This window comes from Silurus aristotelis (genome assembly GCF_946808225.1).
Source record: "Silurus aristotelis genome assembly, chromosome: 2".
NCBI classification, from domain to species: Eukaryota; Metazoa; Chordata; class Actinopteri; order Siluriformes; family Siluridae; genus Silurus; species Silurus aristotelis.
The window spans coordinates 3,907,912-4,052,090 of NC_139575.1; the positions used below are offsets into that span (position 1 = coordinate 3,907,912).

Here is a 144,179-nt window from a genome sequence, read left to right on the forward strand (position 1 = left end):
TAAATATCTGAATAGTATTTGGAAAACCTAATGTGACTACATTAAACCATAAATTCAATGTATTGGAAATAATCTGTTTTCATGCAGCATGTTGATTGCAACTTTCTATTGTGTTACATCTGTTTTTGTTTTGCTGTATTTATTTTAGTATTATTTCTTCTGTCAGAGTACTGTAGTGACCTGTCCTATGGTTATCAGTATTTATAACATAATCACACAGGTAATGCAGATGCTAAACAACAAAACTCATTTGCTGCTATTACCACATAGTGAAAATGCTTTTCACACTTAATTTTCAACTTAATATTACAGGGTATCTGGTTTGGGAATTGTATTTAAGGCATTTATAATCTTTTTAATAACATGTAGAATAAAATTTAAAGCACACTATACCACCAATTACCATCCATATATAATATATTAAAAAGAGCAAATAAACTAAAAAAAAATGACTAAAGGTTTAAGTGCTAGATGACAGAAAGAAAAAAAACAGGCCTCAATTTATATGGATGGTTTTGGGACGTTTTATCAAGTCTTTCTTGTTTCTTGACATATGTGACAAGGAACTTGGTTGTATAATGAATTGCTCCTAATCTGGCCATGTATTTAGTGTTGTTTTTACCATAAAAATACAATGCCACCAACTGGCCATAACCAGAGTGCAAAACTAGATTTCTAAATCCAAATTTCATTCAATTTGGACTTCATAGTTAAAGCTAGTTTTCTGTATTCAATTGCTAATGTCTGGTTCACGCAACTAGCGAGTACCTACAAACATATAATTGCTGTATGTTCTGTCTATTTCTGTCTGGTCATTTTGGTGATGTTATGATGAACATATTAAGCACTGCTTGACTGGCTACGCTAGAAAATAAAAATAAACAACTGGCATAGTATTAGTGAGTATTTGGACTTTCTTTTATCAGATTTAGTTTCTTGGATGGGTGGAAGACTAGGAATACTTAGGAACTGCAACTAATGGTTGGGAAGTGTTGAATGAGCTGGTGGAGGAGTGATGAAGCACAGTTGTGAAAATGAAACCCGATTAAGACAGTCCTGGGCAAGTTAATATAAAAGTCTGTTTTGTATCAATTGATAACCTTGTTGTTTTTGTTTTTATTAAGAAATGCTTAAACTCTGCATGCTTGTTTTTTGTGCTGTGTGGTTTCTGAGGATCATATACAAACAGTTCAAGCAAAATAGAGAATCCCAGATCACTAAGATTCCAGGAGTTTTAAGTTTAGCAGGGTGGCACTACTCCTTTTTTTCCCCACACCTTTCTGAAAGAGCTGCAGTCCTGATATATGTACTGATATAGTCCTGTGCATTATTTTATTGAGCACAGATGTCTCTGTATTAATTCTTTTCCAATATAAGGTAAGAAATATTCCATACCCCAGCTTTTTAACCCAGTTTATCTACATAATAGGAACCATCCCTATGAAACAACCCTTTAGCTAATTCTTTTACATTCCGCCTGTGATTTGAGACAGGCCCAAAGGATCTGCGATAGATTTTGACGTCTCTGTATTTCTTAAGTGAGCCTTTAGACAATGGCAGGGGGACCACCATGCAGTGGCGGGCCATGCGTTTGGTACCTGGGCCTTCAGTGGGGACTTACCAGAATTAATCCACCTCTTAATACCACCACTATCACCTCCCAATTATGGAAACCATCAATACAATACAAAAACGCAATATAACAACGTGTGGCATTACAGAGAGAGAGGCATTTTGCATATGGAGGGTCCATACCATTTTTACTAAAACAAGCTCCAAACCTCTACACTATAACCACAACTGTGGCACCTACATCACCTGGAGCAGTTCAGAGTCAATATTTGTCTAATAACATGACAAAAACCCACCATACACATACTATACTCTTACTGTACTCTTCCTTCAGAATCACTCCTACAATATTATTATCTTTCCATCCACACCATGATAAAAGAGTTTAAACCCACCTCCAATGTTCCTGGCCTTACTCCCATTTCACTTGGTCTCCTGAACACAACATATCTACCTTTCTCCTCTCCATCATATCAGCTCCCTCTCTCCCTTTACCATTCATAGTAACAACATTTAAAGTACCAACCCGAACCTCCACTCTCCTACACTTCTCCTCTTCCTGCTGTCCCTCTAGACGTCTTCCTCCTCTCCTTCTCCTCCTTCATCTTAGTTGTGGCTGGAAAATAAATAAAAAAAATATGTAAATCTTACTACTCATTGAGGAACCTGCAATAAAATTAAGGTTGTAATCCAACCAACGAAGCAGCAAATGTCTTGAAAATTTGCTTTTCAGGGAATGTGTGATTTGCATGTTATTTTACCTTAATGCATATGTAAATTTAGATCCCTAATAAGCTAGAGGCAGTCGTAGCAAGAAAAATTTGCCTGAGTTGACATGCAAAAGAAAGTCTGAGAGGAACTCTAGGTGACACCAGATTAGTATCATTATGAATCGTTTCTCGCTCACGACTGTATAATATAAATGTAAACAGTACAAATTCAAAGAGTTTTGATCAGTTTCTTCCTGTTTATTTTCCTTTTAGAGACTAATAATTTTGCCTGCTGCTTTGGTGTGATTTTGGAAATCTTCTGAGGTAACAAGAGGGTCTAAGAATTGGTAAATAACCATGTACTTTCTGCTTAAGCACAGTGCCACTTTTGGTACAATGTAAGACACTGTATATACTTGATACTTGACACAATGCAAACACTGACAACATTCATCAACATTGAGTTTAATAAACAATGGTCAAAAGACACACTTGCTAACTCAAATCATGTTCAGTTGTGTGATCCTTACCATTTGCTTCCTCTCGCTCTGCTTCCCATTCACAAAATGACAATTGGCCATGACCCCCACATACCCCCACCACCCGACACCCCCCCATAGTTTGTGAACCACCTTGAACTTAAATAGATGAAGTGCCAGATACCACAAGTGATCTGCATATTGGTCTCATTGCCAGATATTTCTTTTAGTTAAGGCTCTCCCATATCAAACGCTTACAAATGATGTACAGCACAGGGTTCTCCTACCCCTCCACTACCAGGAAGCATGGCTCCCAGGCTATGCATTGATCTGTAAGTCAGACCAAGAAGTCAGGGGAATGTAAGAGTGGTCCACCTTAGAGTGCACCCCCCCGTCTTTTTGCGTCTGCCTGATGCAGAGCTGATGTTTAGAGCCCCGGTAACACCTCCCCAGCCATCGCAGCTCACCACCCACATTGCTTAATACTGATGCAGAAAGATGAAATGCTGCCCAATTCATTCCCAGAATTAGCAGACGGGTGAGGCAGGGATAGTGATAGTGATGGCCACTTATAGATATTCCTGTATATATTCATGCACACACCTCACCTACACATGCTGAATTCAAAGTCCTGCACTGAACAAGGCTTTGATATATGGTGGACACAGCCTGAATCCACCAAAGTACAGTGTGTACCCCCTTCAAGCCTGCAGTACCCACAGTCTGGCCCAGGATTTCCTCCCATTAATGGGTTGTAAGTATCAACGACCTGCAGGGGAGAGAGCACAGACACAGGGAGGAAAGGGAGGTTTGGGGAATTGGTCCCCATTTCCACGGTGTGGTGACAGGAGGCTGCATGAATAACTTAAGCAAAGCCTACGTGCTTCGACAAGAGGACAGACGACAAGTTCACCAGAGAACTAGCTTTATTTTGAGACTTCACTTCTCAGTAATGAAATTCAATCGCACACATCGACACATACAGTAGCTCCACTTGTCTCTGCTCTTACATCCCCAATATCATCTCACCACACACTGCAAGAGATCACACACTTGTTAATAGTTATTATTTATGTTAATCATGTTAAAATGATTTGGTGCTTTGCAAACCCCTGCTTACCTTTTCGGAAAGGGTATGGCAGATACTAGGGGACAAAAGGACAGGACCCTTAGTCAATTAGTTTGTTATTTTTGTAGTTTTTATATATTGTGGTAGCCAAACTGTATAATTATGGATAATGTGATACATGCAGTTTTTACCAGTACCACTTTAGCTTTTTAATTGTATTTTTTTTTTATTTATGTATTTTTATATTTACTTGGTTTTATATATACTTTTTAGTGAGTTTCCCAACAGCATTTGCTATGGGTCAGCAACTTTTCATCATCCTGTTTTGCACAGGTAAGAGAAAAATATTTGTGTGTGCGTGTGTGTGTGTGTGTGTGTGTGTGTGTGTGTGTGTGTGTGTGTGTGCATAATAGCTTACCACATTAAATAAACAACATATAATTATGCTAAAGTTTTATTGGAGCTGTTCAGTGGTGATCGATAGTTAAACTTTATTTTAATTAAAAAATTTCTCCCTTAGCATGAAGAACAGCTTTACACACTTTTAGCATCCAGACTGTTTGTTTCTCCAACATTCAGCTGAAATACTTTGCCATGCCTCTTGTAATACTTCCCAAAGTAAGTCTAGTTGGAGATTTCTGACTTTGTGATCCAGTTAATCTCAAAGCAGTTCAGTAGGATTTAGGTGCAGTGACTGTCCAGGCCATCCCATGATAGATATCACTCCAACTGTTTGCTCTCTAAATAATGCTTACAGAGCTCAGATGTACACTTCAGCTCATCGTCTTTTTGTATAGTGAAGTCGGTTACAATGAGCCGCAGCCCAGACAGATTTGCATGGTGTTGAAGCATGGAATGGTAGCCATGTTGGTTCAGGATTACTTCACTTTCTGGAATAAGTTTCTAACTTTCCCTGCTCTGAAACAACCCCAAACCATTAAGCTTTGACTGTTGGCAGTCTGTTAACATTTTGTCTCCTATTCTATATCTTACATAAGTTCTACTGTTAGAGACAAAAATAATTACATTTGTATTAATTTGTCCACAAACCTTTCTTCCGGTCATTCACTGTCCAATCTTGTGTGTTTTTGCATTTTATCTAATATGTTACATACAAACGAAAGGAACATGTGTGTCTCAAAAACCATAATTATCATGTTTAGTGTTTCCAAACTTTTGACAGCCAATATATTTACAGAACTTAAGTTTAGGGAAATGTTTTTATAACACTGCATTGAAGTTATTAATGAAACACTCAGTATGTTTCTCCCAGAGCTAACAGCATAAAACCATTAATACTTTTCTCCACAGGAATCGCCCCTTTCGTCTCGTCTGTCTTTAATTTTAGGTATTATGTAGTCAAGGAGCAGAAAACATGGAGTGATGCTCAGGCTTACTGCCAGGCCACACATACCGATCTGGCTATCATCAAAACTAACGACGACCTGATCCAAATTCAAGATGAAGCAAACAGACAATTCATTTCCACAGATTGGGTTGGGCTGTACAATGATGTTAATAGTTGGCACTGGTCACTTGAAAATAAGCCACTAGGAAATATGAAAATATGGGCTTCCGGCCAGCCTAATAACAATGGTGGAAAGCAAAACTGTGGTGTAATAATTCCTACAGGTTGGGATGATAGAAACTGTACAGAGCGGTGTTTCACAAGGAGGATGCAGAAAATAATAATGCCGGAGACAAAGATAAATGTATTCCATAAGTGAGAAATCTGGGATAAACTGGGAAATTGGAATGACGGGAAAACTTCTACACTTGCTCTTTTTGATAATGCTGTAGACTATAGTTATATAGTTCTGTCTTGATGTCACCCAAATGAGGATCAGTTCCCCTTTTGAGTCTGGTTCCTCTCAAGGTTTCTTCCTCATAACATCTAAAGGAGTTTTTCCTTGCCACAGTCGCCATTGCGCAATAGAAATAAACTTGACTTGACTATAGTTTGGTTTATACAGTTTATTTCTTTACTTGAATTGTAGTTAACAATCAGTGGTTTTCAAACTATTGGACACACATTGGACAGTGTCAAAATTGGACAAGCCGTGGTGATGATGGTGAAACTTGAGATGGCATGCGAAAGAATTTTCCAGAGAACCAGACTCAAAATGCAACTGTTGTTCTTCTCTGTATAAATTGTTATTAGAATTTTGAATAATTATAGAATGATTTAAATGATTACCTGATTAGATTATGTTGTGCACTACCACTTTGCTTCATTTTATTTATTATATATTAGAGTTTGACATCTAAAGTTCAACACTGTTTCCTATAAGTGCCTTTCAAAATTGTGAAAACTACAAGTCTTGATTTTAGGGATTTGCATAAATGTTCCTTTTGTCTATCTGCCACAATCTAGGTTGCATTTAACAGTAGGATGATTCACTTTGACCAAACAAATATATAAATATCTGGACGTTCCACTTTATTTTATTAAAAAATAATCCCTTGAAGGATAGCTCGCTTCAGATCTTCGTATTCCAGCATGAATAACAACTTTACACACTCAGCATCGGGACAGTTCATTTCTCCAAATAAATACTTTATGCCTCTTGTAATATTTGGCATATGTTTTTACCTTGTTTGTTGCAATGAAACAAAACTGTATGTGTTTATAAAAACACAAAAAAGTAGCAGGATTTTTTTTAGATAATGCAGGTGATAAAAAACCCATTTAACCCAGTTAAACCCATTAGCATATCTCTGTCTTTTTTGTTTTGTAGCATAAAGTATGTAAGTAATACAAAAAATCTCCCAGCAGCAGACACACACACACACACACACACACACACACACACACACACACACACACACACACACAAACACACACACTCTTATACTCTGTTCACTTTTATATGTGCTTCAGTATCTAAGCTAAATTTTGTTTTATAAGCCTGCTTAGAACAAAAGGTGCAGGCTTTTTGTTGGTACCTCCATTAATGTAGACTATAGCTGGGACTTTAGACTATAGCTATAGCATTCTCTTACAAAGCCCCGCAGTTATTGAAAAGCCTTTCAATAAATGTTCTTGACTTAGATACAGTCTCAACGTTCAAGTCTAGGCTGAAAACAAGCCATTGGTTTAAATAACCCAATTGCTAGTTTTTTCTCGGTAAAGGAGCAGATCTGTACAAAAACAGCCTTCTTTCACCTTATAAATATTTCTAAGTTAAGAAATATGTTGTCTATATCTGATGCAGAGAAGCTCGTCCATGCGTTTATGACCTCCAGAATAGACTACTTTAATGCATTACTAGGTGGATGTCCTGCATCATTAATAAACAAGCTTCAGTTAGTCCAGAATGCAGCAGCCAGAGTTCTCACAAGGTCAAGAAAATATGATCACATAACCCCAATCCTATCGTCCCTACACTGGCTTCCTGTTAAGTTTCTAATAGACTACAAACTATTACTTCTCACTTATAAAGCACTAAATGGTTTGGCTCCCATGTATCTACCCAGTCTTTTAACACGCTACAATCCGCCACCCTCCCTGAGATCTCAAAACTCTCGGCTTCTAGTAGTTCCTAGAATAGCAAAGTCCACTAAAGGTGGTAGAGCATTTTCACATTTAGCTCCTAAACTCTGGAATAGTCTTCCTGGCTCAGACACACTCACCCAGTTTAAGTGCAGATTAAAAACATATCTTTTTAGCAAAGCCTACACATAACACACATCACATATCATAACCTTGTGCTCCAGAACATCTGATCACATGCACATTATCAACTTGTGCTGTTACTATCATGAACAGCAGCTACGCTAATTCCGCTCCACTGCTTCTCTTTCTCTCCCCATCCCCATCCCCAGACCCCTGAGGTTTGGCCAGCTCCAGAGAAGTAGATGCCGAACTCGCAAACATCCCGAACCATCTAGAGTACCAGTGCCATTTGGATCCCGCTAAATGTGTGGAGTTTGACATTGGACCTCCTGGAGTGTTTAAAGGCTCTGGCATGGAGAAGCTGATGCTGGATCTGTGATGATCACAAATGCTGAGCTTATAAAACTAGGAGCTACTAACCATATAGACTGTATAAGACTGCAGAAAGAACATCACTTATAACCTTATACTCCAGTAATCAGGCTTGCTCATCAAGGACAAATTCACACCATTCACCTTAACTGTTGATTTGTGTAAAGCTGCTTTGAGACAATGTCTGTTGTGAAAAGCACTATAGAAATAAACTTGACTTGACTTGAATCTGTAGGGATGGTGGCTGAAGTGTGTTTTGGTGAACTAGAATATTTGTAGTTATGCTGCCATAACTAATCCGGCCAGGGTCAATAATTGCATTCCGATCACTCTGTACAGTGTCTCTAATTTTTTATGTTAATGTAACTGAGAGAATTCTTAATAATCTTTAATTCGCTTTTCTTGTCACCCATCTACTCTTCTTCTTCTTCTTTTCTCTCTGGGTAGCATACATTTTTCCCTTCACTTAATCTAGGAGATCCGAACTCAACCTTTGGGATGATTTGGAATGCTGGCTGCACTCCACTCCGTTCTCTGTTTCAGTGATCAAAGGAGGCATTTAAGGAGGAGGGTGTGTGTGTGTGCGGGTGTGTGCGTACAGGTGCCAGAGATGTGCGGCGTGAGCACAGTGCAGACAAAAACCCTCTGTGTAAAACCTAAATAAAGACGGCTGAATAGCCTTTCCACCTGACCTGTTGTGGCGTTCCTCCTTCCCCACTCACAAGCTCTCCCACAGTGGTGCCGAAACCCGGGAACCACCTTCAGATAACGGGAAAGGGACCCAGGTCAGGAAAATGACGGAGCCTTCTCCACTGGCCAAGCTCGTGAAGGCGATCGCTGAGCTCCAGCAGACGCAGCACCAGGCTCTCCTTCAGGTACGGGCCGAGCAGGAACAGCGGTTTGAGGCCGTGGTTCGAGCACAGGCGGAGGACCGAGCTGCGTTCCGCAGCGCCCTGAGCTCGAAAGAGGCACCGGAAAACCCCTCCCCTCGGTCCCCGCCGGTCATCCCGCTGACAAAGATGGGCCCGCAGGACGATGCGGAGGCCTTTTTGGAGCTGTTTGAGCGGGTGGCGGGCGCCGGAGAATGGACCGGGATGGAACGAGCTCTCCGCCTGTTGCCGCTTCTTTCCGGGGAGGCCGCGAGCTGGGCCCAGCAGCTGCCGGCTGATCAGATGCTGGAATACGAAGATCTGAAGCGAGCTATCCTTCAGCGAGTCGGGCAGACGCCAGAGCTGGTGGATTGCATGGTGTTGGAGCAGTTTATCGCCCGTCTTCCGCCGCGGACGGCGAAATGGGTGCAGTGCCAGCGACCGGAAACTGTGGAGAAGGCGGTACAGCTGGCAGAGGACCACCTGGCGGTGTATGCCGGCGTATTCCCCGGATCTCCTTTCGACTCTCCTCCTTCCAGAACACCTGGTTCTTTCTCCGCTCCTCCCATTCCCTTACCCCGGAAGCGGGGGCTAATTTCCCCGAAGCCAGTGCCTCGGGCGCGAGCTCCTCCCTCTTCCTTCTCTGCTTCTCCTCCTTCTGTTCGCTCTCATAAATCTTTGCCTCTGAATCCACAGGGGGCTGAGACGACCCGCGCGGGGCCGGAGCGGAAGCCTGGGCCGGTCTGTTGGCGCTGCGGGGAGCCGGGACATTTCCTGGATCAGTGTCCCGTTATGGAGTTGGGGGTGATGGTCCGGATTCCCGAGGCGCCACAGGCTGCCCCCGATCAAGCGGGAAAGTACCGCATACCGGTGAGTATCCGAAGGGGTACACACCAGGCATTGGTGGATTTGGGCTGCGAGCAGACCGCCATCCATCAAAACCTGGTGAGATGCGAGGCTTTGAATACGGCACGCCGGGTGAAGGTGAAATGTGTGCATGGGGATGTTCACGAATATCCACTGGTGGCCATTTCGGTTCGGTTCAGGGGAAAAAATCATAGAGTGGAGGCGGCGGTTAGTCCCCGCCTCACCCATCCGCTAATCTTGAGTACGAATTGGGCCGGTTTTCCTCGCTTACTGAAGGAAATGTGTGCGGATGGGTCCTGCAGTACGTCGAAGCGGGGTGGGAGGCGCGCTATGTTCTCGGGGGAGGCGGCACCGGGGACGTCCGTTACGCGGCAGACAGACCCCGCCCTACGGGGGATTCCCCCCGGGGATTTCCCCCTCGAGCAATCGTGGGACGAAACGCTCCGACACGCCTTCGAGCAGGTGAGAGCAATCGATGGTCAAAGAATCCAACCAGATCGCGCGCTTTCCTATCCCTACTTCGCCGTGATTAATGATAAATTATACAGAGTGACGCAGGACACTCGAACCGGAGAGGAAACAACCCAGTTGTTGGTCCCGAAGAGCCGCAGGGAACTTCTTTTCCATGCGGCTCATCATAATCCGATGGCAGGGCACCTGGGCTGTATAAAAACACTAGACCGCTTAATGGACCGTTTTTATTGGCCGGGCATTCATGGCGATGTGCGTAGATGGTGTGCGGCATGCCGGGAATGTCAGCTGGTGAATCCGCCGGCCATCCCAAAAGCGCCGTTGCGCCCTTTACCACTAATCGAGGTTCCCTTTGAAAGAATCGGCATGGACCTCATCGGGCCATTAGAGCGAACCACACGCGGACATCGCTTCGTATTAGTCATAGTGGATTATGCGACGCGATATCCTGAAGCAGTGCCCCTTCGCAACATCTCTGCACGTAGTGTTGCGGAAGCGCTCTTCAGCATTATCTCCCGAGTTGGGACCCCGCAAGAGATCCTGACTGTTTAAGGCACGACGTTTATGTCACGAACACTTCGCGAACTGTACGAATTGTTGGGGATTAAATCGATTCGCACCAGTGTCTACCATCCACAAACTGACGGCCTGGTAGAGCGTTTTAATCGAACCCTGAAAAGCATGATTCGGAAGTTCGTACACGGGGACACACGTAATTTGGATAAATGGCTCGAGCCCTTGTTATTTGCAGTACGAGAGGTCCCTCAAGCCTCCACGGGGTTCTCCCCGTTTAAATTATTATATGGCTGTAAGCCGCGCGGAGTGCTGGATGTACTCCGGGAAAATTGGGAGGAGGGGCCTTCAAACGCGAGAATTTGCTTCAGGCACAGGAACGGCAATCCCGGCTGTATGACAAGGGCGCGCGGCTTCGTCAGTTTTCACCGGGAGATAAAGTCCTCGTTCTGCTGCCTACATCAAGCTCAAAATTACTCGCCAAGTGGCAAGGGCCTTTTGAGGTTACACGGACGGGTGGGGGATGTCGACTACGAGGTACGGCGCACGGATAGGGGCGGGGCGCTCCAAGTATACCACCTGAATCTCCTCAAATTATGGAGCGAGGTGGTGCCTGTGTCTCTGGCGACGGTGATGCCAGAGAGGAAGGAGTTGGGACCGGAGGTAAAAACCAAAGCCGCGGCAGATTCCGCCTCCGTCCCCTGTGGAGACCACCTCTCGCCGTCGCAGAGAGCACAGGTCACGAGATTACAGCACGAGTTTGCGGATGTGTTCTCGCACCTGCCCGAACACAAAAAAAAGGTGGTTCGGGTGGAACTTCAGGCGATGCTTGACATGGGGGTGGTCGAGAAGTCTCACAGCAACTGGAGCAGCCCAGTGGTCTTGGTTCCCAAGAGCGACGGGTCGGTCCGGTTCTGTGTGGACTACCGAAAGGTCAACGCGGTGTCTAAATTCGACGCGTATCCAATGCCTCGCATCGATGAGCTCCTTGATCGGTTAGGCGCGGCTCGCTTTTATTCGACACTGGACTTAACCAAGGGATATTGGCAGATCCCCTTGACGCCAATGTCCCGGGAAAAAACTGCCTTTTCCACTCCGTTCGGTTTGCACCAATTCGTCACCCTTCCGTTCGGTTTGTAGCGTACCCGCATCACGGGTACGCTACATCACGGGTACGCTGCTGCCTATTTAGATGACATTGTGATTTATAGCAATGATTGGCAGCGGCATTTACAACATTTCAGGGCGGTCCTGCGGACCTTGAGACGGGCGGGGCTCACGGCAAACCCGAAAAAGTGTGCGATTGGGCGGGTGGAAGTACGGTATCTGGGTTTCCACTTGGGTCACGGGCAGGTGCGTCCCCGAATCGATAAAACGGCTGCGATTGCGAGCTGTCCGAGACCCAAGACCAAAAAGGAGGTGAGACGGTATCTGGGGCTGGCGGGTTATTATAGGAGATTTATCCCTAGGTTTTCGGACATCGGCAGCCTGCTGACCGATCTCACTAAAAAGGGAGCGCCAGATCCGGTCCAGTGGTCGGAGCCGTGCCAACAGGCTTTTACGCAAATCAAAGCCGCACTCTGCGGGGGTCCGCTCTTACATGCTCCTGACTTCTCTCTTCCTTTTTTTTTGCAGACTGATGCGTTGGACAGAGGGTTGGGGGCCGTGTTGTCTCAGGTGGTGGAGGGGGAAGAGCGACCGGTGCTGTTCATCAGCCGTAAGCTGTCGGTGCGTGAAAGCCGGTATAGTACGATCGAGCGGGAGTGCCTGGCCATAAAATGCCGGTCCTCACCCTCCGATACTACCTGTTGGGACGGGCCTTCACCTTCTGTTCGGACCACGCCCCACTACAGTGGCTCCATCGCATGAAGGATGCCAACGCTCGGATCACGCGGTGGTATCTGGCGCTTCAGCCGTTCGAGGTGGTCCACAGACCGGGGACACAGTTGGTCGTGGCCGACTTCCTCTCACGAGTAGGTGTCGGTGGCGGCCAGACGGCTCCCCGGCCTGGATCGGGCGGTGGGGGTATGTGGCAGCGGGGGCGGGGCCGAGCGCCGGTTTGTGAATGAAGGGCAGGGCCGAAAGAAGATAGGTAGGGAATTGCCTCACCTGAAGTCTATCTAACCTCATGCGTTCTCTGTTTCAGTGATCAAAGGAGGCATTTAAGGAGGAGGGTGTGTATGCGTGCGGGTGTGTGCGTACGGGTGCCAGAGACGTGCGGCGTGAGCACAGTGCAGAAAAAAACCCTCTGTGTAAAACCTAAATAAAGACGGCTGAATAGCCTTTCCACCTGACCTGTTGTGGCGTTCCTCCTTCCCCACTCACAAGCTCTCCCACAAAAATATAATCTAATTAAGGATGAACAAAAAAAAAAAAAAAAATATATATATATATATATATATATATATATATATATATATATATATATATATATATACATACACATACAAGCAAAAAAAGTATAAAAAGTATTTAGTCAGCCACCAATTGTGCAGGTTCTCCCAATTAAAAAGATGATATAGGCCTGTAATTTTTATCATAGGTACACTTCAACTATGAAAAAATTACATTATCTGATTCTTTTTTTAATTATTATTTGCAAATTATAGTGGAAAATAAGTATTTGGTCACCTCCAAAAAAGCAAGATTTCTGGCTCTCACAGACCTGTAACTTCAGAGGCTCCTCTGTCCTCCACTTGTTACCTGTATTAATGGCACCGGTTTGAACTCGTTATCAGTATAAAAGACACCTGTCCACAACTTCAAACAGTCAGACTCCAAACTCCACTATGGCCAAGACCAAAGAGCTGTCAAAGGACACCAGAAACTAAATTGTAGACCTGCACCAGGCTGGAAAGACTGAATCTGCAATAGGTAAGCAGCTTGGTGTGAAGAAATCAACTGTGGGAGCAATTATTAGAAAATGGAAGACATACAAGACCACTAATAATAAACATTGAAAGAACACATGAATTAAACAATAAACAAAAAAGTACCAATCAACCCAGAATATGTTTTATATGTAAGATCGTTGAAAATACATTGTTTAAACTACATATAGCTTTGATGACAGCTTTGTTTAGTACACCGTCAAAAGTCTTATTAGTACTACTACAATTACCGTAAAAAACACAAATCCATCTTATGGCAAAAACACTCAGTTTAGTAAAGAGAAAACAAAGTCCATCATTAATTTAAGAAATAATGGTCAATCAATCCATAACAATTGTAAATGTATCTTAAAATGTATCCCCAAGTGCAGCTTCTAAAACCATCAAACGCTATGATAAAACAAGCTCTATTGAGGACCGTCCCATCAAAGAAAAACCAAGAGCTACCTCTGCTGCAGAGGTTAAGTTTGTTAGAATTACCAGCATCAGAAACTGCTGATTTAAAGTACTGTTGTGTATTTCGTTGTCTTGATGGAGTGTAGCTGTCGGTTGGAAGGAATCTCCGTAGACGCAGTTATTTCGTGTAAATAATGTTTTTTATTTAGCACAGAAATATAGCATCTTTACAGGCCTTCCGGTCAAGCCTGGAGTCAGCACGCTCTGATTCAAAGTCTGACTCCCGATCCATGGCTGCACACTCATTATATATTCTGATCATTCTCTGGGTCCGCCTCTTAATGTATAACAGATGTATATGAGCCTACTGTGCAATAATGTTTATCTTAAAGAGAAACCTGTCTTTGTCCAGATTTAATATATCTCAAATGTACCAGCGCTCACTTTCCCAGACCATTCATCTTAACATACAGTGAGAACGGGTCAGAGGTCTTTTCCCAAGAGGACATGCATCCTGGATCATATTCTATACTTCGGCTTATACTGATTTAAGGACGACCGCCCGTCTCATTTTCCCAGTCACGGCTCATAAGATAAGCACTATGGGCCTTTCATACATTTGGCTTAAAGGAAAACATCTGGCCAGACGGTTCAGTAATTAACTTTGGCCTTTCCAGGACTGTCACCATTTGTAGAATTATATGAGTTAAGGTTTTTAACCTTTTTGACTCGGACTCGGACTTTGTTTTCTGGATTATCTCTGCTCACGCAGGTATTTGTGTTGGCTCTGCCTTTTGGTTTAAATAAAGCACGGTTTGCTTTCACTTTGGCTTCCGCCTCCGTTCCCGCCTGACAGAATAACGGACCTTTGAAAAGAAAAACGAAAGAGAAACAAAGGAAAGACGAGGGAGAAAGGAAAGAAAGAAGGGACTGGAAAAAAGAGGAAAGGACATGATCGGACTAACGCGTGTTCCCGGCGCGAATTGCACCTTGGTGGGCGGGTTCGCTCGGCCGCGATTCCGAAGCAGCCAAGCCCCGCCTCCAGGAAAACCCGGAAGCTCGCGGCCGGCTCGCGGTCTTGTTCGGCTGTGCCACACCGCTCCGATGACGTCACGGGTTTCCCAAATCGCTTCTCGGGCAACAGATATAAATGGGGCGAGTTTTTACGGAGCGTGAGAAAATATATGGAGACGAATCCGTCCCGTTTCCCGACGGAGAGAGCCAGGGTCGCGTGGGTCACGTCTCTTCTAACGGGGAAATCGCTCTCAATCGCTGTAGAGCTGTGGGACGCAAATGGTGGTGAGTTCAGCTCGTGCACCCGGTTCCTCCAGCTTCTCACCAGAGAACTCGGGATAGTCACGGCCGACCTTCATCTCCTCACCCCCGCCTCCGAAAGCCCAGTTCAGCACCTGGATCTTCTGGAGATCTCTGCCCGGCTTCAGGCACTCCAGGAAAGCTCTGCTCCACCTCAGGTCCTCCAAGTGGTCTCCGCCGTTCTCCAGGCCATCCAGGATGGCTCCATCCCGCCCGAGGACCTCCAGGAGCTCTCCGTCCTGCTCCAGAATCTCTGGGATGGCTCAGTCCCGTCCCAGGACCTCCCGGAGAGCTCGGTCCCGTCACAGGTCCTTCCAGAGAGCTCAACTCTGCTCCAGGCCCGTCCTGGGAGCTCGGCTCCGCCCCAGGACCCTCCGGAAAGCTTGGCTCCGCCCCAGGACCCTCCGGAAAGCTCGGCTCCGCCCCAGGACCCTCCGGAAAGCTCGGCTCCGCCCCAGGACCCTCCGGAAAGCTCGGCTCCGCCCCACTGCAGGTTCCTCCAGAGAGCTCCGCCCAGCTCCAGGTTCCTCCAGAAAGCTCCGCCCCGCTCCAGGTTCCTCCAGAGAGCTCCGCCCAGCTCCAGGTTCCTCCAGAGTGCTCCGCCCAGCTCCTGGCAAGACATTTCATGTCTTAAATTTTAATGCAAAACGTTCAATTAATGTACAAGTGCAAAATGTAAATAGGGATTTTGGCAAAACTAATACAGCATAACTAAAAGGGCAGTCAGTATAATCTATATACTATAATCACACATTTAACCTTTAAAACTTGTATTAAATATTATATATTCCTGTATTTACTGCCTGAATGTAAGAATTGGATTATATTGTGCATTTACTCTTTGTTTTATTTTATTTATTATATGCTAGAGTTTGACATCAACACTGTTTCCTATAACTGTATAGTGCCTGTCAAAAAATGTGGAAACAACTATTTTTTATGGGTTTTGAGGTACACATGCATGTTCCTTTTGATTCTTTGCAACAAACTCAGTAATGTAATGGTCTAAAGATGTCCTTCAAACAAATATATGGTTTATTAATGAACAAAGAATTTTCATTGGAAATCTGGAAATAAAGCATGAAGCCTCCTTAGCACTATGTGGTTTCTCCAAATATTTAGCTGAAATACTTTGCCATGCTTCTTGTAAAACCTGCCAAAGGTGTTCTTCACTAGTTGGAGATTTCTTTCTGACCGTGTGGTCCAGTTAATCCCAGAGCAGTTCAATAGGATTTATGAGTGGTGACTGGGCAGGTCATTCCATGATAGATATCACTCCAGATGACGTTTGCTCTCTAACTAATGCTTACAGAGCTCAGACGTATGCTTCGGCTCATCGTCTTGTATTGATAAGTCGGTTCCAATGCTTTTGATAGGCAAATAAATGTTTATTTTCACTTTATTTGTATCAGTAACTACATTGAGGAAAATTATTTGAAAGTATTTGAACACCCTGCTATTTTGCAAGTTCTCCGACTTAGAAATCATGGAGGGGTCTGAAATTGTCATCGTAGGTGCATGTCCACTGTGAGAGACATAATCTAAAAATAAATCCAGAAATCACAATATATGATTTTTAAACTATTTATTTGTATGATACAGCTGCAAATACGTATTTGAACACCTGTCTATCAGCTAGAATTCTGACCCTCAAAGACCTGTTAGTCTGCCTTTAAAATGTCCACCTCCACTACATTTATTATCCTAAATTAGATGCACCTGTTTGAGGTCGTTAGCTGCATAAAGACACCTGTCCATCCCATACAATCAGTAAGACTCCAACTACTAACATGGCCAAGACCAAAGAGCTGTCCAAAGACACTAGAGACAAAATTGTACACCTCCACAAGGCTGGAAAGGGCTACTGGGAAATTGCCAAGCAGCTTGGTGAAAAAAGGTCCACTGTTGGAGCAATCATTAGAAAATGGAAGAAGCTAAACAGGACTGTAAATCTCCCTCGGACTGGGGCTCCATGCAAGATCTCACCTCGTGGGGTCTCAATGATTCTAAGGAAGGTGAGAAATCAGCCCAGAACTACACGGGAGGAGCTGGTCAATGACCTGAAAAGAGCTGGGACCACCATTTCCAAGGTTACTGCTGGTAATACACTAAGACGTCATGGTTTAAAATCATGCATGGCACGGAAGGTTCCCCTGCTTAAACCAGCACATGTCCAGGCACGTCTTAAGTTTGCCAATGACCATTTGGATGATCCAGAGGAGTCATGGGAGAAAGTCATGTGGTCAGATGAGACCAAAATAGAACTTTTGGGTCATAATTCCACTAAACGTGTTTGGAGGAAGAAGAATGATGAGTACCATCCCAAGAAAACCATCCCTACTGTGAAGCATGGGTGGTAGCATCATGCTTTGGGGGTGTTTTTCTGCACATGGGACAGGGCGACTGCACTGTATTAAGGAGAGGATGACCGGGGCCATGTATTGTGAGATTTTGGGGAACAACCTCCTTCCCTCAGTTAGAGCATTGAAGATGGGTCGAGGCTGGGTCTTCCAACATGACAATGACCCAAAGCACACAGCCAGGATAACCAAGGAGTGGCGCTGTAAGAAGCATATCAAGGTTCTGGCGTGGCCTAGCCAGTCTCCAGACCTAAACCCAATAGAGAATCTTTGGAGGGAGCTCAAACTCCTTCAAACTTTCTCAGCGACAGGCCAGAAACCTGACTGATCTAGAGAAGATCTGTGTGGAGGAGTGGGCCAAAATCCCTCCTGCAGTGTGTGCAAACCTGGTGAAAAACTACAGGAAACGTTTGACTTCTGTAATTGCAAACAAAGGCTCCTGTACCAAATATTAACATTGACTTTCTCAGGTGCTCAAATACTTATTTGCAGCTGTATCATACAAATAAATAGTTAAAAAATTCATACATTGTGATTTCTGGATTTTTATTTATTTTTAGATTATGTCTCTCACAGTGGACATGCACCAATTTCAGACCCCTCCATGATTTCTAAGTGGGAGAACTTGCAAAATAGCAGGGTGTTTAAATACTTATTTTCCTCACTGTATTTAATATATTGCAAATAATATAATATTATTAAACCCAATACCATGTCTCAATATGTTTTTGTTATTTTTTGTTAGTGGTTTTAATCAGCAACAAACCAGGAGTATAACCAGGGGTGGGCAACAAAAAGAAAAATGGGCAAAAATGGCAGAATGTATCTCAGTGATGAACAGAGTTAAGGAGATCTGGCAGAGAGAACATGTGAAGGTGGATTGTGGAAGGATGCTTTCAGAAGGGTCCTCCTTGTCATTGGGGAAGAAGATCCAATAGAGGGTAAATTGTGGTGGTCTGTCCAAACCACAAAAGGTGTCTCAAGCCCTCCAGCCAACGTCTCTACTCTTCCCTGGCAAATTTGACAGCTAAGAGTTCTCATTTCCATATAGTTTAGTTTTGCTCGGCAGGGCTGAGATGAATGAAATGCAGGATGTAGACAGGAGCACAATAAAAAGATCTAAAGGGGGGAAAAGCAAAACTGAAAACACAGCCCTTATTTCCAAAGCAGTAAACAGAGTAATGCAGGGCAGGCAAAATCCGAGTAATATGAAACAGGTTGGCAACAGAAAGGATAATGAGGAGAAATGGAAGAATGTATCTCAGGGATAAACGGAGCAGAAGAGATAATCTTGCAAAGAAAGACATGTGGGGGGCATCCTTAAATTGTGGGTAAAAATACCCGACGTTCCTATACATAAGATAACATAAACAAGATCTTAGGCGTCCTGCTATAGAGCTCTGACCTCCACCCGATTGAACACCTTTGAGATAAATGTAAATGCTGACTGCACCCCAGGCCTCCTCACCTCACCTACATGAGTTTACCCTAGTGGCTGAATAAAATCTCAACCAAATCTCTTCAAACTCACTCCAAAATCTAGTGAAACATTTTCCCAGAAGAGTGAAGTATAATATAAAAGCAAATGGGGATTACATGGGGAATTAGATGTTCAAAATGCACATCCCAATCTTATGGTCAGGTGTCAAAAATTTGGATGTACGATCTACACTTTTTTGAGAGATGAAAGAAGAACAAAATTATTTATTTATTTATTTATTGAGGAAAAGATTTATGGCAGATTTTACACAGCAGTTTTAATAAATACAGCAAACTCAGATATATCAGTGTATAGTAAAAAATACTCAGTATTATATCGAGAATTATAAGAAAAAAAATATTATAAATATTCATTATAATATTCCTGTTCAATAATAAAAAGCAGTTTGATCATAATCACTGTCCTCGGCAGAATTTAGTACAAAATGTGCAGACGTAGGTTTATATCAATAAATAGTCGATGCACTCTAATTCAAGGTTTTTCCCAGATTGTACAAAAAAAATAATAAAAACTTAAAAGCAGTGAAATTAAACTTCCAGCTTCCACTAGAAATAGAGGTGAAAAAAAAATCTCAAAAATCTTTACTCATATCAACAGCTACTATTATACAATATATCGCCAAAAGTCTTTGGACACCTGACCTTAAGATTGGTGTGTGCTTTCTTTTTGAACATCACATTCCACATTAAGTAATCATTTACACTTAAGATAAAATCGATGTTCCACTAGCTTTTGGAGTGTGCTTGTGGTGATATGTGCTTCTTCAGCCACAATGATGTGAGTAAATTCAGGAACTGACTAAAACCCATGTAAAGCGAATCTTCATGGAACTTGCTTTGTGCACATGGACATTATCATGCTGGAACTGTAAATTTCAATGCAATCCGAAAACATTATATACAATTATGAACCTTAAAATTTGTGCTAACTGTTCGGAGAAGAACCACATAAGGCTGGAGAAGTCAGGTGTCCAAATATTTTTGTAAATATACAGTAATGCAGCTAATGTATTATTGCCTACTGAACTCTATAACCCAAATATTCTCATAAAGTTGCATGTATTAACCACAAAAACATACAATGCACTTAACAGTACAGTATAAATTTGTATCTCCACATTCTAATGTTTATAGATAAAATATTACATCAGGTTCTTTGGTATTTTTGAACAAAGTAAGAAACGAATGCACCAGAGCGCGTCCAGTTATCTGGCTTTAAAGGAATAATAAAATTTTTATAATTCATAAGCTCTATGTATGTGTTTTCTGTAGTGTATTTCATAATTATAAATGCTTTTTAGTATGTTTTTCTGCAAAGTAAAGAAAATTATATATTTTGATTAGTTTATGGGCAGCTGTTCAACTATTATAGCGCTTTTAACAATGAACATTGTCTCAAAGCAGCGTTACACAGATGATGTGGTGATAAAAAATTTATGTTCCCTTATAAGTGTAAGGTTGTCCCTGATGAATGAGCCGGTGGTGACTGTGGCGAAGGAGATGAGATGGCAGAAGGAAGAAACCTTGAGAGGAACCAGACTCAAGAGGGAACCACATCCTCATCTGGGTTGCATCAAATGTCCATTTATGGTGATCATTTGCAAACTGTAGTCCTGAGGGACAGCCCATGTAGGATGTCTTGGTGACAAGGTGAGGGAGGTGAGATTGAGATGGTTTGGACATGTGCATAGGAGGGACATGAATTATATTGGTAGGAGAATGCTGAGGATGGAGCCTTCAGGAAGGAGGAAAAGAGGAAGACCAAGGAGGAGGTTCATGGATGTGGTGAGGGAAGACATGCAGTTAGTTGGTGTGAAAGAGGAGGATGTAGAGGACAGGGGGGTATGAAGACAGATGATCCGCTGTGGTGACCCCTAATGGGAGAAGCCGAAAAAAGAAGTCCTGAGTCAGTGTAGCAGACTGTTGATATTAACTACAGTCCAAATCCATCTTCCCAGGCCGTTGATGTTAAAAATGATGTGTTGATGTGATTTCCGTTGAGGAGACTTAAGATTTGATATTTTTTCTCCTCTTGCTATTCGTTCTGCTTTACTTTCATCAGTTTTCTGGATTTGGTTTGTCCCCACCAGGTTACATCATCACTTTGTTTTCCTAATGTGGACACCTCTACTGTGTTAACCCCCTTTAATAATAGTTTAGACTTTTCCATGCAAAAACTTTTACTGTGGAAATTTCTGTTCCGTTTTGCTCTCCGGATCCCAGCTTCTGAATGTTCTCATCACTTGGGTCCAGATGAACAGCGTAAAGACACGCAAGATTGCTGTGGATGGTTCCACACTAGAATCATAAAGATGGTTTTGGACTGTAATTAATATGAACAGTCTGCTACAATGCACTCGATTGTCCATCAGTGAAAAAAGGTTGAGCACCACAACAGAGAAGGAACTGTAATGAATGGGTATTCAGTGCCACCCAGATGAAAATGGGTTCCTTTCTGAGTCTGGTTCCTCTCAAGGATTCTTCCTCATACCATTTCAGAGACAAATGAATCAATTTGAAATGTATATCTTTAATCTATTTGTATCTGTACAGCTGCTTTGAGACAAAGTCCATTATTTCTGAAAGTGGTAGCTCAGTGGTTGAGATGATAAACCATCTGCTCAGAAGGTCATGAGTTCCAATCTCAGTACCACAAAGCTGCCATTGCTGTGCATATAAGCAATGCTCTAACTAAACACTGTGAACGTATACTGGTTTTCAAGTAAATTTTGTTTTCTGCACTTTTCTGTATATAGACCTTGATTCCTGCTTGGGTTTTGAGCCTCCGGTCAATGGAATTACGTTTGAAGGACACACACACGTCTTACCCCTGTCTTTTTGATAAATTCGTAAGAATCGTGAACTACCTGAAGCTCTGTATAATGGAACTCCTTTTTTTTTAAAACAAGAAAGTATCTGAGGGTATGTTGGTGTATCTGATGTTATCTGAAGGTATGTTTGCGTATCTGAGGGTATGTTGGTGTATCTGAAGGTATGTTGGTGTATCTGAGGTTATCTGAGGTTATGTTGGTGTATCTGATGGTATCTTAAGGTATGTTGGCGTATTTGAGGGTATCTGAAGGTATGTTGGTGTATCTGAGGGTATCTGAAGGTATGTTGGCGTATTTTAGGGTATCTGAAGGTATCTTGGTGTATCTGAGGGTATCTGAAGGTACCTTGGTGTATCTGAGGGTATCTGAAGGTATGTTGGCATATTTTAGGGTATCTGAAGGTATCTTGGTGTATCTGAGGGTATCTGAAGGTATCTTGGTGTATCTGAGGGTATCTGAAGGTATCTTGGTGTATCTGAGGGTATCTGAAGGTATGTTGGCGTATCTGATGGTATCTTAAGGTATGTTGGCGTATTTGAGGGTATCTGAAGGTATGTTGGCATATCTGAGGGAATGTTGTAATAAGGAGACACATTCAGTAAAGTGACCGGAATTTGGAAAGTTGGATAAAACACCAAAAACACCAACACATCAAAGGCAGAACTGAGCTCAATATCTGCCCATAGCTTTCCATTAGTTCAGAAAAAACATGATGGAATCATTAAATTGGAGATTCAGTACTTACACAGTGAGCAGAGATCAAAATTTTGAAAAAAAAAACAAACAAACATTAGATTATTCCTTTTGAATAACAACAAAACGGCAGCTAAAGAGAACCCGTACTCGCCCACGCTCTGCCCCGCCCATTTAGCGTAGTAAAAACATCCCTGAAACAGGATTTGATCGTCCTTGTGTTTACAGGAGAATCTCGAGCGTGTGTTCTCTGAGAAAAACCTGGCACGTGGTGGATAAATGCTTATAAAGCTTCATCTTCAGAGTCAGCTTCTCTTTCCTGTGGTTTCAGAAGACCCATCTCCATCGGGGGTATCCTCCTGAGCTTGGAACGTACCACACTAATGGGGGAAAAGGAAATACATTTTTTTATTTGTATATAAATTATTTAAACATTTGTTTTTAATGTGTTTTTTTCGAATTTTTCGGCACAGTTTGATAAGTTTCCACCTCGAGGTGGATTTTTTCGATAACAATAGCTAGGTTCCATCGTACTTAACAAACAAAATGTGCTAATATGAAATAAATATGAATATATAAATGTAGAAATACAATTATATAAATAAAAATTATAAATAATATCTATAATATAGCGCTCTTCGTGCAGTCTCACGTGTAAAAGAAAAAACAGCACGTGCTGTCAGTCATTTACCTTTAGAGGCCGCTCTCGTAATGATGGCGGACCTGAAACCGGAAAAACTATCGGTATGGATTTTTGCCGATAGCCGACATTTCCAGCAATCAACTATCGGTGTCGATTAATCGGTCGACCTCTAATTAATAGACCTGTCCTCAAACATTGTGATCTTATATTTTGGTCATATCACCCAGCACTACCGCTCACACACAACTTAGTAGCTGAGGGCAGTGCTGGGATTTGAACAAATCACCTTCCAATCAGAGGACCAACATCTGAACCACAAAGTACCAGAGTTTCCTATATATCACTCAAAGGTTTGTGATTGCTTAACTAGTTCCTAACAAACCTTACTTTCATGGAGGTGTCTATGTTTTTACACTAATTTGCAGCTACTTGGCAGCTTTTGAAGACTCTGAGCTTTAATATTGCATAACGCAGTAAAATATATTTATACAGTTCTTCTCTGATCATGTCAGTAGATATCATGTGTTGTTCTTGACTCGGTGTAAGAATTTGGGTGCTGACAGGAAATTTCGCCCTAAAGCCTTTTATTGTGTTATTCTGCCCCCTAGTGGACATGTTTATTCTACATGCAGGTATAATAGATAGATAAATAGATAGATAGATAGATAGATAGATAGATAGATAGATAGATAGATAGATAGATAGATAGATAGATAGATAGATAGATAGATAGATAGATAGATAGATAGATAGAACTTTATTGTCATTGTATAATACAGGTACACAGCAACAAAATGCAGTTTAGCATCTACCATAAGTGCAAACAGTAGCAATTGTGTAACCAATTGACAAGTGCAGATAAATATGTAGTATATGTACAGCATGTAATATATCTGTAAACTCGTGAAAAATCTGATAGTGGCTCGAAAATAATATAATTTCAAAACAGTTTGTACTAATAAATTATATATAAATGTTTGAAAAACTATTTTATTATTGTATTATTCATTTAAAGTGGTAAATAAAACATTTACTACAAATAATTTACTATTTTTTTTTGTTTACAGTACAGTACATGTACAATTCCCCTTAAAAAAAAGGAACCATCACAAGGCGAGTCAAAACCTGTTACTCGTGATGGGGTCATAGAACGTCACCCCTTACGAGGATCGTGGTTGCACTATCTGGGGGTATCTGAAGGTATCTTGGTGTATCTGCGGGTATATATATATATATATATATATATATATATATATATATATATATATATATATATATATATATATATATATATGAAGTTCATAAATATAAAGCCTATAGCAATGAAAAAAATGATAGGGTAGGAGACATGGTGAAATCTCTAGCAACGATGATAGCTCCTTCGAGATGTGCAGACTGTTGTAAGCCTCCTTAGCTAGTTTAGCGTTAGCATCCAGAGAAATGTACACTGTGATCACAACAATGGCTTAGAATTCCCTAGATAAATAAAAGGGCCGGCGCTTAATCATCAAATACTCTAAATGAGCAGAGCGATGACTTTCAGTAACAATAGAGTCTGTGCACCATGATTTGCTAAAATAAATGCACAGACCTCCACCCCTGCGCTTACCAGAGTTCACTGTCCTGTCCACCCGGAAAAACTGCAACTCTTGAGCTCAACGGCGCTGCTGGGAATCTGGTCGTTGAGCCATGTTTTCGTAATAATCATGGTATTACAATCATTAATCCACTTGTGTGATGTAATCGGGAGCAGCAGTTAATCTAGTTTGCTTGAAAGAGATGGTTGATGCGGGTTTAGCCTTAGCCTAGCCCTAATGCCACCTCACTTCCCCCTCCTTTGTTCATGTCTCTGCACCGGCGCTGGGGTCTCACTGCCGGCCGAGCTGGATCAGCGGTCAACAGTGTTCGGACGATTTCCCGAGGGGGTTTAAAGTTCATTGAAAGTCCCTCTCTGTAGTCCCGACCGATGTCTAGGAGTCTAGTGTTTGCCGACTGTATGGAATATGTGCAAATCTGTTCTGAATAAACTTGCAGTTAGTGGAGAAATGACTACTGTATATAGCTGGGCCTTGCTCTGTGCATGCGCCGCCATCCTAGTCAGAATGAAGGCAGATTTCTATTTGACAGCTCATGCATGAGGTCCTTATACGTACACAGATACACAGAAATCCAAACCAGGCCTCATGAAAACGCTAAATGCAAACAGAGCCTGGAGTAATTACGAGTAATGATGTGTAACAGGTATGTAGTTGTTTAGTGTGTGTGTGTGTGTGTGTGTGTGTGTGTGTGTGTGTGTGTGTGTGTGTGTGTGTGTGTGTGTGCACGCGCAAGTTATCAGGTGAATATGATGTTAAAGAGAATTCTGGGTCAGGTGTCAGAGACTGTTCTTTAGGTGCTAATTATAGACTCACCATATGACAGTGGTGTGTGTTAAAGCCACGATGATGAGAGCGAAGGCCAGGTGCCAGCTGTAGCACATAGTGATGAACATCACGTTGTTGTGATCGGACTGATCCCACTTCACCTCACCAGGGGGGTAGAGCACGAAGGCAATCTGGGGCAAAAGCAGAACAGAGATGGGACAATTACAACAACACAGATAGCACAGGATTTGGACAATAAAGAATGATTTAAAGGCATAAATAATGCAGAGAAAATGCAACGATACATTGAAGATAAAGATGAAGGAGCTACCGATCCGATGCGATTCAGCCGTATTCTCATGCAGTGTGAGCCGATTTCGATTTGAAAAAAATATTATGCCATGCATCTTAATATGTTTTTTCATGTTTCAGTTTTTGTTTTGATTCCAATCTGCTATAATCTGTTTCTCGTGTTATTTTTTTAGAAGGTTTTGGATTTTAAACCCTCTGTGTGCAATTTGGATTTGTTGAACTGTGCTTTTCATAAAACCCTACAAACCCTGCAAGAATCCTTTGCTGTCTTTAAACAAAAGTTTTTTCCAGACCTGCCAAAACCAGCTGCCTTGCAGCAGACAGAAGGCGGCACGTAACAGCTCCAGCAGCACCTTTCCTCTGTGAAAGACCTCCAGCAGGCAGACAAGGGCTCCTCCGAACACGGCGTACAGCAGGAGCATGTGGACATGAACATCCAGCATGTCTCTGCCGTGTAGGTGATAGAGGAATAAAAATCCTGCAAAGACACAAAGACATTTAGTCTAAGCGCACACTTCCTGTTTCCCTAAACATTAACACGTCATAAAAATCCAATGGCTGTTTTTAAAAAATGCAATGCAAAAGGTTTTTAGATTGAAGAAGTTTTAAACTGAAAAGTAAAATAAGATTTTTAACCTGATTATCCAACTGATTACCTTCGTTGAAGAAAGCGAGGCCGAGCAGTAAGCGATCTAAGGACAGAGGTGCTGCGCTGGTGCTGTGGACGATGAGGGTCGTGGCTCCTGCCAGGCCGAAAAACAGGTACATGGTCGTGTGCTGCCAGTTCATCAGTTTTTCCCAGTGCTGAGTGGACGAGTTGTACAGGTGGAGCTTCGGACCATCCACTGTAAACTGTTCTGCTACCATCCCTGTCTCACACACACACACACACACACACACACACACACACACACACACACACACACACACACACACAATTAACAACATGTTAGTAGGATGACTGGGTATAAATACTATATCTTAAAAAAGCTAAAAGAGTCTAAAGTAAAGATGGGCAGAGCTTCACCAATCTGTGAAAGACCGTAACAATTTTAGAATAAGGTTCCTCAACATAAAATTGCAAAACAGTTGAATATTTCATAATTTACACTACATAATATCAACAAAAGTTTTAAAGAATCTGGAGAATCAATCAATATTGGAATCAATACACTGCATTTAAATGAGTTCTGTAATGGAAATCCCTGCATAGACTCATTAACACCTCCAGAAATCCAGCTTGATATGTCATCCAAATGCTGGTCAAATATGGTTATCATGCAATGAAGAAGGTAATGCATAAACATGATCCAGAAACGCTGCCTTCCATCCAAAGAGCTTTTAAAAATGTACTGATACAAAGTAGAGAACTGTGGTCTGTGGTCACCGCATCCTCCAGGCTAAAGAGGGGAGGGACCATCTGGCTTGTTACATGATATATTTTTCATATTCTATTGTGAATAAAATATGGGTTTATTTGTTTTGAAAAATCACTGAAGGGCTGCAGCTATTGATTATTTTAGTAATGGAGTATTCTACCGATTAGTCCATCGGTTAATTGAGTAATCTGATAAGAAGTGCTTTTTCTTCATTAAAAGAGCGACACTAAATATAAAAAATTTACATTTAATATGTTTCCTTTTTTTAGAAATAATTGGCACTTTTATTGCTGAAATTGCAGTCTGTGAAAACTAAAGCCGTTCATCTGTGCATCTAATTGCAATTTAACGTCAGAATGCAAATAAAATAAATATACATAAATGAAAATATCTAAAAAAAAATCTATTTCAAATCACTTAAAAAAATATTTCTTTAAATTTTATTTTAAAACATTCCCAAACTTCTTTGGCGTGACTCTTCCCCGAATCTTCTGTGCGTCAGTAAAAATGGTCCGTGAGGAAACACAGTGCTCCGTGTGTAGCTAGATGGACTAAACAAACGTTTTTTTTTGGATTCAAATTACTTGAGTTACTCGAGGAATCGTTTTAGCTCAAAATCATTTCGTTCTGTTTTTATTTACATTTTAAGCAGTAGTGTGTAGTGTGATGTTTTTTGTGCAGATGTGAATGGCTGCATTGGAACTGTATTTAATACTAAGCAAAAATGCTGACAATTTTAATGCTTATTTTCCCCACTGAAAAAATGTTTAGTGTGTGTGTGTTTTCTGTGCTGCCATCTTTACTTGGTAGTTAGTCGTCTTAACTGATCTTCTCTTCAGCCGCTAATAATTAGCATTAAACCATGACGTGTATAAGTAGGAACCTCTGGGTCTGGTTTTCTCACCCTGCCACTCCTCAAACACAGCTGTGATCTTCTCACACTTTTTTGGTCAATGAAGACTCACTTTAAACACAAATGGGTTGATATTTTGCTACGTTTTCTCTCATTTACTTCCAGCCCAAAGTTCTTGTGTGTATTTTTATATATCAGTATTACCCAAATGGGGTCTAACAAAAAGAAGGGAAGGGTTTTGAAACCCAATTTGATCGATCGATCGATAGATTGATATTTCTACTTGTTCTATCTTGTACTTTTTCTCTCTTATTGTCTCTCTCTCTCTGTTTCTTCTTGCTCTTTTTTTCTCTTCTTGCTATCTCTTTATCTCCTGCTCTCTCGCTTTCAATTCTTTCTTTCTTCTCTTGCTCTCCTTCTTGCTCCCTTTCCCTATCTTTCTTCTCTTTTGTCTCTTTCCTCCTTGCTTTTTTCTTTATCTTCTCGCTCTTTTGTTTGTTTCTCTTTCTTTCTTTCTTTCTTTCTTTCTTTCTTTCTTTCTTTCTTTCTTTCTTTCTTTCTTTCTTTCTTTTGTATGCCCTCTCTCTCTTTCTATTTATCACTTCATCACTTGCTCTTTATCTTCTTTTTTTCTTTGTTCTCACTCTTTCTTATTTTCTTTCTCTCTCTTTTTCCTTCTCTGGATCCCTCAAACCTCCATATTATTATTTTTTTTTCAATGCCTGAGCATCAAATTTTCCTTCCACGATCCATGAATTTGATTCCATGATGCCTCTTTAACAACAGACAAAAAGTCTGTGATTATTTGCTGGCTGTGTGACATCATTAAGTGTAAATATAAAGTGATTAATAAAATCGCAGTGTAAAATTGGAAATAAATAAAACTAATGATTCTGTGTAAGATGCATAAACTGGATACAAACAGGAAAAAAATCAACAAAACATCCCGGTCACATGACACAAAGCGTTTACTTCCTGTTACTGACTCCTGAGAAAGAACTCACCAGTGATGGAGAAGAAGAGCATGATGGCTCCTTCGATGATTTCCAGGCGGTGCTGCATGGCCCGTGAGGTGAGTCTGGCTGCACCGGCACTCTTGTTCCTGCGGGTGGCGTAGCACAGCGAGTACTTCACCGCCCACCACACGCCACTGATCAGGAAAAAGCTTCCGGGAAGTGCATGGCCTTTAAAATTCCCCATGATGACCCACAGCTACCTGAAACACACCAAGAAAAATGTCTTGAATAATTATTCGCCCCACCCACCTGGAACCACAATAATGACCCCAGATCTTTTTAGATGATACAGGTTGTTGTTGGTGAACACCAATTTTCAAGTCTCACCACAAATTCTCAATTAGTCCAAGGGGGCTGGGCTTTAATCGGTATGTAGGATCGCTATTCTGCTGCAAGTCGAAGCTCAGCCCCCAGTCTCAAATCTGCTGCTTTCTTCCAGGTTCCTACACAATTTTTATTTAAAAATTCCATAGTTTAACATCTGAAATAATGATTTTAAATTCCAACTACGGCATGCGTTTTCTGTTACAATCCCGGATGTATTCCATCCATTTGGTCGCACAGTTAGAGTTCTGTACTTTCATGGCAACCGCTGCTTCACAATGTAACTTTGATCTGGTCTTGTGCCGGCAACAATGAGAGTCTGCTCCAAACTCCACGGAAAAAACACCTTTCGGCCATATCCGCACTTACACGTTTTCAAAAAACGGATTCCAGAAAACATATTTTTCTCTCAGCTTCGGGTCTCCGTCCACACAGAGACGCCATTTTTGGTCAACGAAAAACTTAGCTTTTTTAAAAAAGGTTTGGATAAATCACTCACGTGCGGTACAGGGACGTTAGCGTTTCCAGACGTTTCAGTGTGGATGACAACTTCTGAGAAATGATTCAAAATGAAAGTGTGGACAAGGAGGTTTTTTTTTTTAGAAGGAAAAACTGTTGTATTTGGATTAGTGTAGTTTTTTTTTTTTTAAATAACAAATATTTCGAAAAATTCTGCAAAAAACAGAAAGGGCAATAGAAACACAAATTCTAAATCAAATTTCATACTTTTTCATACTTCTCTAAAATGCTGTGTGTTTCTCTTCATTCATCTAGCCTTCAACCTGACAAGTTTCCCAGTTCCTGTTAATAAAAAGCACCCCCGAAACATGACACTACCACCACCATGCTTCACCCTGGGGTTGGTCATGAGCTACATTTTATTACTACAAAATATAGAAAAGCTCTAGGTGTCAGAATTATGGACATGGGGGCAACAGTTTACAGAGTTCACTATACTCTTTGCCTTTTGTTCGGTTGTTCTTCTCTTCTCCTTTCGCCCTTGTTCCTTTTTCTGTCTTTCTTCTTCATGCTCTCTCTCTCTCTCTCTCTCTCTCTCTCTCTCTTATTCTCTCTCTCTCTCTCTCTCTTTCTATTTAGCACTTCATCACTTTATTCATCCCAATGGGAAATTGACAGATTGGTCAGGTGTCCACAAACTCGCAGGGTTCTGACTAATCCTCTGACAGTCCTGTTTATACTGATGTTTGATGAGTCGATTGCTTCTTTCAGCAAAATGAAATTCTTGTGATCTGTGACAAAGGCTTAGTTGTAGGTCTGTTGTTAGAGTATCTTCAAACTTCTTCACTGTTTCTTCCAGAACAAAAAAAAAGAAAACAGTTCCAAAAATAGCTGTTAATGGAGTTCGGTTTTCTCCAAATAAGTGATTCATCATTATAGTCCAGATTCAGAAGTTGAAACACATCAAACACGGATAATGATTATTAAGTGATTTCTCTGCTTTGATTTTTATTTGTATTTGTTTTTTGTTTTTTTTAAGTTTGCCAGTGTTTCATAGTTAGTCATGTATATGAATCTCTTGGTCCTTAAGAAAACACCACACACACACACACACACACACACACACACACACACACACACACACACACACACACACACACACCACACAATATCTTCAAAGCCTTCATTTAGTCTAATTTTTTTATTACACCATAAACACATAGACACTCTCTCTCTCTCTCTCTCTCTCTCTCTCACACACACACACACACACACACACACACACACACACACACACACACACACACACACACACAAACAAACACTGCCCTTTTCCTTTGCCTTTCATCTTCCCTTGACTTTTCTCTATCCGTTATGTCTCTTCACCTTGTTGCTCTCAGAGGCATAAAATATTCTGAAGTATATTTTGTAAACCTACTAACATATTATAAGATATTGGCATTTACCATTTATACTGTTATTTGTCCAATAGCTACTGCATTAGCTGTTATAATAACCTTCACTCTCCTGGGAAGATGTTTCACTAGATTTCATGGTTATTTGTGCTCATTCAGCTACAAGGTGTTAGTAAAGTCAGGTACTGATGTAGGTGAGAAAGTGAGGAGGCCTGGGGTGCAGCGACATTCATCCCACAGGTGTTTAGGAGTGAGAGCTTTATAGCAGGAGATCTTCCACTCCAAACCATATAAATCATTTCTTCATGAAGCCGGCTTTGTGCACAGGGGCATCGTCCTGCTGGAACTGGTTTGATTCTCCAAGTTTACGTGAAGGGAAAAAGTCTGATACATGATAATTCCCTTCAACTGTGTGGTAACAGTTGAAGGAGGAACCTAATATGGCTGAAACAGTCATAGTGTCCCAATATAGTGAAGGTTTAATAGTAGAAAACTACTCTACCTGGTAAATTGTATCTCTGAGTGTATCTCTACTTTCATATGAGCCATACAACACAACCTTGAATGTCTGTAAACCCAAAACAGATGAAGAAGAGACCTGCGATTAAAGCAAATGACTATATTATGCTAATGTCATCCCTCAACACGACCTGGAGATGAGCATGTGTCCCTGCACAAGTGGTCGTGTTGTGTGGTGGGATGATAAGAAAGAAGAATAGAGAGAAGACAACACCATCAAATACACATGATTCCAAGTGATTGCAAAGATTTTTTTTTGTATTAGCATAAATGCTCTCTCGCTCTCTCTCTCTCTCTCTCTCTCTCTCTCTCTCTCTCTCTCTATATATATATATATATATATATATATATATATATATATATATATATATATATATATATATATATATATATATATATATATATATATATGCTACTCACCCAATGAGGGTCTCAAGCAGTGACAGTATTTTCGATGATCTTTAAGATGAGCATCATAATCTGAGATTATAAACAAAAAGTTCTTACGCTACCAGAACAGTCTAAACATCACCAAAATCCATTCAATATCAATATCCAAACAATTACTGTGTTATTATCTGTAAACAAGTGCCTGGGACATCAGGTGAAAAACCTCACAACCTCCTCATCTGATTATGTTTCCAGCAAGACCTTAATCTCTCCATGCATCGCCATGGAGACCAGATGACTCCCGAGAGCCCTTAAACGGAAAACGGGCCGGCCGTCTGATTGGCCGCCATTGTAGTGTTTTATTTATAATCACCGCCTGATAAATATTTACCACGTCCTTTTTATGAAAAGGAGGGAATACAGGAGCAGTGATGGTGAACCAAATCATCTCAGATGCCCTAAAGATATAAAGGGGAATGAAGACGCAGGTTTCTGATGGGTCTCTTACACAAATAATCACCATGGAGACTTGCCATGCACCATGCACTTACAAGCGTATTACTGTTTTATTTTCTGTACAACTTTACTCGCATTGTATTAATATTAATGAATGTTTTCTAAAGAAAGCAGTTCAGGCTGCAATTTAAATACAGATTTATATACATTCATTTTTTCTGATTCTATAATAACAGCTTTATTGTTTCTATAGTAACAAGACTTAAGTATCATTTCAATTGTAACAACTATATCATTTGTTTGTAGTAAAAATGCTGTAGTCTAGTTGTAGCTATTATGGGGTGTAATAGTGCCGATGGAATGGGTGGCTTGCACATCTGGAAAGGTATTTTCAATCAATGCTGGAAAGTATATACAGATGTTAGGGCTATTATACAACACAGAAGACGCTGCAGGATGAAAAATAGAGGAACGGGAAGAAAACAGCGGAGGAGAAGATTCCGGCCAAAGAAAAACGACAAAGTTTCCAAAGTTTGGGATCATTTCAAACTAAAACATAAAGAAAACACAGCACAGTGAGTTTACTCTTTTTTTTTACCCCATTTGTAATAGATTTTTATATTTTTATTTGTTTTTTTCATTTAGAGATTCGTATTTGCATTTTGATGTACGGCAATTAAATGGCTTTAGTTTCCACAGGTTGCAATTTTAGCACTAAAAATTTACATTATTCTATAAGGGAAACAAAATACCTTCTTATTTTAAGATACTTGTCTTATTTTCTTTTGTGTATTTAGTGTTGCACTTCAATAAAGAAAAGGTACTTATTATCCGATTACTTAATTAATATAATAATAATAATAATAATAACAATAGCGGTATAATCGGTAAAATACTCATTATTAAAATAATTGATAGCTGCAGCCCCACACAACATTACACTACCTTACATTACACTATACTACACTACACAACACTATACTATACTACCTTACATTACACTATACTACACTACACAACACTATACTATACTACCTTACATTACACTATAAAACACTACACAACACTATACTATACTACCTTACATTACACTATAAAACACTACACAACACTATACTATACTACCTTACATTACACTATACTACACTACACAACACTATACTACCTTACATTACACTATACTACACTACACAACACTATACTATACTACCTTACATTACACTATACTACACTACACAACACTATACTACCTTACATTACACTATACTACACTACACAACACTATACTATACTACCTTATATTACACTATACTACACTACACAACACTATACTATACTACCTTACATTACACTATACTACACTACACAACACTATACTACCTTATATTACACTATACTACACTACACAACACTATACTACCTTACATTACACTATACTACACTACACAACACTATACTACCTTACATTACACTATACTACACTACACAACACTATACTATACTACCTTACATTACACTATACTACACTACACAACACTATACTATACTACCTTATATTACACTATACTACACTACACAACACTATACTACCTTACATTGCACTATACTACACTACACAACACTATACTACCTTACATTACACTATACTACACTACACAACACTATACTACCTTACATTACACTATACTATACTATACTACACTACACAACACTATACTATACTACCTTACATTACACTATACTACACTACACAACACTATACTATACTACCTTACATTACACTATACTACACTACACAACACTATACTATACTAGCTTACATTACACTATACTACACTACAAAACACTATACTATACTATACTACCTTATATTACACTATACTACACTACACAACACTATACTATACTACCTTACACTTTACACTATACTACACTACACAACACTATACTATACTAGCTTACATTACACTATACTACACTACAAAACACTATACTATACTATACTACCTTATATTACACTATACTACACTACACAACACTATACTATACTACCTTACACTTTACATTATACTACACTACACTACACAACACTATACTATACTACCTTACATTACACTATACTACACTACACAACACTATACTATACTACCTTACATTACACTATACTACACTACACAACACTATACTATACTACCTTACATTACACTATACAACACAACACTATACTATACTACCTTATATTACACTATACTACAATACACAACACTATACTACCTTACATTACACTATACTACACAACACTATACTATACTACCTTATATTACACTATACTACACTACACAACACTATACTACACTATACAACACTATACTACCTTATATTACACTATACTACACTACACAACACTATACTATACTACCTTATATTACACTATACTACACTACACAACACTATACTACCTTACAATACACTATAATACACTATACAACACTATACTACCCTACAATACACTATACTACACTATACAACACTATACTACCTTACATTACACTATACTACACTACACAACACTATACTACCTTACATTACACTATACTACACTACACAACACTATACTACCTTACAATACACTATAATACACTACACAACACTATACTATACTACCTTACATTACACTATACTACACTACACAACACGATACTATACTACCTTACATTACACTATACTATACTACACTACACAACACTATACTACCTTACATTACACTATACTACACTACACAACACTATACTATACTACCTTACATTACACTATACTACACTACACAACACTATACTATACTATACTACCTTACATTACACTATACTACACTACACAACACTATACTATACTACCTTATATTACACTATACTACAATACACAACACTATACTACCTTACATTACACTATACTACACTACACAACACTATACTATACTACCTTATATTACACTATACTACAATACACAACACTATACTACCTTACAATACACTATACTACACAACACTATACTATACTACCTTATATTACACTATACTACACTACACAACACTATACTACCTTACATTACACTATACTACACTACACAACACTATACTATACTACCTGATATTACACTATACTACACTACACAACACTATACTACCTTACAATACACTATACTACACTATACAACACTATACTACCTTATATTACACTATACTACCTTACAATACACTATAATACACTATACAACACTATACTACCTTACATTACACTATACTACACTACACAACACTATACTACCTTACAATACACTATACTACACTATACAACACTATACGACCTTACATTACACTATACTACACTACACAACACTATACTACCTTACAATACACTATAATACACTACACAACACTATTCTATACTACCTTACATTACACTATACTACACTACACAACACGATACTATACTATCTTACATTACACTATACTACACTACACAACACTATACTACCTTACATTACACTATACTACACTACACAACACTATACTATACTACCTTACATTACACTATACTACACTACACAACACTATACTATACTACCTTACATTACCTATACTACACTACACAACACGATACTATACTACCTAACATTACACTATACTACACTACACAACACTATACTATACTACCTTACATTACACTATACTACACTACACAACACGATACTATACTACCTTACATTACACTATACTATACTATACAACACTATACTATACTACCTTACAATACACTATAATACACTATAATACACTACACAACACTATTCTATACTACCTTACATTACACTATACTACACTACACAACACGATACTATACTATCTTACATTACACTATACTACACTACACAACACTATACTACCTTACATTACACTATACTACACTACACAACACTATACTATACTACCTTACATTACCTATACTACACTACACAACACGATACTATACTACCTAACATTACACTATACTACACTACACAACACGATACTATACTACCTTACATTACACTATACTATACTATACAACACTATACTATACTACCTTACATTACCTATACTACACTACACAACACGATACTATACTACCTAACATTACACTATACTACACTACACAACACGATACTATACTACCTTACATTACACTATACTATACTATACAACACTATACTATACTACCTTACATTACACTATACTACACTACACTACACAACACTATACTATACTACCTTACATTACACTATACTACACTACACAACACTATACTATACTACCTTACATTACACTATACTACACAACATTATACTACCTTACATTACACTATACTACACTACACAACACTATACTATACTACCTTACATTACACTATACTACACTACACTACACAACACTATACTATACTACCTTATATTACACTATACTACACTACACAACACTATACTATACTACCTTACACTTTACATTATACTACACTACACAACACTATACTATACTACCTTACACTTTACATTATACTACACTACACTACACAACACTATACTACCTTACATTACACTATACTACACTACACAACACTATACTACCTTACATTACACTATACTACACTACACAACACTATACTATACTACCTTATATTACACTATACTACACTACACAACACTATACTACCTTACATTACACTATACTACACTACACAACACTATACTATACTACCTTATATTACACTATACTACACTACACAACACTATACTACCTTACATTACACTACACTACACAACACTATACTCTACTACACAATACTACATTTTACTATACCACACTGTACTATACAATCATTTTCTTCCTGATTTAATATAATATCTATTTGGATTGATACTATACTACTATACTATACTACCTTACATTACACTATACTACACTACACAACACTATACTATACTACCTTACATTACACTATACTACACAACATTATACTACCTTACATTACACTATACTACACTACACAACACTATACTACCTTACATTACACTATACTACACTACACTACACAACACTATACTATACTACCTTATATTACACTATACTACACTACACAACACTATACTATACTACCTTACACTTTACATTATACTACACTACACAACACTATACTATACTACCTTACACTTTACATTATACTACACTACACTACACAACACTATACTACCTTACATTACACTATACTACACTACACAACACTATACTACCTTACATTACACTATACTACACTACACAACACTATACTATACTACCTTATATTACACTATACTACACTACACAACACTATACTACCTTACATTACACTATACTACACTACACTACACAACACTATACTACCTTACATTACACTATACTACACTACACAACACTATACTACCTTACATTACACTATACTACACTACACAACACTATACTATACTACCTTATATTACACTATACTACACTACACAACACTATACTACCTTACATTACACTATACTACACTACACTACACAACACTATACTATACTACCTTATATTACACTATACTACACTACACAACACTATACTATACTACCTTACACTTTACATTATACTACACTACACAACACTATACTATACTACCTTACACTTTACATTATACTACACTACACAACACTATACTATACTACCTTACACTTTACATTATACTACACTACACTACACAACACTATACTACCTTACATTACACTATACTACACTACACAACACTATACTACCTTACATTACACTATACTACACTACACAACACTATACTATACTACCTTATATTACACTATACTACACTACACAACACTATACTACCTTACATTACACTATACTACACTACACAACACTATACTATACTACCTTATATTACACTATACTACACTACACAACACTATACTACCTTACATTACACTACACTACACAACACTATACTCTACTACACAAATCTACATTTTACTATACCACACTGTACTATACAATCATTTTCTTCCTGATTTAATATATCTATTTGGATTGAATTTGTGGGGTTTGTATATTTATATATTTTCCGGAAATCTGTTCAGTTGTAGAAAATAAGATACAAACAACAAACAAAAATATATATTGGGAGAAAAAGACTTCTCAGGAAGAACAACTACACAAATTTTCTTCTCTTTAAAAAAAAAAAAAAAAAAAAAAAAAACTACAACTGCAGAAAACGTTAATAATAAATCAATACTGAATTCATAACTATTTGTTTGTGTGTTGGTTTGTTTTTGTAAAAAATTAAGAGAATTATTATCCCTATATACTGGAGTGGTTACAATCTTCTTTTTTTTATTTTCTTGTTATTTTACAAATAAATAAATTTTCAAATCTATTTCAACTCAATTACACTCAACTCAATTACAATCAACTCAATTTCACTCAACACATTCAATAACATATAAATAAGAGAATATATATTTACAGACTTACAGACTGGAGGGATGAAAGGAAGTGTTTATTCGCCAGATGAAGTCCCACACCAGATGTTCTTTTTCTCCGCTTTTAAAAGAAAAACTTTAACAACATCACGTACAAGACCTTCTCCCTGCTCTTCATCAACTGTTTCCTGCTTTTTCTCCTTTACCTGTTCACTTTTTCCCCAGATTTTATTTTTTTTTCCCTTGTTTTTTTTCACCCGTTATTTCAGAGCAGCCCGCCCACCTCATCAGCGATTGGCTTAATCCTGAAGGTAACGTCACTCCTCTGGTCTGTGATTGGTCAGGAGGAATGCCATTTACTTACTGGAGTGGATTCCACGTGTGCATTCTCCCCCGCCTGCTGGTTCTTCTCCTCTACATGTTTGCTGGAAGGAAATCTGCTGTAGAAATGTCAAATATTTATTTTGTCTTGTTTCTTTGTCTACTTACTTGCTTGTTTGTTTGTTTTTTACCACCCAACCCTCTTACATATTTGGGGGATGGGAGATTTTGGGGGAGGGGGTAAATATAAAGTGCCCCTGGGCGTGTTTCCAAAACTTTGTAGTGTTCGAGACACTTAATAACTGTGAAAGTGTATAATACACTCATTTATACATCCCTCACTCATTATAGGAGGAGAAAAAACTGTAATTATGTAGGGTGGGTACACCAACGCACTGTGTGTGTGTGTGTGTGTGTGTGTGTGTGTGTGTGTGTGTGTGTGTGTGTGTGTGTGTGTGTACGTGCACACAGTCACGACTTGCACTCCAGAGTTTACAAGTCATGATCAGGATAACTGTATTATTGTATAGTTGATGGTCTTTATAATTAACACGAGAATATTTTTTTACAGAATAAAAAAAAAAAAAATGTCTTTGGTGCTTGACAAAGCAAACATTTCTGAAAAGTTTGAAAGAAAAAAATAGAAAGAAAGAAAGAAAGAAAGAAAGAAAGAAAGAAAGAAAGAAAGAAAGAAAGAAAGAAAGAAAGCAAGAAATAGAGTGACAGGTAGACTGATAGAGAGAAGAAGTGAAAGACAGAATGAGTGATACAGGTAGATTGTAGATTGATAGAGAGAAGGGGTGAGAGAGTGATACAGGTAGATTGATACAGAGAGGGAGTGAGACTGGTAGATTGATAGAAAGGAGGAGTAAATGAGTGATAAAGGTAGATTGATAGAGAGAAGGGGTGAAAGAGTGCTGCAGGTAGACTGATAGAGAGAAGGATTGAGAGAGTGATACGGGTAGACTGATGGAGAGAAGGATTGAGAGAGTGATACAGGTAGACTGATTGAGAGAAATGATAGAGAGTGATACAGGTAGATTAATAAAAAGACAGAGTGAGAAAGTGATACAGGTAGACTGATAGAGAGAAGGGGTGAGAGAGTGATACAGGTAGACTGATGGAGAGAAGGATAGAGAGAGTGATACAGGTAGATTGATAGAGAGAAAGAGTGAGAGAGTGATACAGGTAGACTGATAGAGAGAAGGAGTGAGAGAGTGATAAAGGTAGACTTATAGAGAGAAGGGGTGAGAGAGTGATACAGGTAGACTGATGGAGAGAAGGATAGAGAGAGTGATACAGGTAGATTGATAGAGAGAAGGAGTGAGAGAGTGATACAGGTAGACTGATAGAGAGAAGGAGTGAGAGAGTGATAAAGGTAGACTGTAAGCTGTGTGAGCCGCCATGTTGTCTGATGTCACGATTTTCTGAGCACAAATTCCATCATGATGATGTCAGGATCTGACAGATACTGTTTTTTCCCACCAGATGTCGCCATTGTGTTTTTTATCTTCCCTTATTGGTGTTTATTGTTTCCACCTGTGCATCGTTATCCTGGGGGTGTGTTTGTTTTTTCCTGGTTGAAAATTATGAGTTATGACCCATAATTGAATATACCATGATTTTGAAAGTGGGTGTGGCCTAAATATTGTAAATATTGTATTTAATTTTGAGAGTGTGTGTATATATATATATATATATAGTAGTATAACATACTGTTCACTAAGTATTGAGCACGTAACTGGACAAATTTGAGTTTAATAAGTGATATGTGTCAATATTTCTTTAAGAGGGAAACATTTCAGATTTTTAGAAGTTTTTCGATGTTAAAAAACACACAAAGAATGTGTTATATCCTTGAATGATGTCTAAATTCATGAAAATGTGCACAATATTTGGCAAAATAAATTATAAATGAGAGAAATGGGACATGAACTGACATGAACGTGAGTTTGTCTCAAGACGAGACATCATCCGGTGTGTTCTAAAAACACCGTCTGACCATTTCAAAATGTGTAATGCTGTGGTATTGTAACGTTTTTTGTGTCTTTCTTTAGCCTGAATACTTTGTATGCTTTGAAATTAGCTGAGAAATCGGGACGTTAATAAACTCCCACGCAGTGTGGTGTAAGAACAGTCCGACTCTTATCTTCAATTATTTTATTTCCCAACAAATGGGTGATTGTTTTTAGGTAAACAAGTAAAAAAAAAGAAGAATACAGTGGGTTAAAGTATTTAATATAGTGCATCTCTGAATATTTAGAAAAGAACACAATCCCATTGTGTATATTTATGTACAATTATTAGATTCTGTACTTGTGTGGAAAAAAAAATGGACCCAAACTGTTTTGACAATGTTAAAATTTCAAAAACTTTGATCCTAATCGATGGGAAAGTGGTTGCTTATTGGTTAAGGCGTTGGGCTTCTAAACCGAAGGGTTTGATTTCGATTCCCAGCCCCACCAAGCTGCCACTTCTGGGCCCCTGAGCAAGGCCCTTAAACCCATAGCTGCTCAGTTGTATGAATAGTATAAATGTGGATAAGCAAAATATCGGTGTGCTTTTTGAACATCCTATTCCACATTTAGTCTCCACTCTTCTGGGAAGATGTTCCACTAGATTTTGTGGAGATTTGTGGAGATTCATTCACACACGATGGTGTTCTTAAAGGTTTGATGAGGAGGCCTGGGGTCCAGTCAGTGGTCCGGTTCATCCCAAAAGGTGTTGAGTTGAGTTTATAGATCTACAGCAGGCCACTCATCTACTACTACTACTACTACTACACAGAGCTGCTACTTCATGAACTTTAGAACTTCAAGACGTTAGAAATGTCTTTGCAGGAATGTCTTGTTGTGTCTCAGCGCTCTCTGCGTAGAGACAGGCGTTGGCGGGGCAGTCGGTATTCTTCCTGTTCGCTGCAGAATGGTACTTCCTTCCTGTTTTCACAAACGGCTGCATTACTCTGGCTGCGTGGACGCGCGCCCTGCTCCGGCCTCCTCACCTTTACAATAGGACGGATCATCAGAGAATAAGCTGAAGACCCACATCTATCAGGGGACTACAGGATTTGAGGCTAACACGTGGCAATATTTCATTCAGGTACCGTAAATAAGCTCATATTGATACAAAAAAAACAAGTTCAGGTAAGAAAAGCAGACTATAGGAGTGGATTCTCAGGTGCGTTTTCATATGAGGACTTTTTTTGGTAAAAGTGTAGTTCTGTACTGAACCCAGCTGATCTTATGTTCTGTCATGCTTTCTATTTTTTTTTTTATTATTACACAATTAAAAATCTTTCTGAATCCTAGTATCATTTTGCTGCTCTCGTTCATCTCTATCAAAGTGTTATGTAGGAAAAAGTAACAAGAATTTGGCAGGAATTGCCTTGCGTTAATCCCTTTGTCCACCAGATGTCCTCATTGTTCCCTCATGTTGTTCCCTACTTGTTTGTTAGGTTTGTCTTCTTCTACTTCTTCTTCTTCTTTTTTTTCTGGCTGCTCCCTTCAGGGGTCACCATCATCCGTCTCCAACTCACCCTGTCCTCTACATCTGTCACTTTCAAACCAACCACCTGCATGTCTTCCCTCACCACATCCATAAACCTCCTCCTTGGTCTTCCTCTTTTTATTTTATTTTATTTTTAAGATTTTTTCACTAAGTAGCAGATGCAATTTAAGTACAATATGTCAAACAAAACACTTTTGGTCGAATGGTCCTGAGTTCAAATCCAAGCACCACCAAGCTGCCACTGTGGGGCCCTTGAGCAAGGCCCTTAACTCTCACCTGCTCAGTTGTCTGAGTCAGTAAGTCACTCTGGATAAATCCAAATGGTGTAAATGTAAGTAATGAAAAGTTAAATTACAGATTTTAAAAACTACTTTAAAAAGTAGAAGTACACAGAAAAACCACTCAATTACAGTAACACAAGAAAATATAATTCATTACATATATATATATATATTTACATATTTGAATCTTTAGATCGATTCTTTCTCAGCTCTTGGGTTCACTTGATTTGCTGTGCCTCATTTTGAGACTCTGACTATTACTCCAAACTGCCACTCCTGGGCCCCTGAGCAAGGCCCTTAACCCTCAAGTGTTCACTTGTATAAGGCTACGTCTGAATTTCTTGGTTGTTTCTATCTAAAAAAGTTTTTTGTCCATCCACTCTATTGTTTTCAATCGTATACCAAAAGTTGCTCATCCACGATGAAACGTCTGAAACTGTACTGCTCATGCGTGAAGACGCGTCGACCCTCAGCAATGACTAAAAACACATCATCGTTTCTAAAAGCCTCTGTTCTCACAGTCCATGCAGCCACGCGAGAACGGCGCTTTCAAATTTGTCCACTTTGGAGAGCGTTTCCAAAAAGCTACATTTTTGTTGACTGACAACGTCGTCTCAGTGTGAAAATATCTCCGAGAAAAATCTGAGTTTTCAAACAAACATGTATTAATGTGGACATTACCTAAATAAGATAATTGTAGGGCACTCTGGATCAGCTGAGGAACGACAGAAATGCAAATAGTCCCAGTCCTAACAATTATAGAGAACCTCAGTTTAAACTCGGTTTATTTCTCTTACCTCTTTATGGAAGTGATGAGAACAGTGAAGTTCTTGGCCTCCTTTTCCTGCTTCTACTCCTCTCCTGCGCAGTTCTTCATGACAAATCAGATACGCCTTATCTGAATCAGTCTAAATGTCGGTGAACAAAAAAACAAAATGTTCTGTGATCATTTGAGCTAAAGCCATCATTATATCACACAGATGTTCATACAGATGCCTGTGAAATGCACGAGCGTTCACCACTGAGGAGACTCTGCGTAAACGCAGCATCCTCCTGAAGGACTCGGTGAGATCGGGAACGGTGCTGATGCCACTCTCCGCTCCTCCGGTTCTGTTCCCTCGGTACTCGTCTGAGGAGACACGGCGAGCGTGAGGGTGCGAGCGCAACTCCTTCCCCTTATCGTGGCTCTTCAATTTTATGGGAGTCAAGGGATGCTTTAGATGCATTGCCTCCAGCTGAGACTGTGAAATGACAAAAGAAAATATACCGTAATAATAATAATAATAATAGTAATAATAATAATAATAATAATAATAATAATAATAATAATAATAGTAATATTAATAATAATAATAATAATAATAGTAATAATAATAATAATAATAATAGTAATAATAATAATAATAATAATAATAATAATAATAACAACAATATTAATAATAGTAATAATAATAATAATAGTAATAATAATAATAATAATAATAATAATAACAATAATAATAATAGTAATAATAATAGTAATAATAATAATAATAATAATAATAATAATAATAATAGTAATAATAATAATAGTAATAATATTAATAATAATAATAATAATAATAGTAATAATTATAATAATAATAGAAATAATAGTAATAATAATAATAATAATAATAGTAATAATAATAATAGTAATAATATTAATAATAATAACAATAATAATAATAATAGTAATAATAGTAATAATAATAATAATAATAATAATAGTAATAATAATAATAGTAATAATAGTAATAATAATAATAATAATAATAATAGTAATAATAATAATAATAATAATATTAATAATAATAATAGTAATAATAGTAATAATAATAATAGTAATAATAGTAATAATAATAATAATAATAATAATAGTAATAATAATAATAATAATAATAATAATAATAGTAATAATAGTAATAATAATAATAGTAATAATAGTAATAATAATAATAATAATAATAGTAATAATAATAATAATAATAATAGTAATAATAATAATAATAATAATAATAATAATAATAATAATAATAATAATAGTAATAATAGTAATAATAATAATAGTAATAATAGTAATAATATTAAAAATAATAATTAAAAAAATTGGAAAAATTTAAAATGTAAATAAAAATAAAAATCTCATAAACCGCCAAGCTGCCACTCTTGGGCCCTTGAGCAAGGCCCTTAACCCTCTATGCTCCGGGGGTCCCTTATGAGGGAAATATCAAGGTCTGTGACTTCGGAGTGACGTGGGGCCGCCTTCCCGTGAGCTCACCACCTGCAGGAGGGACCGTAAGGGACGGTGCTGTGTGGATTGGGCAGCAGTCGAAGGTGGGGGTCTGCTTAGACTGCTGCCCCTGCGACCCGAATTACGGATAAGCGGGAGAAAATGAATGAATGAATGAATCTCATAAACCCAAATTCTATTTTACAATAAAAAAAAATTATAAAACATATCAATCTGATGAAATGTTCCATTTTAATGATCATTTAATTTAATGGTCATTTTGAATTTGATGGCAAAAGCACAGGGTTGGGACGGGGCAACAAAAGTCTGAAAATAATTAGTGTAATTAAAATTAAAAAGTTGATATCAGGTCAGTAAGATAATCGGGTATAAACAGTGTATCTTGGAAAGGTAGAGTCTCTCATAAGTAAAGATTGGCAGAGCTTCACCAATCTGTGAAAAACCGTGTCTACAAATTGTAAAATAATTTCATAATCGTGTTCCTTAACATCAAATTGAAGAACAGTTTTGTATTATTTACAGTACATACAATACAATCAAAATTTCAAAGAATCTGGAGAAATATCTGTGCACAAGGGACAAGGGGGAAAATCAATATTGGATGCTCATGATCTTCGGGGCCCCCAGGCAGCACTGCATTTGAAACGTTCATGATTCTCTATTGGAAATCATTGCATGGGCTCATTAACACTTTCAGATCAAGAAATGCTGCCATTCTCTCTTGGACAAAGCTCATTTAAAATGTACTGAAGCAAAGTGGAAAACTGTTCTTTTGTCTAATCAAAATAAAATGCTTTTTGGGAAATCATGGACAACACGTCCTCCGGACTAAAGAGGAGAGGGACCATCTGGCTTGTTATCAGTGCTCAGTTCAAAAAGCTGCATCTCTGATGGTATGGTGGTGCATCAGTGCCTGTGGAATGGGCAGCTTGCACTTCTGAAAAGGCTCCATTACTGCTAAATAATATATACAGATTTTAAAGCAACAAATGTTGCTATCTAGACAATGTCCTTTTCCGGGAAGCCCTTGCATACTTCAACAACACAATGCTAACTGCATACTGCAGCTATTACAATAGCAAGACTTGGTAGTAGAATAGTCTGGGGGCTGAACTGGGCTGCCTGCAGTCTAGACCTTTCACTCTTTAAAAACATTTGGCGCATCGCAAAACAGAAAAACACAAGAAAGGACACCCAGAACTGTTAAGCAGATAGAATCCTGTATCAGACACATATGGGACAATATTTCTCGCCCATAATTTCAGCAACTGGTCTCCTCAGTTCCCAGATGTATACGGACAGAAGACGTGATGCGTGATGTTGCAGCCATCAATTTTTGTTGCCGTTGTAGTGCAGATCTATAGGTCGATATTTTGTTTAAAATGCCTGCCACACACCACTTCATGGTTTTTAAAGAAGAGCAACATGAAGGCTGAACAAAAAAAAATGCAGCAGATTTCTCCACGTGCTGCAATCTGAAAAAACGTTTTGGTCCATAGTTACATGCTGCTGGTCTAGAGGTTAGGATGCGGCGCCCTCACCGCTGCGGCCCGGGTTCGATCCCCGGTCAGGGAACCAACCCCAGCAATTAGGGTTGCACAAGCCTTAGTTCCTGTCCCAAGCCCGGATAAATAGGGAGGGTTGCGTTCGGAAGAGGAATCCAGCGTAAAAACATGTGCCAAATCAAACATGCGGATGGTCCTCTATGGGGACCCCTAATGGGAGAAGCCGAAAGAAAGTTACAGGCTGTGCTCATTTCCCCCTTTTCTCAGTAGCTGTTTCTCTTACTGTCATCACCATCGCTTGTTATTTACTGACCTTAACAATGAGCTAAACCTGTTGCAGCTGTTGAAACAGTGTTTTCTGAAATGACGAAGTATGTAAATGAGGATCGTAATGGGCAAGTAATACAGTGTCATGTCTCTAGACCTTTTTCCTGAGAGCATTCTTATGACCCAGTAGCATCTCTTCCATTTTCTGGTACATCCAGGAGTCACATCCTGATCTTTGAGAAGCTCTGCTCTAAAGTACAGTTATATAATAGAGTTATTGAGTAATTGAGTGATACGTACCATACAGGGCAGTGAAGCTCTGCGGTCACCTGTGGAGTGCCTGGACCTTCTGAAGCTCCTCTTGCGCTCTTTGGCTCGCTCGTCTCGGCCTCCGTGGCCCCAGTAGCTGCTCATCCAGTTGGTGAAGTTTCCATCATCGTCCTCATCGTTGTCCACGATAAGGGCAGGGAGCAGACGTAGAGACAGCTTGGAGGTGGGGGGTGTGGAGCTCTCGCTGGGGCTCCCAATCTTAAATAAACTCTGGGGTAAAAACCCAATTAGAGCTCGGACAGGAAGGTGAAGAAACTCTGAGGCTCTGAAGATGCGCAGATGATCTGAGGAGGTCAGAGGGACTGATCACTGAGCCGGTTCAGGTGAGATTTATAAGACACGGCCGAGTGTTTAAATATGCGGGTTGACTGTGATTGTTTAGCATTGTAGAATGAGGGAGGGGTGGAGAGAGAGAGAAAGAGAGAGAGAGAGAGAGAGAGAGAGAGAGAGAGAGAGAGAGAGAGAGAGAGAGAGAGAGAGAGAGAAAGGGGAGAGAGAGATTGAAAGAGAGAAAGATTAAAAGAGACAGAAGGAGGGAGTAAAAGATAAAGAAACAGACAGACAGACAGACAGACAGACAGACAGACAGACAGACAGACAGACAAAAAATGGTAAAAGAAGAGAGACAGCCAGTGAGAGAACAGAAACAAGAAAGAAAGAAAGAAAGAAAGAAAGAAAGAAAGAAAGAAAGAAAGAAAGAAAGAAAGAAAGAAAGAAAGAAAGAAAGAAAGAAAAAAAGAAAGAAAGAAAGAAAGAAAGAAAGAAAGAAAAGAGAGGCAAGCAAGTGAGTGCATATAAAGAGGAGAAAGAGAGAGAACGAGAGAGAGAGAGAGAGAGAGAGAGAGAGAGAGAGAGAGAGACCAATGTGTGGAATGAGGTGGAAACTGAATTAGGTTTTGTGTGTGTGTGTGTGTGTGTGTGTGTGTGTGTGTGTGTGTGTGTGTGTGTGTGTGTGTGTGTGTGTGTGTGTGCGCACGTGTGCGGGCTGTGGGGGGGCTCTGCTGTTGAAATACTTCCATTGCAGTGCCTAGAGGGCACACACCCACACACACACACACACACACACACACACACACACACACACACACACACACACACACACACACACACACTCACTCTTTCCGCTCGCATGAAAGCTGTCAATAGTTACAGGCTGCAGCATCGAGGGGTTGTGTGTGCAGCATCACACACTCTGCTCCAATCATCTCAGTGTCATGCTGAGTTTCAGACATAACTGACCTGCACGTGTGTGTGTGTGTGTGTGTGTGTGTGTGTGTGTGTGTGTGTGTGTGTGTGTGTGTGTGTTCACTGACCTATAATCCTGGAGGAACGCCTCTCCACTGTATTGCAGGCTGTGACCCTGTTTTTGGAAAATATCACAGATGAGGTTTCATGAATGAGTGATCTGGGACACACTTCCTCCACCTCCGTCTACTGTCCAGCTGTGCTTGTGTGTGCGGTCGCTCATGACACCGTCCCTCAGGGCAGAGAAAAAAAAATCAGCCAGAACATCATGATGTCTGTGTCTCGTGAACTGTACTCACGGGTAGTGTTCATAAGGCTATATAACTCCGACTGCTGACATAAAGCGAGCGTACGCTCTCATGTAGAAGGTCAAGATGATTCCAGATGAATCTACTGTACCTGGATCTGCCACACATGTTTCTGATTCTAATTCTCTGTACATTGTTGGTGTTCATAGGCCATACATAAGCTCACGTTTATAAACGCTCATTTCTCAGCATGCATGTGGTGTCTAATGATAAATTTTGCTAATTTTAAAGCGTATTTCGGCATTCAGATGCTGACATAACACTACCTCCTGCCTATGTCGGCTTTCAGAAAGCATATGTAGTGTATGTTCACATCTATAAAGGCTTAATCCCACATTCAGAAGCATTATGATGCATTATGATGCTAAATAAAATCGGCCTATGCGGCTACATGAGCTTCTCCTGACTACTGACATAAACCTGTTTAGAAATGCTTATATCAACAAGTGCGAACTGTCATAACACTGCCTTCTGTCTTCATAAGCATGCTGAGGAAGAATCAGTGAAGAGGCTTCATAAGCTCCGACTACTGACATAAACCTGTTTATAATTGCTTATGTCAGGTTGACATAGTATAACTATTTATTCTGTCCAGTCATATAGCTGTCATACAGTCCAACTCCACATTCATATTTCATCTACTTTTGACAAATTATGTCCAAAGCCAGTGAACACTATCCATAACATTGGTGCTCATAACCCTTTATAAACCAAACATAGGCTCATCTAAGTGCATTTGTAAAGATTCTTTTTAACAGGCAGCCACTTTGATAAATAATTCAATCAATTTTAGCATTATAATTGACATTAAAGCTTATTTTGACATTTATAAACTGTTACAACACCAGCTAAGTTTAAAATGTATAAATTGATCCCTATAAGTTTATCCCTAATGTGTGAGCCAGTGGTAACTGTGGCAAAGTAAAACTTCCTGAGACTTCATGAGGAAAAATCCTTGAGAGGAACCAAGGGAACCCATTCTCATCTGGGGGAGACCATTGGGGGACATCATTGTTGAGATTATCAACATTGTAAACCATGACTGACTGTTTCTATTAATTCCAGTCAATCTTCATGGTTCTTGAGTGTAAACCTCCACAGGAACCTTGTGAATCTTTAGACTGTTTATGAGGAACCAACTGCAGCACCAGTGCATGGTCTTCAATTGAAAAGACCCAGAAGAAAGGTGTCAGAATGAATCAGGCAGGTTTTCAAGCAAGAATTCGATACGATTCAGTTTAATTTTTAGAGCAATTTTTAACAATGGACATTGTTTCAAAGCAGCTTTAGGTTTATTCCAATTGAGCAAGCCTGTGACAAGGAAAAACCACATGAGACTTCATGATGAACAAATCTTGAGAGAAACCAGACTCTAAAAAGAAATCCTCATCATCGAATGTTGATTAATTACATTTCCATCATTGTTGTGGTGTACTTTTCAGTGATATGCGCTAAATGCAGATTTGTTTCTTGTAAACTGGATTCCTGAGACATCAGTGGTTAAGGCTCTCAGTTACTGATCAGAAAGTCAGGAGTTCATGCCCTGGAATTGCCAATCTGCCACTCTTGGGAAACCCTAAACAGGTCCCTAAACCATCCGTGCTCTAGGGGTGCTGTATCGTGGCTGACCCTGCGCTCTGACCCCAGATTCCTAACGTCACTGGGATATGTGAAGAAAGAATTTAGCTGTAAAGTACATCATTTTTTCTTTTCTGTTGATATTAATTTTAGTCCCAAATTAATCCGCAAAGTTCTTGAATCAAGTCAAGTTTTTTTCCATAGCACTTTTTCAATGGACATTGTTTTAAACAGCTTTACAGAATTTAAGAATTCAAGTGAATGATGTGTAATTATTTCTGATGAAGCCTGGGGGAGATTGGAGCAAGGAAAAACTCCCTTAGATGTTATGATGAAAAAACCTTGAAAGGAACCAGATTTAAAAGCGGAACCTCATCTTCATTTGGGTGAAAGTCTGGTCATGTGGAACTCCAGCTGAATCTCCTGCTGCACAGAGTGTCTCTAATCAAAGAGAACTCCATCCAGATGTTCACCGAAGGATCACCGATCACTCGTACCTCAGGAGCATGTTTACCTAAACAGAGACAGAGAGTAAACGGGGTGGCATGGAGAGAGAACCATGGATTTTTGGTTACCAATTTATTGCATTATAAAGCATACATAAGCTCATATAAAGACATGTGTTTTGAAAAAGATTTTAACAGGGAACCATTCAGTTCATTAATGAATCAATTAATCAATTAAATCATTTAATTTTCATATAAATGCTTATTTCAACATTGGTAAGCACACTGAGGAAGTAAATCAGCTAAGAGGCTACGTAAGACCTTCATGACTACTGACATAAACCTGCTTATACATTCATATTCCAACAGGCACAAGCTGTTATAATAATAATAATAATAATAATAATAATAATAATAATAATAATAATAATAATAATAATAATGCATTTTGTTAATATTCTTCAGTTTATGTCAAGCTATTTGTTCTAACTGTCATACAGTGTAACTCCACGTCTTTGTTTCATGTACACAAATAATGTAAAAAGCTCATGAATAAAACAAAGCACACAAACCTGTTTATAACTGTTTATTCCAACAGTCATAAGCTGTCACAATAACATCTTTTGTTAATTTAACGTGGCTATACATTCTGTAGAGTCATATAATTGTCATACAGTGGAACTCCACATTTTTGTTTCACAAACTCAAATGACAACAAACTCATGAACATGCTCCTGGATGTGAGTGTTCATAAGGCATCATAACGCATGCATAAGATCTGTATTTCTGTCTATTGCTATTTCTCTCTCTCTCTCTCTCTCTCTCTCTCTCTCTCTCTCTCTCTCTCTCTCTCTCTCTCTCTATCTTTCTATCTTTTTTCTTCTTTCCTCATCATTTGACTCTGAATGTGGTGTGTGTGTGTGTGTGTGTGTGTGTGTGTGTCTGTGTGCGCAGTGTTCATTTCGTCAACCGTGCAGGATTGGCATGTGTATGAACACCAGGCGTGACCCTGTGGGGTGCCGATATATATAAATGTGAATGGAGAGCAGACTGATCAAAGCTGGTGATTAATCCGCCTCAGGCTGGAGACACGAAACGCTATCGAGCCAACATGTCCTCTGTCTCCAAAAGACCACCCATAACAACCTTCATTACACAGTTTATATCAAACTATTATTCATTTTACTCTTTATTAATCAGGATATTATTCATAGCATGGAAATGAGCAGCACAAACCACAAACACAACAACCGCCATCACCACAAGAACAACCACCACAATAACAACTACAAATAGCACCATAGCCACCAAAAAACTACAAGAATAACAACAACCATAACCACCACCACCACAACTACTACAACAACCACCACCACCACCACCACCACCACCACCACCACCACCACCACAACAACCACTATTACCACAATAACAACCACCACAAACACAACAAGAACTACAAATAGCACCATAGTCACCACAAAAACGACAAGAAAAAAAAAACACCACAACAACTACAAAGACTATAACAACCACCACAACTACAAGAACAACAACCACCACACCCACAACAACAAGAACCACCACAATAACAACTACCACCACAATTATAAGAAAAACAACCACCACAAAAATTACCAACTCAATAACAAGTCAAGTCAAGTTTATTTCTATTGCGCTTTTCACAACAGACATTGTCTTAAAGCAGCTTTACAGAAATCAACAGTCAAGCTGAATGGTGTGCATTTATCCCTGATGAGCAGCCATTGCAACTGTAGCAAGGAAAAACTCCCTTAGATGTAATGAGGAAGAAAACTTGAGAGGAACCAGACTCAAAAGGGGAACCTCATCCTTATTTGGGTGACATCAAGAGTTAAATCATAAATCTTTTAACAATACAAAACACTGGAGAGTGAGAACTAACATGAGTACTGGAGTATAAGATTATAAGTAAATGTTCTTTCTACAGTCTTTGGTATAAAAGTAGGAGCTACTAAGCTAAACATTTGTGATCATCACAGATCCAGCAACAGCTTCTCCATGCCAGAGCCATTAAACACTCCAGGAGGACCAATGTCAAAACTCCACACATGTAGTGGGATCCAATTGACACTTGTACATCTCTAGATGGTTCGGGATGTTTGCGAGGTTCGGCATCTACTTCTTTAAAGTTCATAATCTTCACGAGGTGGGATGTGACTGGAGCTGGCCAAACCTCAGGAAGCCTCGGGATGGGGAGAGAAAGAGAAGCAGTGGAGAGGAATTAGCGTAGAACTCTTGCTGCCGCATTCTGGACTAACTGAAGCTTGTTTATTAATGATGCAGGACATCCACCTAGTAATGCATTACAGTAGTCTATTCTAGAGGTCATAAACGCATGGACGAGCTTCTCTGCATCAGATATAGACAACATGTTTCTTAGCTTAGAAATATTTCTAAGGTGAAAGAAGGCTGTTTTTGTAACTTGGTTGATATGATTTTTAAAAGATAAGTTGCTGTCTAAAATAACTCCCAGGTCTTTTACCATCGAACTAGTGGTTACTGAACATCCGTCTAAATCCAGGTTGAGATGCTGGAGCTTCTGTATACTAGTTTTTGGGTCGATGAGCAAAATCTCCGTCTAATCAGAATTTAAAAGTAGAAAGTTATGGGTCATCCAATCTCTTATTTCTTTAACACACTCAGTTATCCGAGTTAATTGAGCTGTATCGCCTGGTTTAGATGAGATATATTGCTGGGTATCATCAGCATAACAATGGAAGCTAATTCCATGCCTTCTAATAATATTTCCTTACAGAAGCATGTATATTGTAAAGAGCAGTGGTCCCAGAACCGAACCTTGTGGCATGCCATAATTCACTAGCATTAGCCTGAATAGCTCTCCATTTAAATCTACGAAATGGTAACGATAGGACAGGTAGGATTTAAACCATCCTAATGCCTGTCCCTGAATGCCGATGTAATTTTGTAAGCGATCTAGGAGGAGATCATGGTCTATAGTGTCGAATGCAGCACTAAGATCTAGCAAAACTAACAGCGAGATGAAGCCTTGGTCTGAAGCTAAAAACAGGTCATTAGTGATTTTAACTAGGGCAGTTTCTGTGCTATGATGGGGCCTAAAACCTGACTGAAATTCTTCAAAGATATTGTTCTCTTGCAAGTAGGAACAGAACTGGGCAGCGACAATCTTTTCTAAAATCTTAGACATAAATGGGAGATTTGAAATGGGTCTGTAATTCCATAGCGTGTTTGGATCCAGATAAAATTTTTTAATGAAACCATAACCAACCATACAACCATAGCAACAACCACAACTATCACCACAAGAACAATAACCACCACCAATATATATATATATATATATATATATATATATATATATATATATATATATATATATATATATAATATATATATATATATATATATATATATATATATATATATATATATATATATATATAATATTTTTAGCCGAGTGTATTTATTTATCTATTTATTTTTATTGTATGCGTGTCTTTTATATTATGACAACTTTTATTTTGTCGTGGTCCGGAAGCTTCCGTTTCCGGTGGGTTTGACACTGCTCATGAGAGCGCTCAGGATGTCCTTGTTAGAAAAGCAGGTGGTCTGATGAAGGAGGGGAAAATAAATATGGAGTAAAACACAGATATTATAATAATATACTCCTTGTAGACCTGCATTTATGAATAAAAAGCTGTAGTTTGCTGGTTTTAGGAGATGTTACGGACCGGAACTGCCGTTACCGGGTAAGAGCGCGCACACACATACATATAGACATAATGTAGACATGTACGTGTATATGTATACGGGTTTTTGCGCATGCGCACTCTGCTAGGTAGCTAACTAATCTTCTATAAATGTTACTCCCCAGAGTGACCCTCGATCTAGTGCACTATTAGAGCTATTAGAGGGATCACGTGGGAATGAGGAAGGGGAGTTTCGAGACAGAGCTAGCATAAACGGCTAGTTCTTGCTCCCCATATAATCCCAATTAGCTCATTTTTGGTCAAGACCATTGACAGTAGTGATGGTGACATGGCTGACATGTTGGACTCACCAGGTGTGTGAAAACCAAACAAACAAAACAAAAACGAAAGTACTCCTGGACAGGTGTGTAGATGCTCAGTTGGTCTGGTTAATGGAGCTCTTGGACATTGTCCCAAAGCAGGACACTTATGTACAAAGGACATAATATGTTGTAGGGTTTTGTGAGAAGAACTTAAATGTTCCTTGAGGGTTCTTGTGTCTCACTTGAATACTTGAATCAATGAATAAATCTACACTGGTGCACTAGATTTCAAACTTCAGATAAATCAGACTACAACTCTGTTCTGAGTCACACTTCTTCATGTAGCTCTGTCTCGTCCTGACATCTCACATCATCATGTAGCTCTGTCTCGTCCTGACGTCTCACACTGTCATGTAGCTCTGTCTCGTCCTGACGTCTCACATCGTCATGTAGCTCTGTCTCGTCCTGACATCTCACATCATCATGTAGCTCTGTCTCGTCCTGACGTCTCACACTGTCATGTAGCTCTGTCTCGTCCTGACGTCTCACATCGTCATGTAGCTCTGTCTCGTCCTGACGTCTCACATCGTCATGTAACTCTGTCTCGTCCTGACGTCTCACATCGTCATGTAGCTCTGTCTCATCCTGACGTCTCACATCGTCATGTAGCACTGTCTCGTCCTCATGTCTCACACCGTCATGTAGCTCTGTCTCTTCCTGACGTCTCACACCGTCATGTAGCTTTGTCTCGTCCTGACGTCTCACACCGTCATGTAGCTCTGTCTCGTCCTGACGTCTCACCTTGTCATGTAGCTCTGTCTGGTCCTCATGTCTCACATTGTCATGTAGCTCTGTCTTGTCTTTACGTCTCACATTGTCATTTAGCTCTGTCTCGCTCTGTCATGTCTCACATTGTCATGTATCTCTGTCTTGTCCTCATGTCTCACATTGTCATGTATCTCTGTCTTGTCCTCATGTCTCACATGGTCATGTAGCTCTGTCTCGCTCTGTCATGTCTCACATTGTCATGTAGCTCTGTCTCGCTCTGTCATGTCTCACATTGTCATGTAGCTCTGTCTTGTCCTCATGTCTCACATTGTCATGTAGCTCTGTCTGGTCCTTATGTCTCACCTTGTCATGTAGCTCTGTCTCGCTCTGTCATGTCTCACATTGTCATGTATCTCTGTCTTGTCCTCATGTCTCACATTGTCATGTATCTCTGTCTCGTCCTCATGTTTCACATGGTCATGTAGCTCTGTCTCGCCCTCACATCTCTCATCATCATGTGGCTCTGTTTTGTCTTCAACTCTCACATGGTGTGTGGAGAAAAAAATAAATAAAAAATTTACCCAGACAGATGTGTAGATTCAAAGTTCGTAATTTTTTTTGGGCCCTTGGAAATTGTCCCAAAGCAGGACACTATGCACAAGAACAGAATATAGTTTAGGGTTTAGTGAGAAGAACTTGGGTCTGTGGACAAGATGTTCCTCCAGTGTTCTTGTGTCTCAAATGGTCATAAACCTCCACCTTATTCTTGTGTTTCACTTGGTGATGCACCTCAATACACAGTGTGGACACTTGACCTTCACACCTTGACCTGCTGGTTGGACGTTTGAGACAAAATTGGTGCTAAGGTCTTCTGGTTCTCCTGACGAACCCAAAACAAAAAAATAAAGATCAAGAGCTGTTTATATTTTTCACGTTTCTTTTTTTCCTCAGTGCTGTCTCAGTTTTTAACGACGTAAGCGTTTTTGTTTCCTCTTTAGCATGGAGTGCAGGAATCTTCTCCGCTCCAGACTGGGTGGAATTCGGCTCGGCATCCCGCTGCAGAAGCTCCACCCCTTGTCCCGTGCCATCCACCATCACTACTCTGCCAACCCGGCCCCTCAGCGCCCCCCTCACCGCCTTTACACCTCCCTCTCCAGGCTCCCTGTGCGGCCACCGAGGTCTCGCTCGGGACACGGCTACCAGCAGCAGCGCTCCTTCTGGGTGGCTCGTCTGGCGACTCGGCTCCTGAAACTGCGCTACATCCTGCTGGGGTCTGCGGTCGGAGGAGGCTACACCGCTAAAAAGGTACCGCCACCATGCCAGAGGGTCTGAATACTTTTGAGCCGTCTTTACAAGACTTCGCAACTATCGCAACGTTTATATATTTATATCTGCACGCTATGAGGTCGGTGCTCCCTGTGACTGGGAGTGCAGCCTTTTGCTGATGGCATGTTACAAAACTACAAATCTTTTTGCTACCACCTCGTGTGTGTGTGTGTGTATGTGTGTGTATATATCTCACAGTGTCTACATACTTTTGCACTTGTCTCTAAACGTACACATGGGCATGCTTTTCTTTTTTCTGATCCATAATGGATGATCTCATGCCTTTCCTTGTAGACGTACGACGAGTGGAAGGACATGCTTCCTGATCTGAGCGAGTACACGTGGATCATCCCGGGCTTCGTTTGGGAGCTCGGCGACAACATCGACTTCGGTACGTGCTATATAAAAAAAAAAAAAAACTAAAATAAAAATAAATCACGTTGACGTGTCGTTAGATCAATTCGAGAACCTTAATAACGAGGCTTTGTTGTTGTTTATATCGTACTAAAGAGAAGCTAGCGAGGGCTTTGCCTGAAATGGAGGAGATCGCCAAGCTGCTGCCGGACTTCGAGAAGATCGGAGAGAACTTCACTTTCCTCAAGGGCCTGCTGTCGAGCGGTGAGTCTTGTGTACACACACACACACACACACACACACACACACACAGAGGAATGAAACAGCATCTCTGACTCGCTAATGAGATAAAAAATTAAAATATTTTGCATCGCAAAGCCAAATTATGTTCTTGAAGTAGTTGAAATTTACTGCACCAGAAATAGGGCGTGGCCCAAAAGGGCGGGGCAAACGTCAAATAGACGCTCCAATGTCATGTTTTGTTTCGAAAAATGATCGACCGTAGTGAACAGTGATTCCTAATGTAATACAACAAAGTACAATATATGGGCAAAAATATTGGGACACTAATTTTTTCAGCTGTGTGTGGTTCTTCTACACACTGTTATCACTAAGACGGAGGATGCGATAGCTAGGTTGGATCGAACTTGGCGATAACCGATGAATCACCCAATCATTGTTTTTAAAATGAAACAAAAAAAACATTCCAAAATATTAATAGTATCGAAGTTTATAAAAAAAAAAAAGTACTGAATGATAAAATTTTTTTTTATTAAATAACTATGAATATATTAATACAGATTAGGGTGAAATAAGACTTTTGAATTAAAACTAAAAGTAACACAGCGAATAAATAAAAACAATTACCTCCAAAATGAATAATAATATAAAAAAAAAAAAATGCTTCAAATAAACAGCATGTGGCGTCACCTCTAGAGGTCGACCTCTACTAATAATTGTGACTGTTTTTAGTTTTGTCATTCAAAATTTATAAAATAGACACTTCAATAACAAACAATAGATTTTACTTGTGAAACAGAAGAAAGTTAATTAGTTAAAGAACTGCAAGCGATTTACGAGTAACATGCGTCAGTTCTTTTTCCGTTTTCATATTCAAGTTAAGAAGCCTTAAATTATGGTGTCCAGTGAGTCGGCTCCTCCTGGCATCATACTGTCTAAAAAAAACAAACAAAAAAAACGGCATGTGGTGTCCGTGATTCGCTCCTAGAGCTCGTACTGTATAATGACAGCGGACCTTTTCAGCAACTCAGCAACAGACGCAACCCGGAAAAACTATCGGTATGGATTTCGAAAGTGACGTCCTCACCTCACCTACCTCAGTACCTGACTTTACTAACACCCTCGGGGCTTTTTTGTGTCAGAGCTTCTGGTCTGTACCGTTCTTTACCTTACAACCAGTCAGATGCTGGAATTCAACAGCGATATGTTGAAGTTATTTGTATTAGTGATGCATCAAAATGAAAAAGAATTCTTTTCAGATGATGTGTTACGATGACCCCATTGTAACTTAAAAATAGAAAAGGTGGAGACATGGCCTAACCCACCCAGTGGTCTTGAGTAATGGTGATCAGTTTGGGGTAGTATACTGTAATTTGTTGATAATTGAATTTCGGTAAGAGTCGTAGCGCTGTAAGTCGAACCATCGTAACCCGAGGACCACGTTTATATTAAAAATCAAGTGGAAAAAATACAAAGCAAAGAAATGACCTGCACTTTAGATGAAAACAAGCAAGTACAAACACAGGGCAGTGGTGGTTCACTGATTAAGGCTTTGGGTTACTGATTAGAAGGTCATGGGTTCAAGCCTCGGTATCACCAAGCTGCCAGAGCAAGACTTTAACCCTCTGTGCTCCAGGGGTGCTGTATCATGGCTGACCCTGTGCTCTTACCCCAACCTTCCTATCATCGCTGGGATATGCAAATAAATCATTTCACTGTGCTGTAAAGTACATGTGAGAAATAAAAATACACACTGAATTTTATAACATTTCAAATATAATTCATTAATTGATTGAATTAAAAAAAAATGTCTCGTTTATTATATATCATTTCTTTTTCATTTTTTTCCTCACTACTTCCTGTATCAGTGTGTTGATGTACTGTAGTACTGATTATTATGAGATGATGATGATGATGACGACGATACCGGCTGATTTTCTGGACTTACAGTGTCTAAAGTGCTGCTTCTTCTCAGGGAACATAAGAAATCAGTCCAGTTGTTTTTCAAGTCCTTTTTTTTTTTTTTTTCCATATTTATATGTTCCTCTTGTTCCCTCCTTTCCTTCCCTCCACATTTTTCACAGGTGTGAATAGTGCAGTCATTGGAGCTTCTGGTCTGCGTCTGTTGTTAGGTGTGTAAACAGCACACTGTGTCCCCCTCTGTCTTCCTCTTATTGTCCCCACATCAGCTGTCCATCTATCTAGATATCTATCTATTTATTTATCTATTTATTTATCTTTTTTGCTCAAGTTAAAATGATATTGTTTAAAATAAAGAAGGAATACAAATAAGTCAAATGGTCAAATCAAGTAAAGGTATGAATGAGTGAAAATGAAGGAGCTTCTCTTTAATGTATTTTCTCCTAAAATGTTTAGAGACACTCCGTCACTGTGAATTTTGTTTTGAAAATTAGTTTTGAGTTGAGTGTTAATTAACGACGGACTAAAAAGCTTCAAAGCCCTTGTGTGTTTCTGATACAATTTCCTTTTTTTTCTATTTTTGCATGAGTTGCACTTTTTTTTTTTTTTTTTTTTTTTTTTTCTTCTAAAGAAATTGAAATTCTTTTTTTTTTTTTCCTCAAATGTTCTTTAGAAAGATTTACAGCTCCGAAAGTGCAACAGCCGCGATTTCCAAACAAAACATAATCAGCTCGGTCTTCATTGTGTGTGTTAAAGGAAAATTATTACTATTATTATTATTATTATTATTACCATTATTAATATTATTATTATTCAAGAAATTATAGATTGAATAATAAACAAATTGAATCATAATTTTTTGATTCAATATAATTGTTCAATATTTAGAAATGTTTTATTGATTATATATTAATGCTGTTCAATAAAAAAAAATTATTTAAATAAAAAAATGATTGTATTCATTAAACATTTTTTAATAAATCTGTTCATTATTAACATTTACTATATAAAATTTTTAAACTTTGTTAAATATGATTAGAATTATTGTTATTTATATATTACAAATAAAACTAATAATCAATAAAAGGTTGAAAGAATATTTATATCTATATACTGTACAGATCAAAAGTTTGGACACACCTTCTCATTTAAAGAGTTTTCTTTATTTTCATGACTATGAAAATTGTAGATTCACACTGAAATATGTCATATTGTAGGTTCTTCAAAGTAGGCATCAAGAGAATGCCAAGAGTGTGCAAAGCAGTAATCAAAGCAAAAGGTGGCTACTTTGAATATGACATTTTTCAGTTGTTTCACACTTTGTTGTTATGTATATAATTCCATATATAATTCCACATGTGTTCATTCATAGTTTTGATGCCTTCAGTGTGACTCTACAATTTTCATAGTCATGAAAATAAAGAAAACTCTTTAAATGAGAAGGTGTGTCCAAACTTTTGGTCTGTACTGTATGTTTATAAATATTCACACACAGTGCAACCTCGATACTCGCAGGGTTTCGTTCTATGACTTGTCGCGAGTAACAAAAAAAAGGTGAGGTTTTGTCTCTCCTTGTTGGATGCAGGACGTGAACATGAAGTTCAGTCTGCTGTACTAGATTAGCACCATGTTCAGTGTGTGTGTGTGTGTGTGTGTGTGTGTGTGTGTGTGTGTGTGTGTTAGTTAGTTAATAGTTGTCACATACCCTGGGTAATGTGTGTGTGTTTGTGTGTGTGTTTTTCCCTCAGAAACCCCAGGCGAGCCGAACCTGAGCGCTTCCGAGATCCAGGCCACAGGAGCTGGCTCTGAGGGCGGTGACAAATTTAAGAAGGCAAGTCCATCCCCATTTCCTCTGATTTAGTCCCAAATGCCTGCAAGATGCTCACAGCTTCTCACCAGTGTACACTATCTGGCCAAAAGTTAGTGGACACCTGACCAAAAGACTTTATTTATTTTTTTTATTATTAATTCTCTATTTGCTCTAAGCTCCACTCTTCTGGGCAGATGCTCCACTAGAGTTTGTGGAGATTTGTAACGATTTCTTTCAGCCACAGTGGCGTCATTATAGTCAGGTACTGATGTAGGTGAGAAGGTGAGGAGGCCTGGGGTGTAGGCAATGTTCACATTCACTGTTCAACAGGGTTGGAGTTCAATAGCAGGAGATCTTCCACTTTAATCCATGAAAAGCAGATCTTCATGAAGCTGGCTTTGTGCGCAGGGGCACTGTCATGCTGGAGCAGCTTTGGGCCTCCAAGTTCAAGTGAAGGAAAAATCTCATGTGGTAACATTATGGAGAAGAACCCCCATATGGCTGGAAAAGTCAGGTCTCCCAATACTTATGGCCATATAGTGTCCAGTGGACTGACCATGCTAATCGCAGCTTTGAGGCGACAATCATTTGCTTGCTGCAACTCGGGATGGTCCGATCTTGTCGCCACGGTGCGAATTTTCTCAGTTTACGCAAAAGCTACATGATGCGATCTCCGAGCTACTTCCTGCGCGAGGTTTTATACAGTACTTTGATACTAATGCCCAACAAATTCTTTTGTGCCTTTGAATGCATTTCTGATCATTTATTTTCAGCTCCTCGTTTTTTTGAGCCTCTGTGTTTGTTGCGTTTCCTGTTTCGTCATTTCCTTTCCGTTTGTCTTAAATTTTTTTCGGAGTGATTTTACTCGTATAAATGTTGGAATAAGTATGGATAAAATTGTCATGTTAAACATAGCGATGTTTTTATTGACTTAGCATGCATTTGCTTAGGGGTTCACAACTAGGGTTGCGGAATTCAGGGAATTTCCATGGAAATTAACAGCAATTCATGAGAATAAACTGGGAATTAACAGGGAACTTAGATGTGGTTGAAAAAACTGATTTAATGTATTTTTCGGACTATAAGCCGCTACTTTTTCCCCAAGTTTGTGAAACCGGGAAAAATCTAGGAAAATACATAAAATAGCCGCTTCGTTGTTTAAGTCGCACCCCGCGGCTTAAACAACGAAGCGGCTATTTTGTGTATTTTCCTGGATTTTTCCCGGTTTCACAAACTTGGGGAAAAAAAACTGTAAACTACGTATCCCTAAACTTTAACATTTTTACATTTTCTTCTTTGCTTATCTTTGCTTAATTTTCGTCACAATCTTGCTTTCTGGCTTAGTTTCGCCATCTAGCAGCGGCGTCTCGAGCTCGTACCTAAATTTTTTGCTCACGTAACAAAATAAAATAATCGACCGAGTGAGCGCTCGTACCTCGGAAAACTCGTACATTATTGCACTCGTAGGTCAAGGTACCACTGTAGTTGTGAAAGGAAGGAGGAAGACAGTGAACAATGACTTTCTTGGTCGGCTACTGTTTAGATACAAGCCGTTGTAGCATGTTGAGTCTGGGTGAAGGGAGAGCTCGCTAACTCCAGTTGCAACAGAAATCATATAAGCACAGACAGGTTCCCAAAACTCGTGCTTTTTTATTTTTTTTGGCAACAGCGTTACGGGTTAGTCAAAGAAACTTAGAAATGAGCACCAGAAAATAATAGGGACATATTCCTCAGTCTTACACACATGCAGTAATAGCGGAAAAACTGCAGTGACGTGCTTTTCCCAAAATACCGCTATGCTCCTAATAGAAGCGCAACATATTGCATTTAGTGTCTTTCGTTAAAGCCTGTGTAAAGTACATTAGTGTAGACACTACGGCTTATAGACAGGTGCGGGTTATTTATGTTAAAAATAAAAATATTTGTCAAATTCAGTGGGTGCGGCTTATATATGGGTGCGCCTTATAGTCCGGAAATTACGGTAATAATTTTAGTTGAATTTCTACATGCATTATCTATTTATTTAGATTTAAATTTATTTTATATTTAGTTTTATTTATTAGCATATTTGTTTATGATTTACGAATCTATTTTCTTTTAGCCAGTTAAGGTTACATTTAGATGTAAATGTTACATAAACGCATCTCTGTACGAAAAATTCAATGTGATCTTTCCATGTGCCATGGAAATTGACGTAGGAGAAGCTTGGGATGTCCAAAAGCTTTTAATTTGAATATGTGTGTGTGTGTGTGTGTGTGTGTGTGTGTGTGTGTGTGTGTGTGTGTGTGTGTGTGTGTGTGTGTGTGTGTGTGTAAGAGAGAAAAGTGTGTATGAATGCAGGATTTCTGAGAGGTTAGCTTCTCAAATCTTCATGTAAAAGTTTTTCTACGCTTTCATCTGCCTCCCTGCATTCCGGTCTCGTTTTCCTGAGACAAAGATCGGAATAGATTGGATTTATTTTATCCGATCTGCAGTGTGAGCTGAACAATAGCTGGATCACGTAGATTTTTTTATTAATTTTTTTTAAACTGATTTCAGGACAATTATACTCGTTATATTACTGAAGCCTAAGAAACCATTACTTTTTAATTTAATTGATTTATTTACCTTAAAAATCTTTTATCTTTAACTTAGTAACATATTTGTTTATGATTCAAAAAAATATTTTCTTTTTCTTTTTTTTTTACGTATTGATTACCTTTTCAATTATTGATTGACCTTGTCCTGTTTATTAATTTATTCACATTTATTTACATATATTACATTTTTTACTTATATAGTTGTTTATTTCTGATTCATTCATTTTCGTTTTGTTTATTTTTTAAGCCTATTTTGTCATTTTTATTTTTATAATTGTATGCCTTTTTAAAGACGTTCTGTTATATTTATTCATATCTTTTTTGTTTCAAAATATTACTTATACATTTCTTTATTTTTAGAATTAACATAAAATGATGATTATTTACTTGCTTTTTTTTTTTTTTTTTATTTGTTTTGCTTTTATTTCATTTTTATAAAATTTTAAAAAGATTTCTAATTAAACAAATCGGATAAATTTATTAAAAGATGGTTATCATTAGAAACCCTCTCGCTTTCAAACTTCACTTTATTATTATTTTATTTGTAATTAATAGGATTTTATTTCTGTGTAAACGCGTGTAGGTCTAAAAGTTTGTGCGCCCTCAGTAAACTTCAATTTTGGGGGGGTGTAGATGATGCAGTGCAATTACACTCTTTTTTTTACTTTTTATTTTTTTATTATACTTCTAAGGCAATAAAAAAAAACTAACTCTGGAATTTAACTCTTGAATGACAAAGAAATGTTTAATTGGACAATTATGATTTGGATAATTTATTTGATTTAAAATAAATGAATAATAAATTGTATCTATTAATACATTTTGTATTGAATTATTATTATTTATTTAAATCGTTACATTAAAAAAGCTGTATTTTTATAACATGAATAAATGCTGTTTTCTTTAAAACATAAGTAAATATCTTTAATAAAATATACATATTAGGGCTGTCAAAATAATACACTTAATACCTCGTTACCTCAAATTAATTTTAACGGTACAATTCATATGAACGCACGATTAATGCAGCTCGCATTTCTGTTTGACCATTTTTATTAAAAATATTAATAAATCAATATAAAAGTGGCGAAAATAAAACCTGCAGCACAACACATTTATTCACGACGCCCTTTCTTTACTCAGATATTTAAAAGAATCCACCAAATAATAAATTTTTTTTTAACAATAAACATTTGTTTTACTGATTAGCCGAGTCTCAAATCAAGCAGAAGAATACACACCATAATGCAGCACATCTGGCAATTAATGCCGTCCGTGTGGAAACATAGCAAAATGTCCTGATGATTTCCGTCATTTAAAACATTTAAAACAATTACTTTACATTTACATGAATATTTTCACTAATAAGAAACGTACATTTGCATGTTGTTTAAAGTATTTAAAACTTGAAAAGTATTATTGTGAGGTACATTTTGAACAGATAAATATGTGCGATTAAGTTGCGATTAAATATTTTGATTGATTGACAACCCTAGTTGTATTATATTATAAATATTATAATAAAAGTAAATAAAAATACATGGAAAAAAGGAAAATAATTATTTAAATAGAAAAAACTTTTTTCTCGGGGTTTTTTTTTTTTTTGCCCAGTGCGCTTTTTTTTCTTTTATTTGATTTTAACCTGTATTTATCAACATGAAGATTTTTTTTTGACGGATTATAAAATAGTTAACCTCTGCTTAATTTCTTTGGTTAAAAAAAAAAAAAAAAAAAAAGCGGAAACAAAAATGTTGCTACAAAAAATATAAAAGCATCGATATTAATACAGTATATAAAATCTTAACTGTTCTCATTTTCCGGACTTTCTTTCATCACTGCTGTCTCCTCGCTTCACCCAGTTCTCGTCCTACTCCAGCGTCATGTGATCAGGTTGATTGACAGCTGACTCCGCCTCTCTCTCTCTCTCTCTCTCTCTCTCTCTCTCTCTCTCTCTCTCTCTCTCTCACTATGCCGTCCCTCAGCAGGGGCTGCTTCGAGATCTCATTCTCATTCAACAGCAGATCCAGCAGCATGAAGAGGAAGTGCGGCGGGCGGCGGCCGCTAACGAGCCCCGCCCAGGCCGCGCTAAGACTCCGCCCCCAAGCCAGGCCCCGAAATTCCCCCACAAGGTGAAGGTCCATCTCCCAGCACGTCCACTGCAGCCGTCCTCACCCCAGTCTTACAAAAAAAATACACAAACATTGAGCAGGGAATTTATTCATCAATGGAGTAAATTCCCTGAGAAATTGATTGTTTATTTTAATTGTTTTTCTCTTAACCTTATTTATTTCTATTTATAATAATAAATCCCAATAGAACGACTGGAGTGAGAACGCTGGAGTTTGAAGTAGTGTATCTGAGGACCTGAAGTGGCCCCTCTTCATTTTGTTCAGTAGCACTTTAAAATCGTGTTAATGATACAAAAAAAAAAAAAAAGGAGTTTATTACTTTTATTACCGTTTTTATTTAACGGGTGATAAATTATTCACAATCACATAAATGTGGAAAATTTAAAAAATATATATTTGTTTATTTCTGCATTTATGTAAATTCTTTTAACCGTTTTATCCCTTTATTTAATTATTTATAAAAAAAATATTATTTACTTATTTCTTCTTTATTTTTGATGTGTAGTTTTATTAATTATTAATTCAAATTGGAGCCCCACTTTTTTCTTTCAAATTTTTCTTTACATTTTTTTAAGAATTTCTTTTACTTATTTAAATGATAATCTGTTGTTTAGTATTTCACTTACAGACACCGATTATTCTTCAACATTGGCCTTTAGTTAGTAAACCCCTCGCTACACCTTCACAACGCCTGGTTCCATAAATATTTTCACACACCTGTAGACGTTTGTCCGATTAAGTTTTTTGTGTTTGTGTGTGTGTAGTAGCACTTAAGGTGCATATATAGGAGTTGGAAGTTTCTTATTATTTTCCCTCTAGAAAAACAGGAAGTGACTCTTTTTGCTTTATAATCAGTGTGACTCGGTGCTGGTGTGGTACTAACACGGCATGCACTTGTGTTTCCTGCCGATTTCAGTAATCAGAATAACTGTGTGTGTGTGTGTGTGTGTGTGTGTGTGTGTGTGTGTGTGTGTGTGTGTGCGTGTGTTATATGGAAAATAATTCCCTGTCAATCCCATGCGATCTTTACTCTCCTGTAATTTGTGTGGGTCTGTGTGTCAGAAATGCATTAAAGGTGCAATTATTGTCACCGTATTATAACCCTCCTTTTTTTTCTACAGGGCTTCTTTTCTAACATGATTGAAATGATTATTCTTTTTTTTGTTTTTTTTCTTTTGCATCCTCCCCTCGGGTGGCGAGTCGGACCGGGGGGCCGGCTGCACGAGGATCGGGTCGGAGAAGAGTTGTCGTGTGTGAGGTGTAACTTTCTGTTCTGTGTGTTTTTAGCCTTCAGATAAAGAGAAAGTGGACCAGCTGCAAGAGGAGCTCATGCGCACCCAGGTGAGTCCAATCCCGGTTTAAAATCGTATAATGTGGATAAACGTTCATTAACCTACATTATGCATTGGACTTGCACTGTGTGGCCAAAAGTATTGGAACACCCGACTTTTCAGAACATCTTTCCAGAAGAGTGAAGGATGTTATAAGAGAAATGGAGACTAAATGTGGGATGGGCTGCTCAAAAATTAAAGCACATCCCAAATCTTACGCTCGGGTGTCCACAAACTTTTGGCCAGAGAGTGTATGTAATACGGAACGTAAAGCTTGGAGACTCGAACACCGGTGTGACTGGCGAGCGAGCTGATCCGTTTCTCCTGTTCTGCAGCTGAAGTACCAGCGGATGTTGGAGCGTCTGGAGAAGGAGAATAAAGAGCTGAGGAAAGTGGTGCTGCAGAAAGATGACAAAGGGATTCATCAGAGGAAAGTCAAGGTCAGAGCTCAGCCTGCCCGGTGTCTCCATGTCAATCCTTCCACCTGATGTCTGAGGACAATCCAGGGCGAAGGCTTTATTTATTTATTTCATTTTATTTTTTCGCATGAAACGATTATAAGATTGATTTTTGTTTCTTTTTTTCTTCAGAAGTCGCTGATTGACATGTACTCTGAAGTCCTGGACATCCTCTCCGATTATGATTCCAACTACAACACTCAAGATCACCTGCCCAGGGTCAGTGCTCAGCCTGAACACACCTCTCATATCAAACCCTAGCAGGATAAATCAATAATAACAGAGCTCAGAGAATATTGTTTATTCTAAAGTGGGCGTGTTCTCATCGATGGTGTTCAGGTGGTGGTTGTAGGTGACCAGAGTGCAGGAAAGACCAGCGTGTTGGAGATGATCGCTCAGGCTAGGATCTTCCCTCGAGGCTCAGGAGAGATGATGACCAGGTCTCCTGTCAAGGTAAAAAACATGGATCTATATATTGGTTCTTTACCTGTGTGCGTGTGTGTGTGTGTGTTTGTACATGTATATGTATCTGTCTGTCTGTCTGACTATCTATATGTCTGTCTGTCATTCTGTCCGTCTATTTACCTGTCTGTCTGTCTATCAAGCTGTCGATCTATTTGTCTGTCTGTCTTTGTATTTCTGTCTGTACGTCTATCTATATATCTATATGTCTGTCATTTTGTCTGGCAGTCTTTCTATTAATTTGTCTGTGTGTCTGTATCTATTTGTCTGTGCCTATGTCTTTCATTCGGTCTGTCTATCTATCTAATAATCAATTTGTCTGTCTGTCTGTCTGTCTGTCTGTCTGTCTGTCTGTCTGTCTGTCTGTCTGTCTGTCTGTCTGTCTGTCTGTCTGTCTGTCTGTCTGTCTGTCTAAACTATTCTCTTTAAAACAAAAATGCTCAGGTTGAGATGATCAGCATGTTTGTCTTTGTCTGTTTGTCCACTATGTCTAGCTGTCTTTCTATCTGCCTTTCTCTCTCCCTTTTTTTTTCTTTTTTAAATCTGTGTTTCAGATGAATGAGTTTATGATTCTGGTTGGAATGTACATTATAGATAAAGCCGCAGTGAGTGTTGTACACTGTTGTTGTCTGTTCTGGAAGTTCGGTGTGCCAGTATTTATTGCTTTATGTATGTTGTATAGGTGACTCTGAGTGAAGGACCTCATCATGTGGCCATGTTTAAAGACAGTACCCGTGAATTCGACCTGGGAAAGGAGGACGACGTAGGACTAATATTATTATTATTATTATTACTACTATTGCATTTTATTGGAATTAAAGAATTGCTCTTCTTCTTTAGCTGGCAGCTTTGAGGCGTGAGATTGAGTTGAGGATGAGGAAGAGTGTGAAGGACGGACAGACAGTCAGTCCAGAGGCAAGTAAATCTTTACTCTTATATATACAGACACACACACACACACACACACACACACACACACACACACACACACACACACAGATATATACATTTACATATGCACATATCCATATATTGCTTTGTGTTTGAATGTATTGTATTTTAACCCATTTTTCATTTCCCTTGTTTTTCCTGCAGACGATCTCATTAAGTGTAAAAGGCCCGGGGATCCAGAGGATGGTTCTGGTGGACTTACCAGGAGTGATCAGTGTAAGATTCACCTCTATACAGTGTATCCAGAAAGTATTCATGGCTCTTCACTTTTTCCACAATTTGTTATGTTACAGCTTCACTCCAAAATGTATTCAAACCCCACAATGACAACGTGAAAGAAAATTGTTTAAAATATTTTTGAATTTTTATTAAAAATAAAAAACAAACCAAAAAATTAATAAATCACATGCACATAAATATTCACAGCCTTTTCCATGACACTAAAAATAGAGCTCAGGTGCCTCCTGTTTCCACTGATCATCCTTGAGATGTTTCTACAACACGATTGGAGTTCAGCTTGTGGTAAATTCAGTTGATTGGACATGATATAGAAAAGCACACCCCTGCTCTATAGAAGGTCTCGCAGTTAATAGTGTGTGTCAGAGCACAAACCAAGCCATGAAGTCCAAGGAATTGTCTGTAGACCCCATAGACAGGATTGTATTGAGGCACAGATCTGGGGAGTTGAACCAACATTTCTGCAGCATTGAAGGTCCCAATGAGCACAGTGACCTCAATCATCTGTAAATAAAAAAAGTTTGGAACCCTCAGTTCTCTTCCTAGAGCGGAGCCGCTCGGCCAAACTGAGCTTTCGGGGGAGAAGAGCCTTAGTCAGGGAGGTGACCAAGAACCCGATGGTCACTCTGGAAGAGCTCCAGTGTTTCTCTATGGAGAGACGAGAACCTTCCAAAAGAGCAACCATCTCTGCAGCACTCCACCAAACAGGCCTGTATGGTCTAGTGGCCAGACTGTCAGACAATGAGAAACAAAGATTGAACTTTTTGGCTTGGAAGCCAAGCGTCATGTCTGGAGGAAACCAGGCACCGCTCATCACCTGGCTAATGCCATCTCTACAGTGAAGCATGGTGGTGGCAGCATCATGCTGTGAAGATGTTTTTCAGAGAGAGGAACTGGGAGGCTGGTCAGGATCGAGGGAAAGGTGAATGCAGCTATGTACAGAAACATCATTGATGAAAACCTGCTCCAGAGTGCTCTGGACCTCAGACTGGAGTGACGGTTCACCTTCCAACAGGACAACAACCCTAAACACAGCCAAGATAACAAAGGAGTGGCTACAGGATGACACTGTGAAGAAGTCCAGACTTAAACCTGAATGAACATCTCTGGAGAGATCTGAAAAATGGTTGTGCAGCGACGCTTCCCATCCATACTGATGGAGCTTGAGAGGTTCTGCATAGAAAAATGGAAGAAACTGCCCAAAAATACATGTGCCAAGCTTCTAGCATCAAACTCAAAAAGACTCGAGGCTGTAATTGGTTCCAATTGGTGTCAAATTTGTCCCCACATTAGTCACAAGTACCTACATTGTAAAAATACCAGAAAAGTGTGTGTTTGCTGGTCCTCAAAAGCTTAGTCTATAAGAAATATATTCCCCAAATTGTGGAAGAATGTCACATTGCTCTATTTATCTTTTTTCTCAAATTTAATGTGACCGATGTGTTTACAGTTTTTTCAGCAAAAGAAAACTACATATGAGGTGGTATGAAAAAGTTTAGAGATTCGCTTTGTTTAAAAAAAAGTTTACACTCTATCACCTTCAAAATAGTCCCTTTTCACAGCCCCCAGCGTTCCTGCTACTTCTGGAACATGTCCTGGAAGTCACCTTCTGCGATTCGCGGCAGATCTCTTTAACGTTGTCAAAACAGCGACCTTCCAGCTGCATCTAGAAAAGTCTAGATTTTTTTTTAGACCTCTTTGTAATTAAACTCAAAAGTCCAAATCCAGTGGTAATAATTATAATTATAATCATAATTATAATCATAATAAGAAATATGAAGTAGTGCAGGAGTCCCCAACCAGCAGGTGGCAGACCGGTACCAGGCCGTGGATCATTTGGTACCAGGCCACGTTAATATTTTATTTCTATACATCAGTAAATTAAACCCTCAATATTGCTGATTTATAGTGAGTTACTTTTTCACTATAATGTGTAATAATGTATATTTGTAACATCATAGACACGGACCACAGACGCAGAGAAGCGTAGAAAAAAATTTGTCTGTACAAATTCCAGTTCAGAGTCTGTAGGATTTAAAAATGGCCCCCTTTATGGGTTGGAAAGAAAACCGGTCGATTTAACGGCAATAAAAAATGTCTGTTAATATTCCTACTTTTGTGGTAATATTTTGATTCAATATTTAAATAAAAAAATTTTTTTATATAGTTTTACTAAAGCGAAACTTGAAGGCAATTTGGGTCTTAACTTAAGGTCAATTAAAGGTCACATAGTGACGCGGATCCTGTTGAGAAGCAGTTTGCAAAGGTTGTATGTTCCACATGTGCATGTGTTGGATTTTGATGTTCATGCTGGTGTGTGTGTGTTGTAGACGGTGACCACTGGCATGGCTGCAGACACCAAGGAGACCATCTTCAGCATTAGTAAAGCGTACATGCAGAACCCGAACGCCATCATCTTGTGTATTCAGGGTGAGTTTCCTACTGTCCAGTGATGCTCCTGATGTGGTCTTATTCCTCATTAATACTCCTCCTTCTCTCTCTCTCTCTCTTTCTCTCTCTCTCTCTCTCTCTCTCTCTCTCTCTCTCTCTCTCTCTCTCTCTCTCTCTCTCTCTCTCTCTCTCTCACAGACGGATCGGTAGATGCCGAGCGTAGTATTGTCACTGATCTGGTTAGTCAGATGGACCCTCAGGGCAAAAGGACTATTTTTGTTCTGACCAAAGTGGACCTGTCAGAGAAGAACCTCGCGAGCCCGAGCAGAGTGAGTCCGATTGCAGATCGTCTGGGAAATGGCATTTAAATACGAATCGGACGTTTACTTACGATCCCAGCTGAAATCACAACCTTTTTTTCTCACCGCTCGTTCCAATGCGTTCGTGTTCCCATAGAAACAGGACGTACAATGTATTTATGGATTCTCTGTATGGCCACACGGATATACAAGAGATACCGGAGGTCATGATGTAAAATTATCAATTTATCAATTAATGAATCATTCAGTAAATAAATGACATTAAGAGAAGTAGATCGCATGTAGAGCTGCTGTAGCGTTCGCACAAACAGGAAGGAACTCGTGAACAGCATTAAATGTAACTATAAACGGATAAAAAGTATTGCAATCGTCTAACTGCTGCGGTGTCATAGGAATTAAACACTGCATAGGAAAAGAAAACGCAGGGTCAGGGTGCTTACTGTGACTCCGCCTGTGTGACTGGGATTCACACGCAGATTGACCTTTTTTTTCAGATTTAAAAAAAAAAAAGAACCTGAATAAAAAAAAAGCATAACACTAAAATAGTACTGAAGTATTTCTCAAAAAAAATTTAATCAATACTAATATAATTAATACAATATAATAATAAATTATATTTAAATATTTAAAAAAATATTTTTTTAATATATAGTTTTACTAAAGCGAAACTCGAAGGCAATTTGGGTCTTACTTTTGGGTCAATCAAAGGTCACATAGTGACGCGGATCCTGTTGAGAAGCAGTTTGCGAAGGTTGTATGTTACAGATGTGCATGTGTTGGATTTTGATGTTCATGCTTATATGAATAAATATTGAGGACAATAGGACAAAAAAGTAACGCTCCAGATAAATAAAAACAATTGCATCCAAAATAAAATGAAAAAAGACCCTTCGAATAAACGATTAATTGCATCATCACCTCTAGAGGCCGCTATCGTACTGTATTGCGCAACCCGGAAAAACTATCGATGTGGTTATGGCTACTGATGAATGACGACCTCCACTCATGATTGCAACTGTCGTTCTCTTCCACCAGGTGGCACTTTTTCACCACCTTTACATTCTGTGTTTGTGTGAAAAGCCGGGTTTATTTCCAAGTGTGTTTAACCTCTTAATTCAATAATGAAAGAAAAAAAATAGCGACTTCTTTACTGTCCTTGTGGCTCTTTGTGTAGATCCATCAGATCATTGAAGGCAAACTGTTCCCTATGAAAGCTCTGGGCTACTTCGCTGTAGTGACTGGAAAAGGTACGTTCTGAACAGCACGAGCATTTATATATGTATGTATGCACACTATATACGGACAAAAGTATTGGGACACTTGACTTTTCCACCCGAATGTGGTTCTTCTCCAATCTGTTTTAATACTTTTGAAGGCACACGATTGTACAGAACGTCACTGGATGCTGTCGTATGAAATTTTCCCTTCACTTAACCTAGACGACCATGAAGATCTGCCTGACCTGACTTTACTAACACGCTTGTGGCTGAATCAATCTCCACAAAGTCTAATGAAACATCTTCGCAGAAGAGTGGAGCTCATTATAAAAGCAAATGGAGACAAAATGTAGAACTTCTTAAAGAAAACACACACCAATCTTATGGTCAGGTGTCCAAAAAACCTTGTCTGTATATTCTATGTGTGTATTATTTACCTATGTGTGTGTGTGTGTATACTCATGCATGTGTATATATATATATATATATATATATATATATATATATATATATATATATATATATAGATATAGATATGTATGTATATATGTTGTGTGTTTGTTTCTGTTGCTAGGCAGCAGCAGTGAAAGCATCGACTCGATTAAAGACTATGAAGAGGACTTTTTTAGGAACTCCAGATTGTTAAGGTGAGTTTGGTTAAATATTTGGATGGGATTCTTTTTTTTTCTTTCCCCTAGTAATACACATTATGGGGTGTGTCCTGTGTGCGTGTCTTCAATCGGCATGTCTCAAATGGATTAGAACGTTTTCCATGTGCACGTCTTCAGTTTGCATTTCTTCAGTGTGCACGTCTTCAGTGTCCACACACTTTTGGCCGTACAGTGTAGTTTTGCTTTCTGAATTATATTTATTATTACAATTATTATAATGAATATAATTTTTTATTATAACACGCTAGCTAGCTAGTCCCGCTAGTCTGTTGTCATGGTTTCCGTGCTTGTTATATTCCTGTCATTTAGAATGCCGCTGTGTTTTAGTGAAACTTGTATTTCTATTATTGAATGATTTGGTTATTTTCTCTCTGATTGATGTACAGAGAGGGGATGCTGAAGGCCCACCAGGTGACCACCAAGAACCTGAGCTTAGCCGTGTCCGACTGCTTCTGGAAAATGGTGCGGGAGTCTGTGGAGCAGCAAGCCGACGCTTTTAAAGGTAAAAAATCTAAATGGACACAGCCAACAACAGCACATCGTTCTTGTAAGCGCCATAGATGTCAAAAGGTCTGGAACTTCCCGCACGTGCAGATTTATTGGCGCCCATGATCTTTATTTTCGTAAACTTTCCTCTGAGGAGAGATCTTTTCCCTTTCTATAAATCAGCTCAGATCACCGTTCATACGCCTGCCTTTTCCTCAGGCTTAACCCAAATCCGATCCTATCTGAAGATTTCTGAGAAACGTACAGAGACTGCAGCCCTGATTTCTGAGACTGCAGCCCTGAGACTGGAGACGCCTTCCTTTAAAAAACAAACAAACAAGACCTACAGAAAACACAATCGTGTTTAGGATTACACCCCTTTTTTTCATCCATTTACACCCCTGTAAATTTATACCTCTGCGAAAGCAGTGATTTTATGAATAAAAATTAATTCACACCTTCTGACCAATCAGAATTGAGTATTTGATTAGATGTAATACGAGTGACACGTACATGCCGTCTGATCCCATCAGACTCTCTGATAAAAATGTTTTTACCGAAATATGACACGTTTTTTTGCCTGAAGTTTTAGATTTGAAAATCCAAAAATCAATAAATAAATCCAATTAATCAAATCTTACGAAATCTGTTCCATCAGAACACTTGGCAGAGACACCGGAGACTCCTTTCTGTAATCGGATTAACGATGCGGAAGAGCCGTTGCTATAGTAACGATAACGTGTTAATTGAGAAATAAAAAAACACCATTTGTAGCTGTTCTGTTGTCGTCCATCAAACCAATCAGAATCCAGTAATAGTTATAACGGGTTGATTATCATCAGTCCACTTCCTGGTTCTCCCTCAGAGTCTCAGAAACCCTCCACACCAATTAAACGGCGTCTCGTATTAAACGGCGTGCTGATAGATTTATGACCCGATGCTGCGACGCACCCCGAGCCTTTGTGTGGCCGATCGATGGGAGCCGGCGTGCCGGAGGCCGGCCCGATAACCAGAGCAATTAGCGTCAGCTCCATTGTGCAGGCCAGACAGCTTTAGCCTGCGTGTCCCGGGGCTGGGTGTCCCCCAGAGGCCTGGAAGGGGACGCTGATATAGAGCACGTCCGACTGCAGGGGCATTGATCAAGACCAGAGGCGTCCTCAGGGACACCTGAGCGAACAGAGGAGGGGGAAAGAGAGACCTGGAAATAAACGCACCGTCCTTCCAGAAGAAGTTTTACTCCGACTTTCTTCTTTTTTTTTCATCCAACTTCGAAGAAATTGGGACTGTATAGTGGAGGAAATAATGTTTTGATCCCCTGCTGATTTTGAAAGTTTGCCCCGTTCATGTGGTGAAGTCTTGCTGTACCCTGGGCAGAGAAACAGCCCCAAAGCACAATGTTCTTGGGGTCATATCTGCATTTCTCTGCCTCCAAACACGGCGAGACGAGTCGATGCCAAAGAGCTTAATTTTGGTCTCATCTGACCACATCATATTCTCCCAAGTCTTCTCTGAATCATTTAGGCGTTTATTCCCAAACTTCAGACGGGTCTCTTCATGTGCATTCATGAGCAGGACCGTGGTGTGCTACCGATGGTTTTCTTGTTGACTGTGGTCCCAGCTGCCTTGAGAACATTAACCGGCTCCTCCTGTGTAATTCTGGGATGATCTTTCACCTTTCTCAAAATCATCCTCACTCCATGAAGTGAGATTTAGCATGGAGCTCCAGAGCGAAAGGGGCGATTGTCTTCCATTTCCGAATTATCGCTTCAGCAGTGGTTTCTTTCTTCCCATGCTTCATGCTGATGGTCTTGTAGCCCATTCCAACCTTGTGGAGGTCTACAATCTAGTCTCTGACGTCCTTTGACAGCACTTTGGTCTTTCCCATGGTGTTGGAGAGGTTTAAATGGAAAAGGTTGATTCTGTGACTGGTGTTTTTTATACACATCATGAGTTGATACTAGGAGAACCTTCTTAAAGGTACAGGACTAATTTTGGGTGTGTGGGAGTCACGTACTTATTTCACTTAATCAAATACAAATAAATTTAAGTTTAAATTAAATTAAATTACATTTTTTGATGATTCAGTACTGTTCTTTTTTTTTTTTATTATTTTTGTAATATTACATGGAGTGTTCTTTTTTTTTTTTGTTATTTTTAATCCAGTATTTTGCTTCTGCATCCAAAGTGATTATTTTACTGTGACGTCGATTTTTTCAGAAATTTAAGAGCAACAATAAAAGTCAGTACTAAAAAAAATACATATAATAATAATAATAGCTTTTTTCATCCAAACAGCTGCTCGCTTTAACCTGGAGACCGAGTGGAAGAATAATTACCCCCGTTTACGAGAGCTGGACAGGGTGAGTTCAATCACACACACACACACACACACACACACACACACACACACACACACACACACACACACACACACACAGTGGTCTGACTTTATGTTCTCCTCGTTTCTCCAGAATGAGTTGTATGAAAAAGCCAAGAACGAGATCCTGGATGAGGTGATCAGCCTGAGCCAAGTGACTCCCAAACACTGGCAAGTGTTTCTGTCTGTCTGTTTGTCTGTCTTTGTCTTTCTCTCCGTTTTTCTGTTTGTCTGTCTGTCTTTCTTTCTCTTAGTTTTTTTATTTGTCTTTCTTTCTGTCTGTCTGTCTGTCTGTCTGTCTGTCTGTCTGTCTGTCTGTCTGTCTGTCTGTCTGTCTGTCTGTCTGTCTGTCTGTCTTTTTTCTTTCTTTCTTTGTCTGTCTGTCTGTCTGTCTGTCTGTCTGTCTGTCTGTCTGTCTGTCTGTCTGTCTGTCTGTCTGTCTTTCTCTCGGTTTTTCTATTTTTCTTTCTTTCTGTCTGTCTGTCTGTCTGTCTGTCTGTCTGTCCGTCCGTCCGTCCGTCCGTCCGTCCGTCCGTCCGTCCGTCCGTCCGTCCGTCCGTCTTTCTTTCTTTCTTTCTTTCTTTCTTTCTTTCTTTCTTTCTTTCTTTCTTTCTTTCTTTCTTTCTTTCTTTCTTTCTGTTTTCTTTTTATAGATAAACTAGCTGAAAGTACCTGTGCTTCGCTACAGAAGGCAGAATGCTAAGCAATATGGCAATAAGCAGTAAGCACTGAGCAGGACTGGATGATCAGAGATCAGAATGTAACGTCAACAAATAACGTACTACCCCTTTGTAGTACCGATACAGGGCAAACTACTTTGAAAATAATTTTTATCGTGCATCTAACATCTAATAAGAAACAATGTACTAAGTTTCATGAGGATCCGTAATGTTATTTCGAAGAATTTACAATGCGTGAGAAATCGAGTTTTTCGCGAGTTAGCCGCGATCCAGAGTGAATTTTTCAAAACCCTTACTAAGTGAGCACCTAAGACCCAAGAGGAAGGTATGTTCCAAATTTCATTGCAATCCAAACAGTGGTTTTTGAGATTTCGTGATGAGTGAGTGAGTGGTATTTGAGCTATAAAGAGATAGATAGATAGATAGATAGATAGATAGATAGATAGATAGATAGATAGATAGATAGATAGATAGATAGATAGATAGATAGATAGATAGATAGATAGATAGATAGATAGATAGATAGATAGATAGATAGATAGATAGATAGATAGATAGATAGATAGATAGATAGGCCATTTAAAGTCAACCAATAAAAAAAAAAATTATTCTATTAATAATAAAAGTAATCAAATATATAAGTATGAATTAATTTAATAAAATGCAAAGGTAAAAAGCAAATAAATAAATAGTCATTAAAGGGCATTTAATAAATAAAAAAAGTTAAATAAATATTTTATTAATCATTCCAATTATGAATTTGAATAATTTTATATATATATATATATATATATATATAAAATAATAATTAGATATAGAATTGTTGTTGAGACTCAAGGAACATAATCATCTTCAGGTTGTACAGTGAAACATCGTTAAGTAGAAATGTTCCAGCTTTAAAACGTGGATCTGGCAACCCTGACTAGTTTTAAAGAAAATAAAACTCGGACAGTTGTGACAGATTGTTTGGTGTGAAAACAGTCGGGCGTCTGTGCTCGTACCTGGGGATCGGTCGAAGCCCGGAGCGAGGACGTGTTGCTCCTGAACTCAAAGCCCTGAGGAGCGTCTAAACGGAATAGATCAGATGTGTGTAGCGTCTCCTCCGAGCTTCATCATCCTTCCCGATCGATGCGATGATGAATAGCCGCAGGCCGCGTATCGGAGTCGCGCGCATCGACATGCCGCAGTCGAACAAAGCAAACAGGAAATTGTAAAATATGAGCTGTCCTCTATGATAAATGAGCCCCAATGTCTTTCTCGCTCTTTCTCTCTCACACACACACACACACACACACACACACACACACACACACACACACACTCAGGTGAATATTTATTCCGGGTCGTGTGACTGACGTGTGCTCTGATCTTGTGCACTCAGGGAGTCCATACTGCAGAAGAAGCTGTGGGAGAGGGTGTCCACTCACGTCATCGAGAACATCTACCTCCCTGCTGCTCAGACCATGGACTCGGGCACCTTCAACACCACTGTAGATATTAAACTTAAGCAGTGGACGGACAAACAGCTGCCTCACAAAGCTCTCGAGGTACTGACCGACTCCATAAGGTTGTGTAACACACACACACACACACACACACACACACACACACACACACACACACACACACACACCCCGTTCATGTTCTCTACATCAGAACCGAAGACTTTTCTATTTTAACGAACGCTCATGGGAATTGGGACAGATGTTGACATTCAACATACACCATAGAGCCAAAAATATGTGGACACCCGACTTTTCCAAACAGGAGGCACCTGAGCTCAATTTTGATATTTATTACGTGAGATTTTTTACGTTTTTAAATAACTGACAACAAAAGTGAGTACACCCCAAGTGAACATGTGTCCAAAGTGGGAATATTTGGTTTGAACGCCATTATTGTAGCACTGCTTTAATCCTCCTGGGTATGGAATTCATCAGAGTTGCACAGGTTGTTGCTGGGATCCTCTTCCACTCCTCCATAATGACATCACAGAGCTGCTGGATGGTTGGACACATGGAGCTTCTCCACCTTCCGCTTGAGGCCCACAGGTGCTCAATAGGGTGCAGGTCTGGAGACATACTCGTCTCCATACTCGTCGTTATTATATTGGAAAACAGCTGTTCTGCCGGGTTCTTAAGGAAGAGCAGGAATTTCCTGCCAATAAACCGCAGTTCCTCAGTACCAGCAGCACTTATGCAGCCCCAGACCGTGATGTTACCACCACCATACTCAACTTTAGACAAGACAGTTTTCTTGGTTCTCCTCACCAGGGTGTCACCACACATGCTGGACACCATCTGAGCCAAACAAGTTTATCTTCATCTCAATAGAACACAAGACATGGTTCCAGTAATTCTGCTCTTTAACAGGTCGTCTTCAGCAAACTGTGTGGGTTTTCTTGTGAGCAGCTTCAGAAGAAGCTTCTGGGACGACGGCCTGCAACCCGACTTGTTGCAGTGTGTGTGTGTGTGTGTGTGTGTGTGTGTGTGTGTGTGTGTGTGTGTGTGTGTGTGTATATACGGTCTGAACACTGACACGTGGACCTTCTGCTTCTGCAACCTCTAAAGCAGTGCTGCAGCACTCATGCGTCTGTTTTTTGAAGCAGCTTCTGCACCTGACGCACAGCACGAGGACTCGACTTCTCTGATGGACCCTTGTGAGGTCTGTTCCGAGTGGAACCCCTTCTCGGAAAACCTCTGTATGACCCTGAAGACTACTGTAACTCAGTTTCAGGGTGATACTGATCTTCTTACAGCCTCGGCATCTTTGTGGAGAGCAACACGAGGCTTTGCACGGATACATACAGCTGTTATCATATAAAAATATAGATATATATAATAAATAATAAAAATGTATATGTAATTATTTAATAAAAAAGATATAATAAAAAAAATTTTTTCACTATTTTATCATATAAATAAAAAAATACAAATATTAATTATTAGTAATTATTAATAATTTTAGGCAAAAAAAACCTAAATGCAACAACAACAACAAAAAAACCCTCTTTCTGCTATATAAAATGTATATAAGTAGAAATAAAGTTATACACTTTACTTTGATGAGTGTTCATCCTACTCCCTACTACAGAGCTACAGCACTCTATCACCTGCATGTTCTTGTTGTTATGGCAACCAGGTAGCGTGGGAGACGCTGCAGGAGGAGTTTGCTCGCTTCATGGCCGAGTATAAAGGGAAGGATCAGGACGACATCTTCGACAAGCTGAAGGAAGCTGTGAAGGACGAGAGCATTAAGAGGCACAAGTGGAATGAGCGAGCCATGGACAGTCTGGTAAATCAACACACTTAAAATGTCAATGAAATGAGCTGTGGGTTAAACTCCGCCCACTTCTAACCGATTCAATATCATATGCACTCGACCCAATTTACTTCAATTGAGACACGTGACCAATTTATAAAACGAAAAACGAAGCGGGAAAAATGAATCATTTTCAGTCCAAACTTAGTCCTTGGTTTTGTGTCCTTTTAATCCTTTTATTTAATCAAATAAAATTTAATAAAAAATACAATTAAATCTAATTTAAAGATGGATATTAAGATGCCCATTGATGTGTTTTTCTTTTTTTTTTTTTAAGATTTTTTTTATTTTATTTTACTATAAGTATAAACGATACAATAGAAAGTTCTTTCTTTCCTTTTTTTTTTTTTATTTTTTTAATAAATGAAACATTTTTGTACGCTTTTTTTAAACTTTTTTTTTTTTTTTTTTAGCATTATTTTACAATCTGTAAATTTATTTTGGCTATATGTAAAATAAAAAATAAATTAAATAAAAGTACATAATCTTGTCAAAATCTGCCCAAAATTAAAATAAATGCTAAATATTTGTATAATTAAAAATGTATTTAAGGCAATAATTGAAGTGTTTTTATTAAAAATTATTTTTTTCTAATATTTATAACTTTAAATGTAATTTAATTAATAAAAAATTATATATTAACAATATTTGTTTTGTAAATTGTAACATTGCGCTACTAATGCGGATGGAGTGATAGAATTATTGTTATTATTTAAAATAATAAAATAAATCCCACAAATGATTTGTGAACTGAATGATCTCCTGCACAGAGAGTGATCCAGCACAACGCTCTGGAGGATCGCTCCATCACAGACAAACCTCAGTGGGACGCCGCCATCCAGTTCATGGAGGAGACGCTGCAGTCTCGCCTTAAAGACAGTACGCTCACATCATCTCCTGTTCTCTCGTTCTCCTCCATGTCCTCCTCCTCCTCCTCCTCCTACTTCTTCTGATCTCTCCTTCTTCTCCACCTCCTCCTACTTCTTCTGATCTCTCCTTCTCCACCTCCTTCTCCTACTTCTAAACTCTTTTTTTCTCCACCTCCTCCTACTTCTCAAGATCTCATTTTCTCTCCACCTCCTCCTCTTACTTCTTCTTCTTCTCCTTCTTCTTCAGATCTCTCCTTCTCCACCTCCTCTTTTCTCTTCAGATCTCTTCTTCTCCACCTCTTCCTTATTTTCCACCTCCTCTTCCTTCTTCTTCAGATCGCTCATTCTTCTCCACCTCCTCTTTTTTCTTCAGATCTCTCCTTCTTCACCTCCACCTCCTTCTTCAGATCTCTCCTTCTTCACCTCCACCTCCTTCTTCAGATCTCTCCTTCTTCTGATTTCTATTCTCCTCCTTTAAATATTTAATTATGATATATTTTTATATGTATTGTATAATATTTGTAATAGATTTTTTTTCCTCTTTGTCTCTTAGCTGAGTCAGTGATCGCTGACATGGTGGGACCTGACTGGAAGCAGAGATGGCTGAACTGGACGAATCGCACACCTGAACAGGTAAAGAGGAACATTTTCCTGTTAGAATTACGACTGAATTCACACGGAGAAATGTTGTAAGGAGTCAGTATTTAGATGTTAAAAAAGAAGTTTCCAGGATAAACTTGTGTGTATATATATATATATACAGTGAGGAAAATAAGTATTTGAACAACCTGCTATTTTGCAAGTTCTCCCACTTAGAAATCATGGAGGGGTCTGAAATTGTCATCGTAGGTGCATGTCCACTGTGAGAGACATAATCTAAAAAAAAAAATCCAGAAATCACAAAATATGATTTTTAAACTATTTATTTGTATGATACAGCTGCAAATAAGTATTTGAACACCTGTCTATCAGCTAGAATTCTGACCCTCAAAGACCTGTTAGTCTGCCTTTAAAATGTCCACCTCCACTACATTTATTATCCTAAATTAGATGCACCTGTTTGAGGTCGTTAGCTGCATAAAGACACCTGTCCACCCCATACAATCAGTAAGAATCCAACTACTAACATGGCCAAGACCAAAGAGCTGTCCAAAGACACTAGAGACAAAATTGTACACCTCCACAAGGCTGGAAAGGGCTACGGGGAAATTAACAAGCAGCTTGGTGAAAAAAGGTTCACTGTTGGAGCAATCATTAGAAAATAGAAGAAGCTAAACATGACTGTCAATCTCCCTCGGACTGGGGCTCCATGCAAGATCTTACCTTGTGGGGTCTCCATGATCCTAAGGTAGGTGAGAAATCAGCCCAGAACTACACAGGAGGAGCTGGTCAATGACCTGAAAAGAGCTGGGACCACCGTTTCCATGGTTACTGTTGGTAATACACTAAGACGTCATGGTTTGAAATCATGCATGGCACGGAAGGTTCCCCTGCTTAAACCAGCACATGTCCAGGCACGTCTTAAGTTTGCCAATAACCATTTAGATGATCCAGAGGAGTCATGGGAGAAAGTCATGTGGTCAGATGAGACCAAAATAGAACTTTTGGGTCATAATTCCACTAAACGTGTTTGGAGGAGGAAGAATGATGAGTACCATCCCAAGAACACCATCCCTACTGTGAAGCATGGGGGTGGTAGCATCATGCTTTGGGGGTGTTTTTCTGTACATGGGACAGGGCGACTGCACTGTATTAAGGAGAGGATGACCGGGGCCATGTATTGTGAGATTTTGGGGAACAACCTTCTTCCCTTAGTTAGAGCATTGAAGATGGGTCGAGGCTGGGTCTTCCAACATGACAATGACCCGAAGCACACAGCCAGGATAACCAAGGAGTGGCTCTGTAAGAAGCATATCAAGGTTCTGGCGTGGCCTAGCCAGTCTCCAGACCTAAACCCAATAGAGAATCTTTGGAGGGAGCTCAAACTCCGTGTTTCTCAGCGACAGGCCAGAAACCTGACTGATCTAGAGAAGATCTGTGTGGAGGAGTGGGCCAAAATCCCTCCTGCAGTGTGTGCAAACCTGGTGAAAAACTACAGGAAACGTTTGACCTCTGTAATTGCAAACAAAGGCTACTGTACCAAATATCAACATTCACTTTCTCAGGTGTTCAAATACTTATTTGCAGCTGTATCATACAAATAAATAGTTAAAAAATCATATATTGTGATTTCTGGATTTTTTTTTTTAGATTATGTCTCTCACAGTGGACATGCACCTACGATAACAATTTCAGACCCCTCCATGATTTCTAAGTGGGAGAACTTGCAAAATAGCAGGGTGTTCAAATACTTATTTTCCTCACTGTATATATATATATATATAATTTAGAAATCTGCACCAAATAAAAAGCTGGAAATAAATCAATCAATAAAAAAACAAACAAATGTAAAATAAATAAAAGGAAAAACCTAAACACACTCTACAATCACACCTACTTCCATTTTTTTATATATATTTTTTTATCCAATAAAAAAACGAATCGAACGGCTTGAAATTTGTGGCTCATGCGCACGTTTCCTCGCAGCACGTGCGTAATGAAACCAAGAACGAGCTGGAGCGTGTGCTGAAGCTACGCGACGAGCACACGGCGTACCTGGCCAACGATGAAGTCACCACCGTGCGCAAGAACCTGGAGGCTCGCGGTGTAGAGGTCGACCCCGTGCTGGTTAGTGGCCTCAATATAGCTGTATTCGAATTACTGTGTGTGTGTGTGTGTGTGTGTGTGTGTGTGTGTGTGTGTGTGTGTGTGTGTGTGTGTGTGTGTGTGTGTGTGTGTGTGTGTGAGTGCGCTAAATGAGACTTTTTGTTTTCAGATCAAAGACACGTGGCACCAGCTGTACCGACGTCACTTCCTTCAGAAGTCCTTGTCCCACTGTAACCTCTGCAGACGAGGGTTTTACTACTACCAGAGACACTTTGTAGACTCTGAGGTATGAGTGTGTTCAATTAGACACCAAACTACACTGTATAGACAAATGTTTTTGGGCACCTGAGCATGAGATTGGTGTGTGCTTCCGGAACATTCCATTACACAATTAGAACTGTACAGAGAGATCAGTACTGTACAGAGAGGTCAGTAATGTACAGAGAGGTCAGTACTGTATAAGGAGGGAGGTCAGTAGTGTATAGGGAGGAGGTCAGTAGTGTATAGGGAGGAGGTCAGTAGTGTATAGGGGAAGGAGGTCAGTAGTGTATCGGGGGAGAAGGTCAGTAGTGTATAGGGAGGAGGTCAGTAGTGTATAGGGGGAGGAGGTCAGTAGTGTATAGGGAGGAGGTCAGTAGTGTATAGGGAGGAGGTCAGTAGTGTATAGGGGGAGGAGGTCAGTAGTGTATAGGGAGGAGGTCAGTGGTGTATAGGGGGAGGAGGTCAGTAGTGTATAGGTAGGAGGTCAGTGGTGTATAGGGAGAGAAGGTCAGTAGTGTATAGGGAGAGATGGTCAGTAGTGTATAGGGAGAGAAGGTCAGTGGTGTATAGGGAGAGAAGGTCAGTAGTGTATAGGGAGAGAAGGTCAGTAGTGTATAGGGAGAGGAGGTCAGTAGTGTATAGGGAGAGAAGGTCAGTAGTGTATAGGGAGAGAAGGTCAGTAGTGTATAGGGAGAGGAGGTCAGTAGTGTATAGGGAGAGGAGGTCAGTAGTGTATAGGGAGAGGAGGTCAGTAGTGTATAGGGAGAGGAGGTCAGTAGTGTATAGGGAGAGGAGGTCAGTAGTGTATAGGGAGAGGAGGTCAGTAGTGTATAGGGAGAGGAGGTCAGTAGTGTATAGGGAGAGGAGGTCAGTAGTGTATAGGGGGAGGAGGTCAGTAGTGTATGGGGAGGAGGAGGTCAGTGGTGTATAGGGAGAGGAGGTCAGTGGTGTATAGGGAGAGGAGGTCAGTAATGTACAGAGAGGTCAGTACTGTATAAGGAGGGAGGTCAGTAGTGTATAGGGAGGAGGTCAGTGGTGTATAGGGAGAGGAGGTCAGTGGTGTATAGGGAGAGAAGGTCAGTAGTGTATAGGGAGAGGAGGTCAGTAGTGTATAGGGAGAGGAGGTCAGTAGTGTATAGGGAGAGGAGGTCAGTAGTGTATAGGGAGAGGAGGTCAGTAGTGTATAGGGAGAGGAGGTCAGTAGTGTATAGGGGGAGGAGGTCAGTAGTGTATGGGGAGGAGGTCAGTAGTGTATAGGGAGGAGGTCAGTGGTGTATAGGGGGAGGAGGTCAGTAGTGTATAGGGAGAGGAGGTCAGTAGTGTATAGGGAGAGGAGGTCAGTAGTGTATAGGGAGAGGAGGTCAGTAGTGTATAGGGAGAGGAGGTCATTAGTGTATAGGGAGAGGAGGTCATTAGTGTATAGGGGGAGGAGGTCAGTAATGTATAGGGGGAGGAGGTCAGTAATGTATAGGGGGAGGAGGTCAGTAGTGTATAGAGAGGAGGTCAGTAGTGTATAGGGGGGAGGTCAGTAGTGTATAGGGGGAGGAGGTCAGTAGTGTATAGGGGGGAGGTCAGTACTGTATGGAACTAAAGAACTTGCTCTGTAGACCTTCCATGTGTAATAAATGATCTGGACACCAATAATCCTGGTTATAAATGATAGAATAGTGGACCTTTTAGTTGCAAAGATTTCAGTTTATTCACGTTTTTGTTTCTCTCTGTAAGCAACGCATTGACATGATTGACGTGAGTGTCATTAATTCATCTTAACATTGTGTGTGTGTGTGTGTGTGTGTGTGTGTTCTCAGCTCGAATGTAATGACGTGGTTTTGTTCTGGAGAATTCAGCGGATGCTGGGCATCACAGCCAACACGCTCCGACAGCAGCTCACCAACAATGAAGGTGTGTGATAAATTGTGTGCGTGTGTGTGTGTGTGTGTGTGTGTGTGTGTGTGTGTGTGTGTGTGTATTAGTAGTAGTCACCTGAGGGTTTTTCTTCATTGCAGTGCGGCGCTTGGAGAAGAACGTGAAGGAGGTGCTGGAGGATTTCGGGGAGGACAGTGAGAAGAAACTGCACCTGATCACGGGAAGGAGAGTTCAGCTGGCCGAAGACCTCAGTGAGTGTGACACACATGCGCACAAACACACGCACACGCGTGCTCACACACACACAGAGTTCTCAGGTTTGTGTATTCAAATCTAGGACATACACTATAGGGCCGAAGGTATTGGGACACCTGACTTTTTCAGCCATATGTGGTTCTTCTCCAAACTGTTACCACAAACTTACATAAAATTTCCCTTCACATAAACTAGCAGACCCAAACCTTCTCCTTCTTTTCCACCTTCCCTTCCTTCTTCTCCAAACCGTCCTCCTCTTTCCTGCTCTTCACCTGAACTAGCAGGTCCAGAGACTCTTGTTTTTTTTCTGATCTCTTCTTTCATTATCTCCTCTTTTTTCTTATCTCTTTTTTTTCTACTTCTCTTTTTTGCCTTCTTCTTCATCTCCTTCTCCTTCTTCTCTTTCTTCTTCTTCTAATTTATTTTCTACTTCTTCTTTTTCTCCACCTTGTCCTTCTTTTGATCTCTCCTTCTTTTCCTTCTTCACATCTCCTCCTCCTTCTTTGGTTTCCTCTGAACTCTTTCCTTAACCTGAACTAGCGAAACCCAAACCTCTTTCTTTCTCCAAATCCTCCTCCTTCACTTCGCCTTCTTCACATCTCCTCCTTCTTCTTCGGTTTCTTCTTCTTCTTCTTCTTCTGATCTTTTTTCTTTCCTCCCCCTGAATGACCAGACCCAACCCTGCTCCCATGTGCACAAAACCAGTTTCATGATGATATGCTTTCCATGGGTTGGACTGACAGATCTCCTGCTATAGATGTTCAACCTTATTAAACATGAGTAAATGTGAAGGCTTACTGCACCCCAGGCCTCCTCACGTACTTCAGCACCTGACTTTACTAACACCCTTGTGCCTTAATGAATCTCTCACAAATCTCCACAAACATTTAGTTGAACATCTTTCCAGAAGCGGGAATGTGCATCATATTAAGCTGTTGAGAATTGTGGCCACTAGAGGGCAACGACATCCCGCAAATCTGTCCCCCGTCTTTTATCGGGACTCTCTCGGATCGTTCCGTTTTCGGTGGATAATCCGGCGTTCCTTATCGTTTCTATAGTAACAGCTCACTTGAGGGGTTGCTCGTTTATGGAGTCTCCAGTGTCAGAGATGAAGCGGATCTTTTTTCCGCGAGCGAGCTGTTCAGTGTAGCCGGAAAAAAAATAGTTTTTATTTATTTGTTTATTTTTTATCAGAAAGGGAAGTGTATGTGTGATTATTTGCACGCGATTGTGCTGTCAGTTCACTTGTGCCCTCCTCTTTATTCGAACACACACACACACACACACACACACACACACACACACACACACACACACACACACACACACACACACACATATACTATACGGGATGCAGGATCCTGAGCTTTGAAGCATGACGCTGACCAGAAGACCAACCTCCCATGACATGGTGGTCAGTTTGATTACTGAAACATGCTCAGGCATGCAAGCACCCGTGTGTGGTTGCTCACACACACACACACACACACACACACACACACACACACACACTTCACCGCTCTCTTTAGTGTGTGTTTACAGAAGAAGGTGTGCTCTGGATCAGTGATCTGGTGACTGATGGTCTTGGACCCCCAGCCTGGGTTTAGGAATGAACCGCTTCCTCTACTAAGTAATTAAGTGGCGCTTTGTGATGAAGTCATCACTCTATAGCATCCGAAGATTGAGTTCAAATCCCATTCAGATCCCCAACATACAGTGTTTTTATTTACAGGTTTTGTGTTCATGATCATTGTAATAGGAATCAATCAGTGTTTGATCTATTAATAGAATGATATTAATGACTCAGTGTGCTGAGAGTCACATTCAAGTCTTTTCACATAAACTGAGGTGATTAAGTAAAGAGTCTTGTGATAAAAGATCTTCTGATAACAGGCCCCGTAACCCTCTGTGCTCTAGGGGCGCTGTATCACGGCTGACCCCAGCTTCCTAACATCGCCGGGATATGTGCTGTTACAGTACTTTTCTTTCTCAACCTTCATCTTTTCATTTCTTCTGCAGACCTTCTGTGAAAAACACTTTCCCCAATTTGAATTTACCCTGGTCACATGACCTCAGAGATGCAGCCGGATTGTAAAGTAAATCAGTGATCAGTCTCTTAACCAACAATCCAATCAGATACCGATATGAACATTAGTTGTTGTGGAACACTCGTGAACACCAGGTGATTCCTTAACGTGAGGTAAAAACCACGTCAGCGTTCGAAGAAAAAGCCCCCGGACGCCGAGACTCCTTTCAATAAACAATACACGAATTCCAGAATCACTGAGTCCACATGTTCATCTGGTGATATGAACAGATTTACCACAGAACATGGTGAAGATGTTAAATACTGCTTAAGGAACGGCATTTTATGTGTGTTTCCTTATAAGAGTACTTCAGGAAGTCAGGGAAATTCCTGGGCCTGTCTGGTCTTGCTGTCTGCCTGTCTGTCTACCTCTTTTTTGTGTCTGTCTCTCTTTGTTTTATCTGTCTCTCTGTGTCTGTCTGCCTATTTGTCACATTGTCTACCTACCTGCCTTCTTGCTTGTTTATCTGTCTGTTTAATTGTCTCTCTAGATCTCTTTATCTGCCTGGTTTGTGTCTGTCTGTCTGTCTGTCTGTCTGTCTGTCTGTCTGTCTGTCTGTCTTTTTATTTTACTCTTGGTGTCTCCCTGTCTGTCTCCCTGTCTGTCTTTTTGCTTGTCTGCTTGTTTGCTTCTGTCTATCTGTCGCTCTCTCTTTTTTTTCCTGTTTGTTTGCTTCTGTCTGTCTGTGTTGCCGGCTGTCTCTCTTTTTGTCTCTCTGTTTGTCTGTCAGTTTCTTTTCATCTCTCTTTCTGTCTGCCTGTCCATTTATTTTATTTTGTCTGTTTATCTTGCTGTCTGTTTATCTGACTTTCTGTCTTTCTGGTTGTCTGTCTGTCTGTCTCTCGTTGTCTCTCTGTCTATTTTTCTCTCCATGTCTGCCTGTCTGTCTCTCCATTTTCTGTTTATTTGTCTGTTTGTCTGTTGCTCTATGTCTCTCGGTCTGTCTGTCTGTCTCTCCATGTCTATCTGTCTGTCTCTCTGTCCTGAGTTGCAACACACCTGTGTACATCAGATTCCTTCTCAATTATTTTCGGACATTTGTATTAAATCACCACTGGATGATGATGATGATGATGATGAACATTTTCTCGCTGATGCACGCTGCTGGAATAAAGCAGCATGAATACACGTCTGCTTCGCCTCAGCCTGGTCATGTGATCAGAACCGTTGTGGCAGTTTAATGAGTGAATCATTTACGAAACTAATCAGTATTTAAAACGATGTGTGAAAGAAAAGGGGAATTCAAACGCGAGAGGAAAATGTCTGACTATTACACTCTGGATCAAACGAAACACTCTGAAACCGTCGAGCGATACCTCGTTATCGTTTCTGTAGCATCACTTAGACCACAGGGGGGCGCTTCCTGCACTGTTTTGTCTTATTGACACAGTTTTGAGGGAACGCTCGTTCGTTTGGAGTCATGATATTCTGACTCAGGAAGTGACTTGCTAATTTGCATCTTGGTTTTCGCAGTAACTCCGCCCCCTGCTGTCGACTGTTTCTTACTCATTCTTACCCATAGGAACATTTCCTTATAAGTAACAGTCCTTATTTAGATTTTCTGTGACGCATTTTGGGGAGGAAAAGAAAAAAGGCCTCAGGTTAACATTCTTTATCCTTCAGTGAACTCCGGAGCAAACGTTCAAAAAGTGTGACGAACTTACCATGGAGTCTGTACACGTTTCCAACCTCCAGCGTCTCTCGCGTCATTAAGACGAGCTTCTTTCGCGCGCACGACTCATTTTTCTAAATTTTTTCCCTGAGCTTCAAAAGTCTGCCTCGTTATTCGGTGGCTCTGGCCGACAGTCGTGCTTCAGCGCTCACACCTCGGAAGCCTTGGTTTTGATGTGAGCTCGGGAAAAATTGGCAGAACGAGGAAGATTTGAAGTGATCAGGAAGTCAGATCAATTCAGTTCAGAGTTTTTTTTGAAGCATCCATATGTGCGAGATTTTTTGCGAAAAAATTAATATTGATAGATATGCGAGAGCACGTCGGGCTCCCCCCCGAACCACATACATTTATATCAGGGGTGTAACAGTACACACAATTCACGGTCAATTTCAGTACCGTCTGGGGGAAGAAATTTAAAACAATTTAATTTTTTTAATTAACGCAGTTTATTATTATTATTTTTGAACATCAATTGTTTAAAATAAAATGGCTGCTTATTTAAATAATATATAAAATATTTTATAAAAAATATAATATATAAAAATAAAAACGATTAAATAATGCAATACACTTTTTTATTATTAATGATTAAAATTTAGCACAAATTAAATTTTGCAAAAATTTGTTAAGTAAAATTTGATAAGTTGCACATTTGTTAGACTCCATTTGGGAAATGTGGATGTGTGTACACACGTGTGTTTGAGTGTTATTTACGTTTACCGTAATTTCCGGACTATAAAGTGCACCCTTGTATAAGCCGCACCCACTGAATTTTACAAAGAGTTTTATTTTGAACATAAATAAGCCACACCTGTCTATAAGCCGCAGGTGTCTACACTGAAACTAATGAACTTTACACAGGCTTTAATAAAAGACAGTGTCTGTTACACGGTGTAACGGGTGGAATATGTTGTGGCTCCTTTAAGAGCAGACCGGTATTTTGGGAATAGCCTGTCGCCGCATTTTTCCGCTATTACTGCATGTGTGCAAGACCGAGGAATATGCCCTTATTGTTTTCTGATGCTCATTTCTAAGTTTCTTTGACTAACCCATAACGCTGTTGCCAAGAAAAATAAAAAAGCACGTGTTTTGGAAACCTGTGTGTGCTTATATGATTTCTGTTGTAACTGGAGTTAGCGAGCTCTCCCTTCACCCAGACTCAACGCGCTACAACGGCTTGTATCTAAACAGTAGCTGACCAAGAAAAGTTCACTGTCATTGTTCACTGTCTTCCTCCTTCCTATTTCTCTCTGGAGTTTATCTTTTGGCATCGTCGTGCGTTTAAGAAAAAAGTTTTTTCTCCCGATGCCGTGCAGCTCAGAACACAGGTGAGGTGCGTTTTTTTCGTTTCCCTTCGGAAATTTCATTGGTCTAATGTTATGGGGTTCAGTTTTTTGTCTTGAAGTTTGTGAAACCGGGAAAAACCCAGGAAAAATTAATAATTAAGCCACTTCTTCGTTTTAGCCGCGGGGTTCAAAACGTGGGGAAAAAGTAGCAAATTATAGTCCGAAGAATACGTTATTTAATTTTCGTTGCCGATGGCTGGAAGTGGCGCGATCTCGAATTTGAACCGAAATCCCTGTGCCGTTTCACCCCTGATTTATATTGTATAGTTTATACATTAGGGTAAATTAATCTATTTTGCTAAATTATGTATTTTTAATCTGTTATTCACAGTATACAGTATAATACCCCATACTGATCCTGGAGTTACGATCATCAACGCCTCGTAACTCGTATCAGTGAACGAAAATGGCTCCAATATTACAACAATTTGTTAATTTCACACTAAGGATGTTGAGCAAGATTTGTATTTGGACGCGTCCGCATTAGTAGCATTAGTAGAATGTTTAGACGTTCAAAAAGCCCAGCGTAGTGACACCGCACCAGTGGGTTGAACCGAGGGCCCGTGAATCACCTGCGATGTGTCGGAACACGCCTTTTCACTCCCCTCGGCTCTGTCGAAGTTCGCGATAAATGCCGCCGAGTCAGTCAGCGAGCGTGAGATTTATGGAGCAGACGCCCCGAGGCAGGGCCAGCGGGGTCGATCCCGGCTCACAGCGAGACACGGGGGGCCCCGAGCCTGCCACAGGAGTCACAGGTGCAGAGAGCCGAGCGCATGACCTCATACTCACCTGGATGACGGGGAGGTGGGGAGGAGGGGCAGAACAGGGTACTTCCTTTAACAAAGAGAAAAATCCACCCCCTGAGGCTGAGTCTGGTGTTAAGAGAGATTTGCCCTCACTCGCAGCCAGGCAGGTAAAGAGCTGCTCCTGTTTTAATACCGGGGGGGAAAGTGTGTGTGTGTGTGTGTGTGTGTGTGTGTGTGTGTGTGTGAGAACCGAACACATTAGTTTAGTCATGCAAGCTGGGCCACGTTCAGGCTTGCTACTTTTGCAGCTCGATGTGGGTGGGTGGATTGACGAACCGTGAGTGTGTGTGTGTGTGTGTGTGTGTGTGTGTGTGTGTGTGGCGTGTGCCAGGGCAGCTGCATGGCACCGAGCCTGTGCTGCTAATATTTGACCTCAGGCACGTCAGGAGGAGCTTCATTTTCAAATAATCCTCCTGATTAACCTTCATTTTTTCCCTTTAACTGATTTATTTCTGTCATAAAAGCTCTTTTCAAAAGTTTGTGGACACCCGGGCATGAGATTTAAATGTTTTTTTGAACATCCCATTCCACATTTAGTCTCTCCACTTACTCCTCCATTCCTCAGGGAAGATGTTCCACGAGATTTTCTAGAGATTTTGTGCTCATTTAGACACAAGGGTGTTAGTAAAGTCAGGTGATGTTCAATAAGGTTGGAGATCTACCAAAGGTGATCTTCCACACGGATCCATCACATGGAGAGCAGATCTTCATGGAGCTGGTTTTGTGCACATGGGCATTGGGTCTCCTAGTTTACATGAAGAGAAGAGATCAGAAGAAGGACAAGACGGAGAAGACGAAGGGGAAGAAAAGAGATCAGAAGAAGAAGAAAGTGGGCCGAGGTGGAGAAGGAGGTGAAGAGAAGGAGTGACGAGAAGAAAACGGAGATGACTGAAAAGAGACGTCCGGTGCAATTGTGCGCCTCCAAGTTTGTGGTAAAAGTTTGCAGAAGAACCACGTGCAGGTGGAAAAGTCTGCGTTCCAATACTTTTGGTCATATCCTATACATATTATGTCGTACAGGAGAAAAATCTTGACCAATCAGAATGATTTGATCTGTTGATTAGATAATGTGCTACTGGGAAATTACCATCGGCACTCGATATTCCGCCTCTCTTTTTTTTTTTTTTTTTATCTTTTTTCGAGACATGCCGCTGCCTGAACCTTCTCTCCTCCTTTGTGTATAAAAGTGTGACAGAAGAAAAGGTTGCCTTCTTCTCCTTTTGTCTCGTGCACTTCCTGCCGGAGTGTGTGCGCCACCTCGGCTCCATGTGTACTCAAGGTTTAAGTGTGTTTGCGCTTTCACGCTTTGACTCGACACGCACCTCCTCGGGGTTTCCAAGAATTTCTTATTCTCTTTTCGCCTTCGTTCAATCAGAGGCTTCGGCGTGACCCGACCGTACGTGGCTTATCAGAGCGCGGTGCGGAGACTGGATAAGAGAGTGTGAACTCTGTGTGTGTGTGTGTGTGTGTGTGTGTGTGTGTGCGTGCTGACCCGGCATTGACCGCTCCAATCTTTTTAAACATTTATCTATATACAGTATCTGATAAATAAAGTGCACCCCTTACATTTCATCATGTTCATGTTTTTGTCTGCTTGTCAGAACCAGATAAATGTGTGTATCTTGTATTAGAGCAGTTACAAATTTGGTGCTTTGAGTCCAATTCTCTCATACAGACCCCTGGATGTTCAACATGGACCTCATGGTAAAGAGTCTCTGAGGATTTGAGAAATGAGAATTGTTGCTCTCCACAAAGATGCCGAGGCTGTAAGAAGATCAGTATCACCCTGAAACTGAGTTACAGTAGTCTTCAGGGTCATACAGAGGTTTTCCGAGAAGGGGTTCCACTCGAAACAGACCTCACAAGGGTCCATCAGAGAAGTCGAGTCCTTGTGCTGTGCGTCAGGTGCAGAAGCTGCTTCAAAAAACAGACGCATGAGTGCTGCAGCACTGCTTTAGAGGTTGCAGAAGCAGAAGGTCCACGTGTCAGTGTTCAGATCGTACACACACACACACACACACACACACACACACACACACACACTGCAACAAGTCGGGTTGCAGGCCGTCGTCCCAGAAGCTTCTTCTGAAGCTGCTCACAAGAAAACCCACACAGTTTGCTGAAGACGACCTGTTAAAGAGCAGAATTACTGGAACCATTTCTTGTGTTCTGATGAGATGAAGATAAACTTGTTTGGCTCAGATGGTGTCCAGCATGTGTGGTGACACCCCGGTGAGGAGAACCAAGAAAACTGTCTTGCCTACAGTCGAGCATGGTGGTGGTAACATCACGGTCTGGGGCTGCATAAGTGCTGCTGGTACTGAGGAACTGCGGTTTATTGTGGGAAACATGGATTCCAGCAGGTACTTCTACATTCTAAAGCAGAACATGATGCTCTTCCTTCAGAACCTGGCAAAACAGCTGTTTTCCAATATAATAACGACCAAAAAACACCTCCAAGATGACAACTGCCTTGCTGAGGAAGCTGGAGATGAAGGTGATCGTCATAATCATCGCTATGTATCTCGTTAATTTCTGTTGAGCAGCTGTAGGGTGAAGGGCCTTGGATGTGGTTGTGGTTGGATGGTCATTTGAACTCATGACCATCGAATCTAATGCCTTATGATCTACTGCTAATGCCTAATACCACAAAGGAACCTCCTCCCCACACATTTGTAAAGGACGTCTTCGGATGCTGTAGTTTTTCCCCCATCACTCGAACAAGGAGACCCTAACCTGTTCTAATGCACAGCTCCATGAAGATATGCTTTCCATGGATGATCTGATAAAACATCTTATTTAGACAATGTTGAGAATGAATTTTTTTCCTCATAAAAGCTTTTAAAAGGCAGAGTCCTGATCTATTTGTCCTAAATTTAATTTTTCGGGGGAATTTTTACAAATAAAATGCAAAAAAAAAAAAAAAAAGATAACAAAATAAACGAATGTGCGGACGTGACTGACTCTCCAATATCTCCCGCTGAACAGGAAGTGTATGGTTTCGATATTACCTCCTCGCAGGACACGTGACAGGTGAATGATGTAGCGTTGAAGGAAAGTGCGAACGGCTCTCTGGGAGAAGCAGCGGCGTCCAAACATCTCGAAAACAGAGATCTAAAAAGCCTTTCGGGTTTGGGCTTCATTTCCTGGCGTTTCCAAGCAAACACACAGAGAGAAAGAGATGATTCAGGACAGAGATGGACTCAGATCCTCTCCGAGTTCTTCTGCTTTATGGAGCAGATGGACGCGGAGAGATTTACACGCATGGCTGAGATTTATAAGCTGTGCCTCGGAGAGTCGTGAGGGAGACATAGTGAGGGGGGGGACGTGACGAAGACGTGTGAGAGAGAGACGGAGAACATGAGCCAGGAAGGGTTTTTTTTCTCCTCCAGCTGAAGCTCTGACTGCAGTCAAACCGGCAAAAATCGAGACACATGCTTTTCCCATCACAGACTCAGAGAGCACGAGGAGCGAGACGGACCAGGCCGAAAGGTTGGACGCGGATCAAAAACAGGATACGCATGTAATATCTCCGGCGTGCTGCGTTTCCGGGGGGTTCGGGGCTTCCGGATGAAACGCACTAAATTTACAATACAGTATAAATCTGTAGGAGAAAAAAACAAGACGGTATAAAACCGGATGCTTCTCTCCATGCGTTTAGACACGGACCTTGTACTAATTTTATTTATAGCGCAGACTGACCTCAAGCATAAACCGTAAAGAGAAAACCTTCTCAAGCTTCACTGTGTTTGCCAAAAGTTTGTGGACACCTGACCATAAGTATTAGTGATGGTAAGATTCACCCATGTGATGAATCGAATAAAAAAGTGCCATTTATTTTCTATATAATTATTAGAAATTGATTATTAGAACCAGTCAATTGTGACCGATATTTTCTATGTAGATCGATTTCTCCTCGTTTCTCGCCTCGTTCTCATCACTGCCACCACGTGAATATGACGTATCGCCACACGACGGAGGCCTGTCCTAAAAGTCAGGGTTGCGTGGGGGGGGTGTAGGGTTGTGTATAGGTGGTTATGGGGGTATCGGGTTGTGTGTGGGGGTGTGTTTGTGTGATGCAGGGTTGTGTGTCGGGTGTTATGGGGTTGTGCAGGTAGGGGTTGTAGGGGGTATGTGTTTGTGGGGGGGGGGTGTTTTTGAGGTTGTGGGGTTTGTGGTTATAGGGTTGTGCATCTGGTGTGGTGGGGTTTGGGGTTGTGTGTGGGGGTGTAAAGGGGGGTATTGGGTTGTGTATCGGGTGTTGTGGGGTGTGGGGTTGTCTATCAGGTGTTGTGGGGGTATGGGGTTATGGGGTTGTGTGTCAGGTGTTGTGGGGGTATGGGGTTATGGGGTTGTGTGTCAGGTGTTGTGCGGGTATGGGGTTATGGGGTTGAGTATCGGGTGTTGTGGGGATATGAGGTTGTGTATCAGGTGTTGTGGGGGTATGGGGTTATGGGGTTGTGTATTGGGTGTTGCGGGGTTATGGAGTTGTGTATCAGGTGTTATGGGGTTAAGTATCGGGTGTTGTAGGGGTATGAGATTGGGTGTTGTGGGTGTATAGGGTTATGGGGTTGTGTATTGGGTGTTGTGGGGTTATGGGGTTGTGTATCGGGGGTTATGGGGTTGAGTATCGGGTGTTGTGGAGATATGAGGTTGTGTATCGGGTGTTGTGGGGGTATGGGGTTATGGGGTTGTGTATCGGGTGTTGCGGGGTTTTGGGGTTGTGTGTTGGGTGTTGTGGGGGTATGGGGTTGTGTGTGTGTGTGGGTATGGTGGTGTGTTTATGTGGTGCAGGGTTGTGTGGGGGTGTTGTGGAGGTATGGGGTTATGGGGTTGTGTGTTGTGGGGGTATGGGGTTGTGTGTCGGGTGTTGTGGGGGTATTGGGTTATGGTGTTGTGTGTCAGGTGTTGTGGGGTATGGGGTTGTGTGTCGGGTGTTGTGGGGGTATGGGGTTGTGTATCGGGTGTTGTGGGGGTATGCTGCGGGGTTGTGTGTCGGGTGTTGTGGGGGTATGCTGCGGGGTTGTGTCGGGTGTTGTGGGGGTATGCTGCGGGGTTGTGTGTCGGGTGTTGTGGGGGTATGGTGCAGGGTTGTGTGGGTATGGGGTTATAGGAATGTGTATCGGGTGTTGTGGGGGTATAGGGTTATAGGGTTGGGTGTCGGGTGTTGTGGGGGTATGGGGATGTGTATTGGGTGTTGTGGGGGTATGGGGTTATAGGGTTGTGTGTCGGGTGTTGTGGGGGTATGGGAATGTGTATTGGGTGTTGTGGGGGTATGGGGTTGTGTGTGTGGGTATCGGGGTGTGTTTATGTGATGCAGGGTTGTGTGTCTGTGTTGTGGGGTGTTGTAGAGGTATCGGGTGTTTATTTAATTACTCCTTTTAAATATTTTTATTTTCAGAGTTTATATAATTACTTTTAAAAAATACAAATTAAATTTATAAATAATTTTTTACTTTTTTTTTTCTCTTTTTCCCCCCAGTGTTAAATTAGTGATTTTATTTGTTTTTCTTTTTTTTTCTTACATTTTTTTAATATAGATTTTTTCAACCATCAGTGTAACCTGATTTCCAAACATCGCATTTTGTTTTTGATTGAATTCTCAGTGATGATGGTGATTTTAGTGAAGATTTGAAATAAAAAAGGAAAAGGTAGACATTATCAGTATGCGTTTGGTCACATGACCCAGCAGGAATCTGTACTACAGAATTAAAGGGAGTGTGTTATAGGTATGTGTTTATAGACAGCAGAAAAATCTCTTCATTTGTCTTTTCTTTCTCTCTCTTTTTTCATCTTCTCCTATTGACCTTCAGCTGTGGACTGGTCTCCTGCAGCGCCTCATCAACATCTGTTTTACACATACAGTCTGCGTGTTGATTTGTAGCGCTGTCACTGGTACAGTGTTGTTCTGTCCACATGTTGGTTTATGTTCCATCATCGTGTCGCCCACTCCAAGCTTTCATCCCTCCCTCCATCCCTCCATCTCTCCCTCCCTCCCTCTGCTCCTGCTGATGATGCTGTTGTCATCTCGAGCTGTTTTTATTATCTGTATTTTTTGGAGTTTTCCGGCGGTTTTTTCTCTCATCTTTCCTGTCGGAGATTTCACCCGATCCTCATGCTGCACTTTTTTCAATTCCTTTCTTTTTTCTCTTTTTTTTCCCTTTTTTTTCTCTCCTCCCCCTGTTGGCTGTCCTGGTTACTGGAATAAAACTGTAATAGAGCGATTGAGTTTCTTTCACTTCATTTCACCAGTGTCTTCATCGACTCATCCAGCACCTGGGCTATATCCCTCCTTCCCAGTCCTTCTATCCTCTTTCTATCTTCTTTCGTTCTTTCTTTCTTATTTCTTCCCTCTTTCTTTCTTTGCTTTCTTTGTTTTTCTTTGTTTTTTCTTATTTTTTTCTTTCTTTCCTTAAATTTTCTTTCTTTCTTTCTTTCTTTCTTTCTTTCTTTCTTTCTTTCTTTCTTTCTTTCTTTCTTTCTTTCTTTCTTTCCTACCTTCCTCTCTCCCTTCTTTCCTTTCCCTTCTTTCTATCTCTCTCTCCTTCATTACTGCGCTGTTGGTTTGCTCTCCTCAGCCACACAATTTCTCAGTAGAGTTACAGGTAAACTGCAGGCACTTTGGGCCCCTGGGGCTCCGAGCTCGGCTGAAAGAGATATCATTTCATGTGGAGATCAGGCGAGAGCCTCTTTAAAAAAAAAAAAAAAAAAGGAATTGAGAAGGAACCCTGAAAGAACAAAAAAAAAGGGAGGTTAGTATGGGAGGGGAGGGGAGGGGGTTCTTCTGGGATCCAGGCCAGGGGATTATGGGAATATTCATGAGCAGATAAAGAGATGAGGCTCATGAATGGATGGTGTCCAGCAGCTCATCAGCTCATCTTTTAGGTAAACAGGAGCGTAAATGGAGGGTAGATCCTGCTCTGCTCCCGTCCGAGCGTTCGCTTCACCTTCCCCACATCCTGCGTCTTTCACTCGGGACAAACAGATGGTGAAGAAAAAAAAAATGCCTGTTTCTCACTCACACACACACACACACACACACATACACACACACCCACACACACACACAAATGTGTCTGTTGCCTTTCAGTTTGGTTTCTATCAAACTAAAATGTGCTGAGTGTGTGTGTGTGTGTGTGTGTGTGTGTGTGTGTGTGTGTGTGTGTGTGTGTGTGTGTGTGCGCTGAGGATTAGGACGTTTCTTCAGCCAGTTAAACACAAATCAATGTGTAAATTTGTTCCTTAACCATACGTTCGGTCACCTGGTGTTGTTTTTATTCTCTTTATACCACAATTTGGAGGCTCCGTTCCAAATAAATGTCTCATTGTATAGACCCTATAATAGATTACGCAACTTTTTTACAACCTGTTACTATAGAAACTGTACAGCTCCATGAAGATATACTTCACGTGGGTAGGAGTGGAAGATCTCCCACTATAGAGCTCAAACACTTTTGGAACGAATGGGAACACCTGGAAAGAACACCGAGAAGAATATTTCTGCAAAATTAAAGTAATGGCGCCCATTACGAAAGCAGGACGTGCCTCAGCCGGGGCGCCGCGGTGGCCGAGCTGCTTTATTGGACATTTTTATCGTGTCTCGAATAGACCACAGGCCAAAAAATAAATAATTCAGATACTTTATATGGCAAAGGTTTGTGGATACCTGAGCATAAGATCTCCACACTACCCTGTCCTCTACATCTGCCTCTTTTAAACCAACTGCCTGCATGTCTTCCCTCACCACATCCATAAACCTCCTCCTTGGCCTTCCTCTTCTCCTCTTCTTACAGCCTCGGCATCTTTGTAGAGAGCAACAATTCTAACTCTCAAATCCTCAGAGAGTCTTAACCATGAGGTGTTATGTTGAACATCCGGTGGTCAGTATGAGAGAATTGGACTCAAAGCACCAAATTTTAACTGCTCTAATACAAGATACACACATTTGGATATATAATTTTTTGTTATTTTTTTTTTTATAAAAATGTATATATTTATGTATATACACTCCTCTGACCAATCAGATTTAAAACTGTAACTCCGCCCTGCTGAATTTTTTGCGTCTAAAACAATTTTCCCTCAGGTTTTTGTCCGGGAGTGTCGCGTTCCCGCCATTTCTCAGGGGGCGATCTCGATACCGCTTACGTTTCGTCTTTGCACCTGTCACACCACCATGTCCCCTTCTCTTGGCCCTTAATGCCCTCATTACCCTCCCTAATCTCCCCCGTCTCCCTCTTTCATCTGCTTGCTTTTATTTTTTTTTGGCTTTTCCCCTTTGCACACGTGCGACACGGCACCCATGAGGGTTCAGAGAGTCGGGTTTCAGACCACAGAGGTGTCGGAGCTTCCACAAAGGCTGTCCCAGGTCTTTCATCCCTCACCTTTCAGCCAAAAAAGGGGAACCCCGGGACCTTAACTGTTATAAAGCGGCTGCACGAGCCTCGCTCCGCCGTATCACGTTACACACACACACACACACACACACACACACACACACACACACACACACACACACACACAAGCCGGTTGTTCATGTGACAAGCCAGTCTGAAGCCTTGTGAGTGCTTCATGTGCAATTTGTGGCATCTGAACATTCCTGTAATCATTCTTTGGGTTTTTTTTGGATCCAAAAATCATCACATTTTTCAGTCTTTTTTTTATTTCTGTCTTGAAACAAAGCAGAAAGAACCTAAATAATGGCACCCATAAGCAAGCAAGACGTTCCTTGGCCGAGGCTCTGCGGTAACCGTTTGAGGATGAACCACATATGGCTGGAAAAGTCTGGTGTCCCAATACTTCTGGCTGTGTGTGTGCGTAATGAGTATTTGTTTCTGTTTTGCAGAAAAAGTGCGCGAAATCCAGGAGAAACTTGAAGCCTTCATAGAAGCTCTTCACAAGGAGAAGTAGCGCAGCAGGTACATGATTTATCTGACACGCGCACACACACACACACCCACCCACACACACACACACACACACACACACACCCACCCACCTTTGCAACACAAGAATGTTACACCTGAAACACTGATCACACTGATCTCTTTCTGTCTGTTACAGAACCTGCATCACAGCCTTCACAGAGACAAACACCAATCCCAGAAGACGCACTGATCCTGCTGCTATCCTACTGCTTTTACACACACACACACACACACACACACACACACACGCGCGCGCGCGCTTGTGTGTGAGAGCTGGCCGAATTTTCCTTTCTTTCGTCCTTAGTCCCCTCCATCAGCATTTGAGCTGAGCATGTATTATACACACACACACACGATGGTGAGAGAGAAGCAGGAAATGTACAAATAGACAGACGCACAAATGTACACAGTTGTTTAAAAAAAATAATAATTACACACGCACACACATACAGTTGTACATACAGATAACTGGGCAAACAAACACACACACTTGTCAGACAATTGTACACACAGGGAGCTAAGCAAATGTACACGCACGCACGCACATACACACACACACACACACACACACACACCTACACACACACACACACACACACCTACACACACACACACACACACATGATGGCAGACGTTGAAAATACACATGTTGATGCACTCACACCCTGGTATAAAATTACATGTACATAGACAGAAGTACAGTTTTACACACACACACACACACACACACACACACACACACACACACACACACACACACACACACACACACACACACACACAGACGTTGGCCTACATGAATATAAACATACATAAAGAAATATTTGCAGTCAGTCATATGTCTCACACACACACACACACACACACACACACACACACAGCTTGCTATTGCGTTGTCTGGTCCCTCATCTCCAAAACCTCTCACGCTCTTCATCTCCTCGTCTCCTCATTGTCTTTATTTGCAGTGTTAATTCTTTTTCTCGTCCTCATGCTTTACGTCTCCCCGCTGCAGTGTCCCAAATTTCCTCTCGTGAATTTGGTGCACTTTTTTGCCCAGGTTTTCTCTCCTCTGCTAAAGCAGCACCGAGTCCCAGCTGTGGTCAGTGGTCAACGTATGGAACGTCCCTAAAGGCATTTAAACAGAAGAACACGACGTTGTGTTCCGATTGTGTTCAGGATCCTCTTCAAGTTCTTATTTTCTACCCCGAACTCTCGATGCACTTAAATCTGCAGATTCATTCGCCCGTTTTTTTTCCCGTCATTGCACTTTTTTATTTCACTCATCCCCAGCGTTCATGCTCTCCGGCTAACATGCAGGACTGTTCTTTATTTCTCAGATGTATCAACAGGTAAATATACACTTTGTATATGTAGAAGTTTGGAAACACACGGAGAGAGAGGGACTCGCATCTGGAACGTTCTGCCACGCTGACTCTGTTTCTCTCCTCTGTTGTAGATTGTAATGTTTGCATGTCATATGCCATCGGTTTATTTATTAAATTGGTGTTGAAGGTGAAATTAAATGGGTGTTAATTCAATGCTTTTGAAATTGACTAATGGAAATAAAAAAAAAATGTAAAGAAAAAACTTAAATCCTTTTTCTTTTTTCTTTTTTTTCCTGAGGTAAAATGTGTTTAGAAATAATATTTATATATACAGTGAGGAAAATAAGTATTTAAACACCCTGCTATTTAGCAAGTTCTCCCACTTAGAAATCATGGAGGGGTCTAAAATTGTCATCGTAGGTGCATGTCCACTGTGAGAGACATAATCTAAAAAAAAAAATCCAGAAATCACAATATATGATTTTTTAACTATTTATTTGTATGATACAGCTGCAAATAAGTATTTGAACACCTGAGAAAGTCAATGTTAATATTTGGTACAGGAGCCTTTGTTTGCAATTACAGAGGTCAAACGTTTCCTGTAGTTTTTCACCAGGTTTGCACACACTGCAGGAGGGATTTTGGCCCACTCCTCCACACAGATCTTCTCTAGATCAGTCAGGTTTCCGGCCTGGCGCTGAGAAACACGGAGTTTGAGCTCCCTCCAAAGATTCTCTATTGGGTTTAGGTCTGGAGACTGGCTAGGCCACGCCAGAACCTTGATATGCTTCTTACAGAGCCACTCCTTGGTTATCCTGGCTGTGTGCTTTGGGTCATTGTCATGTTGGAAGACCCAGCCTTGACCCATCTTCAATGCTCTAACTGAGGGAAGGAGGTTGTTCCCCAAAATCTCGCAATACATGGCCCCGGTCATCCTCTCCTTAATACAGTGCAGTCGCCCTGTCCCATGTGCAGAAAAACACCCCCAAAGCATGATGCTACCACCCCCATGCTTCACAGTAGGGATGGTGTTCTTGGGATGGTACTTATCATTCTTCTTCCTCCAAACACGTTTAGTGGAATTATGACCCAAAAGTTCCATTTTGGTCTCATCTGACCACATGACTTTCTCCCATGACTCCTCTGGATCATCCAAATGGTCATTGGTAAACTTAAGACGTGCCTGGACATGTGCTGGTTTAAGCAGGGGAACCTTCCGTGCCATGCATGATTTCAAACCATGACGTCTTAGTGTATTACCAACAGTAACCTTGGAAACGGTGGTCCCAGCTCTTTTCAGGTCATTGACCAGCTCCTCCCGTGTAGTTCTGGGCTGATTTCTCACCTTCCTTAGGATCATTGAGACCCCACGAGGTGAGATCTTGCATGGAGCCCCAGTCCGAGGGAGACTGACAGTCATGTTTAGCTTCTTCCATTTTCTAATGATTGCTCCAACAGTGGACCTTTTTTCACCAAGCTGCTTGGCAATTTCCCCGTAGCCCTTTCCAGCCTTGTGGAGGTGTACAATTTTGTCTCTAGTGTCTTTGGACAGCTCTTTGGTCTTGGCCATGTTAGTAGTTGGATTCTTACTGATTGTATGGGGTGGACAGGTGTCTTTATGCAGCTAACGACCTCAAACAGGTGCATCTAATTTAGGATAATAAATGTAGTGGAGGTGGACATGTTAAAGACAGACTAACAGGTCTTTGAGAGTCAGAATTCTAGCTGATAGACAGGTGTTCAAATACTTATTTGCAGCTGTATCATACAAATAAATAGTTTAAAAATCATATATTGTGATTTCTGGATTTTTTTTTTTAGATTATGTCTCTCACAGTGGACATGCACCTACGATGACAATTTCAGACCCCTCCATGATTTCTAAATGGGAGAACTTGCAAAATAGCAGGGTGTTTAAATACTTATTTTCCTCACTGTATATATATGTGTGTGTGTGTGTGTGTGTGTGTGTGTGTGTGTGTGTGTGTGTGTGTGTGTGTGTGTGTGTATTTTATTTGATTGTGATTTTCTTAAGTAATTCTGTAATTATATTTGTTAAACATTGTCACCCAGATGAGGATGGGTTCCTCTTTATACTCTGGTTCCTCTCAGGGTTTCTTCCTCATACCATCTCAGGGAGTTTTTTCCCTCACCACTATAACCCTTGCTTGGTTATTAGGGATCCACTTATAGGGACTAATTTATATTCCCTATTTTATATTTGTAATCTATAATTTCTGTGAAGTCACTTCACAGACCAGGTGTTAATAGTTAATTATCCATTTATCCATCCATCCATCCATCCATCCATCCATCCATCCATCCATCCATCCATCCAGCCACACAGTATCCATCCATCCATCCATCCATCCATCCATCCATCCAGCCATACAGTATCCATCCATCCATCCATCCATCCAGCCACACAGTATCCATCCATCCATCCATCCATCCATCCATCCAGCCACACAGTATCCATCCATCCATCCAGCCACACAGTATCCATCCATCCATCTATCCATCCATCCATCCAGCCACACAGTATCCATCCATCCATCCATCCATCCATCCAGCCACACAGTATCCATCCATCCATCCAGCCATACAGTATCCATCCATCCATCCATCCATCCATCCATCCATCCATCCAGTATCCATCCATCCATCCATCCATCCATCCAGCCACACAGTATCCATCCATCCATCCATCCATCCATCCAGCCACACAGTATCCATCCGTCCATCCATCCATCCATCCATCCATCCATCCATCCATCCATCCATCTATCCATCCAGCCACACAGTATCCATCCATCCATCCAGCCATACAGTATCCATCCATCCATCCATCCATCCATCCATCCATCCAGTATCCATCCATCCATCCATCCATCCATCCAGCCACACAGTATCCATCCATCCATCCATCCATCCAGTATCCATCCATCCATCCATCCAGCCACACAGTATCCATCCGTCCATCCATCCATCCATCCATCCATCCATCTATCAAAGGGTTATAAACACTTATTAGAATTCATATTCATACTATATGCAGCATATTATTTACTGCTATAAAGAGCAATGCCCCAACATGCTGCCCACTAATAACACCATATAGTCAGAAGTAGGAGAGCTGAGACCCAAACCTGTTCCAGCATGACGGTGCTCCATGAAGATCTGCTTTACATGGGTTTCATATGTGTGGAAGATCTCCTGCTACAGTGCTCCAATGTGAACACTGACTGCACCCCCAGGCCTTTTCACCTCACCAACATGATCTTCCCAGGAGAGTGGAGGATATTATAACAGCAGATGGAGACTAAATGTGGAATGGGATGTTAAAAAAGAAGCACATACCAATCTCACGCTGAGGTGTCTATGTAAGTGTAAAGAAAAAACTTAAATCCTTTTTCTTTTTTCTTTTTTTTCCTGAGGTAAAATGTGTTTAGAAATAATATTTATATATATATATATATATATATATATGTGTGTGTGTGTGTGTGTGTGTGTGTGTGTGTGTGTGTGTGTGTGTGTGTGTGTGTGTATGTATTTTATTTGATTGTGATTTTCTTAAGTAATTCTGTAATTATATTTGTTAAACATTGTCACCCAGATGAGGATGGGTTCCTCTTTATACTCTGGTTCCTCTCAGGGTTTCTTCCTCATACCATCTCAGGGAGTTTTTTCCCTCACCACTATAACCCTTGCTTGGTTATTAGGGATCCACTTATAGGGACTAATTTATATTCCCTATTTTATATTTGTAATCTATAATTTCTGTGAAGTCACTTCACAGACCAGGTGTTAATAGTTAATTATCCATTTATCCATCCATCCATCCATCCATCCATCCATCCATCCATCCATCCATCCATCCAGCCACACAGTATCCATCCATCCATCCATCCAGCCATACAGTATCCATCCATCCATCCATCCATCCAGCCACACAGTATCCATCCATCCATCCATCCATCCATCCATCCATCCATCCATCCATCCAGCCACACAGTATCCATCCATCCAGCCAGCCACACAGTATCCATCCATCCATCTATCCATCCATCCATCCATCCATCCAGCCACACAGTATCCATCCATCCATCCAGCCACACAGTATCCATCCATCCATCCATCCATCCATCCATCCATCCATCCATCCAGCCACACAGTATCCATCCATCCATCCAGCCATACAGTATCCATCCATCCATCCATCCATCCATCCATCCATCCATCCATCCATCCATCCATCCAGTATCCATCCATCCAGCCACACAGTATCCATCCATCCATCCATCCATCCAGTATCGATCCATCCATCCATCCAGCCACACAGTATCCATCCGTCCATCCATCCATCCATCCATCCATCCATCCATCCATCCATCCATCCATCCATCCATCCAGCCACACAGTATCCATCCATCCATCCAGCCATACAGTATCCATCCATCCATCCATCCATCCATCCATCCAGAATCCATCCATCCATCCATCCATCCATCCAGCCACACAGTATCCATCCATCCATCCATCCATCCAGTATCCATCCATCCATCCATCCAGCCACACAGTATCCATCCGTCCATCCATCCATCCATCCATCCATCCATCCATCCATCCATCCATCCATCCATCCATCCATCCATCTATCAAAGGGTTATAAACACTTATTAGAATTCATATTCATACTATATGCAGCATATTATTTACTGCTATAAAGAGCAATGCCCCAACATGCTGCCCACTAATAACACCATATAGTCAGAAGTAGGAGAGCTGAGACCCAAACCTGTTCCAGCATGACGGTGCTCCATGAAGATCTGCTTTACATGGGTTTCATATGTGTGGAAGATCTCCTGCTACAGTGCTCCAATGTGAACACTGACTGCACCCCCAGGCCTTTTCACCTCACCAACATGATCTTCCCAGGAGAGTGGAGGATATTATAACAGCAGATGGAGACTAAATGTGGAATGGGATGTTAAAAAAGAAGCACATACCAATCTCACGCTGAGGTGTCTATGTAAGTGTATTCGTTTTACTTTTTTTCTTCTTTTATTTTACAGTGACAAGCTTTAAGCATTCATTAGCTTTAAGCAGAAGCCGGATGTGCATTTCCTTCCTTGTCCTTTAGTGGTGTCCTACCTGAATTAATCCACATCTTACTTTAATAGCGTTATTACGACACCCTGGCTGTAGAAACCGTCAGTGTTAATCTCCTTTCACTGTAGCCACAGCTGTGATCGGTAAAAAATAAAATGCTTACAGTGCAATCTTATGATACTGGTTTTATGGCGAGACATGAAGTGACAGCTGGAATCTGATTGGATAAAAACTAAACAAAAAAGCTATGGAATAGAAAAGAATGGACTATTGTGAATAATTGAACATACCCATGCAGAAAAATATATTAAACCATATCAGTGATTCTGATTCTCTTTCCAAGTTCAGGCCAGGAAAGGAGGTGTTCCTGACCCTAATGGCCTGCCACACTGCATTCCCTCTGAATACATGACTTTTTTTGTTGAATATAGTTTAAAAAATCGGCACGAGAACTGGATGTTTTCCTGACGGGAATCTTGCGTAGCTATTTAAAGGAATTCTGTGTGTGTGTGTTTGTGTGTGAGAGAGAGAGCAGACGTCCGTGTTAGTGAGGTACATGTCCTGCAGCTAATGAAGCTGTGAATATGAGACCGCAGTGTGTGTAAGTGTGGAGTTGCTGAATAAAACAGGGGGCTGGGAGGTCTTTAACTCCTGGGCATCCTCTCGCGTTTCACAAGGGTTTGATTGTTCCTGGCATCGCAACACCGCCGGAGGGGGGCAGAGGGAATCGAGGGGGTGGGACGCGACCGGGGGATTTCTGTTTCCTTCTTTCTGGTCTTTCTGACTTTGTATTCGTAGCACCTGTGGGCTCGAAAACATACATATACATATACATTCATAAATCCTGTACATATATATGCTTCAGCCGGCCTTGATTGGCTGCTTGTGCACCTCCAGAGAAAGAAAGAGTGCTAATATATTCCCATTTTGGGAGTAAAAGTGAGGAATTGGAGGGTTTTTTTTTTCTTTCGAGAAAAAGACCTTAACCTAATGACTCTGTACGCTCTCAATAGAGCAGAGAAAGAGAAGTCAACCTCCAGCAGAATGCCTTTGTGCTATCAGATAACTGGCTTGTGAGGAGGGGGAGGACACACTATATAGCCATTAACATCTCCAAAGGCCGTCACGTTGACTAATAGCCCGGGCTACAGCGCTGCACTGGCTCAGTTTGTGTTTTGCTCCATTATACGGGCGACACAAAAGAGCAGAAGACTGGTAAAGACCTGTCAAATGTGCCACCGCTGCCGACGCTCACAAAGCTTTATTTCTTCCTCGGCCAAAAGGACGGACTTGTTCTTTTTCGAACTCTTTCTTTCGCATTCCCTCCCACCTCTTTCTTTCTTTCTTTCTTTTTTTCATATATCTATATATCCAGGGGGTTGCATTGAGGGTGGGCACAGTGAGTCAGGGAGTCGGCCGGTGAATTAAGCTTGGGGGAAAAAGAAATAAATTTGCGAGTGCTCAGGCAGTTTTGGTTATGTTACCATTTGTTTGCAGGCTTGTCTTTGGCAGCGGGTCTTCCCCCTCGGGCTTTGCCACGTCTCCAGCCCATGCAGGCGCAGGTTGATAAAGGGCCTTGTGAGGGCAGGGATCAGGGTTTTATATACGCCACCCACAAAGATAGGATCAAATGCATAGTGCTGGGATTGACTTGTTAACTGCGGCCCGGCTTTATTCTTATTTAGTTCATTTCAGACTTTACGCCGAAATATCAGCCACACAGCGGGGTTTGTGTGAATAGCTGATGTTCTGGAAAGTAACAGTGCAAGGATTTGGGAATTATTTCAATATCAGTTCCTCAATCCTCTTTACGGTATTGTAGCAGATACTGTATTTAATTCGGTACACCATACACCGGCTTAACATTATAACATTTATGACTCTATGATTATCTCTTCATCATTCTTCATTCTTCATTGTTAGTGGGTGGATTTATTTATTAGGCAGCAAATAAACATTTTGTCCTGAAAATTGTTAAAAGCAGGAAAAATTGACAAATTGTGACGTCTAGACGACTGGGTCGGGGCGTCTCCAAAACTGCAGCTCTTGTGGGATGTTCCTGGTCTGCAGTGGTCAGTATCTTTTAAAAGTGCTCCAAGGAAAGAACAGTGGTAAACCGGCGACAGGGTCGTGGGCAGTTGAGGCTCATTGATGCATGTGGGGAGCAAAGGCTGGTCCGTGTGGTCCGATCCAACAGACGAGCTCCTGTAGCTCCAACTGCTGAAGAAGTTCATGCTGTTGATTCTGGAATGGTCAAAACTGTTTTGGCAGCAAAACTTTAAAGTATTAAAGCAAAAAATTAAAGTATTTAATAATGTATATCTGCTTTAAGACAATGCACATTGTTAAAAGTGCTGTACAAATAAAATTGAATTGAACTAAACTGGTTTCTCAGCACCACAACAAAAACCATGCTGGGAAAATTACATTTCCAGGATTTGACTCACTCACTCACAAAATCACTTGTAATTATACAAGTATATTATTTATATTAATGAGCATTTGAGGGTTAGGGGCCTTGCTTGAGGGCCTTGCTCACGGGCCCAGCAGGGGCAGTTTGGTGGTGTTGGGAATTAAACTCACAACATTCTGTTTAAAAAATAGCCGTTTTAACCACTGAGCTACCACTTGCTTTTTAACAGACAGACAGACAGACAGACAGACAGACAGACAGACAGACAGACAGACAGACAGATAGATAGATAGATAAAAAAAAAATAGTATTCTTAGACATGTATTTAAATTCTGCACATTCAAAAAATAAGCCAGTGCTTTTGAATTGTGTGACCAATCATGGGACTTAAATTCCATTTAGACCCTCCAGTCTAAAAAGGGAAACTGTTGAAGGGCAGGTTGAATAAATTTTTTTATCCCTGCAGTGTATATAATCTGCCAGATACTTAGCTTGAGTAAAAAAATAATTCAGATTTTTTTCAGATGGATTTTTTTTTAGAAAATATTCTTTCGAGTTTCCTGTACCATCACGTCTCGGTTCAATTCCTTGACTAATGATATTTTATCAGCGCCTCTCTTGATGGCTGAATCGACACTTTTTCTCCACTGTCTCTGCGCTGTTGTCTTGCCTGAGAAAGCAACAGGCTTCATTCTCCCTTTACTTTACTGTCCCCTGGGCTGGATGCTCGAAAAAAGGACAGAGAAAAACATAGCACAATTGTCTATTGTGTGCATTATGTTTGAGGCATCTTCCCATTGCTGCTGTGGGGTCCAATTGCCTCTGCTGAATTAGGCCCATGGGGATTTTGGCTGAATCACAAAAGGTCAGTTATCTCTCTCTCTCTCTCTCTCTTTTTTTTCCTCCCCCATCCCCTTGTTCTGCAACTCGACATACACCATAAATTACTATAACCGTTTAGCACTGATATTAGCCCCCACTTGGAGAAATACGTAAGGGGAAAAAAAGTTGAATGGTCGCCCTGTGGATGGGGTACTTTTTCATGTCTCTTGCTCATGTAATCCTGACGGGACCAGGAGCTCCTTTCTTTCCTTCATCTGAATGGGTAAAGTGGGAAAAATCAATAAGATGACCTCACCGTCTCATGGACTGGAATGCCATAAATGAATTAGGCCCTTTGTTGGCGTAACGAGGCGATTTAATGGATTCCCGATGGCAAATCTATATTTCGTCTCGCTAATCCCTCGGAGCACGGCTGTTTTTTTTTTTTCGCGCGAGACAAAACACGTCTGTTTTATGTCGCCCCATAAAGGAACGCCAAAGCCTTTACTGTTAGGGAGGTTTAATTTAACACGCCGGCTTTGCTCCAGCAAGGGGAGGTAAACACAGCACATAGCACGGCTTTGAAACAGTGGATGACAAAGATAAGGCTTGTTGCCATGGAAGACAGATCTGCAACAGAGCTCTTCTCTTTTTTTTTGGCCCTGGCAACTCCAGGCTGGGTGAGTTTGCATGGACTTAGGGGGATTACTAGGGTATTCATAGCAACCTTGGGGGCCAGCAGGTGAGGTCCCCTTCGGCTTTCCTTATCCTTTAAGTAAACACGGCCGTTTGGGAGCAAGGCGGAGAAGCCCAAGGAATCCATTGCCAGGATGAAAGTGTATCCACGGGCTTGTTGATCCCTCTCTGCAGAGTAGTTCCTTTAGGGTCCCACCACTTGTTCCGGCATGAGCGACTCCAAGGGCTGCATTCAGATAGTAAGTGGGATAGTGTGGCTGCACCAAACGAAGTCTGGTGACATTACTCAACTGGCAAGAATGGTATCTAAGCAGACGCTAAAGCCCTTTCCCAAACAAGTGCAGAGCTTTTGCATAGTGTCGTGCCGGGCTTTTAGATATCCACTACACAGACACGTAAAATGAAATGGGATGAAATACTGTAGCTGTAGAAGTAAACAGTCACCAGTGGGATTTGAAGGTTTCTGCAGAACAATACAAAAGCTTTTTTATGACTGAACAAAAACTCGAATACGTGCTGGTCGCATCGTGCACGGATTAAAGGATAGAAACTCCCTCATTAATCAGCGTTTGTATAAACATCTAGCAAATTTGTTAGCTAGCACGCGATGAACATCAAATCTTTTTAAAAAGATGTTAAACTATAGCAAACTTACACTTTAAAATCTCCAGCTGTGGTAAAAATCTGTATTTTCTAAGGGGATGTTTGGTTTGTTGTAAAAGTATTGAATTTGTTGTCTATTTTTTGTAATTAGTGCTGCAGTTGTTGTGATGATTTTGAAATATTTTTGAGGTGTTTAAAAAAAAGAACCTTTTTGTTACTGTTTACTTTAGTCAGTTTCGAGGGCCTTGATGGCATTAATGGAAATCGATTGTTCCCAAGAGCTTTGTAATGATTCTACATGATTTGATATTTGTCCAAGCTTTGGTTTTAATACAGGGCCATGGTACCTGCTAGCTCAGTGGTTAAGATGTTGGACTGATTGTTTTCTGGCCCCTTGAACAAGGCCCTTAACCCTAAACTGCGCAGTTATTCATCTTATTTCTGACAGGCTTAATGTTATAATAAACAACGAATTTCTTTATAAGAACAAAGTACTGGACAAGTTTGTAAAAAAAACTAATTGTCACACGGTTGCTACAAAGATTCGGGCCTTTGTTTTTATGACTATAAAGTTCTCTTGCTCCATATTTACATTTAAGGCATTTTGCAGATGCTCTGACCAGAGTAATTCCGGTACATCCCAAACAGAGCGAGGCCAGAAGGTCACAAGTTCAATTCCCAGCAGCACCGAGCTGCCACTGCTGGGCCCTTGATAATTACCGCAGTGGCAGCTCGGTGGTGATGGAATTTAAAATTGTGACAAATGCCTTAACCTTTGAGTTACCCTCTGCTAAGAATTTCCTTGTGTATGTTTGTTGTATTTTAATATACAAACGTACAAATCTGCAACAACATAAAAGATTGACTTTCAATGACATTTTTTAAGCAGCACCAACACCAGGTTCCTTCATCATTGTTTCCCTTTGTACAGTTTCCTCTCAGTGAGTGTTTGATTCTGACAATCCGTCTATAGATTAAACAAAAGAAAACCTCAGGCTCAGGCGGTTGTTGTCCTGACGCTGGGCGTGTGCACGAGTTAAACATCATTTCCTGTAACTGTTTGCTCACCTGCCTGTCACTTGTTAGGTCATTTTTCTTGCCCTTCCTGCCCCCTGAGGTCACCCCTATTTCGTCCAGCACGCCCACGAATCTGCTCAAATATTGTCTGAAAAGCAGAAGGCAGTCTTGGGACGAGATGGTAAGCACCCTGTGGCCTTTGACAGTCACTGTTTGATGGGCATTGTCCTTATTGTTCACACTGACTCTTTGGCCTTTGGTAGACCAGGACTTGCCCTGTGCAACCCGGGGACGAGAATGTGGGTGTGTGAGTGTTTTTGTGTGTGTGTGTGTGTGTGTGTGTGTGTGTGTGTGTGTGTGTGTGTGTGTGTGTGTGTGTGTGTGTGTGTGTGTGTGGGAGGGTTAGCAGACTTTGAGTGTGTGTGATCTTACGCTCAGGAATGTTTACTCTGCCAATACCGAGCAACTGTAGTCACTCAGGCCTGAGTCTCTCTCCTGCCTCAAATTAAACAGCACTTGTGAGGCGAGAGGCTCTTCTTTATCTGGCTGACGTTGCCCTTTTTTTTTTAAAGAAGGAAGGTAAATAATTACTAGGCTTTAATAGATGGATAATGTGCTCTCCGGGTGCCTGGACTCACCCTGAGCAAACAGGCCAATCCACTGCCACTAACACTATCTCAATAGGTACAAATTACTAACCACTGACTCTGTGCTGTAAATAACATCAAAGGAAATGGATTTTATCTCTTTTCTATTAAAGAGACACTTCAGACCAATTACTACCTGCTGGAGAAATCTGTCCTGTGGATCAGCACATGTGTAAATCCTTGTGGCTAAAACCATCTGCCCTTAAATTTTAAATTTGATAAACCCGAAAATATTAAGGAGTTTTTTTATATTTGAAATTTTATTGAGTTTATCATCTGGTTTTAGATTTAAAATTTGGCAAAATTCATCATCTGGTTTAGATTTTAAATATGGTGGCGTTCTGGTTTTTGATTTGGATTTGAAGTTTTCAACAACTTTCATTTTGTTTGAAAATTTAACAAAGTTGAACATCTGGTCTTAGATTTCAAATCTGATCGAGTTCAAGAACCTGATTTTAGATTTGAAATTTGATGGAGTTCAACATTTTTCCTTTGATCTGAAATCTTACAGAGTTGAACATCTGGACTTTGATTTAAAATTTGATGGAGTGTAATATTTTGCCTTAGATTTGAAAACTGAGTGAGTTGAACATCTGGTCTTAGATTTCAAATCTGACCGAGTTCAACATCTGTCTTAGATTTGAAATTTAATGTGGTTCAACATTTTGTTCCTTTAATTTAAAATGTGATTAAGTGAACTGGATGTCGTTGGGAATTGTGATTGAATTCTTTCCTGTGGAAAACACACACACACACACACACACACACACACACACACACACACACACACACACACACACACACACACACACACACACACACACACACACACACACACACACACACAGTATTTATCACTTTCTCTCTCTCTCTCTCTCTCTCTCTCTCTCTCTCTCTCTCTCTCTCTCTCTCTCTCTCTCGCTCTCTGTCTATCTTTCTCAGAACTGATGCTACTCTATACAGCTGCATGTTCTGCCTTACATACACACACACACACACACACACACACACACACACACACACACACACACACACACACACACACACACTACTGACACATTCCTGTTATTCACTCAGAGGAATAAAAATGGATGGAGTGCTCCCTCTCTCACTCCACATCGCTCCCTCCCTTTTTCTTGTCGTTTGCTCTCCTCTCTCCAGCTGCAGCTCTTCTCTTGTTAATGAAATTAGGCAGCTCTCTGTGACGCCTTCGCCAAGCCAATGCTGGAGTTATGTCAACAAATTGGCAAGGATGGATAAAGAGGCTTTAAAGGGTGTGTGTGTGTGTGTGTGTGTGGGGGGGGGGGGGGGGGGGGGGTGGGGGTTGATTATTTTGTGACAAAATTACATTATTCATATAAATAAAGTTACATTTAAAAAATAATAAAATTACCTGCAGAATGTTCTTTCCTCAGCGTTCCTTAATTACATTTTCTTTCTTTCTTTCTTTCTTTCTTTCTTTCTTTCTTTCTTTCTTTCTTTCTTTCTTTCTTTCTTTCTGAAAGAATCACAAATTGATCACAAATGATCACAAATTGTTCTGTATTGTTGAAAGATTTATGACCAAACTTTTGATGTCACCCATATGAGGATTGGTTCCCCTTTGAGTCTGGTTCCTCTCAAGGTTTCTTCCTCATATCATCTAAGGGAGTTTTTCCTTGCCACTGTCGCCACGGCTGCTCATCAGGGACAAATGCACACCATTCACCTTCACTGTTGTTTTCTGTAAAGCTGCTTTGAGACAATGTCTGTTGTGAAAAGCGCTATACAAATAAACTTGACTTGACTTTCTTTCTTTCTTTCTTTCTTTCTTTCTTTCTTTCTTTCTTTCTTTCTTTCTTTCTTTCTTTCTTTCTTTCTTTCTTTCTTTCTTTCTTTCTTTCTTTCTTTCTTTCTTTCCTCAGCGTTCCTTAATTACATTTTCTTTCTTTCTTTCTTTCTTTCTTTCTTTCTTTCTTTCTTTCTTTCTTTCTTTCTTTCTTTCTTTCTTTCTTTCTTTCTTTCTTTCTTTCTTTCTTTCTTTCTTTCTTTCTTTCCTCAGCGTTCCTTAATTACATTTTCTTTCTTTCTTTCTTTCTTTCTTTCTTTCTTTCTTTCTTTCTTTCTTTCTTTCTTTCTTTCTTTCTTTCTTTCTTTCTTTCTTTCTTTCTTTCTTTCCTCAGCGTTCCTTAATTACATTTTCTTTCTTTCTTTCTTTCTTTCTTTCTTTCTTTCTTTCTTTCTTTCTTTCTTTCTTTCTTTCTTCAGCATTTATTAATTTAATTTTATATCCTTTCTTTCTTTCTTTCTTTCTTTCTTTCTTTCTTTCTTTCTTTCTTTCTTTCTTTCTTTCTTTCTTTCTTTCTTTCTTTCTTTCTTTCTTTCTTCAGCTCTTTCTTTCTTTCTTCAGCTCTTTCTTCAGCTCTTTCTTTCTTTCTTTCTTTCTTTCTTTCTTTCTTTCTTTCTTTCTTTCTTTCTTTCTTTCTTTCTTTCTTTCTTCAGCATTTATTAATTTAATGTTATATCCTTTCTTTCTTTCTTTCTTTCTTTCTTTCTTTCTTTCTTTCTTTCTTTCTTTCTTTCTTTCTTTCTTTCTTTCTTTCTTTCTTTCTTTCTTTCTTTCTTTCTTTTACTCAGTAGCATGCTGTTCAGGATGGACTGTTCCTCTCTGCTGTAAGTAAAACAGGAATAAAATCTTCTTTTGGATGCTCATAATCAGGAACTCGTCTTCTTTAAAGCACTGAAACACACAGTGGATTGTTCCTCACTCAGGATCTCATGTACAGTATAAACACTTCTCTAATTCCTGAACTCATCTTCTGAACATCTCACCTCCTCTCCAGCACTTTCACATTTTCCTCTTCAGACATGAGGGAATGTACAGATCCACGTTTAACCCGACGGTGATATTTCTCCCCCGTTCACAGCGAGTCTGCTCCAGTCTGCTTCTCATCCAGTCTGCCGAAAGCACTGAGAGTCTCCATGGGCCAATTAGGAGTCTACCTGCCCGAGGCCGCTGTAACCCTGAGCAGCCTCCGGCATGAACTCTCACCCCTGACACACGACCTCACTGCTGAATGAGAACACACAGGACCATCAGAGCGAGACACTACACACACACACACACACACACACACACACACACTGCACGCACACACGCAGGCAGGCGCACGCGCGCACACACACACACACACACACGCACACACACTCAGACACACAGACACAAACACCTACTTACACACAAACACACACGCACGCAGACACACACACACAAACACCTACACCTACACACAAACACCTAACTCTACACACACACACACACACACACACACACATATATACAACATACTGTCTGTCTGTCTGTCTGTCTGTCTGTCTGTCTGTCTGTCTGTCTGTCTGTCTGTCTGTCTATCTATCTATCTATCTATCTATCTATCTATCTATCTATCTATCTATCTATCTATCTATCTATCTATCTTTTTTCATTCTTCCTTTGATCTTCTTGTTCTTCTTCTTTCGGCTGCTCCCATTAGGGGTCGCCACAGCGGACCATCCGTCTCCATACCACCCTGTCCTCTACATCTGCCTCTTTCACACCAACTACCTGCATGTCTTCCCTCACCACATCCATGAACCTCCTCCTTGGCCTTCCTCTTTTCCTCCTACCTGGTGGCTCCATCCTCAGCATTCTCCTACCAATATAATTCATGTCCCTTCTCTGCACATGTCCAAACTATCTCAATCTCGCCTCCCTCACCTTGTCACCAAAACATCCTACATGTGCTGTCCCTCTAATAAACTCATTTCTAATCTTGTCCATCCTCGTCACTCCCAACGAAAACCTCAACATCTTCAGCTCTGCTACCTTCAGCTCCACCTCCTGTCTTTTACTCAATGCCACTGTCTCTAATTCATACAACATCGCAGGTCTCACCACAGTCCTATAAACTTTCCCTTTCACTCTCACAGATACTTCCCAGCTCGGTCCCTCTGCCTGGCCAATCGGTATAAATCCTTTTCTCCTTCCTTAGTGTCCAACCTCTTATACAGTTCCTCATATGCCTTTTCCTTGGCTTTCGCCACATCCTTTTTTACCTGCTGCCGCATCTCCTTGTACTCCTGCCTACTTTTCTCATCACTCTGTCGATCCCACTTCTGTTTTGCCAACCTCTTTCTCCTTATGCTCTCCTGCACTTCCTCATTCCACCACCACGTCTCCTTGTCTTGCTTTCTATTTCCAGATGTCACACCAAGTACTTTTCTAGCTGCATCCCTCATCACTCCTGCAGTAGTTGCCCAATCATCCAGCACCTCTTCACCACCACCACCAAGCCCCTGTCTGGCCTCTAACCTGAACCTCACACTACACACTTCCTCCTTCAGTTTCCACCATCTTATTCTTCTTTCAAACCTTACTTTCCTCCTCTTCTTCTTCGCCTCCAAAACCATCCTACAGACCACCATCCGATGCTGTCTAGCTACACTGTCCCCCGCCAACACCTTACAGTCTCCAATCTCCTTCAGGTTGCATCTCCTACACAGAACATAATCCACCTGTGTGCACCTTCCTCCACTCTTATACGTCACCCTATGATCCTCCTTCTTCTTAAAATACGTGTTCACCACTGCCATTTCCATCCTTTTAGCAAAATCTACCACCATCTGCCCTTCCACATTCCTCTCCTTAAAACCATACCTACCCATCACCTCCTCATCACCTCTGTTCCCTTCACCTACATGCCCATTAAAGTCTGCCCCAATCACCAATCGTTCTTTCCTAGGTACACCATCTACCACTTCATCTAATTCACTCCAGAATCTTTCCTTCTCCTCCATCTCACAGCCAACTTGTGGAGCAAAGGCACTGATGACATTTATCATCATCCCTTCAACTTCCAGCTTCACGATCATCACCCTATCAGAAACACTCTTCACCTCCACTACACTCTTACTGTACTCTTCCTTCAGAATCACCCCTACACCATTTCTCTTCCCATCCACACCATGATAGAACAGTTTAAACCCACCTCCAATGTTCCTGGCCTTACTCCCTTTCCACTTGGTCTCCTGAACACACAGCATATCTACCTTTCTCCTCTTCATCATATCAGCTATCTCTCTCCCTTTACCCGTCATAGTACCAACATTTAAAGTACCAACCCGAACCTCTACTCTCCTACACTGCTCCTTTTCCTGCCGTCTCTGTAGACGCCTTCCTCCTCTCCTTCTCCTTCTTCGGCCAACAGTAGCCCAATTTCCACCGGTACCCTGTCGGCTAACGATACCTGTGGCGGTCGTTGTTAACCCGGGCCTCGACCGATCCGGTATGAAATTCTCATTTGTGATCCGCATATTTGATTTGGCGCATATTTTTAAGCTGGATGCCCTTCCTAACGCAACCCTCCCCATTTACCCGGGCTTGGGACCGGCACTAAGAGTGCACTGGCTTGTGCCCCCCTAATGGCTGGGTTCATTCTTCCTTTGATGTTTTTTCTTTTGTTTGTTTCTGTTCATTAGTTAATCTATTTTCTTTTTCTTTTTCTTTCTTTTTTCTTTTTTTTCTTTCTTTCTTTCTTTCTTTCTTTCTTTCTTTCTTTCTTTCTTTCTTTCTTTCTTTCTTTCTTTCTTTCTTTCTTTCTTTCTTTCTTGCTTCAGAATTCCTTTCTTTTCTTAATCAGTGTTTGTTCTTTCTTTTCCTTTCTCCTTTTTCGTCCTTTCTCTCATTCTTTTCATCTTTTCATGAATATTCTTTCTATCTTTGTTGTTTTCCCCATTTGTTGTTACAGTTAATGTTGTGCAACATCTGTGAGAAGATCTGCTTTTCTCTCACTATAAAGCGTTGTTCTCTTCCTGTCCTCCTTCTGTTCAGGATACAGTTTTTTTCACGTTGTAATTCCTCCTGTAGGTTTCATCATTTCCACCTGTTATAAAGCACTGGCACCGTCGCCTCCTTTTATTACTGATAAATAAATAAATGCCTCTTTCACCACGTTTTCCTCATGAAACTACTTTAATATAGTCTTCTGTATGTTCCATGTCACTGTGTTCTGGAACACGGCTGGAAACCTAAGCTGCTGTTGGGGAAAATGAAGCAACCCTTTGTGATCAGTCTGTGTGTGGTAGAAGACGATCAGTTCTTACCTCTGAAAGATGAAAGCTGTGAGAATGAAGATTAAGTGGGAGCAGAGCACAGATCATCCTTGGCATGAACAGAAAGGCTGGCGTTTCCCTGCTCGGACAATACGTCCATCTCCATGCCAACCGTGGACTCAGTGGTCTGAAGCCCTCTGCCCTCCTCGGTCCTGTCCTGTATGCTAATCTGATGGATTAGCGCTGGTGATGTTTTGTGCTCAGATGTGTTCAAACATGGCTGGAGTTGGCCGAGGTCATGCTGGACGGTGACCTTGGCCCTCTGAGAAGCCCAGTGCGTGGTCCAAGTGTTGGGGTGGTGGGGATATCAGGGGTGGGAGGGATGTTTGGGGGTATTAGTGTAGGGCGGTACAGAGGCTTCTAATCAGCTCAGAAGTCTGAGCTCTGTGTGCTTTGTCCAGGATTCAGACACAGAACACAGTGAATGGATGAGAAGTGTAAAGGTCAGACTGAGCACAGCTTTGAAATGTTATCTGCTACATCAGGGTTTAGAAATGACACTACCAGAGGCAAAGTGGACAAGACATAGCTTTATTTCTGACCACACACTGACCATCCCAAACACACTGACCATCCCAAACACACAGACCACACTAAACACACTGACCGCTCACTGACCACACCGAACACACTGACCATCCCAAACACACTGACCCGCTCACTGACCACACCAAACACAGTGACCGCTCACTGACCACACCAAACACAGTGACCGCTCACTGACCATCCCAAACACACTGACCATCCCAAACACACTGACCATCCCAAACACACAGACCACACTAAACACACTGACCGCTCACTGACCACACCAAACACAATGACCATCCCAAACACACAGACCACACTAAACACACTGACCGCTCACTGACCACACCAAACACACTGACCATCCCAAACACACTGACCGCTCACTGACCACACCAAATACACTGACCATCCCAAACACACTGACTGCTCACTGACCATCCCAAACACACTGACCACACAAACACACTGACCGTTTACTGACCACATCAAACACACTGACCAGAGTGTGTGCGCACGTGTGTGTGCGCACGTGTGTGTGTGTATGTGCATGTGTGTGATCAGTAAAGAGGCAGGTTATTTTAGCTGCTGTCAATTACAGCTAACAAATGTTGAGGCGACTTGAGTGAACAAGTGCAGTTTACCTCTTTATACTGAGGGCTCACAAACCCAGTCACTAAACTGTTCAACTCAAGGAACACACACACACACACACACACACACACACACACACACACACACACACACATCTCTATCTGTATTTTATTTTTAAAAATGTGTAGAACTCTTTTATTCCATCCATCCATCCATCCATCCATCTATCTGTTCTGTTCTGTTGTAGGCCTTCAAAAGCTATAAAACAAAATATAAATTCAATGTGTGTAAACATTTTGTGTGTGTGTGTGTGTGTGTGTGTGTGTGTGTGTGTGTGTGTGTGTGTGTGTGTGTGTAAACGTGAGGAATGTGTAATGTGATGATGTGTATAGATGTGGTGTATGAGTATGTAGATGGTATATAGATATATTGTGTGTGTGTGTGTGCGTGCGTGTGTGTGTGTGAGTGTGTGTAGACGTGATGCCTGTGTGTAAATGTGATGAGTGTGTGATACAAAGTGTGTTTAAATCGCACTGAACAGGATGTGTTGAGTAACGAGCTTTTTCAGCTCACAAACCCGGAGTGGTAATTAAATCCAGTGAAGTCTGTGCTTCAGAAGGGCGAGGCCTCAGCGGACCCGAGTGAGTGTGTGTGTGTGTGTGTGTGTGTGTGTGTGTGTGTGTGTGTGTGTGTGTGTGTGTGTGTGTGTGTGTGTGAACTGTTGAGCTGCTGAACTGACCTACATGTGCACGTGATAAATGGCCTCATAGAGTGAAACTCACACCTGATCATTAATCTAAGAGGCAGCAGCACACACACACACACACACACACACACACACACACACAAACTGTAACTGTGTTAACACAAAAACTTTCTTACTTTCATTCTTCGAACAAGTGTGTACATAGATGCAGGGTTGTGTTGGTTTGTGTACTCGTGTTGGTGTGTGTTGGTGTCTGTGAGTTTGTGTACATGGAGTTTGTGTACATGTGAGTTTGTGTACAATGTGTAGTTGTGTGTACATATATGTAGGTCTATAGAAGTTTGTGTACATGTGTGTAGGTCTATGTGAGTTTGTGTACATGTGTGTAGTTGTGTGTACATATATGTAGGTCTATAAAAGTTTGTGTAAATGTGTGTAGTTGTGTGGACATCTGGGTACATTTGTATATTTGTGTGACAGTGTTTTTTTGTGTAGGTCTTTGTAGGTCTGTGTACATGTGTGTACATGTGTGAAGGTGTTCTTCCAGGCTGTTGAGCAGCTGATGGATGGATGTGCAGGAGATACTGCTTGGCTGCTTGGTGATAAGACCTGTATCTCCAGCAGGGCTTCCTTAAACATTTGAGAGCAGTCACACACGTCACACACTGTCAAAGAGGATGGATGAGGGAAGGATTGATGGGGAGGTTAAAGGGAATCAGCTACCCTCTCTACTCTTATCACATGGCCCTTCTTCAACAGGACACCAGAGTTGATTGTGGAGATGGACAGGTTTCTCATGTCAGGAACCTTATCAGCTCAATGCTGTGGAGATGAGAGAAGAGGACTCAGATAAACAGGAAGGTGGTTTTGATTCATCATTAGGGAAATGAGGGAAAAGAGGCAGATGCTGGAAGCAAAAGTCTGGAAGTGACCTGTAGTGGTGTGGAGCATCGTATTAGATCTACTTCCTGTTTCTCCTTTACATTATAGCAGCTATAAACACTCATTCCCTAATCAGCCTCTCCTTTCTTCTTTCTTTCTCTCTGCTCAATATTCTTTCTTTCTTTTTCTTCTGTCCGTCCATCCGCCCATCCGCCCGTCTATCATTCTATAGAGCTCCTGTCGTTTGACTTCTTGTAAACAAATCTACTGTATAATTATTTCAGATAATCCTACAATAATCAATACTCTACATTCAGGGTCAAGAGCTTTTATTTTATTTAATTTTTTTATTAAAAGATTTAATTTAATATAAATATAATTTTATTTGTTTAAACATTCTATTTTTCCATCTTTGGACCCTGATATTATTCCACTCTTCATGCAAGTGCAGAACCAGGATCAAGATCAGGATCATATTACCATGATGTCTTTCATGATCATTTAAATGCATAAAGCTCCAAAGCTTCTGTTTTTCTGGATTATTCCATCGCTCATGTTCATTTCTAAGCTCAATAGCATTAATAGAAATCTGGCACATCTCTGACTCGGATCAGCCACTGTTCCCTGGGTGGTCATTGCACAAACGAGTGTCTGCTGATCTTTCCTTTCTCTTCTCTGAACTGAGCAGCACTGACCTCCTGAGCCTCAGGCCAGGGTCAGAGCTACGTGTCAACAGCCCCAGTGAGAAGCTGCAAAACTTACTTCCATCATCCTCGCTGCTCTCCTGCGGTTCCTGGGCACCCCGGTCCGTTCCTATTGTGCGCCATCCTGACAATTAACAAAAGGCCCCATGGGGCCGAACGGTCAAAACGAGAAGGCAGAGGGAATGAAAGGCGAGAATTCACACTCCCCACTGTTAGAACCTAATTTGCCAGGGTGCCATGCTGGCCATTTTTCTTCTGAACCTCAGTAGCACAATGATATTTGTGGAGATCTTTTCGGCAGTCATTCAGACCTCTCCAGCCGCCATCTGCACCTGATAAGCATTTAGACATCGCTACACACACCATGCCCAGTGTACATCTCAGTACATCTTTGAAAAAGTTCCTGTCAAAGTAAGCAGCCATTTTTTAAAGAAGCATATGCGCATTCAATCAATTATACAATCCAATCCAATCTAGTCTGAGAGAAAGCACCAATTATCCTATACAATACAATCCAATCCAATTAAAAAGAGAATTATTTAATCCAATCCAGGAAAATCCCCAATTATCCAATCAAATCCAAGAGAATTGCAGAATTTTTCAATCCAATCCAAGAGAATCCCCAATTATCAAATCAAATCTAAAATAATCCCCCAGTTTTCCAAACAAATCTAAGAGAATCCCACAATTATCCAGTCCAATCCAGTAGATTTCCCCAATTATCCAATCAAATCTACGAGAATCCTTCAATTATCCAATTAAATCCAAAAGAATCCCCCAATTATCCAATCCAATCTAATCCAATCCAAGGGATTTCCCCAATTTTCCAATCCAAAAGAATTTTTAAATAATCCAATCCAATCCCCAAATTATACAAGCCAATCCAAGAGATTAGGGTAAAATTTGATCTCTGTTGCTTTGATTGGTTCAAATGTGTGAGGTCCATGAAGATTCGGTTTACATGAGTTGAGGTAAAATATCTTCAGTGGCCTGCCAGGACCATATTTTTGGATTTAAGAGAAGGCCTGGAAAGTTAAAAAAAGACTTTTATGAGTATTCTTTGTAAAATGAAGAGCTCCAAATTAGTTCTAAATTACATTGTTGGGTTTCATCCTCTAATATTATAATAAAGTTCTATTTTCCTATATAGTAACCAGTTTAGGACAGGTTTTTCACTGATTCTTTAAGGCAGTAAGAGTTCAGAGCATCCGAAATAACGTTCGAGAGATTGCAGAACTTTGGGAGTAGATTTTTAATTCCATAGAAACATTGATCACCCATTTTTAGAAACCTACCTCGATTTCTTTGCTACTATTTGAGAAAAACTCTCCTCTTGAGAATTTGCCCTGTTAAACCAACCACTGCTCCTCTTCAAAGAGCCCTTAATGAACACTTTTCCTTCAAGAGTGGAGCTTTTAAGGTCTCCGAGCACACTTTTCACCCTCGCCATGCACGGCCTTGCTGTCTTCATGCTCCAGCTGGTAGAACAGATGGAAATAAGTGAACCTATATGTTATCTGATGGAAGACAGCCCTCTGACAGCAAGCAGAGTGAAGACAGAGCTAATGCGATGCAGGTGGTGGAGGAGAAGCGAGGCAGAGTTGCGAAGGATCTCACTGCAGAGTGTGATCAGGGCAACCTGTTTGGAATTCCACGCCATCTGTCATTCACGGAGCTTCTGACTTCCATAAGCTGTACTCCAGCTCCAGACTCTCGAAGGATGGAAGTTGATTGGCACGTCACACTTCCATGAACTGTCCCGTGATTGACAGGTGTTCAATCCAGAATGTGCTCCTGTTGTGTTCCTGTGATGGGTTTAGGATATCCTGAGGTCCTCATCTGGATTATGGACAAAATACAACTAGATTTGAGAATATTCAGAGGATATTGGGTTTAAGTTGAAATGTTATCTTTTGAGTAGAAAAGAAATGTATAAACATGTTATGAGAATGACTATATAGATGTTTTTCATATTCTTGATATTAATAGTATTACTAGTGTGGTTACCAATTTAATATACTAAAAAACTTGGTAAATCTTTGCTAGTTTGTCCAACAAAAGCACAATGTCTCAAGGAAATTCTATTTCAGCATTATTCAGTTGCCTGCTAGCTAGACAACAAAAAAACTAGCCTTTCAATCAATTTTTTTTTCATTTTCTATGCATATGGATTATTATATGTCTCTCCACCAAAAACATGTCCATCGTTAGAGTCATGAAGCTATTTTCATAATCCGCTGATGTCTAAAACCTAAACTCAAGCTCATCCTTAAAATAAATCAAAGGTGAGATATGACTAGCAACATCACAATTATCAAGAATGTAATTAATATTAATATTTATTATACTGCCAATGTGGTTACCAAGTCACATTCTGAAAAACTTGGTCTAAAACACTTGGTGTTTTGGACACTCTGACAACAGCACAACCACTACAATGTCTCAGAGAACTTAATTTCTATTTCAGCAATACAGTTTAATTTGTAAAGTTTAATATTATTGTATTTACTTTTTTTTTTAAAGCTAGCCAGACAACAAACAAAACCTGTAGCTTATGTATTATAAAGATGTGTTAGCTTAGTGGTTAAGACACCGAACTCATAATCTTGAGAAGTCTAAATTCCAGCCACACCAAGCAGCCACTCCTGGGCCCCTGAGCAAGGCCCTTAACACTGTAGCTGCTCAGTTGTATGAATGAGATAAATGTAAGTTGCTCTCGATTAAAATGTCTGCCAAATGATGTAAATGTGTGTACATTTCAAATCTGATGGGGATCCTGTTTAAGCCTTTCATTTTCCCTGCATATTGATTATTATGCGTGTCCCCCAAAACCCAGTCATTGGGTTGACCCGGGGTCATTTCGGTCCCCCATCTGGTTGTATAGGCAAAGCTATTTCTGTAATCAGCTGAAGTCTGTGATATAAAAAAATGTTCTATGTGATATATGACCAGCAACATCACAATTATCAACAAATGTGTATCGACTCTGCCTAGCCTGGTCCTGACTAGCAAGACGTCGGGTTAAATCAGCAATGCTTAGAGCCAGTTGAATTGTGTGCACTGACAAAGCCATGACATCATTTCTGCCCTGTAGCGAAGGTGTCATATCCCCTGCAGGATACCAGTGCTTTATGAGCGAGAGAGTGAGTTATCTGAAATTAAACCCTGACCTCTTGTGCAGTGGCGGCATCGTACAGGCTCCTCTTATTCTCTGCTGTTAATGAACTGCTGGGAAGACGACTTAAAAGCTAACAAAGCAGCAAACCTGAATAACTCTAACTGCTGTTCAGGAGGAAAAATGTGGGCTGCTTGTGTGCTGAGAACCACATGTGGCTCTGGTCCAGGTTGCTGTGTGGAGGGAGGACAGGAAGCTGGAGGTGGTAGAAAGTGGAACAGTAAATTACTGAAGTAATAAGTTAGTGCGAGAGGGAAGGCGGTCGAGGTTTCACTGCTCTGCCATTCTGTCAAGGACAGAAGTGCAGGAAGCTTCAACCTTTTTGTTTTTCTCTGATACGCCAGAAAAGGGTTCCTCAGCGGTTTATACGATAATTAGAGATTCTTTTCAAAGCCATTTCTCTGTTTAGTGTTCTATACAGAACATTCAATAGTTACCCTGAAAGAACCTTTTGGTCTTAGAGTGTAGAAAAATAAGTTGTTGTTTTTTAAAAGCCTTGCACTTTTAATAATGGTAAAATAAGAAACCAAATTGGTCTTCATTTTGTCTCACTCTGGGATAACTTTTATGTAGGATCCTACAATCTCTATCTGTGAGTGCTCTAAGAGGAACTTCCACAAAGTCTATGGACTCTAAGGATCTTAGAAAGTGTAGGAAGTATTTTAGACTGAGAAATCTTTGGAAAGAAAGGTTTTTATGGTCTTCTAATAAAAATCATAGGGGTTCTTATACCTTTTTTAAATGTTGAACAGTCTGAGAACTATCTGAAGATCATAGACGGTGTTCAGACATTCAGTATTGTTTACAGGAGGAACCTTTTAACAAATGTTTTCTTTAATCAAGCAAAATTTCTGTATGAAGTTTAGAATTCTTATAATAAATTTTTCCTAAGTGGATAACTTTGAACTTCTTAATGAATTTGGAAATTTTTTCTGACACATTAAACCAAATTTCTATCTAAATAAAGTGTAAAATGCAAATCCTCATGTCCCTTATTAGGTTATACTTAACCATAACTTATTTGGCTGTTGCTATTAAATACTTCAATGCACTTCAACTAATCTGAGGTTCACACTTTGCGATTTTTATATTCCTTTGCGATTGTTGCTTGTCAACTATACGGACATTACCCCCATGTCACAATGTAGGATCTCAGTTAGCATAATGTCAGACTGTATGACAGTAAAAAACCGATGCACTCGTCCGAAGTTTTACTTTATCAATCCGTGATATGTTCAGACCCGTGTTCTCTCCCTGACGGTAGCTAGCAGCAAACAAAAACATCTGTAGTGTTTGTTCATGACCCACCTCAATATTAAAACGTCTTGCAAACACTCTTCTTTTTCTTCCATAACTCAGTACGTTTCACTTCTTGCTGTCCACCTGACTCACTTATTTACTCACATTTTCCCTGAGGTGGTTTGAAGTTGTGCGTCATCAGGTTCGGCGCTACTATCAGTTCTCGGTTTGTGTTCATCGGCCACAAGGGTGTAAGTAAGTTCTGGTACTGATGTAGGTGATGTAAAGAGACCTGGGGTGCAGTCAGCATTCACATTCATCCCAAAGGTGTTCAATAGGGTAGAGATTAGAGCTCTATTGCAGGAGATCTTTCACTCCAAACTATGTAAAGCATATCTTCATGGAGCTGGCTTTGTGCACAGGCAAATTGTCATGCTGAACAGGTTTGGGTTTCCAAGATCAAGTGAACACAAAATTCTATCATACCGCATCCAAAGACATCCTGTACAATTGTGTGCCTCCAGCTTTGTGGCAACAGTTTGGAGAGCCACATATGGCAGGAAGTGTCTATATAGTGTATATTAAAATTCAGATAGACTATAATCCAGATTTCTCAGTGAAAGCATCAACCAATGGTCAGGATTTCCCCAGTTTACAGGAACCTACAGTACCATTTTCCTAATAGTCCTGATTTAAAGTTTCCTGAATCTTTGTTTCAGATGCATGCAGACGATTGTCATAATGTAATGCTTGCATACAAGCACACGTTTTTCTTTTTTCTTTTGTGTGTCAAAGTTAGAGGACTTTATTTGCTTTCCACTTAGAGAGTAACTGTTACCCTTTTTGCCCCAGAGGCAACAAACATGCCAAGTCTTGGTCTAACGAACCGTCTTTAGTTCTGCTTACAAAATATATTCACACTTGTGGTCTGTAAAAGCAAATGAATGCGACTTTGTAAATTGGGTGGGAACCCCTTTCGGACGGTTTAATGATTTTTGTCAGAAAATCTTTAAATGTTCCTGAAAAGAACTGCAGATCTATTTAGGTTTATAAATAGAATTGAGATTGGCTTCAAAGACATCTTTACAGAAGTACAGTAGATACAGAGATTATTTGTCATATACACATATATATGTATAGTTAATGTCTTTATTTATTAGATTTTTTATTTTATTTTAATATATATATATATATATATATATATATATATATATATATATATATATATATATATATATATATATATATATTTATTATATTTTCCTAAATCTTTTAAAATATTTTTTCATATTGTTATAGCACCAGCACACTATGACAACCTTGTACATGCAACGCATGATACAATAAAGATGATTCTTATTACTGCACCATGAAATTCTGTTCTTCACATGTTCCAGCTTGCTAGAAAGTTGTGGTCATAGCACAGGGTCATATATGGTATGGTACCACTGAAGCAGAGGTTTAAGGGCTTTTCTTAAATGCCCAAAACTGGCAGCTTGGTGGTGTCAAAACTAGACCCCCCCTGATTTCAGTAACATCAGAAACCCACAGACGTAGCCATTTAGTCATACAGGAATATCTTTTTATAAAAAAAAAATAAAGAAATGAAATAAAGCCAGATCTGGGTTAAAATTTGGCACAAATAAAGCTCATTTATTATTCAAGAGATGTCCTCACAAGCCGTAATTATGTGTGTGAGAGAGAAAAAGAGGTTCCACTTAACTCTTGATTGGCAAACCTTCTTTCCTGCTTTATTTGGCTTGTTAAGAGCACTCTCATTGTCAGCTGCATCTCCTCTGACAAGTCGCTGCTGGTCTGGATGTCAGGCTCCAGACTAACAAGGGCTAATTCACAAGCCGACTCCAGAGCAGCGCAGAGCCTCCTGCCAGGTTCCCAGGATACAGCCAGCCCACTTGAGACACAACGACGTCTGTAAGAGACAGCAAAGAGCAGAAAGTCTACAGAAAACAAAACATTGCGGCGGGGGTATGGGCATGAAGTCGGTTAGGGACTACATTCAGAAGCCACACAGGTAGTCTGGCTAAAGGGCCCAATTTGTCAAAAATGACACAAGCCCATTGAGGGAGGACTTGATGCCGTCTGCTTGGGGCTCGCTCCATTTTCTCGTAGCACAAGCCCAGGCCCTGTCGACACACTTTTGTCGACGCGGTGACAAGTCAATCCATTTCAGATACATCAAGCGCATTTTGTGTGCGTTGGAAAAATCGTTTTACAACCTAATCAAGTTAGGCGATGTTTGGCTACAACGTAGACGCATAAAAGACGTTTTATTTAGCATGCTAATACTGCCTGATTATGCTTACACGTACACGTGCTGTAAATACTGTTGACACCAGTTTGGTGAGTGTTCAAATCCAGTGGTATATCCTGAGTATCATTTTAACCAAATGTGAATACATCCAAAGTGAACAAATGTGGGAAACCTGAACATCCCATTCCACATTTCCCCGTTTGCTCTTAAAACAACCTCCACTCTTCTGGGAAGATGTTTCCCACGATTTGTGTGGAGATTCATTCAGCCACAAGGGTACTAATGTAGGTGAGGTGAGGAGGTCTGGAGTGCAGTCAACCTAAAATAAATCCTTCAAAAGCTGTTTAGTTGGGTTAAAGCTCCATAGAAGGAGCATCCACATCTTCCAAACTATGTAAAGCATATTTTCATGAAGCTGGCTTTGTGCACAGCGACATTGTCAAGCTGGAACAGATTGGGGTCTCCTAGTTCAATTGAAGATTAATGCTACAAGGACATCCTATACAACTGTGTGCCTCCAAGTTTGTGTCAAAAGTTTGGGAAAGACCCACATATGGGTCGGAAAAGTGGGTTTCCCAATACTTTCGGCACACTGTGTACCTGTGAATAATAAATGAAGTAAAATTTTACATTTCAACCTTTACACAGTAGGAGAATCCTCACTCCACACACACTCTCAGCAGAACCATAGGGCCACAGCGTTCTTGCGTTATCGCCCCAACTTCTCATTCAACAATCTTTGTTTTCACTGAGGAAGAGCTTTAAGGAGGGATTTGGACTGTGGTGAGTGACTGCAGTCTGCTACAGTGGCTTGAGACCGCAGTATGCATGAGCAGTTGAGAATTTAGGCACGTAGCGTGGCACTGCGGCAGTGATGAAATTATAAACAATGGACACTTGATGCCACTCAGATGAGGATGAGGTTGACTTAAAAGGGAACCAAGTGGCACCAAGTGTCCATTGATTATAGTTCCATCACTGCCACTGCCGTTTCTTCATCATGTTATTTAATGGAGTTTTTCGTTACCACAGACGCCACTGGCTCACATATTAGAGATAAACTTACATAAGAAACAAACGTATAGGTGTTAAACTTATACATTCTTTTATACAACTTTATCTGTAAAACAATGTCCTATATATAAATAAAATATATAAAAAAATAATAATAAATAAATAAATACATATACACTATATATATATATTTTTTTTAATACAGTAGCAAATACCTTGTTGATATTCATGGATTGATTTTAAGTTTAAAAACTGGAATTTATTTTGAAATTTGTTGGAATTCATATCCTCTAAATTAGGAGAAAGGACACATTCAAGGATAGGAAGAGGAAGAGGAAGAGATGGAGGAGGAGGAAACAAAACTGCCATGACAACCAGGCTAAAATCGTACACTTTTTAGGGCTAAAAGGGCAGAACAGCGACCCGGTCGAGTATGGAGTGCCTCACAAAACCTTTAATGTCATACACCAGCGAGTCGTTATTGTGTATCCGACTGCAGACTGTGACTTCGACAAAACCTCAAAGAGCAAATGGATTAGAATATCAGTGAAAAGATGACTGAATCACATGCACTGGATTGTGCAGATTACCAGGGAGAAATAAATCTCACAGTTGAACCTACAAAGTAATGACTTTCAGTGGGGGATCGCAGGTCATTCGTTTCTCATGTGCTGAAAATGTCCTTCATTACACGAGTTGTCATTGACGTGGCCTATTGAGGCTCCGCCTACATTAAGGGTGTAACGTTACACAAAAGGTTTAGTTAGGGGGAAGAAATGCAAAACATAAAATTGCTTGTGCTTTTTTTTATTAAGTTAGTTGTTATTGTGAACATTAACAGATCACATTTTTAAAGCAATTTTAAATAAAATGCCTGATTGACTTTAATAAAAAAAAAATCTAATTGATAAAATACACTATTTTATTATGTTATATTAATTAATACATTAATTAATACATTTATACATTTCAATAAATTAAAATTTAAATGTAAATAGTTTACATTTCTTAGATCCCATTTGAGTAATACAGATGTGTATAAAAGTGTGTGTATGAGTTTTACATTTAATACAATTTCTAAAAATAGGATCTACTCAGCTGCTGAAATTAGTAAAGCAGCTGAGTAGATCCTATTTTTAGAAATTTAGAAAACGCTAAAGAATCCGTATCGCTAAAGTGTATTAAAAAGTTGGTGATGACAGGAAGTGGCAGTGATTTCGCATGCGCAGAACAACGTTTTATAACGCACTACAAATCGGATCACAGTGACTAAACAATCTTGTGGTCCACCACTTAATATGTTCCTGAGGGAACTCAGATTGTATCTACTGTAAGTTCCGCACTTTAAAAGAATTGCATTCGGAGGCACATGGGCACCGGACCCCTAGTCTACACTAATCTGGATACGCTTGAAAATTGATATTTTTGTCCACCGCATCCACATTATTGTTTTCAGTGATTTCCAAAAAGCTGCGAACAGGACCGGAGCCCCCTCGTCCTCCTTCCTTCCACCTTTCAGAATAAATAAAAAGCCTTGAAATCATAAATAATTTCTAACTTTTTTATTTATACAAAAGTACAATTTCTTTTTATTTTGCTTTTAAATAATCATTTTAAATGTTTACTTGAAATGTAAATATTAATTCAACTTTAACTAATAACTAATGTCATTAAAAAAATTCACATAAACAAAAAAACTAAATAGAATATATATGGAAGGTCATCTGGATCAGATCTTCTTCCTCTTCTTATTTCTTATTACCGAGCTGCAATTGCTGTTTTTATTGACAAACTTTAAATTTTTCTCTAGTATTTAGAAGCTCCTGACATAATGTGACTGTTCAGTCCATCAGCTCGGATTCATTTACACAAGAATATAAAGTCTGAACGCGTCATGGCGCTCGTGCTGTTTTAAACTCAGAATGAACCGGCTGCAAATAATAATCCCTTTTTTAAATAGCGCTGACGCGAATCGCCAGAATAGGGCTCTGTTTTTATATTACTTTTAGAATCAAAATATAAATGATGACAGTTTTCTGTTTCGCTTAACAACCTCCAAGGGATGCATTCGTGCAGCGACATTAGGTCCAATGGACAAAGAGCCCAGTCTTATGTTGGCCGTCTTGATCGGTGGACTAATGTATAGGTTTGTTAGGGTCATGGAGACTCCGCCTCCAAGCTGGAGACTATCGGCAATTGCCCGCTCTGCCTATAACTCCATCCCTGACTGTGCATTAGTAAAACGTAAGACGCTTCATCCTGCTTTATTTCTGCCTGACGTTTAATTGCATCCTGGCCGAATTTTTTGTCTGGATTGGTCACATGACTGTGTCACATAGTTTTCGAAAGCCTCTGTTTTCCACACTGTAATGCAAAAAATTGTTCTTTTCTTAGTTTTTTTTTATTTATTCAATTATTTTTCAAAAAGCAACATTTATTTTAAAAACACCATCTCAGGTGAACGGAAGGCCAAAACGGAGAGAAGAATACGCTCTTTCAAATGAAAATCTATTAGCGTGGCCTTAATGATCAAGTCAAGTCAAGAACACAGTGAAAAGATACGACGTTTCTCCAGAACCCTGGTGCTACATAAAACAACATAGAGCTACATAACAGAACACAAAGCTAAACTAATGTGCTAATTTACAAACAACCTTCTGTGCACAAGACGTAACACATTTCATCATTGCCTTTGTTTTGTCTCACTCGTATGCACCCCGGGATTCTTCAGGACCGGGAACACTGGCAGAAGCACAGCACATCTGAAGCTTTTGATCAGTTTGTTGACCAAACTGGTTTCACGGACCTTAATGATCTAAACAAACTCTTCACATGTGCTTTGAGGGTTTGAGGTGGAAAGTTTACACACCCTTCTTGAAATGTGTAATTAGTGTAAAGCTGATGTTTGGGGGAAGACGTAAAAACAACTGAATAGACAAAACAATGGAAAGAGAGAAAAAAATAAAATAAAAGGCTTTTTTTGGGGGGGAGAAACGCCAGCTCTTGTGTGCTGAGAGTGACGTGAGAGAGTGGAAGGGCTTGTTTTTTTGTTTTTTTTTGTTATCCAAAACATTTCGGATGGTCACTGTGGAGATGCTTGCTATTTCTCAGCGTTCCTCCGACCCACCCCTCCACAGACCCCTTCATTCACGCCTCCTCTTCTTCTCAGTGTAAAACAAAGCCTGGCGCCTCAAAGCGCTCTGAGGTAGGTAAATGTATTCAGTGACATCGGCCGGATGATTCTATTCTGCCGGGGCCCTGTAACATTTGTTTCCAGCCTTGTCTGAGGGCTGGGATGCCGTGTTGCGCCTTTTGTCCCACGTGCTCCTCACACAGGGCTGCAGTTAATGGTAGCCTTGTCCATGTCTACTGGAGCAGAAACTTTAGCTACTAGCCAGAACGGGGAGGCTGGCCTACCAGGGAGGCTGGAAGAAAAGAAAAAAAGTGCACGGCTGCCACACAGGTTGCTAAGGGAGGACAGAAGACAGCATTCGGAAAAGCCCTCTTAAAAGGAAGTGTTTCGGGAAAAGAAAAGATTCCCCCTTTGAGAATACGCTTAAACCGCCCTCCCTAGTCTTCTCCTTCTGTTTTTTTTGTCCCCCATCCTCTGTCTTACTCATCTCCACATCTGGTCTGCCATCCAAGCGTCTTTTCTCGCCGTCCTAACAGAGGCCGTTTTTCTCATGCTTTTCCACCAATAGAGTAGCGGACGCTGGAGTGATGGCTCACGGCTCACGGGCTTCACGGACCCCCATGCCGCTGCCTCTCTGAGCTCTTCTTCTGACTGGAGAGGCACATTAACACAGAGTGGCTCTTTTCTTTGTCTGGCCCTCAGGGTGGCTGAGCCGTACTCAAACCTCGGCTTCTCACTTACACATTGCCGCCCGAGCCGAGCTTCTTCAGTGTTCACTTGACTTGCTTAATCTGGCCCTTAACTTGAATATCAATAATAAGCACCTCGTTTACGGAGTCAAGCTTTGTGAGATTTTTTTTTTTTATATATTTTCCCAATATTTGAGCTTCTTTTTCTCTAAGAAAAACGGCATCACGGCACCAAAAAAATATTACTATTTCATTTCTTTATAAAATATTACATTTTCTGTACTTTCCATTTCCCCTCGTTGTCTTGTGATCTCGACATAATGAGTTGTTTTCTCATAAGCATATTGTGCCAGCTTCTAGAACGTGCTCTTCTGCTGAATTGTTGTATGTTGCATCAGGGTTCAGGAGGAACGCTGTTTCATTTCACTGTGTACTGCATCAGATATATATGGTTGAAATGACAATAAAAGCTTCTTGACTTGACTTGACTTGACTTAAATACACTGAAGTACTGATCATGAGGAAACAATGCAATGTAAAGATCACAAGAATATCTTGCAATCCATGGCCTTTTAGGACTTCTGTATTCCATGGATGTGTGTAGGTAAAGTGTCTAGGTTTCAAAAAATGGACTAGAGCATCTTTCATGATGGCAAATAAAAAATACAAAAATTATGTGTATTATATTAATTATTTACCTAAAGGCAATAAATAAGCTCAATCCTAGAGATACAGTTATAAAAGAGAAAAAATTATTTTTTTGGTGTTGATTCTGAAGAATGCTGACCAAGACTTAATAAAGGTGTAGGTACGCAGGGACAAAGAAATAACATGTCTATGCACATGAGATGTGTGAGACACAGTTACTACAGTCATTTGTTTATGCTAGACATTTAAACCTTACAATATAAAGCAACAAACCAATATTTAATCACGTCCCTTCATCTGTTCCCATACAATATAATACAATATAACCAACTTTGTTCAGGATCTGAGGTAGACCTACAGTTCATGTCCAAATGATAACGATGATGTTGATGATAATCATGTAAAGAACAAAAGTTTTCTCCCACCATTTTGGACACCAATTTTTTAGCCATATGTGGCTCTTTCCCAAACCGATACAACAAAGATGGAGGCACACAATTGTGTAGGACATCTTTAGTAACTGTAGCATGTAATTTTCCATTCAGCTTCGTAAAGATCTTCTTTACATGGGTTGGAGTGAAAGATCTCCTGCTATAGCTCTCTAACCCTATTGAACACTTTGGGATGAATCTTTCATCTGCACCCCAGGCCTCCTCACCTCACCTATATCAGTACCTGCCTTCACTAACACCTTTGTGGCTGAATAAATCTCACACAAATCTCCAATCTAGTGGAACATCTTCCCAGAAGGGTGGAGGTTATTTTAACAGCAAATGTGGACCAAATGCAGAAAGAGATGTTCAAAAAGCACATACCAATATTATAGTCAGGTGTCTACAAACCTTTGTGTTAGTGTGTGAATGGCGATTTAAGATCATTGTCAAATTAATAAGTCTTTTGAACTTTTGCGTGTGAATGTACACACTCTTTATTAAATCAGACCCTCTGTGTCTTGCTATGACCTTGAATTAAGATCCACTGATACGGGGCCAAATTCTGCACTCCAGCGTAATTGTGGGTATTTTGTCCTTTTGTTCTTATGTGTCATATTACGTGTAGTGTGTGTGTGTGTGAGAGAGAGAGAGAGAGAGAGAGAGAGAGAGAGAGAGAGATGACCATAACCTCTATAATCTCATTGAAAAATAATAATTAAAATCTACAAAAGAAATTCTTTAATGGATTTGGCAAGTGGCAATCAGAGTTGAAATGAAGATCCGGGGAGGTCCGTCACTAAAGCGCTCTACACTACATGAGGCAGCTTTATTGGATATGTATTGATGGATTAAAGGCTCTATGTGGCCTCCAGAACAGCGCGCCCAGCATGACTGCTCTGTTTACGACACTTAGATACTTTACAAATGAGCAAATTTCGAGAGGATGAGAGGAAAGGAAACGAGACACACACCGAGATCTCAGGGTCTAAAAATGAAACGAGTCCACTGCTAATGCTTTGGGATGAAAGTGAGAATATTGTCAAAAGGATTTCGAGAACATTTGCTGAGAGGCTAAAAGCAGTATTGTGACATTGATTAATATTTACACCACTGAGGTCTGGATTTTGATTGGTCAGAATGAGTCACTTTCACAAGTTTATCCCAAATGAGCAAACCAGTGGTGATGAGGAGGTATGACGAAGAAACCTTGAGTCTCAAATGTGAACCCATCCTTATCTGGGTGACATCGAATATCCATTCTTTAAAAGAGTAAAGAGTACCTGAAAATCCTACTTAAGTAAAAGTATAGATACTTTACTACAAAAGGTAGAAGTCATCAATTGTAATATAACTTGTGTAAAAGTCTTTGAGTATGTGATTTGAACAGTACTTGAGTATTTGACTCTTGTTGAATGCTCAAAAATGTACCAGTCCTCGACACTAAGACACGTGTTTGTGAAAAACCAAAACAACTAATTTGTGAGGTTTTATTTCCTAAATGACACAAAGTATTAAAGTGAGCTTTCAAAAAAGGGATATTCAATTAACCAAAAATAAAAAATCGTACAGTATTAGGTCACAAAGTAGAAGAACATTAGTATTCAACGGGCAAATAACATTTAAGTAAATAATTTCAGGTCAAATAAAACCACGTATTCAGAGCTGAGTGTGATTTGATGCACCTCTCAGTGTCAGAGAGGACCAATATTTTCATATTTAACTTCAACAAAAGCTGCTTTTCAAAGTTTTTAGAATGTATTCAAGCTCTTTTTTGGACCAGAATGAGGCCAGCAGGGATCAAAAGTCGCTCACGGGCAGCAAATGTGGGTGGGGGAGTGTTGAGCATTAACAAGATCCTTAACAGAAGTCCAAAATTTCATTGGTAACATTCATTGTGTAATTAAAATATAATGGAGTAAATAGTCTCTCGAATTTATTGAATAATAAATATATTTGAGTAGAGGGTAAAAATTGCTTTTATCTAGAAAAGCAATTAAAACTAGAAAGTAGCCAAATAATTACTTATGTACAGTAACTAAGTACATTTACTCAAATACTTTACACAACTCCCCTGGTGGTCAAGTGGTTAGGATGTGGCGGTCTCACCGCTGCGGCCCGGGTTCGAGCCCCGGTCAGGGAACAATCCCCAGCCACTCTCAGTGCCGGTCCCAAGCCCGGATAAATTGGGGAGGGTTGCGTTAGGAAGAGCATCCAGCATAAAAACATGTGCCAAAACAAACGTGCGGAGGATCCGCTGTGGCGCCCCCTAACGGGAGAAGCCGAAAGAAAGTATATACTTTACACAACTACTATTCATTATAGGTCTTTTAATGTTGAGATGATCAACTGTTCATCGATGGACACTGGATTGCAAAAACTGTTCATGGCAAAAATACAAACAATAAAATAGCACCAGGATTTAACGCCAACAGCTTCATTATCAGTAGATAGCTCAAAACTTATAACATTGCTTTATCGCTGTGTGAAATATCAATTAAATAAATTGGAGATCTAGCAAACTGTTTATACAATGTATAAGGAAAATAAAGCGCTATTCCGATCCATTCGGTCATTTTTGAGCTGCAAAACATCAATGGCAGCTTTAACTTCACAATGCTGTCTAAAGACCATCATATAAGATGATAATCCATAGCAAGGTGTGAGGTCTTACACAATTTTACAGACACCATTATGACAAGCAACTTACAGTCATCTCATTTTTATACACTGAGCACTTCAAGGTTAATGGTTTTGCTTCAGGGTGTGTCAGTGATGGGATTTGAACTACCAACCTTCTAACTCAAAGTGCAATATCATAACCACTGAGCTACCACTCTCCTGTTGTGCACTTCTTCACCTTAGGCTATTATTCACTTCTATATCATACAGTAACATGTATGGCATTTGGCAGACAACCTTATCCAGAGCCACTTACATTTATCTCATTCATGCAACTGAGCAATTATGGGGTTAAGGGTCTTGCTTGCTCAGGGGCCCAGAAGTGGAAAACTCACAACCATTGGATCCAATATCCAGTGCCTCAACCACTAAGCTACCAGCTTTCCATCATACCCTACATTTCCCAAAAGTCTGTATGATATGTGCTTTTAGAGAATCACATTTCACATTTAGTCCCAATTTGCTCTTATAATTCCCTCCACTCCTCTTGGGAAGGTGTTCCACTAGATTTTGTGGAGATTTGTGGTCATTCAGACACAAATGAGTCAATTCAGGAGCTGAAAGTCAGGAGTTCTGGGGTTCAGTCAGCATTTAAATTCATCCCAATGGTGTTCAATAGGGTTGATGTCAAATCTCTATAGCAGGAGATCTTCCACTCCAAACCATGTAAAGCATATTTTAATAGATCTGCCTTTGTGTAAAGGGGTATTCCCATGCTGGAACAGGTTTGGGTCTCCTAGTTCAAGTAAAGGGAAAATTTCATGCTTCTGCATCCAAAGACACCCTGTATTATGTGGAAAAGAACCACATATGGCTGGGAAAGTCAGATGAATTGTCAGATGCCAAGCTTCCTCAAAGCTATTTTTGAACTATCTAAGTTACAGTAAGCAGGCAAGCTTGAATAATTTCTCAAGTTTTGCACTGAAGAACGTTCGGTTCATGTTTTTAAAATTTCACGATCTTTTCTGTGACTTCTCATAAGTCATCTCTATTAGAATCAATCAGCTTGTAAAAGCATGGTTTGCTCAACCGTTATGACTTGTACCTATCGTTTGTTCATTGAAGTAAGACATCATCTTCATCTGAAGTATTTCGAGAGCTGTAGCTAGGCTTTAGCTACTCCAGCACCCCGCAGTCCATATCCTCTTTCTTAAAGACCTTGTTGTGTTATTTTTTTTTACCTGGAAGCTCTTCTTTTGGTAGCATGGATAAGTGTGTAAGAGGATCTTGACTTGTCCTGCTTGGCTCCGTGGTCAAAAGTCCTTAAGGGCACCAGAGCGCATTGTTCCTGCACTTCAGGATTTGGAGAGGTGCTTTTCTCTGCTGCTGACACTTTGTATGCTCATAAACATTCTTTGCTTCCTTGAGAAAAAAGTTGTTCATCAAAGGTTCATGCAGCATTGGAACAATTATTCAGAGCAACTTAGAATTATGTCATTTACACAAATGAGCAGTTGAGGGTCAAGAGATGAGCAGTGCCAGCTTGGTGGTTCTGGGAACTCACCACCTTTTGGTCAGAATTCGAACATCGTAATCTCCTGATCTACCACTTCTAATTCTTCAGCATCCAGTTTTGGATGGTTCTTGTTAATCTTTTGTCGGAATCTGCAGAAAACCTTGAGGGGTTCCCCAGATAGACAATTTTCAATTCACTTTAGTATACCAATGGACATTGTCCCAAAGCAGATAGATTTCAATCATAAATATTAATGACAGAAACAAGTCTATAAGTTTGTTCCTAACGAGCAAGTGGTGAGGAGAAACTCTCTGAGATGGTATGAGGAAGAAACTTTGAGAGGAACCAGACTCAAAAGGGAACCCGTCCTCATCCGGGTGCAGTCCATTCCTCATTGCTGAGGTAACGGACACTTGAATGCGAATCTGTTTGTATTAATTGATTTATTAATTAATTAAACCTTCCACACTAACTCAAGGACAAAATTACTTTCTAGAACATAAGTAGTGTAGCTTCTACAACAAAGCTCCTAACACAACTCAATTATTTCAGGGACATTCACATAAAATGTAAGTCGATCATCTTACAAGTCGGTAAATCAATGATCAGTATTAGTGCTATTATGCAATACGGATACTTTGGTACACGACTAACGATGGAGATGCATTCTGATGAACACATCGTAACTTGAAAATATAGCAAATCGAGACATCGCGTAGCCTACCCAGGAGTCTGATCAGTATGGGGTAGTATACTGTCATGCGTTAATAATGTAACACATTGGAGTACATCATTTAGCAAAACAGAGCAATTTACAAGACTCTACGGAATAAACTATACAGTTTATATGTATGTGGCAGTGTTTGGGATTGGAGGGCAGAGCATACGCTGCTACATTTAGCTGATACGCAAAACTTGATTGTTGATTGTATATTGTATATTGTATATTGATATTACAATTTTGCCGATTTCTGTCATCATCATAAGATCGAAAAATCATAAGTCGAACCATCATGACTCGGGGACCATTTGTCTATAGAGGTAGTTCCTGAGTTACAATTGTTTGAATTACAATTTCGAAAAAAATTTAAATGGCGCACGAAAATACTAATATTTTTGACAATTTTGTCGTATCGCCATCGTCAACCACCTTAAATTGTTTACTGATTTACTGTTTACTGCCATAAGCATACTTTGTATATACACCTTTTTTTTTCTCATATATGACAAATAAAATTTGATTTGATTTGATTTATTGTAAGTTTGAAAAATTCTAATTCAGACCATCGTAACTCGGGACTACCTTTTAAAATGTTTACGTTTTACGATGATGAAAGCGATACGACAAAATTGTAATAATGCTTTATTTTTTCTCTGCATTAAAGTTTTTACACAATATGTTGGGACGCTGCCAGATGTGCTCATCTCCCGCCTTGCGAAATGACTCACGCTCACCAGCAGTTGACTGAGTTTTGTTGTGTCAGTGTAAAAGCGCATATTATTTTTTTGTATTTTTGTTGATTCGAAGCCCAATTTGAACTCTTGTCTCTCTCCTTTTTATCAGCATCGCCGAACACTGAAACAGAGCGTGTCCAGCTACGCCCTGCTGCTACATACATATATATACTGTAAAGTTTATACATTACGGCACTATAAATCGCTCTGTTTGGCTAAATTATGTACTGTATTGTATAAAATTCAAGTTAAGATCATTACGATGTTCATCTCCATCGTAACTCAGGGACTAGCCGGATATATAAAAAGTAATTGTTAGCAAATAGATTTATTAGGAAAATAAAACGTTTTACAGTATAATCAGCAATAATAATCAGTGCAGGTGTTAACAGCTTTCTGTCATTAATCATTTTCCTACAACAGAATGATTCTTCTGGAATTTGATTTCGTGGTGTTGAACACACAAGTCAGTTTTAATTGGTGTTAGAAATTGATATAGGATCAAAATTTATCAGGTTTATTGGCCAAGTGTGTTGACACACACAAGGAATCCAGCTTTTGGGGACTCTCAAAAATACAGACATAATTAACTATACATTAAGCGTGGACTATAGGAGACAAAACCGACGATACGAGACAATATAAGCAAAACGAGCATTAAATAAGACAATATACAGAATATATGACAGATCATTAAACGGTACATAAAGTGTGAGAGTGCAAATAGCAGTATTGTGCGTCATATAAGATATACAGCAATATACAGCAGTGTGTGTTACATATGGGGATGATGTGATGACTGACTGTTCTGATCATTCAGTACTTATAGATATGAAGCAGGGAATATAATTAAGATCAGATGTTATTGAGGCTGATTGTCTGGGGAACTAAACTGTTCCTGTGTCTGGCAGCACCTTCCAGAATTGAGGCGCTGAAAGAGGTTGTGTCCAGGGTGCGAAGGGTCAGTAGTGATTTTTTCTGCCCGTTTTTTGGTTCTTGTATAGTACAATTCCTGGAAAGTGGGCAGTGGGGCACCAATGATTTTTTCTGCTGTTTAACTGTTTGCTGCAGTATTTTCCTGTCCTGTAGAAACAACTGCAACCATATTAACATACAGTTAAAGCTCCATCCAAAGTGAAACTGCACAATGTGATGCCTGGAGAAATAACGTTCGAATGAGGAATATCGATAAAACGCCACCGGAATTCAATCAAATGTAAATGTTAAATCTCATGTAAATGAAAGTAATGGTTTTGTGCATAGAGGCATTGTCATGCTGGAACCGTATTTGGTCTCCTAATTCAAACGAAGGAAAAATTGTATTCCAGAGATTCCAAAGACACCCTTTACAATCCTATACAGTTTGGAGAACAATTACATATGGTTTAAAAAGTCAGGTGCCATGTACACCAGACATTTGGCCTGGATTTGTTTAAATCGGTGGATTTTGAAGGTCTAGATTAAAATTGCTTTATTGGCAGGACAAATATTGACATTCGTATTGATAAAGCACAAAACAAACAGATAAAACAGAGAACATAAATCTGTGGATCTCAGTATTTTTCAAACACTCACCACAAGAGGGAGATGTTGTCTCTTTCAGGTTCCTACAGCGGGCTATACAAAAAGGCGATCCACACAGAGGAAACTCGAGTAGACTCAAATTACACAGACAGACTAGTAGGAAGGAAACATGTTCCTGTGATTTTCTTG

General features: G+C 40.2%; 3 protein-coding genes and 1 long non-coding RNA gene across 17 annotated transcripts; 1 reads left to right on the forward strand and 3 right to left on the reverse strand.

Annotated features, from left to right (window-relative positions):
• Window positions 1–22,249: 22,249 nt before the first annotated feature.
• Window positions 22,250–39,671, reverse strand: tmem45a (transmembrane protein 45a). Of its 2 annotated transcripts, none has more exons than XM_083564478.1 (6): window positions 39,546–39,671; window positions 29,078–29,289; window positions 26,498–26,710; window positions 26,135–26,319; window positions 25,578–25,720; window positions 22,250–22,903 (listed from the first exon to the last, which is right to left on the reverse strand). In XM_083564478.1, the coding sequence occupies exons 2-6, from the start codon at window positions 29,271–29,273 to the stop codon at window positions 22,807–22,809; spliced, it is 834 nt and encodes a 277-aa protein (XP_083420604.1). In that variant the 5' UTR covers window positions 29,274–29,289; window positions 39,546–39,671; the 3' UTR covers window positions 22,250–22,806. The 2 variants fall into 2 exon arrangements, with proteins under 2 accessions (XP_083420604.1, XP_083420603.1); XM_083564477.1 differs by lacking the exon at window positions 39,546–39,671 and adding an exon at window positions 39,234–39,516.
• A 2,674-nt stretch (window positions 39,672–42,345) lies between these two features.
• Window positions 42,346–48,146, reverse strand: lnp1 (leukemia NUP98 fusion partner 1). The gene is made up of 4 exons (XM_083564762.1): window positions 47,635–48,146; window positions 44,310–44,531; window positions 44,088–44,198; window positions 42,346–42,503 (listed from the first exon to the last, which is right to left on the reverse strand). Exons 1-4 carry the CDS (start codon window positions 47,746–47,748, stop codon window positions 42,360–42,362), a joined length of 591 nt encoding a protein of 196 aa, XP_083420888.1. The 5' UTR covers window positions 47,749–48,146; the 3' UTR covers window positions 42,346–42,359.
• Window positions 42,463–102,678, forward strand: opa1 (OPA1 mitochondrial dynamin like GTPase). 13 transcript variants are annotated; one of them, XM_083562714.1, is made up of 31 exons: window positions 42,463–42,601; window positions 57,041–57,347; window positions 57,663–57,759; window positions 57,879–57,986; window positions 60,047–60,094; window positions 61,631–61,713; window positions 66,254–66,400; window positions 67,688–67,741; window positions 68,067–68,171; window positions 68,322–68,408; window positions 68,529–68,642; window positions 69,334–69,414; window positions 69,492–69,566; window positions 69,747–69,818; window positions 72,170–72,269; window positions 72,429–72,559; window positions 73,725–73,797; window positions 74,342–74,414; window positions 74,825–74,940; window positions 77,220–77,284; window positions 77,396–77,476; window positions 79,367–79,528; window positions 81,123–81,275; window positions 82,073–82,181; window positions 82,725–82,804; window positions 84,758–84,898; window positions 85,047–85,163; window positions 86,947–87,040; window positions 87,145–87,255; window positions 102,013–102,085; window positions 102,231–102,678. In XM_083562714.1, the coding sequence occupies exons 2-30, from the start codon at window positions 57,042–57,044 to the stop codon at window positions 102,075–102,077; spliced, it is 3,048 nt and encodes a 1,015-aa protein (XP_083418840.1). In that variant the 5' UTR covers window positions 42,463–42,601; window position 57,041; the 3' UTR covers window positions 102,078–102,085; window positions 102,231–102,678. The 13 variants fall into 13 exon arrangements, with proteins under 13 accessions (XP_083418840.1, XP_083418836.1, XP_083418834.1 ...); XM_083562706.1 differs by lacking the exon at window positions 42,463–42,601 and adding an exon at window positions 54,789–55,011; XM_083562711.1 differs by lacking the exon at window positions 42,463–42,601 and adding an exon at window positions 54,789–55,011 and having other exon boundaries at window positions 77,396–77,472; window positions 79,363–79,528.
• LOC310739167 lies at window positions 102,317–103,675 on the reverse strand. Its single transcript, XR_014537273.1, has 2 exons — window positions 102,684–103,675; window positions 102,317–102,611 (listed from the first exon to the last, which is right to left on the reverse strand). It is a non-coding gene; the product is annotated as an uncharacterized lncRNA (long non-coding RNA).
• Between the last annotated feature and the right edge of the window lie 40,504 nt (window positions 103,676–144,179).

What these genes read in the sequence shown, in the direction of transcription:
- opa1 (XM_083562706.1), top strand. Translation starts at nt 54,983, where the DNA reads ATGTTACGGACCGGAACTGCCGTTACCGG. An exon ending in CGGCGACAACATCGACTTCG is followed by an intron (nt 57,760 to 57,878) that starts GTACGTGCTATA and finishes ATCGTACTAAAG; the next exon opens with AGAAGCTAGCGAGGGCTTTG. An exon ending in TGACCAGGTCTCCTGTCAAG is followed by an intron (nt 68,643 to 69,333) that starts GTAAAAAACATG and finishes TATGTTGTATAG; the next exon opens with GTGACTCTGAGTGAAGGACC.
- tmem45a (XM_083564478.1), bottom strand. Translation starts at nt 29,273, where the DNA reads ATGGGGAATTTTAAAGGCCATGCACTTCCCGGAAGCTTTTTCCTGATC. An exon ending in CCTCGCTTTCTTCAACGAAG is followed by an intron (nt 26,320 to 26,497) that starts GTAATCAGTTGG and finishes GTGTCTTTGCAG; the next exon opens with GATTTTTATTCCTCTATCAC. An exon ending in AAGGCAGCTGGTTTTGGCAG is followed by an intron (nt 25,721 to 26,134) that starts GTCTGGAAAAAA and finishes CTTTTGCCCCAG; the next exon opens with ATTGCCTTCGTGCTCTACCC.
- lnp1 (XM_083564762.1), bottom strand. Translation starts at nt 47,748, where the DNA reads ATGAGCAGCTACTGGGGCCACGGAGGCCGAGACGAGCGAGCCAAAGAG. An exon ending in GAGCTTCACTGCCCTGTATG is followed by an intron (nt 44,532 to 47,634) that starts GTACGTATCACT and finishes GTCATTTCACAG; the next exon opens with TCTCAGCTGGAGGCAATGCA. An exon ending in CTCATCACTTCCATAAAGAG is followed by an intron (nt 42,504 to 44,087) that starts GTAAGAGAAATA and finishes CCTATTGTAAAG; the next exon opens with GTGAGGAGGCCGGAGCAGGG.